At 37.9% G+C, this 144179-nt stretch overlaps 1 protein-coding gene across 1 annotated transcript; it reads right to left on the reverse strand.

Moving 5' to 3' along the window:
- Positions 1-3178: 3178 nt before the first annotated feature.
- COL5A2 (collagen type V alpha 2 chain) lies at positions 3179-115972 on the reverse strand. Its single transcript, XM_075027974.1, has 54 exons — positions 115678-115972; positions 57372-57596; positions 55841-55854; positions 54496-54528; positions 53790-53822; positions 53080-53133; positions 49201-49311; positions 47384-47461; positions 45280-45324; positions 44730-44783; positions 44066-44119; positions 42536-42589; positions 40104-40157; positions 39321-39374; positions 38034-38078; positions 36736-36789; positions 35819-35863; positions 32627-32680; positions 30853-30951; positions 30340-30384; positions 30135-30233; positions 29633-29686; positions 28438-28545; positions 27893-27946; positions 27040-27138; positions 26286-26339; positions 25688-25786; positions 25525-25578; positions 25373-25426; positions 24813-24866; positions 24197-24250; positions 23816-23860; positions 23267-23365; positions 22331-22438; positions 22153-22206; positions 20306-20359; positions 20131-20184; positions 19037-19090; positions 18105-18212; positions 17945-17998; positions 17692-17745; positions 16428-16589; positions 16202-16309; positions 15090-15197; positions 14878-14931; positions 14466-14573; positions 14307-14360; positions 12854-12961; positions 11903-11956; positions 11304-11411; positions 8976-9267; positions 7841-8028; positions 5730-5954; positions 3179-4834 (listed from the first exon to the last, which is right to left on the reverse strand). The coding sequence occupies exons 1-54, from the start codon at positions 115775-115777 to the stop codon at positions 4688-4690; spliced, it is 4488 nt and encodes a 1495-aa protein (XP_074884075.1). The 5' UTR covers positions 115778-115972; the 3' UTR covers positions 3179-4687.
- Positions 115973-144179: the final 28207 nt, after the last annotated feature.

Raw genomic sequence — 144179 nt, forward strand, 5'->3', positions numbered from 1 at the left:
TGAGTATTTATGACTCCTACAAGGAAGCTAACAGATAGGCAAGGAAGGGGTCTGGGAGGGGGAGGCGACGAGATTTGAACTTGTGCTTTCATGCACCCAGAGACAACAGAATAACCACTGAGCTAGAGGGGAGTACCAAAACAAAAGAGAAAGGAAAAGGTCTGTATGGAAGTGGGGGGGAGGACATGCAACTTAAGCTGTTCCACTAGCCTTTTAAAAAAGCAAAAATTCAGTCAAACCATAAATCTTCATAGTCACTCTAAAACTGAGGTGCATAAATCCAAAACTAATTGGAAAAAAACCCCTCTTGTTCAGGGAGGACTTAAACCATCAATTCCTTGTTTGCCTTACATTTGAAGCATCCAGAATGGCTCAATATAAAGAGCTCTCTGGAAGAAGGCTCTGAGGCAGTAGGGAGGCTATGATCGTATTTGATGTATGCATTCAGAGCTGGGATCTTCTAGGAAATACAGAAGGAGCAAGAACACTTTATTTTCTTTTTACAATATTAATGTTACTTAATTATACAGTATATAGCACAATATAAATACTGCCCAGTTAAACCACTGGGCATGTTAGCTGATGTATCCAATAAACTGTAGCACTGTGATCAGTTCTGCCCTCTGTATCTCTTTCTGCTCAAGATAAATTAAGAGAATGTCAAGCAGTAATAAGAGAAAAAACCTTGGAGAAGGTTTTATTAAACTCCTTACAAAATAAAATACATATTTAATATAAAAGTGAAAGATCACTAAAACTAGTCAATAGCAAAATAAGAATATGCTCAGCAATACTTGAATCTTAATTCTTTGTTCATTGTGCTTGCAGATAAACAAACTTTTTCATTTCCGGGAATGTTTATCATAACCTCCAAGGCCCACTGAGCACATCCAAAAGATCTTTCATGCTTTTTCCTCCCTCAGCAAGAAAGTATTTTTTCATATACTTAACTTGAAAGAAATCTAAAAGTAAAAAACACACTGTAAAAAGTGGTCAGTGTTAGGAGACACTGCTTGAGAAAAGAAATCCAAAATGGATTCTACTGTGCAGCTGTATAAAATCTAAGCTGTGAAGGTGAAAAATTAGTATTAAAAACTCACAGCCCTGTAGACCAAAGCTGTTGCTTTTCATACTTGACTGCTTTTTTTTGTTCTTGGTGAGATATTAGAAAGGATAGGTTCCCATTCCACTGATAGGACTCCTTGCACTAGGTAAGCTCTGCTTGGTCCCCAGTCTGTAATCAGCTGTGTAATTACATACAAAGTCTGGTATTTTATATCTAGAGTTCAGCGGCACAGGGATAAAAGCACGACAGCGATGATGCAAGCACCTTCAGAACAAACATTGCAAATCCAGATGAGTTGGTTAAAATCAAATGATAAAAGAATCCACATGTCTTTCTCTAAATGTTCAAGATATACTACTGTAACAGCTCCACCACTGATGTAAACATAGAGTAAGTAAGTGCCAAATTATGAGCAGTGAATAACAGAATTTTACCTTCTAGATGAGATTTTAGTGAATAGTTGCCACACAACTATTGCACTATTGTGTTTGAGAAACCAAGAGAGAAGATGTCAGCTACTGGCAGTCCTGGGGTTCATTTCTTACTGAGGACAGGTCAGTTATGGAAAATAATAGCAATGACCAACTCTTATAACTTTAATTTAAATGCAGTCTCTCATTATATTGTCATAACCACTCTAAATTTTCTTATCTATCATTTCTGACGCCATTTGCAACAGACAGAACTATGCTAAATGTCATAGCTGATATTTACTTAATGCTACTTTATAAATTAATCCACCTCTTGCAAATTAGCAGCTCATTAATTCTAGATTTGTGAAATAAAAGCTGTATTTACATAAGGCTATGCCACATTGTCTGAATAAGAGGTTAAAGCAGTGAAATTTCCCCCACCCCCCCCTTTTTTTTTTTTGTCTGCTTAAAAAGATTTTACAATACTTTGAGGAATGCTTAAACAGGGGAAGATTTGTAACGTGCATGTGTGCTATAAACATAGTTAAGAGAAGAAAAAAGCATGTCTGACCACTTGCATTATGAAGACTCCTCAGTTAACTACTAGGATTTCCTGAGAGCTCACACTTCAAGTGAGACTTTGCTTTGGTGATTCTCCAGCGATGGTTTTTACAGAGTATTACCTTAGACTGCTTTCTAGTTAAAGCTCTTTTTCAGTGCTCAAGGCACCTGGTTGAGGAAATACTGCATGCTTCATATGGAGATAGAGATGCAAAGAGAGACTTGAAAAAAGAAGTATCCTTCATAATGAAATACTCTTCTCCTTCAACAACTTCACAAAACATTTATACTAATCATGGATTATAATACTCTGCTGATGAAAATCAGGTATTAAAAATAACTTTCAAACATGCATCTATACTCAAAATTTTATTTTGTGCATCTGGATAAATGTCCTGTAGAGGTATGATCATAGCCACTGGCTATCTACCTTTGCATGAACATGTTGGAGCAAGCCATTACACCTCAGATTATTCAGTGAAATTAATGTTATCTAAAACTTCTCAAGTGTCCAATATGATAATGCCTGAGTCATATATTAATAGACATTTCATGGCAGTAAAAAAAACCTCACAGAGTTCCTGCTTGGGTAATAAAAGCAAACAGATAACACCAGTGTGAACCTGTTAACTGCCCTATTCCCAGTCTCTACCTACCCTGTACTGACATGCATGTGGACAGCCTGGAAAATTGCAAAGCTCCTACCCCTTCAGGAGGAGAAAAGGAATGTAAATTCTTGCCTGCCTTGCTACCATGCAACTTTATGGTTTGTCCAGAAACTGTTTTCTAAGAGCGATAGCTTACATTGAAACTGGGAATTGGCTAAGTCATGTTTTATTCAGCTTGAATAAAAATTCTCTTTCTCTAGAGTCTCAAACAATACTAGTTATGTTGCTTTAATAGGACTGCTGCTGATTGATTACTTCACACAAATTGATGCCTATCTTGCAAAAACTGGCACAGAGGTCATTATTCGAAATACTTTTATATTCCTATGTGTAAAATACTTCAGGACAATACATTGCAAATGAGTTATTCAAATAGCAACAAAAGTTAAGTACTTCTATTTTTAATTTCTTAGACATGAACTGATATGGGACATGCTGGAAGGAATTCTACAAAAAGGAAACCACTTACATAGCGAGAAGCATGTATTTAATTAAATGCTTTGCAAAGATACATGAATAAAGCTATGTGCATGACTTTCTTTAGGGATGGCCCCAGCTGTTTATTTTTTTTTTTTTAAAAGGAACAAACAAAAAATGTGGAGAGCACAGATGCAATAAAGAAACAAAAAAACTAAGTTTGTACCCACATACTTTACAAAATAAAGCATGTTAGTGGTACAAAACATTCTATATACTGTATGACCGACAAATAAATGCACTGTAACATTGTTCTCTCAAACACCATAAGCCTAACAGCTAAGCTCTGAAAATGACATTGACAGTAGGCATCTATATTTCATCAACCTTCTACAGAGTAATTTAGCACCATCACTTTTTTGTTGGTTTTGCCCTGCCTATCTCCTTTCTCAAAATAACAACAGAAGCATAGCACCTTTTAATATCTAAAATAAAAACAGGAATATTAAATGCATCCCAACTTCCAGAGATGAGGTAGCTCATGCTAAGAAATGATGGAACTTTCTTGCCTTGACAATTCAAGGCCAGTAAGTCAAATTACTGGTGATGCATGTCTGGATGTCAGCTAAAAACAATTAATTTCTAAACTTTCTTTCTCTTTATTAGCAATTGGTCTGGTATACATGTGAATGATTTGCAACATACATAAATTGGCACCATATACAAGACATCTGTATAATTTGATATGTAATGGCTTCTTAGATGGGCAAGTATTGGAAAATCAACAAGTATTGGGTTTAGGATGTATTTTGAAGATTAAGGATAATTTAATGGAATTATACAGTTATATTGTGAGAAGTGAAGTCTGGCCTTAAAATTTAAGATATGGGACACCCCTACTGAAAACTTGTATATACCCCAGTAGTATTTTTACTTCATAAATTACACATGGCTATGGAATACTCTTCTGAGCAGACTATTACATAGGAAAGTGCAGGAAAGACAATGCCAAATTAAGATGATCTTGTCTGAAGAGATTTTCTGCTACAAAAGATAGAGTTTTCTGCGAATGGCTATCATACTGGCAACGACAGGAAGACAAACTGGGGTAGCGGGAGTATGTATGATTGAAATATAGCCAACGGTTCACAAAAGTGCTCTACTTTTCTGTTATTCAGTATGCATCCAAGCAAAAGAAATAATCCTTAGAGCTTTACAAAGTCCCACATTAAAACTATCTATTTAGAATACCTGTAAATTTCAAAATAATTTGAAACAAAAGCAAGGAAAAGAAGATTCATATTACTTTTAAAAGGTGGTCATCAATCCTCTTAAAATTGTACTGTTGCACTAAAAAGTTGGTTTCAATCATTTAAAACGGAAGGTTTGTAAGTAAAATAAATATTCAAAAGGAGGCCGGGCATTTAAAAAGAACTGTATATACAATGCTGATCCAATATCAGCCATTACTTCAAGAGTCTCAGGATTAACTTCAATCAGTCTAAGTTCATGTGTTTAATTGCTGCTGTTGCTGGGTAGTGTGTTAATTTCCCCCCTTCCTCTTACACAAAGCAAACTGGCCCAATTTCAATTCCAAATTCCTGGTCGGTACTGCCAATGTCCACCGGTGCAATATCTATGATAGGTAAGCGTGCCACGTTCTGTGTTCTGTACTCAAAAACAGTCTTGCCCACGTTCCCATTACGTTTCTGGAGGGGGGGGAGGGAAAAAAAAAAAAAAAAAGAAGAGAGAAAAACTTAAGCCAGCGCTCATGTCAGAAACAGCCTGAATTCCAGCTGGTTGAGCCAGTTGTCTGATAGTTCAGAAGGATCTCACTGTATCTTTGCTAAGCAACACACCCCCGCCCATACTGCACCTTGGTTATTTTAAAATTTATATATCTTGCGCTTACAGTGATGAACAGACCTGTCAGATTGACACAGCAGGATTTTCCCCTCAAGCTGGATTGATTCTTATGTTGTGAAATTCTTCTCTATGTGTTAATATGCACCTGGACACATGATCTTGGGCTATACTACTTTAGAGCACAGAGAATATTCTAATTTATTTCAAGTGCAAAAATAAATTTAGAAATCTTTTGCCAGTATCATAGACTTGACTGAGAACGCTATTGAACATGAAAAAATTTACTACTTGCTGCTTTTTATGCCCACTAGGAAATTTTGTGGGGAACACTTTCCTTTCCAACTCAGTTAGTCTTATACCAATGAGTTTCCTCTAGCGTATTGCTGCAATAATCTTACCCATCTGGCAGACAAATGCTTGAGGTTATCTGACCAATTTGTGTGATTCCACAGAGAGGTAAACAAATACTGGGAAATGCAAAATGGCAAGATATGTATCTTAGTATGCTCACTAATAAGTAGTAATTTGTAAATATCCTCTGAATAGTGCGGACATCTATTATGTGAAGCTAGAACTAGTAGAAATACCTACTTGATCAGTTACTTCTATGATTCAGGATAAAATTCTGCAGCATTTTAATTACTTCACTCTATGGATTTTTCTTCTAAATCAAGAAAGAACTGAAAAAGGACAAAAGTCCTTTTTCTCCATAACAAATGACAGAAAACCCAAACTTACAGAACAGCTGTCATGAAGAACAGTGTATCTGAATCGACTGTTTCCCTCTGCTTTGATCTCCAGGTCATTGGCCCCTTTCAGAATTACAGCTTTTTTCAGATTCTTCGTCTGGTCATCCATGTACCCAACACTGTTTTTACAAAGGTAAGTGATATTCTGGGAAGCTTCCTTTGATAGGAGGCGCAGGAATGTCATCTGCGTAACAGCTGTATCCCCATACACAAACTGTAAAGATAAAGAAATAGATCAACATATATTACATGAAAATTCATTAAGGGTTCATGAATTTCAGAAACATCTGCCATTATCGTAACCCTTTCCAGACATGACTAGCAGGAGCCCTATTACATGAAATCTAAGAACGGTTTCTTTTGTAGTTTGCTGCCAGTTGAGGATGAAGAAATGTAGACACCCTGTAAAAGGGATCATTTTGGAGAATTTTAACTGTAAAGCTCTGCAGCTGAACAACTCTAAGGCAGTTGGGCCTCCACAGACCAAGTTTTGGAATGAGTTCTGCCTTATTTCAAAAAGGGATTCTGTAGGAGCTAAACCTTACATATGAAATAGTGCATTAGAGCCACCTCAAAGTAGCTGAGAAACATCAAGCACAGAAAAACCTTTTATGGCGTACCTGCTATATTGCAACTTTAGCAACTTGTTTTCTACAGTTTGTACAGGCTTTGTACAGGCTTTGTATTGTATACATTTGCATATGGGCTTTATCAACTAACTAACTTGCACCAAAGTTTGACAAATGTTTTACGAAGTGCCACTGTTTCTATAAAAAACAGAAACAATTTTTCTACCAATAACAAAAATCGTAAAATTCCTGAGATATTTTTCCCTATCTGTGCAGGTTTCATTTTATTCATCCTTTATGAATCATTGCAACATAAAAATATAAGTCAAGAATGACTAAAAATGTATACATTTCACTGAAACTGGTGAAGAAAAGAGGAAATCTTATGCATTGACACTGTCATTTTTTACAAAATGTGTTATATCTGTTCAACAATCGCAGTGCTTATTATTTAGAATCTGTAAGCAGTGCATATGACTATTACAGAGATCATACTATTCGTTTCAAATCTGACAGTGTTTTCAAAAATGAAATATCCTTTTATAGTATTCCTCAAGATAATTTCTTCCTCCAAAGAGCATCTGACTTACAAAACCCCTATCTGTAGCTCTGCAGGCAGCTAAACATCAACTGTGACATCTTGGGACATGGCAAGTTCTCCTGAATTTAATAATAAGTGAAAGGATCTCAAAAAAGCAATCAATATCACATCCGTTCTCAACTGTTGAAGTTCTGAACTGTTCTCAGGAATCCAGCTGATAGCAGCATTATTTTTTACACACCAAATACTTATTTTAAAGATATTTAATTACTCCCTATGAAGTAACAATTGAAAATATTTTCTGTGCTTTTGGTTCCATGAACTAGGAATAAAAGTGGCAAAAGCTGGTTAATTAATTATATACTTTGCGTAGCATAAACTTCTGTTATTCGGCAGGATCATTAAGCCTACTTTTAGAAGTTACCACAGATGGAATACACAACAGAAAGCTGAGTGGAATTTTTGTCTGTCTAGAGACTGATGCATTCGGCATGAAGCATTCTGACACATACTTTCTTTCTGACAATCATACTTTCTTTAAAAACAAATTTATAAAGTAAGTTTTGTACTTTTTAGCAGTAAAGAGTTTTCTGAAAGAAAGAGTAGAATTCAATACAAACAAACAGCAGTGATTTAAATCATATATTAGGATAAAGTACACTTTTTTTTAAGGACAAGGATAGTGAGTTACTAAAATAGATTGCTAGAGAAGTTGATGTTTTTGGGATCAAGAGAAATAAATCTTTCCCAGCAGTGGTCTACTTATAGCCAATCCTGCCTTAGATGCACGCACTTTGTTTCTCCCAGCTCTTGTCTATATTTACTATATTACTGTATGGTAATAACAACCAATTGAATATAAGCCAGTCAATCAATAATCATAATGTTCTGACTGTAGCAGAATCTGCTCAGAAGAGCAGATGAAGTTCTAAACCAGAAGGAAACAAGTTTCGTAGAAGTCGATTCTTGACATTAAATATACGTAGTTACCTGTGATCCCCTGTTCATATCCAGGCCATACCAAATGGGCTTTAAGTCAGATGACCTGCTGGCCCACCATGTTTTACGGGGTATAGTAGACGGGTTTGCAGAAATACAGGTCTCTCCGGTTTCCATGTTGCAGTATACTTTTATAGCATCTTCAACACATCCTTGGTTAGGATCAATCCAATATTCACCTACAAAGAATATAAAACATGATTCCATTATATTGTAAAGATTCTTGAAATAACAGGGACAATGTAAGCAAAAGTATGTCACAACAGTACAAAACACAAGGCAAAACAGGCATACGCTTCATGTATTGACCTGATGTGTTTTGATGTGTCCTTCAGGTATACACTATAACGTTGCTTCAAGATACCAGCTGATCTGTATTTCAAATATTTCAAAATAAGGGAATTCAGACTTGAAAGCTGTTTAAGGTTAAGGTCGTTGAAATGCATTGCAAAGGTCCTGAGCACTCCAAGTGCATAAAGAGCACACAGTGGCTAGAAGACAATTTTCCTCTACACATGACAAACTGATGCCAGCCCCTCCTAACATTGATGTTGGAAGCAAAGTTTCAGGAAATGGGGCAAAAGCTGGCAAGGCCTGCCACAAACTATCTCTACCTTCCAGTCTGTTCTGATTTATCCACTAATAATCCACATAAATTAGGGAAACTCCTAAAAGGCATGTTAGCACATTACCACCTACGAATTGCCAGCATGAAGCAGCAGCAGAGAATTCTGGATGGAAAGCATTTGCAGGTCATCAGCCTACAGGTAACATTTTGAGCTAATAGCAATTAAGCAAATAGTCACAACTGGCGGACTAAGCTATCTCTATCGTCATGTAAGTGGTACTCCATGGTGAAAACACTTTTAGAAGTAGAATTCCAAGGAAGTCTAAAATATTTCAGATTTTTTAATAAATACTGAATAAATAAATAAGGGATACATCAGAATATATACTTCACTGGCAAGAAGAAATAATTTTTTGTAAGAAGTTTTCAAGCTCCTAGTGTGAATGTCGATTTAGGCCATCAAAATCTGTATTACTCATTTTTTCCAGTGACCAAGTATATATTGGAAACAAGACAGCATCATATGGCACATAGAGGAGATGGTGTATTTATACACACCGCTCTTCTTGGATGGGTGGCACAGCTTCAGGTCATCACAAGTCCGTGCTGGGTGTTTCTTTGAACCATCTGGGCTGCGCATAGTCTCAATCTGGCTGCTCAGTGACTTCAGTGTGGCATGGACTCCTGGGTCTGTTTTATTATGGTCATCTGGGGCTGCTTCATCTTCAGTAAACTCTGGTAGCGGATCTGCCATAGCATCATCATAGTGTCCCATAATGTCACCAATGGCAGCAGTGAGATGGCCTGGAGGGCCAGGAGGGCCAGGAGGGCCAGGATCCCCTGGTGGACCCTAAGGTTAAAAACAAAGGCAATAGAGGCACAGCAGAGTAAATACTGTGCAAAATGACAGCAAAGCCAGCCACTAAAAAAGCAAAACTTCAGGGCCAGCCACCCTAATGCATAGGGAATGTTCAGATACAGATAGACAATTCACATTTCCAGGAACAGGGTTAAGAGATTAGAACTGCATGTGAGGTATTGTCTCTGCTTCATGCCCTCTCTGCCTGTCTTAATACCTTGCTCAAATTTTTCTTACTCCTGATTTCAGACTGGAAAAAGTCACCAAGGAATGGCCTCTTCATTCCATTTTTTTAAGCTATCTGTCCCTCCTTGTTCAAATCCCTCCCTAATAACTTTATTTCTTAAAATTCCCAACAACTGTAAGTGATTTTTAGAGCAATCTAAAATTCCTTCTTCCCCTGCATTGCCTCAGGCACATTTTCAATTAGTAAAGCCTGAATGGAAAATTTGGCACTAGATACATCTTTACATTTATCCTGCACAGTGCTGAGCTTTCTGGCCACAGGTATGAGACAGAATGTATATCATCCTTACTTGGCAAAGCAGGTGTTTTCCTGACTAAGTAAATTTTCCCAAATGTTGGGTTGTAAGGTCCTTCTGTCAACCTGAATTGTGATATTTGGGGAGGTAACTGAGTCTTGACACAAAAAATAGCAGTTAATAAACATATGTCCACCTGCAAGCTTTGCCAGCTCTTCTTTGGCAGCAGGAAGTCTGGAACATGCCTTCATTTGAAGTTTGATGCTCTGGTGCATGAGATTGTGTATCAGAACGTGGCATTTCCTTTGAGAGTAATTACTTCAGAATTCACAACTGGTGTTCCAAACACTTACTACAGAGCACACACCCAAACTAATACGCTCTGTGTCTGACAAATGAAATCTTAACTTTTATTTCTTGCTTTTTAATTCCAATTTACAGTTGCATGCAAGCCACCATGGAAAGCAAAACTAAAAATACTGGTATGATATTGGTATGATATTTCTTGTACTGTCTCATTACACAGATGAAGTATCTGGATATACATTATATTCTTATGCTCTACTGTAGACTTTTGATTCATGTCTTGGTGCCTCGGCAGAAGTGGAGATACCCATAATTGGCAGAAGTTCAAATGAAATAGGGTGCATATTAGCACACGATAAACACAGGAAGCACCATGTCTTACAAGACAGAAAAATAGCAGAAACTGCCTTCTCTGTCTTGCTCATTGTTCTATTCCACCTCTTCCACTTCTTCCCCAAAATAAGCAATACCAGTCTTTTAATATTTCACATGACTGTCCAGATCACCCTTTTCACAAATTTCACAAATCCCTCTAATTTTCTAACTTATCTTCTTTGGGTTAGCGTAACTTACATCTTATGACTTATCGTGAATTGGTAAATGTGGAATATGCCTGGGACTTTTAGCAAAGGTTTAGGACTTTTTCCAAAATGGACAAACTATTTTTCATTAGCTGCGAATCAGCTCATGGTTGATGCCTGTAAACCTCAGACCAGGCTGAAGGTCAGCTGAGGTGAGTGTTAGATTTTGGGCTGGCTGTTTGGACTGGAAAATTTCCTTGACACAAGGCATGATGGAATATGCTGCTGGCAATCAGTCACATGGCTGTTCTAATTCAGTGCCACCTTTGTGGGACTACTGACTTTGAACTGCTGCTAGTTCCAGATACACCAACTGACCTATGCTTAGGCCTGAGATTTTAGGACTCAACTTGCCAAAAAGCCATGTTGAACTGCAGTTCTAGTAGGATCCAGTGAGCTAACTGCAGAAGTAGCCCCAGGCTGGCCTAAGGAGAGCATAGGTAGATGGGACTGGGATTGTCACAGGTCCAGAAGATGAAAATGAGTAAGAAATGAGCCCTTTCAATACACAGTTATCCTGACTACTTGTTGGAGAAACTATATCAAATCTTACCATTTCTCTTGAGCTCATGAATGTTTGAGAAAGTGATGCAATGGATGGTAAAAAAATCTCATTATTTGAAGGTAATCTTTTCCCTCCATATTGCCATCAACTCACCTCAGGTCCAGCTTCTCCTACACTCCCTCTAACACCAGGAGGCCCAATTGGCCCAAGTGGACCGGGACTTCCATCTTTGCCAGAAGGACCAACTGGACCTGGAGGACCCTAGATAATGTAAGAGAAAGAAGGAATGTATTTTAGCATTTAATAACAAAGTTACACAAAACAGCCTTTTATAAGCAGTATCTTGCATACATGTATACAGACTCAGAGATACACTGTCACTTGGGAACATCCAAGGGAGTCCTATTTCTCCTTTACTTTTGAGTGAACGACATACATGGGTGTATGAAAGGCAGAGTAGCAAAGCTGCCACATATATGGCTTTGCATTAGCTACAGGAAGAGTGTCTGTAAAAAAGAGACTGTAGCCCTGTAGTTATTCTGAGCTGACCTTTTTATCTAGCTATAAACTACACTTATGTCATAGCTTTACTGTATTAAACAATGTAATGTCTCTCAGCAAAAGATAGTAGGGTAATTACCACATGATACTGAAAGTCAATAAAAGCCAGTGAAGTAAGTGTGATGCAGAAGTAGAAATCTGATCATGGAAAAAAACAAGCAAGAAAAACCTTAATCCTGAAACATACTCACCCGAGGACCAAATGGGCCTGGAATGCCAGGACTGCCCTGTTCACCAATAGGACCCTAAACAGAAGAAATCATTGTATCTTTGTGACATTTAAAGCATATTCCTTTAGTTTTAAAGAATTAGTGTGTGATATACACAATTCTGTATGAATAGGATTATAATATACATAAACAATGGGTAGTACCTTTCCCTCTTATGATTCATTTTCATTCTATTCTCTTTTGTCACAGAGTAACAACTGTAATCACAATTTAGATTAATAGAATTTACTAGTGCTTGGCTATATATAAAGTTGTTTCTGCAGAAAAGCCTTGCTTTCATGACATTCAGAATCAGATTGGCTTATAAAAGAGTAACTGACGTTGTTATGAAGTGCAAAGATGCTTTGGATGCTGGGGTTTTTTTGTTGACTCTTTTCCTGCATGTTGAAACTTCTAGCTCTTGCATAGGATCAGCAAACAAATGTACAAAAATTAAGTTTTCCATCGCATTTCCATTCAATCGCCACTGAAATCATGAAGTTCTTGCAAATATTAGTGAGAGATACTACCACAATCCTCATGGGATTTTGCATTTGACTCTTTGACTGTAAAGAGTTCAAACACTGGCAAAAAGCATTTCACACTCTAATGTGCCTATCTGAAACTATCAACTTTTGTTATCATCTTGTGCTGACAGGTCATAGACTGTCAGTTTTCAGTCACTGCGGACTGGCACAAATAGAACAAGAGTAGGAGAACACGTATCTTGCAAAGCACAGGTTTACCTCATCATGCAATAGTATTGTAAAATTGCATTAAAAATATTAACAAGTACAGATAGCCAGGCCACTCACAAGCACCTTGTGGGAAAAAAAAATTCATGTTTGCTTTTTTTCATATTTTAAATAACTGTGTTCCTGATACATTATTTAACTATCAAGGAAATAAAATTATAGTAAAAACAGAACTTACAGGAGGACCAGGAAGGCCTTGAAGCCCAGTGAAACCCCTATGTCCTTTCTGGCCCCTATCACCTCGATCTCCATTGTCACCTTTGTCACCACGAGGTCCTTGGGGACCCTGTAAATATCAGTGATGAAATGTAAGATTCTGAACTGGAAAAAACCCCACAACCGCAAAACCCCCTCATTTGCTCTTAGGCACTGCACTCAGACCTCATTCGCTTCTAAAGCTGGAAAGAAGGTGATTCTGGGGCAGCTCCAAGAATCTTGATTTTTTACCAAAGAATAAGTAAATAATTACAGAAATCTGTGTTGTGCTTAATTGTAGTTGTGGTAAATTTAGTCTATTTATCTTTGTAATACAGTAAAAAACCCCCTGTAATAATGATGCAAAATAATTTATGTAACAAAATTTTTAAGATTAGAAAATTTCTTTGCCTTACTGGATATGGCAAATAATTTTTGTAGGATGAGATTGAAATATTGTGGAAGTCTCACAGACTCATAATGGTAAAATGCATTTTCAAGATGTCTCACAGACTCATAATGATAAAAAGTATTTTCAGTATGAAATCCTCCATGTTGCATCTTTACTTCTCACAGCTGCTTTCACCTTCACAACTGAAATTACACTCCCTAACTACAGACAACAACGTTCAGGCTCCCCAGTACAAATAGCTTGGTTTTATTACCATCACAATTTCATTCTTGGTATTTTCGATAGTTTCGTACTTTTTATACCAATTCAAAAATCATTGGAAAAAATGCCTTCTACTTTCAATTCTATATTTCTCAGCCCAAATTGCATGCTAAATTTCTTAACGCCAGATTCCAAATAGTTTATCAATGGCATCATTATCACCAACTACTCAATAAACTTTTCTTGTTTCTCAAATGACATCTGCTTAGGGACAGAACAACATTCTTTTGAATTTCCCAAGTTTGCAATTATTTTTTTGTTCCAAGCTTGGATTGTAAAAGAGTTATATAATGCAAAAAGATGGGTTTTGTTTGTTTTTCAATTTGGACTGAAGTCAGAATCTCATGGATTGAATTAAGGCAGTTGCATGAGAACAGGTGATTTTGTTACATTTCTGCCAATTTTATCTAAAGATGTGCCTTTTCCGCATTCATTTCTTTAACCTTTATTTGAATTATCAGACACAGACTCCAGCCATTTGCTAACTTAGGTCCTACCATCATGCAGACAGCAACACGCTCCAAATAAAGAGGCTTCCAAAGCATTTGTTAATTCTCTGCAAAGTATTTTTACAGTGTAGAAATACTAGTGTATCCAAACAGATTCATACAGCTTTGCAGCTCAGATGACTACTTTCATCCACTTGCAGTCAGAAGACTAAAAGTTGAAGCCCTGTTTAGCATTCTGATTTTGGCCTAGTTTCTCATACACTTTCCTGTAAAAAGGATCTCAGATAAAACCATAGTGACCACGGAGAACTTACAGGCAAACCTCTTTTTCCTGCACGACCTGGGGGACCCATCGGACCTCGAGAACCCTATAAAGATTGCATACAGAAGATATGTGAAGCAATGCACAAAGGCATACACAATATTTTTTTGATAAACAAAGTATTAAAAAAAAATGAAAAAGTCTCACTTACAGTTTCACCTCTTTGACCTGCATCTCCTGGAGGGCCAACAGGACCTGGAGTTCCTGGACCCCCTGGAGAACCTGGCAAGCCTGCAGGGCCAGGTTCACCACGATCACCCTGCAAAACATAATTTGAACATTATTTATCTGAAGAGGACTGGACTCTAGCATTGCTAATCTATTTTCTAGCAATTACAATCTACAAAGATGTTCCTTCTGTAGGAACTCAAGTCTGAGTTTGTGGAGACAGGTGTTCTTAGCCAGGTTTCCTCAACTTTGAGAAGTACTACTTATTCAAAGCTGTGATACACTTTCAGAACAAGTTCTCCATTCAAGTTAAGCAAATGAAGAGAAAATCTACAATAAGTCAATAATAAAATCAAGATTTCCAGAAGTGACTTAAGAAAACAATATATACTTACACGTTCTCCAACAGCTCCATCTCGTCCAGGAGTACCATCATTACCAGCAGGTCCCTAGAGTTATGGAATAAAAACAGAGCTGTCGATTAGCTCTGTAATCTTGCATTTCTGTAGGAAGAACTAGAGAGTTGTTCTCCACCTCCAACTTCAAGTCAAGTAGAATAACCACTAGACTGCCTTTTTTTTGCATGTTACAAGGCTCTAATACTTACTTCTGGACCAGCTTCACCTACAGGTCCAGTGGCACCTGACTGGCCAATAGGTCCTGGGGGACCTTTATCACCAGGTGGCCCCGTGGGACCTTGTTTTCCTGGTGTACCCTAAAAGAGACGAGAAATATCATATCAAAATTTTAATCACAAAACAAAGTACCTGCTGCCTGCAAAACACTACTCATTAATCCAGTCTGACGTACCATCAACATTTATAACTTGAAAAAACTGATAATTAAGGAAAATGTTCTTATAGATTCTTGAGTACATATTAAAATGTATATACTGTGTATTTTTATGCAGTTTAATTGTGTTAGTTGCTTTTGAATAGGTTTTTATTGACTAGAATCTGCACTTGAAGTTCGTCTATCTAGTAGCAACTCTTAAGCACACACTCCCTTGATAAATCAATATGTCTGATGGCATTATCTGCAATAGGTAAGGCCTTTTCAACTCTGGAAAAATGTAATGCAGTTTGAAATAAGTAACATGATTTTTTTTTTTTTCCTCTGTCTCAACACCAACAAAACTTGTTAGCCTGGAATAATTTCTGGCCAACTTTAACTATAAATTGACTTTATGGATCCAGTGGTAATGGTAGATCCTCCATACCATCCCTTTTACTAATAGTCTATTTAATGACTTCATCTCCTGGATCATTAGGCTTTCCAATAAATATCTATAAATCCTACATGAAAGCAAAGACAGCACAAATGGTAATTCTGAAGACTGTAGTTCACAATTTATGAAATAGCTGTTACAGAGTATTTACTCACATTCAGGTGACCTTTGGGCACCTAAATGAAGAATCTGGGGTTGTTTTTTTCAAGGATCTAGTTTTAAGTCAAATAGGAACATTTTAGCCAGAAGTCTTAATGCTATTATCCACTTACTTACTCTTAATTCAGGTTCAGACCTTCCATTATGGCCAAAACAAAATCTCCCACCTCATATTTGCATGAGATTTAGTTATTTACTATTCTTTCTATATTCGCTCCTGCAATCGGAGTTTTCCAACTTTCTCCTTGTGCTATGGGGCACTATGCTCAGAATTCCACTAAGATGATGAGAATGCCCAAGCTGGTGGCGTCACTGGCTTGGTCGTTACTTACTGCAGGACCCGGCAGCCCTGGCATGCCTCTTTCCCCTCGCTGTCCTGGCATACCAACAATACCTCTTTGACCGGTAGTTCCTGCTGGACCGGGGGGGCCATCCGGGCCCTGAAATCCACAAAGGATAGAACAACGTTACTAGCATTTCAGTAGCAATAAATATAAGTAACAATGAGACCAAGCCTAGAGTCAGCCTAGGGAGATTTTAACATCAACCAGGACGTACCGGCTGCCCATCTTCCCCCGCATCACCCTTGTCTCCAGGACCACCAGGAGGCCCAGCTGGCCCTCGATCTCCCACACGGCCATGAGAACCGGGATCACCACGAAGACCCGGGGGACCTTCTTTTCCTGGCTCACCAATAGGACCCGCAGGCCCTGGAGCTCCCTAAGAAAATTAAAACACCTCATTACAATGGACCCTTTTCTGATCAGGACAATTAAATTCTAAGGACTGTGTTTTGATCAACTGTAAATGTGCATACTCTCTAAGGAAGGCCCAAAGTGTGAATGAGCTAAGAGCTATTATCTCATTTATAATCAAAGAGATTAAATAAACATCTCATCAAATTATGTCCAAGCTCCACACCCTACCTCCCCCACCCCCTCAAGTTTGCAATTCCAAACTCCCTCCTTTAAAAGACACTCTTTTTTTTGTTTCTGTCTTCTTTTCTTTTCTTGTTTTTTACCTCACGTGTACAACTGCTGCTAGAAAACTCACCCTTGCCCATTCTTTCCAATATCATCAAGCTAAAGTCCATATTCAAACTTTTCATTCACATGGTACAAATTAGTGTTTTAATGGACCTTTGTTCATTTCACAAATACTTTTAAAAGACTTCACATGTATATTATGTTTTCCATAAACTTCACTTTTTGATAAACTCACGACTGCAAGTTATTTTTCCCATCAAAACATTGAAAGGCATATGAAGAAAGTAACACAGTTCTCTGTGTGGAGTTGAATCCTCACTTGTTGATCCACAACTAATTCTTTTTTTTTTTTTTTTTTTTTTTAGTGTTTCTGAAAATGTTTAGCCGTAAGAGATTTTGTGGTTTTATTTTAATGGATGAGTAACCCCACTGACGAGATAGCCTGGCAGAGGCCTCTTCCTTTTCCAAAAATGTCCTAACTTCAGTCACCACTGAAGAGACAAAAAAATAAAAAGTACAGGAAGATATAGATTGTTATTTTGTTCCTGTAAGCAACTGAGTCATTAGAGCAGCTTGAACAGCTCAAAGCCTACTTAATCCAGTGAAAAGTGTTGCACTAATTTGGACACACCAGCACTGGATCAAGCCCAAGGCTAATGAGTTTTATTTAACGAAGCCGGATGTAAGCATGCAGTCACAGAAGTCAGTGCTGACAACTGTTCTCTTCTATTGCCTCAGGCCATAAACACTGCTTCACCTTTTCTGGTTTATTTAGTCTTCATGTTTTCAATCACCAGTTTATAAAACACACCTATTAGGAATGACAATTGACTTACAGTAGGTCCTGGAGGCCCAACTCTTCCAGCAGATCCTGGGAATCCAGTAGCACCCTAAGAAACGTTTTAATGCCAACTTTATTGAAAGAAATACAGCACTGGTTACCTCAAATGTTCTCAGCTGTATTAGTGAGCAAATGTTATAATTACAGACTGTGAAAAACAAGCTGAGATGAGGAATGATACACACATTACATAAAATTTCAGTAGCAGATTATCTGCAGTCAGGTCACAAAAAATAAAATATACTTACGGGTGGACCCTGAGTTCCTCTACCACCTTTCAGACCAGGAACACCTGGAGGACCCTAAAAGGAACAGAGGAAGAGAAGGGTGGTAGCGAACAACCAGAACATTTAAATAAGCAAGATCAGCCTATGCCACCAGTTCTCTGAAGAGGTTATTTATACTTACCGGTGGACCAGGAGACCCAGCAAGACCCTGTGGTCCTGGAGATCCAGCATCTCCTTTCTGTCCAGGTTCTCCAGGTTCACCTTTCACACCTGGCTGACCATCAGGGCCCTATAAGAAATATTGAGAAGAGACATCAGGTCAGAGAATACCAAATCTTTCCAGCCTAACAAAGTCATTTTGTAGGGAATTTCTAGATGGCAAAAAATATCAGGAGAACAAATCAGCCCAGAAAACACTGTATTTGCTTAACAGTTCAGTTCAAGAGAACTGTAACAGTTCAGCACAGTCTTTAGAAGATCACAGATGAGATTTTCTGAACAGTCTGTGAAGTCAGTATTTCCATTTAAAATATTTTCTTGTCTACTTCACATTTTTCTTTTCTTTAGATTTTCTATTTTTATCAGCAGCTATTACATACCTAAAAGCAAAACAGACTGAACAAATATTGTCTTTTCTCGTCTTGTTTTTCCTACCAAGGGAAGCAGATGCCTGACTCTTTGTGGAAGGTCTGAAACATTACTTAGGTTGTGGGAAAGTTCAGGGTGTTAACTGGAAAACTCACAAACCTTCCATTTGGTCTATCAACTCATTCCAGCCTTTGCTACTCATGGTGCAAATCTTTTCTACCTTCAGTAGATGACACCTTTTTTAATTTACCTCATTTTAATCTCAAAGGAGCAACATAGCATATTCATGAAAATATGAAATCTGGTGAACAATTACATAATCTTATCAACAAAATCACTTTTCAGCTGTCTAGGGTATTTATTGGCCCTTTTCTTTACTTGTTATACTGATGGGAAAAAGAAACAGTTTTCTGCAACAAAAATGTGAGTCACGTTCCAGAACACTGCAGTATTATTCATAATGAAGGAAACTAAGTATGTCAAACCATGACTAAAGGAAACTCATTAGTGTTACAAAACACATACCGGAGGACCAGCAAAACCAACAGCACCAGTTGGGCCATTTTCTCCTCGGGAACCCTGGTCAAAGAAATTAGAATAATCGTATTTAACAACTGCCTTTCTACATACAGTATAATTTACAGCTAAATATACAAGAAAGGCTGTTAACTATTTACTGTCATAAGTGTGATTATACTTTTGCTCCATTAATCAGAATAAAATGATCTTCTAATCATAAAATAAATGATGTTAACTATGAAGTTAAGATCTGCCATGTGTTCAACACTATATTCAAACTTTCAGAATTTAGAGATGGAAGGCATGAGCAAGCACTAAAACTGCAGTAAGAGAAATTCTGCTCACAACTACTTCCAGAGATAGCACAATTAGCTGAAGAGCACACACCTTATGCAACCTACCATTCTAATAAGATAGACTGGGGGAAAAAAGCCAGTAGTTCAAAGATGTATTCTTCTACAAGGTCAGAATGGGCTATGAGCTGCTTCAGCTGAGCTTTCCACACAACATTTGTTTGGAAAAGAAGGAGCTGAAGGCTGCCAAGCCCCAGCAGTCCCTAGAGGGGTGGAAGCTCTTCCAATTTATACTGGAAATAAGATTGTTCTGATTTATGACACAGACATAATCAACTCCAAGCAGTATTAAGGATCTAGAAGGGCTGAGCCTTTAATTCCCTTATCAAAGTCAGCCCTTAAAATCACAAATAAGTGGAAAATGACAAGAGTTAACATAACTGGATGAACTAAGGTATACCTCTGCATTTTGTCCATCTAAATATTTGTATGTGTACAGTAGTATCTGGTATGTGCATGCTTTTAAAAACATTCAGACAATTAAAAATGGTGGTATACTTTCAGGAGTAAGGTAAATGAGGGTAACTCTCTGTAAATTTTGCCCTAAAACAAGTATAGGACAGAGGAACAAAATCCGCTAATAGTTTTGCAAGTGCAGAGCATCGAGACAGAACTACAGATTTTGGCTACACAGGAAGAGGAAGAAAAAGAGGAAAATATATCACAAATGAGACAAATACCTGGAGTTTGGAACAGTATTAGACATTGTTAACTTATGCCAGGCAAAAACCAAACATGTTTACTCACAGGGTTTCCACGGGAACCAGGAGGACCAACTAGACCTCGAGGACCTGGTTCACCCTTAAAATGAAATTAAACATTATTATTTCCCAAGTAACTTATTTGATGAGTAGCAAAAGTGCCAATAAAGGGTGATAATATCAAGAAACTTCAGTAGGGAATGGAATAAAAATCTGTTTACCTTTTCACCAGTGGGACCTGCTGGACCCATTGGGCCTATTGGACCAGGGAGACCCTTTTGAACAATAAGATGAAAGGAAGTTAGAGAAGTGATGCTTCAAAACAGTTAGTGTAAAACTTCTCATATGTTACTATTTCCATATGCTTTTACATTCCTTTAAATTCTTCTCCTTTACCTCTGAAAACTTGTTGGGTTTGTCTTTACTTAAAATTGACTTGCATTTCCTCTCCCAGTGACCAAAATACCACATCTCAGAAGACTGCTTTCCTTCATTTTCTCTTTCTTTGCTAACTTCATCTTCTCCTTTATGCAGTGTTTATGAATAAGGCCAATGATAAAAAGAAAAAAAGCCCTGGCTTTATTTTGCTCTCTCAGGAGGAAATTAAGTCATTTTCCCCCACTTGCACAGAAGCTCTGCTAGTATTTAACTGTTTAAATTAGTTTTAAAGTGTCCATCATTACTTTTGAAGATTCATTTATATCTTGCAAACTCCTCAAAAGTGTCCTTTTTCTCTTCATGGGGCAGTTAGGCAAACAGGTCGCAAATTCTCCATCCAAACCCATCAACTCCGCATAATGATCCCGCAGCACTAATTATATTACCTTCTTGAATATCTAGATATCCAATTACAATTCTGTTTCATTAGAAGCAGAGTACCACAAACTTGCACCCAGTTTATATTGAACAAAATCCCCCCTCCCACAAAAAAAATTGCACTGGAACTTAGTTCAAACTGTAGAGAAATACAAAAAAAGAAGCCATTAACAAAGATACTGCAGCGTCATCAATGCTCTAGTGGTAGGTAGCAGAGATATCTGCAGATAACTGGCTTTAGAACAGGGATGTACATTTAGCTCACCATTCCTTTACCTGTTCATTAGTTACTGTAAGCTATAAATGTGCCTTACAATGATTAAGAACGGTTCTGTATCTTTGGATAATATCTGACTAACTAATAACTGACTAACTATAACTAAATCCAGCTCACAGCTGATAGTTTTAAGTTAGTGCTTCTGTATCCTATGGTTGCTCCAAAAACCTTTTCCTCTTTAGTTATAAATTTAGTCCAGGCAGGATCCTCATCTTTTGAACGTACCTCAGATTTCCAAATGCCTAGCAGCTAGTACTCCAACCAGTTTCCAAAAACAAAGAATCTCAGATATATGCAATTCATGTAAAAAGTAACTCCAATAACTTCTGGGAAGAAAATATTGTCAGTGCATACACAACCAGCCCAGTGCATTTGGGGTTATTGGACAGTTGGTCTATGCAGAAAAGTGTGTGCAACATGTCTTGAACATGTCTTGCCAGACTAGCCATGTCATTTATGCACAGGAGATTCAAAGCTTTCCAGAAGTGTCAGCAACTTACCGCCCATATGGGGCTTAGTACATTCACAGGAATTTTCACCTGTGAAACTCAAGACAGACTGTGGACAACTCAATCCAAACCATAAGGAGGCATCTGCCTTAGTCCAAGAGTCAGAGCTGGAAGGTCTGCTTTTAGGCTATTGAACTCTGCCTGTCCCTTTTTTCATATTTTTACTATAGTCAACTTAGCTGAATCCCAAATCAACACACTACTTCTGTGAATCCTTTCCACTGACATCTTAACTCCCATTATCGATGATACAAAACAGGGGCTTGGAACCCCAACATCCCAAAGCATTGTACACAGCAGTCTTGAAAAACTTCAAAATTTGGAGGGTAGGGGTAATGAGAATGACTATCAGCCCATGATATCACCAAGTTGAGTAGTGATTAACTCTATGAGCTGAGTACCCTTAGCACAATAAACACTCTGGTGTATGAAGAGTGGGTCTAAAGAGAGTGATAGATTTACTTACTCTTGCCCCATCGTTGCCAGCTGTACCTTCAGCACCTTTCTCACCTATGCCGCCCTATGGAAAATACCCAGAAAGTCTCAGTTATCACACTGAATGCTCAGTAGTTCATACCCCAGAATAACTGCAGTATTAAGAGATAGGTGATTCTGCTCAGGAAAACAGAAATAAATAGACTTACTCTGTCACCCTTGGGGCCAGGTGTTCCAGCAATCCCTCTTTCTCCAGGCATACCTTGAAGACCCGGTGGACCTGGATCACCAGGCGTCCCACTAGGGCCTGGGCTTCCCTGAAGCAAATAAAGAGCAAGTTGTTGTCTATTCATCCTAGAAGTATCTTTGTCTCTAGGCTGCAGAACAGGCTGTGACTGTGTTGAAGTCTCTGGGGTACAGTTTTAAGTAATAATTTTCTCTTAAATTTGGACTTTATTAATGTCCAAATACTTTTCTTTTCCCACTGTGTTACTCAAGAAGTTCAGCTGTAATAGTCTTTCCAAATACATTAGTATTTACTCAGTGCATATTGGGGATGAGAACAGGCAAAAAAAGAAGCTCGTCTGTCTACCCTGACACCACATGGATTTATTACACAAAGCAGCTACAGGTAGAAGTTGCCAGGGGCAGAGATGCTTTATTTATGCTTTGCTTCTCACACCTCATGTCTATTACAGGTGCCACATTATTAAAGGCACTCCCCACTTGGGGTGACCTTCCTAGGCCTACTTAAATCAATTGCAGGTGAAAGAAAGGCATGCAGTTTTCACCCTGCCAAATGTCGTCGTGTAAACTGACGTAGCTCTTAAAACATTGCTAGAGGGTTTTCTGCAGTTCAAAAATGGCTTTGCCCAGTTCTACTGAGAAACACAAAACCCATTTTAAATTTCAGACCTATATAAATTAATACAAAATGTGTTCTCAATGTGTAAGTATCTTGCAAGTTATTAATATTGTTATACCAGCATAACTTGTATGTCCTCCTAGAACCCTTATATAAACAAGATACCTTTCATGAAAAGTTATCCTTTTTATAATAAAAAAGGTCTCTCTTTTGTGTTCATGCAAATGAGCAGAATTATACATTACATCACTGCAGCAACACAAATCTCCATCCAGCTTACCTTTGGACCATCAGGGCCATGACCTCCAGCCATACCCTTTTCGCCCTGGAGTCCTGATGCACCTGGTTCTCCCCTTTCCCCTGGATTGCCACGTTCTCCCTACAAAATGGAAAATTGTTACTTATTCAGAAGTCAGGGTACAGTTCTGGTAGACAAAATCCTAATATACCATAAGTGCAGCTCTGCTATTTAAACAAAGAGCCTGTAAACAAATTCTAGGAGAACTGATCAAATAAAAAAACAGCTTTATGCTTTTATTGTTAAAGGTAGGGGAAATAGCATGTTGTTCAGCAAACTAAAAACTATCATTTTACAGCCGTAAACCTAATCATTTAGCAGCTAGTACTCAACACCACTTCACGAGCTATGAAACCATTAAAGGTGGTAGGTTTTACAGAAACCATATTAAAACGTATCCATGTTTACAACCATTTCGTTGGTGGGAAAAAAGTCAAATATTCACTTTAGCTGTTAAAGTCCACATTATATATCAACTTTCAACCTCAGAGAACTGTTATGAATGTTTAAGCTCTGAAAAAAAATACTTACCCTAGGGCCCAATGGACCAACAGCTCCAGGGTCTCCAGGCACACCCTAAGCAGAAAGAACTCACCATTAGAATGAAAGCATTATTCATAGCCTTATAGTTATGGAAAATAGAGATAAACATTTTCATTCGCAAAGTACTGTGAGTGTAGATGGCTAGTTCTGAATATTATCTGTCCATGACAAGAGGAAATAGTCCAACTCAGTCCAGGAAGATGGACTAGGAGATTCTAGTATTTCTTTTATCCAAAAGCAGTTCTCGGACAGCTTGCAGACTACATCAGTGAATATTTTTGAAACAGAGTAGGGAATTAAAATTACAAAGAGAAGAAAAGGTAAAACTACTTTATGAAGTGAATTCCTGTTAAATTACACAGAAATTACCTGATCACCTGGCTTCCCTCCCTCACCTGGAGGACCTGGTGGCCCAGGCAAGCCCTGTAAAAAAGTAAATAAAATGGTCACTAACATGATAGAAAGTTAGGTAAATCCAGATTTAACTAAGACACCAAGAATATGAATGTAGTATTATACTCGGTACAAGACTATGTCCTCAGAGATCCTCAAGCAAAACAGTTACATGAATATTACACAGGTGTTTTTCCCCCTATAAATAAGATGGCAGCCCTTCTTTAATATTTGTAGGTCATAGGCATATAAGCCCTAAAAATAAAGTTCTGTATAAACAGAGATTGACTTGACTTAATACTTCATTATCAAAACAATTCTTTTGCTCCATATTTGGAACATCTTTGGAAAATCTCCAAATGAAAACTGAAAAACAACAAAGGTTTTCTCAAGGGATACAGAGCTGGTATTTAAGCCTTTGCCAGTTCAGTTTAGTGCACAGCTAATGTGAAAGTATGACTAATTATTCTGAACATCGGTGCCTTAGTTCTAAAGTTGTGTTTTATTATACATCACTTGATTGAATTTCTCCAATTTCAGTTGAAAGATATGGCTGTTTATTTTTTTCTTTAAAAAAAATGAATGCACATACCTGAAACCCTGTAGGACCTGGAGGGCCTTGTTCTCCTCTTTCTCCTGCCAGACCCTATACAAAAGAAAGTAGTAAGTATACAGTAGAGGAATATAGGCAGGCTCTACAATTTTTCTTCTCTCTGAATATGTGTATTTTTGGTTACGTATTTGTTTATTATACATTTTTACTTACCCCAGGCCAAGATATACCCTATCTAAAAGATGTAATAAGATGTATCTTATTTCTCTAAGATCCTCCCCGCAAAAATTCTGTGCTGACAGGAAAACACTCAGTTCCATTGAAACCAAGGAAGCTAGGAAAATGAACCATAAGAAAATTTTGCCCCTTGCACTATTTTTTGTAATGGTCAGTAAAAGGAATTAGACTGCTCATATATGTATTTTTTTTTTCTAATACAAAGCTTCCCATTTTTCTAGGAAAATTTTTTCTTTACACGTTCTTAGGATTTTTTGTTTGGAATCAAAAATTGGCATGAAGATAGAGAAAAATAGAAGCAGAAAGAATAACGAATGGGTGGAGCGACTGGCAGGCATGCAGAGTGGTAAAAGTTGACTTACTGGTGGGCCAACAGGACCAGAAGGACCAACTTCACCATCTTTACCAGGGGCTCCCTAAATTAAAATGACATGGGAAGAAGTCTTGTATAGTGAACACATATAACAGAAAAGCATCATTTTCTGTAATCGCTGCAAATAAGAGTCACACTCACTCTCTGTCCTGGGACACCTGCATTGCCTGCTTCTCCAGGTTTTCCAGGATCACCCTAATTTGCAGAAATAAAAATGACTGTTTTTAAATACTGTTTTCATCCATTAAAATAAATGCAAATGTTTAAAGTTAAACAGATCTTGGGTACCAGATGCCATACTCACACTACTACCCTTTGGCCCAGGAAGGCCCATGCTGCCTGGCTGACCTCTGATTCCTATTGAACCTGCTGGACCTGGACGTCCATCTTCTCCAGGAGCACCCTACAGAGCATTTTCCACATTAGATTATAAATATGTTTATTCATATGAACCTATTTGCTCCTGGAAAATGTTTGTATATATATAAAAAATAACATTAACCTGGTTTGGTGCTACAGTTATCAGTCAAAATGTCTTTAAAGCAGACATAGCTTTAGCCATACTGCTGGATTTAACCAAATACTATGCAATTATTATCATTGAGCCATTATATACAAATACATTATTGTTTCCTTAGAGAGGCAGTTAGACAAGATATTTCGTTCAAAATGGTTTAAAAATATTGCAGCAGCTGGTAAACAACAGACACTGCTATGCAAACAAAACTAAAGGAGCATTATCTCCACTAATTTTGGAGTCGGGAATCTAAAATGAACAATTAAAAGAGAAGATAAACCTTCTGAAATCAAGAAAACTCAAGTTAATAAAAGTAATTTCAATGAGTTGGGACCTTCAAATTACTGTGGCATTAACTGAAAGGACTAACATTTATGTCACTTACCAAGGGGCCAAGTTTTCCTTCAGGGCCTTGAACACCTGGATTTCCTGTCAAACCCTAAAAGCGGGAATAATATTGGTGTTAAGGTTGTGCATATAATTCTAGAACAATACAGAAATGTAAATAAAGCCAAAAGATATGCTCAGTTACTACCATAGTACAAACTTCTCTGTATCAAAGGTCTTCATCCTCTTCTTCACTTTACAGCTTCATCCCCCACTGTATTTGATCTTCCCTTTTCCTATTCTCCCTTTTCTTGCTTTTACACCTCTTGAGCTTCTCACAGGCTCATCTTTATTTCTGCCAACATTACCCAGTGTTCTATATCACATCTTATACTTGCTGCTCCCTTTCTCTTCTTTTATGATATTCCAAATTCTCCTCAAATATTTTTCCTGAAAAAAATCTCAAGATGACATGCACCACTCAACTATGGAAGTTATAAATCACCAATTTAATGAAGGTTAGCCTTCAATTAATTTGGCCTTCAATTCATGTTATCTGTGGTAACTATGTGTTTTACAAGCACACTCCTTCAGTTGCATTAGCTAGTCTCAATCAGGGCTATTTCTCCTTTTTCAAAGACAAATGGAACCTGATCTTCCCAACATCAGCAGGAAAAAAGAGAGGTATTTTGGCCTTTACCCTTCAAGTAGCCCCACTGAAACAAGTCCATCCTTAATTCTGCAAAGTTCATTTTTGCCTTTTTCAAAAGAAAAATGCCATGGTTTATAGCATACTGCTATTAGTTCCTTACCCTTGCACCTGGGAGGCCAGGTTCACCAGGACGCCCAGGATCTCCCTGACCTCCTTTAGGACCAGAAGAACCTGCTGGACCACGCTCTCCTTGGGCACCCTAGAAAGATACCAATGGGCTACTAGTTAACAGGTAGAACAGCAACAGTAAGAGAAGGTTGAATAAAACAGGCGTCTTCTGTTAAGGACTTATTTTTGCACACAGAGTTCCAAATCATTAATACTTTTATTATTATTACTTTTTTCCCCAAATTATTACTTAAAAGTTGTCTCTTCCATAAAGCAAATTTATATAAGAATTTTAGAATCCCTGTATTTTTACCAAGTTAGGAATTTACAGAAACACTAGACAAATATGTATGTGAGTCACTTCCCTGGAAGTGTTAGGAAAGCCAAAAAAGTGTTAGGAAGAAGTTTGGAAAGCCAGAGACAGATAAGCCCATCTATTCAAGGGACAGATCTAGAAAAACTACACCACACACAAATAAAAGGCAATTTTTCAAATAGTTACCTACTATAGAGCAACACATGAAGCAATACAGTAGGAGAACAGGTCACCATCTCTTATCTAGTCACATTTCAGCATGAGGGAGCATTAAGTCAAGGACAAGCAAGAAAAGCTGAACACCACAGGAATTGAAAGTGATTTTTCCTAAAAAACTTTAGTCTCAAAACATTCAGAACCCTTTCTGGCATTTGTCAATTCCTTTTGATCCTGCTTCCAGTGATTCTGAGGATCTGCCTATTTGCCCAGAAGCAGATGTTTTTAATGGAACACTTTCTTTCTATATATTTGTATTTATGAAAATTTAACAAATGACCCAATAAAAGATGAACGCTTTAATTTCATTTACCTTTGGTCCAGGCAAGCCATCAGAACCTGGAAAACCACGGTTACCAGGAGCACCCTAGAAAAAAGCCACAGATACAAGATTATTATCTTAATTTTTACGTAATTTATTGCAAATAAAGTACTAGTTTTATAGTTTGGGGGTTCAGTTTATTTCCTTACAACTTTCTTACTTTAATACTTTAAATTTGGGCATTTTACCACTTGGAGTGGTAAAAATATCAATGTTTCATTCATGCGTGCTGAACAGCTCCTTCTATGTGAACAGCCTCATTGAAAGCAAGATGACCATTTGTAAAGGGTTAAGCAAAAAATCTGCAGATTAGCTCATCATATCTCCATCATTTCTCCTACCATACTATCCTGTGCATTGAAACCACAAATGAAAATACCCAGTGTAAAGAATAATGCACAGTATTAATTACTGTTAGGAAAAAAAAGTTTGACTACACCCACTATGAAGCTGTAAGGAAATTCACATTTAGGTCAAGAGGTTTTTCAGCTTAGCAGTGTATCTCTCAAGACATATTATTCCTTTGGATTGCTTACCCTCTCTCCAACAGGACCTGGTGGACCTACTGACCCTGGATCACCTCGAGGACCTCTTTTCCCTTCTTCACCTACAGGGCCAATGGGACCCTGGGGACCTTGTGGGCCCTAGTAAAAGTAGAATGTTTTTAAAAAAAAATCATTGTTAAGCTCACCACTTCTCAGGTATATTGAAACAGACTGTCTTCTAAACATCATAAATATTTTTCCAAATAAAGGAGAAAAAATAGTTAGGTTTTGAATCGGTTAAAAAAATGCAGCTTTTCAGCATCAGCTTTTCTCTTTTACAATGTTAGTAAGCTAATATTTCAGTAAGAAGTGCACTAGGAATTAAGTCTAATTCTGCAGTTCAGCTGTACAGTGCTTCTTATAATCACCTACACACAATAATTTCTATTTATTATTATCAATAAGCTGCAAAGGACTCAAAATTCAGTAAGACTCTAGTAGAAATTCTAAAAGGAGAAGACAGTAAGTGGTAAGGAAACCACTACTTCATCTGTACATTTTTGTCAGTTATTACATGACCATTTAACTAGTGAAAAACTAAAACTAAAGATTAGTTGACAAGTCAAACTGACTCCAACTCTGCAGAATCACTTTTCTTCCAAAATTCACATGGTTACATCATGGAATTAGCCATATTCTCAAATAATCTTTCACAAATATTATCTGTGGGTTAAACAGCTATTCATACCATAAATGTATAAATATGTATATTATTTTAATGTGTAAATAAAACATAGTTAATAGATAAATAACTGCATAAGTATAAAATATTTTAAATTTAAGTTTAAAATAAAAAGGATTTTTTAATTATGATTAGCACACTCAAGCATCAACACACCGGATGCTCTTAAATGTCCAGAATCGTATGGATCCATTTCATATGAGATAAATTAGAATACATTCATTCTGTGTGCTACAGAAGCCTCAGTAGATGCACTAATTGGTTCTTCTGTCCTTTAGTCCTGTAAGGCCCACATTGGGTAGGTGATTTATAACATCAAAGAACCTGCTTCGCCATTCATTGTTAGTACTGTCTAGCCAGGTTCACCGTGGTTTGTCTTTCACAATAATTACTCTTGTGATTATGAGCATCAGAAGCGTCTTGGAAATTGTAAGAATCTATTCAAAATACTCATAACAAGCCTTTGTGATTCCTTTTCATTTAACAAAGCTTATGGAGACTTACAGGTTCACCTTTGGGTCCTGCTTCTCCCTTGAAACCTGGGACACCAGGGTCTCCCTGAAAACAAACACATGAATAACACCCATAAGGTTAAAACTCTGCATAAACCATTTGATCATTTTGTATTATGCTATCAAACAGAAAAACATTTCCTAGTTTAGTAACTAGTCATAGGCAATATAGCAGGATGCTTATAATGGTTTGTCTTTCCATTTAGCATGCTTGTTTATTATAATGTTATCAAGGCAAAAACCTAAACAAGGCAATTTCAGGAGATAACTGTTACTGTTTGTCCAAGTTTATATAGACATTCTTCTTTCTTAGACCTTTAAGAATCCAAAACTGGTATTTTGGACACACGGAAGACTCACAAGATCTGAGTCTCAGCATGCTCCTAATTTATTTAAAGGAATCCCACTGCTAATCACTGTTTTAGTTTCATAGAGTAACTATGCAACGCATTTGCAAGACATTACAATTACCACAGAGACAAAGACATCATTACCGGCTGGCCTCGAATACCAGGTGGGCCAGTACTGCCTTGTGGTCCTGGGGAACCAGGTGGACCTGATAAACCAGGGGGGCCTCCAGTGCCTGGAGATCCCTACAAATAGAAAGAACAGCAAGCACAGTAAGGAAATGTAGTAAAACCAAGGAAATAAAATAAATTCTCTCACACAATTTCTTCAACAGGTGATATGATTACTTACAGTAGGGCCTTTAGCACCTGGGGAACCATCAGTCCCTTCAGTACCCTAAAGATAGTGTACCAACCATTAAAATTAATTTTAATGAGGAGGGTGTCGATAACAAATGCAGAAGATAGTTATTTTATCTACTTTACAAGACCAGACAATAAAGGCTATTAAATAAATACAGCAACATACCATCTACTTGTGCAAATGCTAATATGGGTAACAAAGCATGCAAATTAATGTGATGTTTAATCCTTCAGACTTTATGTTGAAGCTTAAGCTTTAAAGTACTTCCAGGATTGAGACTGTATCGAGCTGTGTAACTTTCAGTTTTCCAAGCTGTTTTAATTAAATAATGAAAAGTTATTTTGAACAAAATAAGCACAAAACAAATGAATGAGCCCTTTCCTTTCCTGGGAAAAGTAATTTGAGCAAAACTCAGTGTCTATCAAGTGGGGTATTAAAATTCCCTATAAACAGGCAACACACGCAAGCTGAGCACTGAGGAACTCAATTTATTGTACTTACAGGAAGACCTTGTGATCCAGCTGGGCCCTGTGGACCTGTTTCACCCCTTTGTCCTTGAGGACCTTCAGGACCACGAGGACCCGTTGGACCTGCTTCACCCTAAGATTTCACATGAGAAAACAACTGGAGATTACTTTGCTCTAAAAAGTAGTGCTACAAACTAACTAAGGAGGAATAATGAGTTTATAAGAGAAGAACAATTCAGGTTTTGAAATAGTTTATTATCCTTAAAAAATATTTTGCTTACCTAATTCTACTTCTACTACTTCTATGTGAATGTAAACTTTAAAAGTACAAACAGAATTTTTCCTCAATGTATACAAGGACAAGGAAACTTTCTACAGAGAAGCAGCATTATATCCAGTGGCCCAAATCAGACCGAATATTTTAGATAGACATCTCTTTCTAAAATCTCAGTATGTACCTCTAATTTGACAAGGGTTTTTTTTTTAGCTTTGTTAACAGCTCAGGCTTAAGATTTAGAAATTATAACACATCTGGTGGGTTTTTGCACAGCACAGATTAACTCAGTGTTGCAGCACTGTATTAAATACAAAATCCCTGTAAGATTGGACTGGAGACTGGATGCTCCAATAAAAAAATTCCTCCTGGCATTTCCTTTGAATTTTATCTTTATATAGAAATTTGCCTTTTGGAACTGATAGCTGTTAATATCACGTCTTCATAACTGAAGTCCACATCTTCATTGTATAGTCTGCTTAGCTTTTCTGAGTTCAAAGCAGCTATTCAATTTTACATCATCTGATGATCAAACTTGAAGGTAGCTCCTCCTTTTCAAAAGCTTTCATTCATTCATCATGTGACAGCTTCTCCAAATATTTATTTAGGTACTAAGTAGTGGTTAGCCATACCAAAGCATTTTATGACATGCACTAAAAGGTCCATCATTTAATTGTATACATTATGTTAATACTCTTATTAAGACCCGTTTCCAAAAAATTGTTTCATGAATGTTGCCAGCTTCACAACAACACAAAACATCTGCTGAACTTGGCTACCTGACTAATTGAGAGTTTCTTTCTGTTTAATTTTTTCCTATCATGTATTAGGAGTGTAAAGGAAAAAAGAGGAGCAACTGGGTGGAAGGCAATAATAAGAAGTATAAGGAACCTGTATGAGTAGTGTTTTCTGTCTTTGCAGACATAGACTCAAGGCTAGGAAAAAAAAATATTGAGCACTTTCTTGAAAAACGAGAGGGAAGTCCCACAAAGATAGCGCTGCAGCCAATGGAAGTTTTCCATTTCAGCCCAATCACACAGACCCACAAAAGGTGGTAATCATCATTTGCTCTATTGTGATGAACTGCAGTACATCTCTGTTGGGGTTCAGGCATTTTCCTTACCAGTCCAGGTCATCTCAAAAGGTGTTCTTGGCCGAAACTGGAAGTTTCAGCATTAGAAGGTACTGCTTCCATACTGCCTTAGAGTAGTCCTCGCAGCTTAACTTGTAATAATGCATCTTGTTATTCTTTGAATATACTGGACAAGATTCCTGAGGCACAGCATGACAGTCATCTTTTAATCACCCCTTAGCTCAAGCAAAAGTGAGAGCAAAGAAAGTATCCTAACTGTGCTGAATTGCAACAGCTTCATTTGGCTTCTGATTTCTAAGCTCTGCCTCAAGGTCTTGACTATGATTTCACAACAACTGTTAGGGACCTGTATACAATGTCAGGCTGAACTCTGTGTAGTCTAGTACATATTTTTTAATTCTGTGTTATTAGACATATGAAAAAGATATTTTGATTTTTTACCTTTACACCAGGAGCACCTGGAAAACCTGGAGAACCAGTTATGCCAAGTGGGCCCTATAAAAGACAGGGACAGATCTGTAATTGTGCAGTTTAGATCACAGAGATTAGTATCTAATCACTGGGTAAATATGGTTCTGGGATTAAATGTATTTTTTAGTCATAAAACCTTTGTTCATAACAAATCCAAAATAACTATAAATACCATTTTTCTATGTGGTACACTTTATAGAATTGTGGTGCAGGATTTTAATAATGTGTTTACTGCCTTCAGCAAAGTTACAGCTCTTGATGCAGCTATTAATGCACAGATTGCAATCTACACAGTTGACAATTATTATAGCAATTGTTTTTCAAATTTAGTTTTTAACAAAATATTATATCTTCTTTTTATATCTTTTCTACTGTGGTACGGTAATGAAAAGATCAGATATTTGTTCAGCCATCACAGTTTGTCCTATGGAATGTAACAAAGGAGAGTTTCAATTCTTTTAAACTTAAAATAGTAATCTAGAAAAAAGAAATACAAGCCACATCTACATTAAAACAAATGGGTTGTGTGACATGATTTTTGAGGTAAGCAACATGAAAAGTGAAAATATAATTAAAAGCTATGTAACTACATGCCCTGCTTCCTATTCCTCTGCCCTGTTGAGATTCACAAATTCACAGCCACATTCTTCTGCAAGCTTTAAAACACAGATTTTGTACCAAATTTTCAAGGCTCTATAGACAAAGACATACAGCAGAGAGTTTACTGCTTGGATCTTTGTTCAGAGATAGGCAGGTATTTCTGGAAAAGGAAGCAGAGGAAAGGCTGGGTTATGTCACACCACAAAACACAATGCTGTGCAGAGGTACATCTTCAGCTCCTAAAACCAGTATAGCTCTTCCCAAATAGCATTATATCTTGAGATAGTCAATGCTGTGTCTAAGAAAGGCTGACAGCTTGAGCAGACCATAGTATTGATGCAGCTACACTAGTTCTCATTCTAGAGCCAAATTCTTGGTACATTGCACTGCACAGTGTAGGCACACCTCATGTGGCTGTGAGGATATGAAGTTTGGGCAGGGATGCAAACGGCTGGGGCTGCATTACATAGCAGACTGTGCAAAGTCACTAGAAAGCAAACTTCAAGTGTATACACTTGAATATACCTGTATGGTGTGATCCAAACCTTGCTTTGCTAAACAGAAAGATTTTCAATTAAGGACTTCAGAGTAAATTTGTGAATTGTTTCCATTCTCATAATGCCTCGTCTGCTGAACAAGACATTCAACAGAAGATCTTTCTACTGTATTATAAATTCTCTGGATGGCGGCACACAGTGGTTATAAATATTCACTACAACAATGTTCCCAGATGATTCCTCTTTATCTTTTCCTGATTTTCTGTCTTTTAGTAAAATATGATGCATACTGTGAAAAAATGCTCTATGTAATAAAGCTCTGGTGACAAACTTAATAAGAACAATCTGTCCCACTGAGCATCAATTACAGACAACATTTCTGCCATGACCTTCCACTGGATTTCTACAGGACTGATGTAACAGCTCACTAAGTATATTTTTGAAAACCTATGTCCCAGTTTATTGAATCACAAATACGTCTGCCAAATCTCTCGTTGCAGAAAGAATTCCAGAATTACGGTGTACCACTGCACTGGCCCAAACAACAATGCATTTCATTAACACTTCCTCCAATGAGAAACATGCGCGTTAAGTACCAGTATCTCCCTTGTGACACTACATGGGATTTTATAAAAAGTGTTAGCCAACCCATTATCGTGTACCATGAAGCCGAGCTCATATTTCATGCCAAAGAAAAATTTCAAGCTTCATGTAGAATTTTATGGCTTAGGACTCACCTTTATTTAAGTTTATAATTTGTTTTCAATACTGAAAAATCTTTTTGTTGTTTGAAAGTTTCTTCTAACAAGTTACCCTTCTTTCACGGTACACTAAATAATTGAGTTTTGCAGCTTTTAGACACACTCATTTTTTGAGCTTCTGTTACAATTAATTATTTCTTAATGAAGTTTTTAATAAAACAGTCTGTGCATTAAGATGACACAGGGAAATGAAATTTTCTCAGGACTTACGTCATTATTAAATAAAGAGGATGCACAGAATGAAATTTTAATTGCAGGCAAGTGTGTTTTGGGGTTTTGAGGAGGTTTTTTGGTGTGGGTTTTTTTGGTTTGGTTTTGGTGGTTTGTTGGTTTTGTTTTTTTTTTAAGTTGAACATCACAAAGTGGTAAAGGTTCAAGGCTGACTACATCAATAAACAGAAACTGTCAACCACATCCTAGAAGTAATGCTTTCAAAAAAAGTAAACAAAAAAGAATACCACATTTTTAAAATGGAAGCTGGCCTTGCACAAATAGTACAAAATCATCATAAGCTTTCATTTGTAGAAGCAACACATAATTAACTGTATGTATGTGAATAATCCCACTGGCTTCCTAATGCTCATGTGAATTCACATCAATGCATTTTGCAAATGCACTGTGATACTGGATTGTAGGATTGAAACCATCACCCTTTGATACACCGACATCCACAGTTTAAACTGCCACAGTCATTTTCAGCCCCATTGCAATTGTGTGACAAATTCTACAGTCCTGCACACCAGGCTTTCTCAGTTTGGCAGACATTCACACATAGGCTTCTGGTTCTCCAGTTCAATGTGTGACTGTCCATAATTAAAAGGCTATCTTTCACACATTTTGTAATGGATCAATTGCAGGTAGCAAGTTCTGCTATCAGCGAGTGGCATTTCTTCTTGCTGAGAATGGGTACTATCTCATTTGCTAACTTTGTATGTGAAGGAAGATATTATGTCTACTATGCCATTATAAACTGTTTTATATTACAGTGCATATTATTTTAAGACACTTATCTCCCACAATATAGATTCCACTTCATAAAAGCAGCAAAGCATCACCTCACCAGGGAAGATGCCACTCCTTTGCAAATTAAAACTTTTAGATGAAGCAAACTACAGAGTATCATTTCTCAGAGGACAGCACTAAAGCTAAAATGAGTAGAACTAGGAATCATTTAGAGATAATTCCAGGTGCACTTAACTGTTACCAGCAACTGCCTACAATTTTTTTGTGCTTCTTTTGGTAGTGTCAAAAGGCAAGTGGGAAATACAAGGTGGAAAAAATAGGTGATTAAGAAAGAAACTTACCATTGGCCCTGGCTTCCCAGGCATACCATGCTGGCCACGTCCACCCTAGATATGGAAACAAACAAGACAGAATATTTATAAGAACTCTAACTAATTTTATTTATTTATTTATTTATTTATTGTTAGCATTTGTGTTAGCAGCCATACATACTAAAGCAATCAAAGAAATGCTAGATTGCAGAGCCTTCCAAACACTGGCATGGAAAACATCTAGAAGAAATTATACTTCCCTTCAAGTTAATGGATTTCTCTATTTTCAGAGAGGCCATATTTTCACAGTGTCATTGTATGAAGCACATAACATAAACAGAGCACATAAAAGTCATGGGGAGATATGTCAGAAAAAACAATACTTGACACTGGACATAAAGCAACAGAAAGAAATTTCTACTCAAATATGATCTCATGTCAAAGCTAATCCCTTTTTTTGCTGAAAAGCAAAACATTTTTTAAGAAGACAGCTTTATTACCTGGAATTAAATTATAAAACTTAATTTAAATTGAAAGTCTAAATTTTCATTTTAAACTTTTTTCCAGACAAAATCAATACATATTATTTCTAGTTCAGTGATTTTTGGTGAAAATAGCCTCTCAAGAAATTTCACAGAACCAAAGAAGACATTTTTGTATTACAGAAAAAAAGTGTTGTGAAGGTATTTGGCCTTATGGGCAGCTCTGGTATAAGAAATTACCATACAGCTAGCATTCTCCTATTAAAACTGGTTTTGACACTTGAAATTTATAGTAAAGGTCTTACCCCACAAAACTCTACTCAGCCCTAACTTTCTTAAGCTACAGCAGAACTCACCACAGAAGTGACTAGCAGTCACACGAATAAACACTTTCAGGCTCAGGGATTTAAATTTAAGTAAAATGAGGGAAGAATTATAAGGAGAGAGAAGGAAGATCCTACTTACAGGGGCACCCTGTGGTCCAATTCGACCTCTTTCTCCTGGCATTCCTCTAGGTCCCTTGAATAGAGAACAAAAAGTGCATTATTTAGGAGCTCATCATGGCAGAATAACAAAAAGGGGAAAACATAGTTCTCTTTATTTTTTCCCCCCCATAGTGGAGAGAACACACACCATCTCCTCTTTTTTTTTCTCTCTCCTCCTTTTTCTTTGCTTTTGACCTTTTTTTTTAAACATACTTGACTTTTCCTTTGCTTCAAATAAGTTTAGCACTGCATCGCTCTTCAGCGATTTTCTGCCCAGTCTTCTTTATTTGCTTTTAACAAGAACACGATTAGCTTCACTGAGACTACAAGCATGATAAGGACAGATGATGCGAACAACAGTTACAGAACCAAGTTATTTTTTTCCCCTCCTGCAGGTGTAGCTTATCTTGTCTTACAGCAGGAAAGAGGTAGCAGCTTACATAAATCCTTCCAGCCTCACAGGCTTGCCTAGTGGAAATTTAATAGACTGTAATTTCTTTTTTCCTGTTCCAACAGTATTTCCAGTTTTAAACACATTAGAATAAATTCTATATATACTCACCAGGATCAATAATGCAATCTCATTTACTATGTCTCATTCACAAACTAGGTTCCACTTCAGGGATATTACATTCTGCATGACACAAGATAGTGCTTCGCAGAGAAATGTCATTATCTGATATCAGAAAGGTGCTTTACTTCCAGAAGCACTGCTGAGAGTCAATTTTTGGCATGTTACATTGCTCACAAGTATTCAGTTGTCCAAAACCACATCTGAATGAAAACTACTCTGAGAAAAATTTTCTCCATTTCATTTCCATGTCATGCATGTTTATCCTCACCGTAACATCCAAAATCCTCTGTCCATGGTTTTCTTAGCTAGTGTATTTCTGACCTAAATTATTCTATTTCTATCTCAGAGCAACCTAAATGAGTTTTTCCTCATATGGATATCACTCCATATGAAGCATCAACATGTAAAAAAAAAAATTTAGTCACCCAACATTTACACTAGCAGGTAAACAATCACAAAACCTACATTCAATTTCTTTTGAGCCTTCTAACTTATTGTTATTATCTATGTCTGTGAATTGTGTAGAAGAACAGCTTACAGTGGACCAAATTTACTGTTAGTGTAACAGAAAACAAAGCCTTAATTAAGAGAAGGTTCAGCTTCATGACATCAAGTACAGATATCAAAACCTTAAAACTCCTATTGGCAATAGCATTTACAATCTTAAAGCCACTTCTGTAATATCCAATGCACATGACACTCACTAGAGGACCCGTTGCACCCATGGCACCTGTTGGTCCGGATTCTCCCTAGAAATGGAAATGACACAATTAGAGGAAATGGGTTACAGGAAAATGGAGTTACATGTTTCATCCCTGTCCTCTGTGCTTATGTTAGACCTAAGAGCCAGATTTGTACAGTCACCTGTGTGCATCACACATGTCAAGGGCACTGTTTCCCATGCTGATGGGAAATGCCGTATTTACATATTCTCAGTGAAGCAGATTTAACTCCTACCTGTTCTAGATAACTGCCCACACCACCTACTGCGCTGTTTCTACCAAGTCTTCTGCTGTTGTTGCCTCCCCAGAAAGTGGTAGGCAATTTCAGGAAAAAGGTCTTTTCTTACACAAACTCTCCTTAACTACTGATTTCACATTTAAATTTAGATTTTGGAAGATTCTCTTCATTTACTATGTTTTTAATCTAAAGGAATAGTTCTGTCCCACCTGTGATTATCACCTACACCAGGTCAAAAATGCTTCAGCATCAGCACTGATCAATGTGGAAAAGCCTGAAAAAAAAGTGTTCCGTGCTCTTTTAAAATAACTTTTAACCCATCTTGAAAGGATTGACTCCAGCTGGCTATCCTGTGTTACCACTCCTTTGAGCTGAAGTTGTAAGGGTGCTACAGTACCAGTGAGGGTCAAAAATTCTAAGAGAATAAAATTATTAGGTGAAAAATAGTCAGTTTGATAAAATATATTCTCTCTCCTCTCCATTGCCTGTTTCTTTTAAGCCAATCTCTAGTATGGTAATCCAAAAGAGGACAGTCAGGTTTTAGTTATGCATTGCTTTATTATTTTATTTTATTTTATAAAAAGATGTTAGAAAACTTGTTTTTCCTCTCTCAACTTGGTCACATAAAGCCAACAAGAACCACAAACTGGCCAAGTGGAAAATTGCAAGAAGTGCATGGGCTCTTTGTTAACACACTTTGTTGTCTTCAGTATTACATAGGTGTCACAGACAGACCACAGTCAATTCACCCTCTGATACCTTACAGGCCTGAAACTGAGCCCCAGCTGAAATTGTGACTAGCACTATTGAACTGTCTTCCTGTATAAAGCTCAGACACGTCATTGTATAGCAGTTTATATGGATCAAACACACAGTAAAAATGGACAATTCCATGTAGCCTCTCCATTCCATACAAGTAGCACTGACAAGAGAGGGTACAAAGCAGTGTTCAAAAAAATCTACTATCTTTCATTATTTTGGCATTATAGAAAACATGCTTAAGCATTTAGTTCTTTGGGCCACAAAAATACCTTTGCTCCAGCTGCTCCAATTTCACCTTTTGGACCATCAAGTCCTTTCAATCCCTGTAAGTTATAAAAACATGGAGAAATTACATTTGTATATGTACACACAGAGAGTATTCCTACTCTTATTGTTAAAATAACTTGATACTAAAGTGTTAAGAACTGATCTGAGGTGGCAAGAGTAAGAAAGAAAAAAAATAAAGAATTAAAAAAACAGATGGAATAAAGTTTTTAAACATTTCCTAAATGGAAACCATTTGTACTAGGTACATTTCCTTGGATTTGGTTTCCTTTTTAAACCAAGAATGTTTAAAAAAAAATCCTAAAACAACAAGGAGGAGGCTCTGAGCCATAGGAAACCCATTTATTCCTCCCCAAAGTAAAATTCTGGCCAGAAAACTTCGTAATTTGTAATCACTCCATGTTGCAAACATATCCACCTCTCAAGTTCCCCACCCTAATGCAAGACTTGCCAACAAAGCAAGAGAACTGTCAGGTTTGTGCCTCCTGAAGCTTGGCAGGGCTCATACAAGCTCCTTCCAGATTCCCAGATCATTTGAAAATAGAGTGAAGAAAGCACTAGAGAATATAATACAGAGGTCAGCTTAAAGGGGAGTAGCACTGATTTTCTGCAAGACCCTCTTTCTCTTGAATTCCAGTGACTCTGCTACATTTGGCAGGTCTATAGTGTAGTCAAATTCACTGTAAATACAAAAAAAGTTTGGTATCTTTATACTGAAACTGCCTGGAAACATCATCTATAAGGAGAGGGAAAACCTTGTCTCTTACCCTGTGACCCTTGAGACCTGGGAGACCAGGAGCACCAGGAAAGCCTCGAGGCCCCTAAGGAAAAAGAAAAAAAAACAAATAAAATCCTGATTTCTGCAGATAAACCTAGCAATAATGCTGCTAACAAGGAAGAGGGTAGCAGCGTTAATACTAATACTCCTAACACTCCTTCACCTTGGTGACATAATATAGCGAGGCATCGCATTTGAGAAGGTCACAGGTGATACAGCCTAACATGCTATGAAGTTAGACAGTCTCAGCATTATGCACGTTTTGACTGATATTGAAAGCTTTATCATTTACATCAGTGTATGATCAAGCCTCAAATTTCAACAGAAGTAATGAAATAAAACCAGTGATAGATCAAGTTTTGAGGCTTAATATGGAGAAACCTTAGTTAAACAGAGATCAAATCTCAGAATTAACATTTAAAATAAAATAGAAACTGAGATCAAACTGCAGACTGTACATGTTCTTTCAGAATATGTCAGTCAAGTAGCAGGATAAACAACCGCTATTAAAACACATTTAGCAGTTACACCAAAGTTGCCTTGCACTTAGTTTCCTTCCAAGTTTCCCAATTTATCTTTCAGGAAAGACTAAGTAATAGAAAGGAGTCAGGTGCCTCGTGTTAGACTATAAGTCACATGAATTTATAATAAAAATCACATTAATACCTTCATACTCTCAGATAACAACAATTCAGCAAACACATAATTTCTTCCTTTATGGTACCTCTGAACCAAAGTTCTCAAAAAGATTATAGTTCATACCTTTTTGCATAGCAAAAAATCACACAGCTCTATTATAGAAAATGAAGCATCGTGAAGCAATACTGATATTCAGAGGAGCAAAAAAGAACATCTGAGATCTCAGCATTAGAGAACTTCACACACAGACAAGCTGTTTCCTTATTAGCATCAAGGAACATAAGAAAGGTTTTTGTCTTCCCATAGTCAATTCTATGAATAAAGTTTGATCATAAAGTTCAGTGGGAAATCACTCCAGAGTTTCCAGACTCCTAAAGAGAAATTTACTTTCTAAAGGTGTGAAATTTCTGAAATTAATAGAATTGATTGCTTGAAATTATTTATAGTCAATGAGCTTATCAGTGAAGAATGATCTCTGTTGTCATACAAGGTCTTGCATGTAAATTTGAAATTGCACAAATTATGCTGGTTTAGACTCAATGTAGCCCATAAAAAGGATTCATTTGGCCTGTGCTTAGTGGTACATGTATATCCGTTTATACAACCAGGGCAATCAAATGATGAAGCACGCACACAGGACAAGTCACATGACAAGGAGGCAAATCATGTACAAGGTGAAACAGCCATCGGGTATCTCTGTAGCAGCCTATGAGCCTTGTCATTGATCAAGACATGGCACAATTCTATGATAAACTATCGGGGTATTCAATAGTGTTCTCTACCTTGCTATGCAATTGCAGCAAACTCTTAATGAGATTTTTTTTGCATGTGTGCAGTTACATTACTTCTTTCCTTCATTAGAAAGTCTTCTAAAAGATTATTCTATTGAGCAAAACAGCTTGACCTGAACAGAACAACACTCCACAGACTACATTTGCCTCAAGCAGCTTACCAAACATTGTCTTTGATTCATAGAACTTAGGAGGTAGGCTTAGGAAACAACACTACCTTGTTAAAAAAATCATTTCTCTTTCCAAGAGATCGTATCTCTGGTTGCTAACAAAATTGCCAGACAAGAACTGGACACTTAAAAAGAAAAGGAGGCAGCTTAAGGGATGATGTGTATCAGGTAGCTTCAGTTTGGGATTTAACTGTCCTCTTTTCAGCCACACTACAGCTCCCTTCCAGGTACAGAAACTTGACTAATGAAGGTAGAACTCTTAATATGGGCCAAAATGATATACCTCTTTTCTTTTATTTCTGCAGTGAACCATGACAAGTATCCTCTGCAGTACAAGTACCTATCATCTGGAAATTCTTTAATCACATTTGCATATTGAAAATATACATAAAAATAAATTACATATGTCTATGATACAATCCCCTCTTTCCCTGCCCTTAGACTGACTGTTATAAAGGTAAACAGTGCCACCCTAACCTGACATCATTTTACAATCTCTGAGCACTTCCTGCACATGATTATGAATGACCTTGTGAAATACTGGGAAAGGGAGTACAACTTGTATGTACTACCATCATTTTATGCGTATTTCACCTATGAAACAGTCAAAACATGCACCTGTGAAATGACCCTTGGGATTAACTTGAGGACCTTTGAATCACCTGTTTGGTTCTCAGCTATCACACTGGTCTGGATCATTACAGTAAGTTAACACAAGTACTTCAGAAATTGAACAGCAGAACTTTGCACTCATTATTAAAAGAGATAGTGATGACATAAGTATGATTATTTTGCTAAAAGGTAAATAATCATGCTCTTACTGGAGATCCTGGAAATCCAGGCTCACCAGATTGTCCTGGTCTACCAGGTTCACCCTAAGGAAAGAAAGAAAAGGAACACAAGAAAATAGCAAATATGAAAATTAACTTCTCTTATCATTCTTCCATTCAAACAAATGAGGGCATTCACATCAATATTCTGTATCTTTACTGTAACAATTTCAGTGATATAAATCAACTTCATGCATGACTAACAATGTGCATTAAACATATTAACTTAAAAAAAGGTTTTTAACCAAGAACTGTGGAAACTGAAGACTGAGTCCAAAACGCATCTCAGCATCACAAGATGGCGCTGCAACGCAGTTTTCCTGTGAATTAATGTGGCAACCTTTTGTCATCCAGACACAAATTACTTTAATTTTCTATAAGAACAGCAATCTAAAACTGCCTGCATTGTAGCTTGTTACTTCTCCTTCTGTTCAAATGGTTTAAAATGTGTATAATTTCATTCTAGGTCGTTGTCTATCTTCTCTGTGATGCAATACGAAAGAAACTATGGTAGAATGAAATAAGCATATTTCGAAGATTATTCAAAGTCCTCCAGAGTCACAATCAAACATTCCTTTATATGCATCAATCAGTTCAAATACATCCAGGACTCTGGGCTACAGGAGTATGACAGGCTACAGAAAAACAGTTTCAGAACAGAGAGAAGGTAAAGTGCTTCACAAATGCAATTAAAGAAACCCATACATACATTGGAAATGGAGGAAGTTCTTAAGAGCAGTATCAAGATTTGGCTTCGCTGCACTGAGAGTTAACTGTTTTCAAAGATTCTTATAACTCTTTGTACAGTTTAATGGGAAAGCAGCCTTTACACAAGCTGTGGTAATTTTTATACTAAAATATCCGGTATCTGCAGTTTTCAACTCATTTCCAAGTTATAAATTACAATTCAGATGGATTTAGTATGCTTTGCAAACAAATAATATATGTCTACCAGTAAATTCTTAGGCCATTGTTGTGCAGTACATATATACTTATGCAATATGTATAACACATACATCTTACATATTTGTGTACCTACATGGATAGAATCATAATATCAGTTATGAATATAATAAATGATTAAAAAGTTAAAAAAATTTTAAATACTAGAATTTTATTGTCCAGATTCAGATGAATTTTATCATTACAGTTCTTCTAACTCATCATGCAATCCCAAAGAGAGGCGATGCCTCCAATTGCCCCCTCCTAACTGTGGTATCTTATTACGTTTGATTTCAAGACATTTCAATTGAAGAACTGGCTGAGGCAAAAAATAATAAAGAGCCAGTGCTTAAACTTTAGGTATGGTGGTGACATGAAAAGAAAAGATAGGAGGGTTTTGAAAAGGGTTGCTAAGATTTATAGTTGTGATGCTGCATTTAATGAGGAGTATGATTACAGAGAAAAATAAATAGAAAAAAGTAGTTACAACAGGTACATCTGCTGGTTAGTCACTGTCTCAAAGATGCCAATATTTGTTTTATTAAACAGAAAACAAGATACAAAGAATAACAAACTTACATCTTCACCAGGTTTGCCTGGAGGTCCTTCTGGTCCACGAGAACCAACTGGACCCTAAGAAATAAATGTATTTGTTGAGAAGTCAATTTGGCCATCACTAAAATATCTATTTGCTCCATTTCAAAGTCTGGGGTTATAAAAACAGATGTAGAAGAAGAATGATTTTATGCCTAAGCACACTTGCTTAATTTTGTAGTGCTCTTTCTAACCATCCTACCCCTAAGAAACCTGCATTATGTTATATAAAAATATAGGCTTGATTCTTTAGGAGAAAAAAAAAAAACATTAAAAATCACAGTTGCTGTTGTTCCAAATCTCTGGCTCTTACTTTTAGTCTTGAATCATTTTATGACCTCCAAAACGTAAATATTCTCATCATACTTTGTGTAAGTTACACTATCAGGTATGGTTTTACCAGTGCTTAACCATCCTCAGGTCTGTGCTGGAAAAGTAATAATGATTGTTTATACTATAATCATTATTATGCATGTTCAAAAAATTCAAATTCACTGATTCAGAACAACGTGCTTTGAACACCACAACTCTTGACTAAAGTTAATTGCTTTGGCTAAGACAACACAAAAAAAAATCTGTTCTGAAGTAAGGAGGTATAACATAGTGTCTGCAGTTTTATTGTGGATATGTTTGTATTTCTTGGTCTTACCATAGGTCCTGGATCCCCAGGTTCACCAGGTGGGCCTGTGGGGCCAGCACCACCCTAAAATTAACAGAAGATGAATACAGTTACAAATTCCAAAAAATAAAAATATAAGGATATAAATGAAAACCCATGATCAGGAAAACCACAGCTCATAGGACAGTCTGGTTTCTAATTCAGAACTAGCTCACATTGCAAAATGAGTGAAAGTTGGATACTAAAATCCCTCAAGCTTTAGAGAAGTCCTGTGCCGTACACAAATCCCACTGGAAACTTAACACCATGACAATACTGAAACCAGAACAGTCACCATTTTCATTGATGTTCCCTCATTAAAAAGTGTGGGTTGGGTTAAAACCTTGTTAAAGGTCTAATAAATACATTGTTCTTTCTGGGTTAATTTCTGTGTATAGAGTACATCTGGAGCAGAGCTCTTGAGAGCAGCACGTTTGGATTCACCTCTAGATGAAGATGCATTCATCCATGCATTCAGTTACTATGTGTTTGCCTTCATCTCTGGCCAATTACCTTAAATCCTCCCAGGTGAAGTACTTACTTGTTTTCCTTGGAGACCTTGAGGACCTCTTGGACCCACTGGACCCTATCAAAAACATAACTTGTTACACACTGGCAAACACCCTTCCCCAAGTAACATTCATCCTACAAAGACATCAAAATGGCCTGATAGTGACCTCCATGATAACATTTCTATGGTCAAACCCTCTGAAAGTCTTTTACTCAGGAGACTGGTGTTATGAAATACATAGAATGGAAATCTTCAAACTCAAAAAGCCACAGCAGTGTAAATTCATTAGCAGCTGAAAATATGGGCTTACTTGCTCTCTGGAACCTCACTGTATCTGGAATCATTCAGAATAACCGGGTTGCCTGCTTAGCTCCACTGAACAAAAAAAAGTAGTAACAGAATAGAGTTGGGGGGAATAGTCTTCCCTTGAAGGGAATCTCATTACTCAGATTAATCTCATAATGGAATCAATGACAAAATAAATTCATGCTGCTGTTCTCAGGCATGAACAGCAACAAGCAGCAATGGAAGGACGTATTTTCATGAATCACATAAACCACCAGAACAGCTTCCAAACGGTTGTGGTTTCCCACAGAAAATTCAGATTTCCCCCTAAAATGTTTCATGGGATTTTTAGGAAAAATCTTGTGCTTAATTGTAACTTATCCCATGAAGTAAACGTAATCTTGTCTGAAAGTAATTCTCTTGCTTATAGCAATACAAAAATATCTATAGCAGACAATAACTTGCATTTTGACAGAAGCTTAAGATTTATGTCTTTTACACAATTCATTAATTTTTACTAATTTTTACAAAGCAAATGTAGAAGAGTGAATAATAGGCCATTTAAAAGTTCTAATCAACATTAAAACCAAAACAAAAACCAATGGTTCAGCTGACTGTCAGCTAGTCAGTTTACAAGGAAAGGAAAAAAGGATAGCACAGAACATGATGAATCAATCCAAAGACAGTAAGTGAATGCCAACTGACTCTAGTAGACTTTGTGTTAGGCCTTAGAGAGACCTACATATTGAAAAATACCTTAAAAGATGTATTAATATCAAAACAAATCATATTTGAGAATGACAAAAGAAGAGGCAGTACAAGAGATGCAATGTCTGGAGACAAATTGAGTGAAAGGATTAAGCAATACAATGGAGGGCAACAAGGTAAGCAGGACAGACTTGTGGAACAAATCATTGTATGTGCCCACAGCAAATTCACTGAAGAGAGACATTCATAAAAAAGATTTTTGAAGAAATCACTTCAAAAGTTAATCCTAAGGCAAAACATCAGATTATCTTTAGAACCTTTCAAGTTGTTTTGAAACTGAGTTTGAAGGTTACTAGTGGGGACTTGGAGGGATGAAGATTCACATAGGCAAACTCATGGACGGTATGACCACTAAAGGGTGGTTTCCTTAAGAATGAGTGTCAAAAATAACAGCAAAGGTGGTAACATTAGCTTCAAGATATCGTAATGTGATAAATAAATGTAGTGAAAAGAGATAATACTCAAAAACAACCCCAAGAGTCCTAGCAGAGACAGCTGAGGGTGGTGAAACAGCTTTCACAGATGGTAAAAAATTTCAGTGTTACCATTAAGCCACCAGTGCGCTAAAAGTAAAGGGCATTATCTAAACAATGAGAGATGCCAATGTTGAAACTGGACCCACTGGAGAAATAGAATGTCTATCTTAAAAGAATGAAGCACAGCTTTCAGTTAACAGCTGGTTTCAGAAATAATTTTTTAAATTACTACCAAAAATAACTATTTTTGATGTCACGATGTGAAAAGAAGCCTTCAAAGTTACATATTTGTTTATTCTGCTTTGCGGTATACCTCATGCTTTTCAGTTACTCTGCAGTGACTCCAGATAAGAGAAAATCAGGAGCTTTTTTTTCCCCTGTACCTTACTGTTAGTAGCTGCTATATTTCAGAAGGATGGAAGGAAGACAACAAGGAGGCTACAGGTGGGGAAAAAAAGGATTTCACTTTAACAAAAGAATATTTTTTCACTTTTTTCCAGGTTCTAGAGGCATAGGAAATTGAAGAGGATTAATTCCCCTTTGGGTTTTTGCATATGCACTCCACTTCCATCCTGTTGTACCTTACAGGGCTAATCTGGTCTTACCACTGCACCGGGCATCAGTCCCATCTGACTACCAAGTCCAGATTTTTCATCCAGTCCTGCCATCTGAGCTGAAAATGGCTGAAAAAAATAAGATGGGTGATTTTAGCTGTCAGTCATTCCAATGGTTCATAAAGCAAAAATCCATGCAACCAAATCTTTGTTGTTTACACTGGCTTTGCAGCACTAAGAAGTAAATTCTTGTTTTAATCATTAAAATACAAGTTGTCTTTCCAATAAATTTGAGGTGGTTTAAGGCTTCATAGACCAATCAAATGCATTACATTGTCTGCTTGCTATTCTGACTCAACCCCCACTTGAATATTAAACAAATGAGAAAATTACCTAAAAAGAAGAAAGCCTCCCGTTAAATTAATTAGATTTCTTTCACCACCTTCAAATTTAAAACACCTTAACTTCACCTGCAATATTCCTTCATGTCTTCTATGCCTTTCTTTTGTTTTCACTTATTGTGTTTCAAGTTCATAAATATCTTAAGGTAAGTGGAAACGTAGCTGATTTTATGATTTCAAATTCAAAATTTAACCATGTTGCCCTTTTCCAGCAAAGTTGAAGGCCACTGCTGTTCATGCCAATTCACAGAGACAAATGAGTTAGAGCAGGGAGAACCTTCAGTGCTCTCCTCCTTCTGCAAGCACATAGTTGAAATCAACAGTTTTATTTTGTTTTGTTCAGAGCCAGATCCTCACTCATGGCAGGCCGGAGCTTACAGTGGCTGAGAAGGAGCAGCAGCACAAATGTGCATTCAGGTCTTCTAAGATTTACAGTTTGTTTCACATCAGTTGTGCAAACACACTTTCCACAAAGCTGGAGATTGCCTAACTTCAGAGACAAGAATACAACCCAAAATGTCTTAGATCTCTGGCCACACCTATTCTTTCACATTTTCTGTGGAAATCTATGAAGGAAGGTGGTCTAACACCCGTCCTGGTGCTTCTGTGATTCTACGGGATTCCTCTGTGCTGAAGATATTTTCTTGGGCTGAATCTGCTGGATTCAGGACTATTTGGAAAGGTGATTAAGTCAAGAAATGCTGCCCAAACTTGAAAGCTGTTGGCCTAACATGAATATTTCAGCTTATTATAAGTAAAACTCTATTGTTTTCAGTAACACTGCAGGAACAATGGAGTGAGAAATGAGAACACATATCTTCCAAACAGCAATGAAAGTGTAACTGAATATACTTGAGAAATTCAAATATGTATTTCATTATCAATCATAATTAGTGTTCTATAGAATGGGGGCGGGGGGAGAAGGCAGGGGGGTAAGTCTTGCAGAACACTTTGTCTGTATCTATAGCTGGTTAGCACTGCTTTTCACAAACAATTCCTTACTTAATCTTCTCAATGTTGGTCTGAACAATTCCAGGAAAAAGTATACTTAATCACATTTTAATTTCTCTCATTAGTTATTCTGTTATTTATGATTCATCTTACTTTTTCTTTTCTAATACGGTATTCCTAATTTGGTACACCAGTTTCCCTGTACTATTGCCCAGACCTCTTGGGTTTAAATCAGATGGAAGTAACAGAACCCTACTGAGGGTTTTAGATTTGGGCACCTTGGCTTTTCTAGATGGTAAAACCCATTGCGAAAGGTGTGTCCTTTCTGACATTCAGCTTGCCCCAATTTTTGGCAGAGCTTGCACTGCCGCTAGCTGCTGTCCCTCATGACTGGGAGACACGAACTGTAGGCACAGCATTCCATGTTCATGGAAGCAAACAGAAGTTACTCTTTGTATCCTGTGGATCTGGCCCAACACTCACTTCACTTTCTACTAATGCAAGTGTAAAACGTACCCTGCTTAGTCCATCTGGTCCTGGGTGGGTAGGATGCCCTGGAGGACCAGGGTCACCAGGCTGGCCAGGGATACCAGGTTCACCATCAATCCCTTGAGGACCACGAGGACCCTAGAAAGAAAATCAGAAGTGCCAAGAGTATGCAAAGGTATTCATTAAAATCATTGTAACTGGCAAACAACTGCCTCGTTCGTGATAAATTTGTATTTCTACAGAAAGATCTTCAAACATCCCTCAAGACCTGTTCCTACCTTCAGATCTGAAGCACTGGCTAAAATTAGTCACAAATCCAACACACAAGTAAACTGCAGTAATTTCTCTCAGAGGCTCTTTTAGAAATTCAGGCTTCCTATCGTTCCATATTAGAGTATACTATTCCTGAAAAAAATTAGGCTTTGCACAAAATCTAGAATATCATGAATTTACTTTTGAAACACATATAACTCAGATTAGTGTACATACATACACATGCTTAGGAAACTCCAGTGTAAGGCTGGGTTTTTTACAGCCTCCTAACATCATTAATGGTTTAGACAGCTCATACTATTGCTGAATTCTCAACACAGTTACACTGCCAAAAATGTAGAGTAACTCCCTTGGTGTTGATGTTATCTCTAGCTAGTATTATAGGATAGCCTAGGAGACCATCCCATTGATCCCATTTTGATCACCCACTTTTGATTCCTAAACTGCTTTCATCTTTTCTTGTGTCACAACTAAAATTAAATATGCAAGCAGCTAATAAAACATTAGTGGAACAAAACCAATAGCAACAGGGCAAATAAAAATATACTTCAATCATAAATACAGACTTGAAAGTGCTTATCACTACTGCTTCCTTCATTAGAATAAAACGCTTGACAATGGCAAGGAAAAATTCTATACTGTATAATGAGCTCTTCTATTTTAAGGATCCTTAAACATAAAACTTTGGAAGCCTGGCTCAGTGAGTCATCTTTACAAACACATTTATAATCAGAGTGCTTGTATTTCCCTGAGATGAGGACTGTGTCTCCTTGCAGTCTGCAACATATTTGAGTGGAATTTATGTCTGAACTAGTATGGATCGCATGTTAAAGCTAAAGCATTCCCTTGGGAAAAGGCTACACTGAGATAACGTTGACAATAAGATTCCTGAAAACTCCCAGAGAATGAGCTAATTCCCTTAATTCTTGATCTGTCTTTATGGTCTGAAATTCCCATAAGCTTAGCAATCAGGAAAAAAACCTTTTCTTATCAGACATGCACATACACACACACCCCTACTCGCAGAATGAATTGTGAATAGATGGTATTTGGAAACAAATGAGTGGATTTGTGCATGTTGGATGGAAGCAGAAGGTTCTAGCAGAAAACTTTAATATTTCTGTTATAAATAAAAGTACACACCGCCAAACCTAAAAGTGCGTACTGTCCAAAGGAGGAAAAGAATGTTATCTTCTTTCCTTTGTTCTCAAAATAAAAATAAAACAAAGCTAAGCATCAGAGAAAAAAAACCACAGTTGCCTATAAAGAATTAAGCAAGCTTCAATATAATGACTGATTTTCAGCATCCAAACCAAGACACATTAACAAAATCTGATATGAAAAAGGTCTTTTTTTCGTTTCTTTTAAGAAAAGGACCTACTTTTTAGCCACCAAAAATCAACCTGCTTCAAGAGCAACACTGCAAACCCCCACACAAAACCCCCAAAAGAATGTTTATATTTGTAGGTGGCATCTAACCAGCGGTATATAACCAATGTTTGTGAGTTTATTAATAAAATCTAGATTATACTTTTATTTATTTTATATTATTTATCTATTTATATGTATATTTAAAAAAAGGCCCTTTCATTTTCTTTCACGAGCTCAAGGTCAGAGGTTTAAAAAAAAGGGGGGGAAAATTCTCACATAGGCCACGAGGTGGCACCGTTTAAACACCCAGTTTACTCATTCTGGCCCATTGCTGCTGCTGTTCAAAAAACTATTACAGGTTTTGCCTGTAATGGAATAAAAGGAAATGTGCATCATGCTACAACACTCTCAAACTACTATCCATTTTAACTGCTACTGCAATTACAATCGAATGTAAATCCATATTGAAACAAAACATATCAATGGTTCTGAGGATGCTCAAGCTTATTTTCTGTCTTCAAAAGAACATTTGTGAACACATAAATTGTATCATGCTCCAAAATTCCCCCTCCCTAGACACATTTTGCAAATGCAAACATGTTATTCCCTAGCTGTTTCTCTCTCATTGTTACACTAACAAAGAATCTGAAGTAAAAAGTATGCTAATATATCTGAATTCATTTCACATCTAAGGGTCCTGCTATTGTAAAAGGCAGAAATCCATAGCAAGGTTGAGCTTCTTCTGCTCACTAGTCAGTAGGAGCCCATTTGAAGGAAAAAAAAATCCAAAGAAACAAACAAAAGGCTTGGAAATGTGCTTAGTGGTTCTGTAATATCACCAGTCAGTAATGTATTTACCCAGACTAATTTTATAAAGGGTGTCTGTACAAGGTTACCTGCTCAATGAAGTATTTTAAACAAACTGCAATGTGCAGAGAGGTTTTCATAATATAAACTGCAGGTGTGAGCTAACATTTTTTTCCCACAAGTATAAATAACAAATCCTGCACTAGCAGTCACTCTGTAACTAAAGCAGTGTTCTTCGGTCTCAGACCTACACTCTAACATACACATCGCTCACCAGAACCTTTGACGTAATGTTTTCAAAGGACCTGACTGCAGTGTAATAACCTGTGTCAATGGAACTCAGAACTATTTACGGCCTTTTGGTATTTTAGGTGCTTCTAGCCACCACTCTGTAGAGACATACAAAGGATGCATGGCACAGAATCAGAAATTATTTAGCATCTCATTGATAATTCTGCATATTAGGAAAGCACTTCAGATGTGTCTATAAACACAGTCGAGATTCCTCTGCACACCACAAGATTTCACAATTACTCCCAGAATTCTTTTACACATCTTGATCCTCTTTCATCAGAGAAACATCTTCTGGTGATCTAGAGAGCAGCAGTGGCTTGGCATCCATGTCAGAGAGGCTACACACTTACTCCACTGCTTTAGAAGAAGTGTCATTACCGTCTATGGACAACAGGCACTCACTGGAGGAACAGCACAAAGGAGTCAGTTTTAGGCCGATGCCTAAACTCAGTATTGGCTTGTTCTCTCCTGAGGGATAGGAAAATATCCACGTAGAAATTACAATGAAACAACTTTTAAAAATCTGCTTTTAGCAGCTTCTGCTCTTTGACCTAGCTTTTTCAAAAGGAACGTGTCATCTTTGGCATTTTCAGCCCTCCCTTTTGGCCTTTCTGTGGTTCTCCACATGCAGACACTGAAATTCCCTTATGAAGTCTTTATTTCCACTGAGCAATCTTGATTATATTATTCACCAGCATACCAACATATGTAGTCACATATTAACTCCTGCTAACGTCCTGAGCTTTGCCTTTTCTAAAATACTCTGAGCCACACAGCTCACACTACTGATGCATAGTAGTAACCAGCAAAAAGTCAGCAAGTTCCTAAACAGGCAAACATGATGTTCCAGTTTTGTTCTATTTTCTTTTTTTTTTTTAAATCCTGGAGAAAGCCATACTCTCAGACACTACTCTGGATAACTGTTGAAAAAGTATGGCTTTTAATGGAAATACTGCTAAACCTGTCAACTATCTCAAAGCATTCAGGTTTCAAATCTACCCAGAGAATTCTGAGATATAACTGTTTTTCTGTTTGTTATCTGATTCTTGAAAAATATGAGGAATGTTCTGGTAACTCTAGAAGACAAGGAGACAGTTTAAAGCTGTCTAACCTTTTAAGGTTACTGCAGTACCTAATTTCTGAGAATATTTAATAACTTACAGGTCTTCCCTTTGGTCCTCGTTCTCCTCGTGGTCCTTGTGAGCCTGGAGGTCCCTAAAAGAAAGATTAGAAATATTAAGTACCTTTTAAACTAGTTAACGATTAATAAAGGTCTGAAAATATGAAATGCAATGTTTATTTGAAAATTAATGTGGTTCCTTTTTTTCATGATCATAAAGAAAACAGCTACAATCACCGAGTAGTCAATATTTCTTCCCAATAGTACATTGCCTGAAGGGAGTAGAACCAGGATGCAGAGATCTACAAAATGGTTTCATCTCTCATGTGCTCCACAGGTTAATTTAGCAAAGGTTTTCTGAATGCTGGAGGCTCTTAATGCAGAGACATACAGGTTTGAGACACCCTTCCTGCTAGTCCAGAACTGCTCTCTGCTTATCCACAGCCAGGGACCATACTGCATCTCCTTCTACTCCTGCTAGAAAAGCATTCTCCAGCATCAACCTCACACAAAGATCCTCAGACACACATGTGCTACAAGCACACATCCATTCACTTAGGGCATGGGCAGACCTGACAGTAGTGAAAAAATCCCATAATCTTGTTGAGTCCTCAAATCCAGCAGCTTTGCATACAATACCCACTACAGGCATGGAATAGTCCTCCTTCACCTCATCATCACAATATAAAACAGAAATGGCAGAAAGTGGAAAATGTTATCATTGAGAAACAGAAGTCCAAAAAGCACTCACAGCTGGTCCTGGGCGGCCTCGTATTCCTGAAACCTAAAGAAGGCAATACAAATTAAAGTTACCACATAACGTTACGGCTGTATTTGTCATGACTACCCTACAGAAAATTAGTTAATGAAAAGCAAACAGCAAGACAGAAAATTAAAGCACCAGGCAATTTGCAAGGCTTTTTGGAGAAGAAGAAGGAAAAGAAAAAAAACAAAAAAGTTCACTGGTTATGTCTTTCCAGTTTGGAGTCCTTTTATAAGCAATATCAGCAAAATTTTGGAAGTATCATTGTTATTCCAAAAAAGATGAAACAAATTAGTGAATTACAATGATTTAGTCTCAAGTTATCGATTCTTTTAATTTGTTTGTCTTCATGCTAGGAAGGGATAATAAAGATAGAAAATGACAATCTATTTCACCAGTTTTCTCAAGTGTCTCTACACTTTCCAGATACTAACTTACCAGTATACCTCCACAAAATTCTAACTATAGAAATAAAGGCTATGACAGATTTAACTCAATAAGATTTTTTTCCCAAAAATGCAATTGACAGGAATTTCTCATGTAACATATGTGAAACAGTGTAACTAATTCCATTCCTTTCATTCCCAGGCTGTACATTGTTGTTGTATTTCCTCAATTACTGCAATTCTGCTTTAAAGCACTAAAATGTACGCTTCTAGGGTGTGCTGATAAATGAAGAAAAAAATGGACTTACAGGTGGCACTATTCCAGGTTCTCCTTTTTGTCCCTGTAGGAAAAAGATACAAAAACATCAGATGGGGAAAAAAATAGTGAAAGTACAATTAACATTTTCGCCAATACCATCCCTGTGGCTGTGACAAATGCTAAGACTTTTCTAAGCGTACAACTGAGACTAAATTAAATTACCTGTGATAGCTAATCCATACTATTTTTAATGACTATGGTCACTGATTAAACAAAGACTATAAATTAACAGACTTTGCCTAACTGCATAATGTACTGGCTGAAAGAAGAGTCAAGCTGAAAAAAAAACAAAACATGATATTTAAGTACTAGAAAATATGTTCTAGTTCTGTTATTGGATGATTTGCTTCATATGAAATGCAGAGCCCAGAGCAGCATTCAGATTCCATTTCTTCAAGGTATCAAATCAAAATTCATATCATTAAATCTATGGACAAAAAGCCCCTGCATGTCCATCTGCGGCATAGGGACAGAACACCAACTGGTATCACATAGCCTCAGAGTGAAGGGGACAGCATTTGCCAATTGACTTTTCTCTGCGCTGAATGTGTTGACAGTGATTATATGTTACATAAAATAACTGGGTTTAGATTTATTGGTGGTAACTGGTTTATTAAGGGAAAAAAGAGGACTTTTTAAAGATAAAAAATTTCCTGCCTTGTTTATCAAGTAATAAGAAGCTGGTTACAGTCCATTTATTTCCATGAACTACCTCTGCATAGAGCTACTGGCTTTTAGCTAGTGTATATACTTAATCACCTAAAAATTATTCCAGTTATTTCTTGTAGCTGACTACTATCTTAGAAGCTCATTTATCAGAATGTATTTTAATTTCTTTTGTAAAAATAGATCTTCTCTTTGTTTAATTGCATACCATGAGCGATGCTGCCCACAGAACCGTGGCTCTGTGCAAGAACGCATCGTCCCAGTACTACCTACTGCACACTGGACAGCTAAGTCTCAGCAAAAAACAAGCTGCAAGTTTTAATAGTTTGGCTTCTAATGACCTAGTGGTCCCTTCCTTCATTTTGTGGCACTGCTAGAGATGAAACAACCAAACTACTCAAACTGGAATTCCTTTGATGTAGACAGCAGGGATTTTCAGCCAGGGGATTCTCTATATTAAGACCAGGATTTTTGCCTGCATCCTAGCATTTTTTCCATATGGACTGCAATCTCCCTAGCCACTGAGGAAGACCAAGAGGAAAGAATTAAGTGTTTCTAACAGAGCTTATATTTATTTTCTGTGAAGTGCTCCAAGGAAATGCAAGTGATTCTTTTAACAGTTGTAATACATTAAAAAAAAAAAAAAAAAAAAAAAAAGGCAATCTTACCTTTCTTCCTCTACCTATTAAAAAGGACAAAAGAAGAAAAGAGGAAATTAATGTTTTACTCTGAGAGACAGAACACGGTAAGATTTGAGTGAAGGTGTTTCAGCTAGAGCCAGCCCTGATCCTGGATGCACAGAAGATGGTGTATCGCCTACAAGGAGCTGGGGAAGTTCCCAGGGACAGACATATGGCCTTGTTCAGGTGTAAGGAATTGGAAGGGTTTGCAATGATGTCCCCTGATTCTCAGCCATCATCGCATACAAAAAGAAAAAGCACTTTAGGAAAGCAGAATAACTTGTGGGGAATTGTCAGAAGCTGGCCTAGTGATTGACAGCGAAGTTAAAGGAAGCTTTATTGCTGACTTCAATACAAGCAATGTTAATGGATCCACAACAAATTACACAGCATTTTTCAAAAGACAGAGCTGACTGAGGGATTTTTGACCTTTTCTCATTTGAAAAACACCTACAATATCACATGCTTGCATTCAGAGCTGTACAGCCACACTCACACCCACAAAAATCCTCCAGAGGAACATTTTAATACCTTGAATAACAGTAAGGAACTCTGGAATGTATCCATACCGCTTTTATATTTGCTGGGTGTACCTTGTTGGCGTTGGCCTAATGCCTCTGAAAACACAGCAGGATGCACCATCTATTTATTAATGCTTGCCACATCTTGCTCCATTGCTCAATTACAGAAGTATCTACTACATGGTCTTTATCACTACTTTGTTCTATATAAGCTAATCGACAGCGATTATATCTCATGAAGAAATTTCTTTAATTATTATATATAGAATGTAATTCAAATAATTCAATACAATACACAGTTATTAATGAGCATTAATTGCAAGTTAAGAGATTTTCTTTTAGGAAAATTGTGGGGGGATTGCTTCATCCAAGTCTCTCCAGGAAGAAGAAATGGACTGGAAAAGACATAATCTTTAAGATATGTAACAGAAAGTATGCAAACAGGGAGTTAATAACGCTTCATGCTAATTTATATTCCTATGTCTCACAAAAGGATCACACGTCCATGTTTCCACTTTGGGGAAATACTTTATACTGTTTACATGTAATGTTTACTTTTATTCATTCATTGGAGGGGCCTCAAATTGAGCATTTTATTAAAGCATGTACTTATTTTATTATATATATTTACTATATAAATATATATTTATCTTAATATGTTTATTATATATATTTATCTTAATATATTCATCTTTCAGTTCCAGATGAACCACAAAAAGAAGCTAGAATTCAACCTCCTTGAAATATCAAGATGGAATTCAGATCAACCTTTTAGTTATAATGCCATTTGGGCTTATATCAGATTCATAGTTAGAAGAAAACTGTTTCCAGAGCCAGCTCAGGTGCAACCCAAGATGGAAGATAACTGGCAGGTATCTACTATTTTCAGGTTTAAACTTTCACCATGGAAATACTATTAGAAATTTCAATATCATGAGGTTCCTAGTTCTTTGGGCTGTCTCTCCTTTCAAAAAAAGGAACCTGGAAAGCAATCTTACCAATGGTGGTGTCAAAATCGCGTGTTGTATGGGGACACACAGGACAGCACTCTCCGGGGGGCACCTGGGGGTTCTCACACTCCAGCACATCTTGACACTGGATTTCATCGCAAAGAATAGCTCCATTGTCACAGACACAAATTTGGCACGGTGAGGGCTTCCAAATATCCCTGTTCAGGTACATCTGGCCATTTTGAGTGCAGGCTATTTCTTCAACATCTTCTCCTGGGATAGGAGAGAGAATATACAACACATTTTCCAACCGTGAAATCAAAGGAGGAGTAGGTCTGGACAAGGGAAGAGCACATCTAGAGATGAGAAGCAGCATCACGTACATAAAGAAAACATTCCATCGGCATAGCTGATGTTGATATTAAGGACTTTTAAATATCAGTCATCTTAAATGTCTGTCTTATTTTACCACCTTATTTCTTGATCAGAAAGAAGTAAAATAGAGTCATCGCAGAGTGCACAAACTTGCCACAGTATCAAATGAACATTGCCTCACAAGTCTCTGGATGTCATTCTGCTCAGTGGGGTACTAACTCTGCATTGAGGAACTCCTGCCACATGCCTGCTCTTTGTAACTCTTGTGCACAGGGTGTTAGAGACGTCCGACTGGGGAGAAGAACCTGCGAGACTTCTGTACGAAGTGGCATACACTACCTGCTCCCTGATGCAGGCAACTTACACAGCCAGACTTATGACAGTTTTGAACAACATGGCAGTGGTTGTTGAAAAGAAAAAAAACTCATTTATTGGGGTCTTGGTGTAAGGTAATACCAACATGGAGAATCAAATTTTCCAAACGGGACAGTCAGTCACTGTCCAGTGGCAATAGCAGTCTCCATTGCAAGGGTACTTGCAGCAGTTTCTCCAGCTGAGTGAAGAGAGGCTCCTCAAACTACTTCTTTTGCTCAGTGTTCATAATCCAGCTGGTCATGGCTCTACGGGATTACCCCAGCACACTCATAAATTATTGCTATAGATATATATTAACTATATACAAAATACCTCTTAAATATTTTAACTATATATGAAAGACTATCCTGTGTGGCCATTTATATAGGAATAGCATTGACTGCCTATATGCATGTATCCTATCTATCTACATATTCACATAATTGTATGGAGGTCATTCTATTTTATTGAAGTTGCATGTCATTTTTACCCTAATCCATTCCATTTACAGAAAGTTTACTTTCTTTCTTGTCTTAATATTATTCTTTCTTTCTTTTCCTTGAATTCCAATTTAGAATTAATTTCTTACTAATCATTTAGAAAGCCATTCCATATAGTTTTTGCTCTCTCCTCTCCAACAGATCTACCACCACCAAGGCAGAACAACTTCTCTGGGTTGAATTTATAACTTAGAAATTTCAAAAATTTCCTCATTTGACTGATGGCAGCATTTAAGGGGGCATAACCATCTCTTCAGGCACTCTTCTATCCATACTTAAGTCTATGCCTTTGTTTTCTTCCTATTCTGTAGGCAAATACTCCAAATATCTGGATTTTTTTTTAACCATGAGATGAGTATATCTCAGTATGTCCCCTAAACATAAAATATGTCTGATAAAGAATTCAAAAATCAAGTAAAGTGGAAACTTTTCTTCGGGTATCCAACATTTTTCAGAACACCCTATCAGCAAAAAAAAAAAAAAAAAAAAAAAAAAATTTCACTTTGGCCCAATGAATATTTTGTCCTTTAAAGGAACACAAGCACCTGCAAAAGCAATGAACTGTCCCCAGACTGTCCCTAGACAATGGGCCACAAACCTGCAAACCAAGAACCCCAGTGCTAAGACGCCCTCTGAGTCACACACACCAAAGCTGTCACACACAATCCAAGGTGATTCTCCCGACCCCTGGGATGCTGTGGAGAAGATTAATCTTACCTGGGTGGAGCTCCATCTGACCACAGAAACCTTCCTATCCAAAAAATTTTTTTGCAACTGGACAATCCAGTTAAAACATTATCTGAAAATTCCCAAACAGCCCTAATTTCTAACTGAAACAAGACTGGGAATAAGGGCAATTTTATGTACCTATGTGTACATATATATATATAGGACACATCCCACTAGTCAAAGATCACAACCATTATTTTTTTTAAAAAATCTGTTATTTGCCTAAAAATTAACAGCTCTAAGCACCAGGACAGCTTCACTCTTCTATGCATTTCTGTCCTAATTTAAACCAGATGTAAACAAAAAATCTTGAAGTAATAAATACAAACAGATTTGGAATTTCAGCTTCATGCCTCAACTCAAGTCCAGTTACTCCATCAATGTCAAAGCTTGGAGAAATGGAGCAGATGTGTCATTAACTGTTGCCTGCCATCGCTAACTTCTGCAGCTTTCTAACAGAAACTGAAATCCAAATTTTTACCAGGTCAGCTCCTCTCTTCAATCAGTTTATCACACCGACTGACAAAATTACTCTAAGGGGTGCTGCAGAAGCTCAGGAGGAAATGTTTTCAGTGTGAAGTAAAGACTTCAAACAAGTGTGCTGTGCAGTCCATTTATGACACTGTGAGAATCATTTTCCAAACTGCAGATCGTATTTTGGAAACCACTCTTCTCGCTTCTCCCTTGTGTGCATGACATAATGCGCTGTCTGACATATTTAGCCTTTTCCACCCATATGTCTGGCATATGGTCTATGTCTTCGTTAATGTATCACCCACAGAACTTGTTGTGCTGTTCAGAAGAGCAGCAGTTTGCATAAATGAAATTTCTAAGTTACTGAGCCCAAAGTCAGCATTCTGTCATAACTTCAAACAAACCACATAGCAACTGCTTTGGCAAATCAGAGCTGAGCCAGATGGTGACTAGCTTCTGCCTGGGTCATGCTCAGTGGCTGAGAAAGAGGCAGAGGAAGACAGGGGAGAAAAGCACATACCAGCTTCTGGAGTGTACTAAGTCGTCTGTTTTCCTATCAGATTGCAGATATGCTGATAATATAAAAACAAACAAACAAACAAACAAGCAAAAAAAACACCAACACAAAAACCCACCCTACAATACTGCCAGAAAACATATTTTTAATTTTAAATAACCTGATTACGTTTGGAGCTTCTAGTTTTCCTTTCTGCTGTGACTGAATTGCACTGAGAGAGTAAGCTGAAAAGAGCAGCTATTTCAAAGCCAACTCATCTCACAAGCACATTTTGACATTTTACTCTCAGACCTGAACTGGAGGCATGTTATCCATCTACACCCAGACCAGGAAAGGCAGCAAAGGAAATTGTTCTACCGTTTCCTCCCTGGTCTGGAAATCTGCAAGTTTTTTGAATTACAGAGACCAAGTCACAAACTCTTTATGTTGCATGTTCTTTCTGCCTCTGCAGTTGTAACACAAGGTGCTGAATGGCTTGAGAAGCAGCTTTGGAAATTCTTAATGTGGCAAACGGTTCTGCTAGCCCATTAACCGATTCCTTTCTCACCAACAAAAAGTATTGGACCTGAGTAGAGAATCTACAGGGTTGCAAATCCATTGAAGTCAGTGAAAATGAGTTTCAAACCAGTCTGCAAATATAAAAGGCAGGTAGAAGAAATACCCTATGATATATTTAAGGACTCATACATTCACGAGTTTGCACAAAGGACCTTCGTGAAAGAGGATTGTCAATGAAAAGCACAGTGAGTACAATGCAATTATTTTTCTGCTACATATTGATCTGTTGGAGTATCAGTTCTACTTTAAAGAACGATTTGATCCGAATTCAGTCAGTTATTGCTAATATACTAAATCATCATACTTGGAGACTACATATTAACAGTTTGGAAGTAAAAATCACATCATGCACTGACATATCCAGGCCCAGTTTTGTGACAACACTGAACTTGTACGAATTACCGGGGGAGAAACCCCATCCCAGCCACTAGATGGCTGTCAAAGCCCATCCGTCATCACGAGCAAGTGTCAAAGAAGTTCATGCACAGTAAAGGCGTGCAAGGCACACCCTGCTTTGGGCATTTTATGCTGAGCTTGTTTTCCTTTACAATTTCTCTCAAGGTTAATTCCACTCCTCAACAAGCCAACAACAGGGCAAGTGTTTTAAAGGATAGCATATGAAACCATGGCAATCTTGCATCACCAGATACACATCATTTTGAAAGCAACACCTGGAAATTCACTGCTGCTTGATTTGATGTTTAAAGATACTCCTCATTATTGTACTCATTGCTTTCATCGACTTCTGGTTCACACCTTGCATGTGAACAAGGAAAGTAAGGCGTGGGCATGGAACCAGGTAGAACAAAAAGAAAGAAAGGAGGAAGGAAAATGACACCATAAAAAGAGAAAAGGGCGGAACACAGCATCTTGAGCAAAATATTTTAAAAGAAAAGCATAAAAAGTGGGAGAAAAGACTACTCCAGATGTACAAACAGGGAGACTTGCTGAAGCTGCCATCCTAAGGTCTCATTTTTCCTTGCAGAAACATCCCTAAAGCCCCAAACTACACTCTCCTGTTCCCCATCTCCGCTTATAGACAACCTAATAAAGAAGCAGTCAAACACCATTACTTCAGCTGAGAAGATAGCAGGTATACAATAAAATGCAATACATTCCTCAGTGCCTTACTTGGGAAAAAAATGGCCCAAGTTAAACTTTCAGATATATAGGTTTTCTGCAGACATTACCAACTTTGGTTCATAGATTAAATGGTAAGGGAAAGAAAAGGATTTGACAGCGAAGCAGCTCCATTTCATTGCGTTTTTACTAGTCCTACCAGTGCAATAATTAAAGGAACCTAAAGACTGATAGACCTACAGCAGTAGAGAACATAGTCCAACAAAGGCAGAAAAGATGATGAACGGTATTGAAAGCAGAGTCTGCCAGTTTTATGCTTTCTTCTGTCAAGACAGACTTCTTGATGCATACTGTAACCAAACCCCAATGCTTTTACATTGCTTAACATAAAAAGACTGGAACAGAAGAAGTTTGTCTATTTAATGAAAAAGGGTTGGAAACAAAACAGCTTGTGCAGGTAGCTTCTCATCCTCTCTTTGTCATTCAGATGCTAGTTTGTGAAAAGCATAAGGAAATATAAGACTACATAGATAAACTGGTTTTTTAAGTTTAATAAAATTTCTAGAATATGAAAAGCTGAGTTTCAAGTTGTGAATTACAAAATTTAATCCTGCTGACTCACAAAGCAGAGGTGCAGAAGTAAATCAAAGTGAAAGATGATACGTGCTAACAACCATTTTGCAGATGTACTGTTGTTCATGTGTACAGACTGCCAAGAGAGGGATTGGCGTTAATAATATTTGATTGTCAGCCTGCTGCAACAATAATGTAGGGCTTGATCCACTTCCCATTAAATCAGTGGAAAAAACCCTCTCATTTACTCCAATAAGAATCAGACCACCTTTTTTTTATCTTTTGATAACTTTTTGGGGGGTGGTAATAAATAAAGTATTATCCAAATTAGTGTGCCATAAAAATTATAATGTAAACACCAATTATTTTGAAAATCAGATACTTTTCAGGAGTGCTGACAAATACAAAACCTATTTTGCATTTGTTGTAAAGAAACAGTTCTTGTTAATATCGATTAATGCACACAGTTTACATAAGAACTTTACACTTACGTACGTGAGGATGAACCTGAAATCCCTTACCAATAAAAGACTGAACTGATTCACAATTCACTTAATATGAAATATTTGATTGTCAAAATGAAATCAAATTTACATTCAGACATTTCCATTCAGGATACATCATGCATCTCAGTGAACTTTAGATAACAGCTACAGTACAACAATGCACTTAAGTCCAAATAACTTGGCATTCTTTTGGAAACACTGACCACTAACAAGGTCTATAACACAGTGTTAATTCACTAAGGGTTACAGAAGATGAATGTCCTCTCAGTGACTTCAAATTTAGTTTAAGTCTCCCTGCATAGCCAAGAGAATAAGCAACGAATGACACACACAGATTCATCAAGAGTATTATGCAGAGGTTTTATTCATTACAGGGCTGTCTAAAGTAACAACTAGCACAGACATTCATTGGTGTAAAATAAGATGACTTTTTCAAAGTCTGTGGCTCTGCATTGTTTTATGCCAGCTGACAGTCCAGATGAACATTTCATTTTGCATTTCCCTTGTGGTTTCCTAAGGAAATTAGGCTTACGTGATCCTACTGGCAGCACTATGACACCTGTGTCCCCAAGCCCATTTGATTCCAGTGGCTGACTTCAGCCAAGTTTGATGGAGACCAGGTCACTATGATAATTGTGCTCCTGCAAATTTTGTGAACACAGACAGTTAGGAAGAGAAGGAAGTTCCAAGTTAGTGCCCACCAAGGCTCCCTTGCAAACAAGTGGGTAATAACAAATCCCTTTCATCATACCTTTGGGAATGCACACAGGCACACGGTTTAAAACACAAACCTGTAGGAAACCAGGTTTCATCAGAACTGTTTCTTAGGAAAAGAGATGAGTTTTTTTAATCTATCCTGCAGAGTTCCTGCTTAAAAAAATCCTAGAGCATAATTTGCAAAGTTGACAATAAATGTTTTTAAAAGCATTCCACAGGTCAAAAGACATTGAATCATCTTAATTCTAAATGAGTTTTCAAAGTGATTGAGGGGGTCAATCCTCTAGACAAGGAGCTGCAACCCTTTGTGTGCCTTGTTTCAGAAGTAGAAAAGTCCCAGGGTGTTCTCCTAAATGGTGTAGATAATTTTAAAATATGTATTTTAGGACTGGAAAATTACAGACTCAACTTTTTTTTCCTGCAGAGTCTACAAATAACGTTAAGTATGAATAAATACTGCTAAGTATCAAGGTGCAAGTCAACTCCCAAGCAGAGAATTAATTGCTATAGCAGTTAACCAAAGCCTTACTAAAGACATACACTTTGCAGCTGGCCAGTCGCTTCTGGCTGGCACTAAGGTGAGGGACTTCACCCTCTTGAGTTTCATCAACCAAGAAAATCCAACCTCAAAACTCTAAACAACAGTCCAGAGGCAGAAAGCAACAGCAAAACACTGTACCCTGACTCAGGAGAAAAGGTAATCTCCCAGGTAAAGGGCTTTCTGAGTCTGATCTGGCAACTGGGTTTTGCCTTTTCCAGAATATTGTGCCAAAATTAATAATTCTGTTTACCACTCCGCACTGTAATTCCAGATTTGGCTGAATAGGGAAAACTGAAGAGGAAAAACTGTGTTTAGGATGTTGTTAGACTCCTCTGAATGAATTTTAAATTAACATCTGAAGTATACAACTGCTTCTCCCCTGTTTCCTTAACTGGATGGAAACAATACTACCCTACATTTGGCTTGGTAGTCCGTATTACCCCAACTCACAGGTTCATGTATTTATGTCTCCATCAGTGCTAACAGGAGTTTTGCTTGCCTTTTTATGGATAAAGTTAATTTCCAACACAAAAAAATCAAGAGCAATGTTTTTATTACAAGATTCAACACATGCTGGATACAAAGGCAGAATATACTGGGATACCTTCCAGTAAAAACAATTTCTGTTGCTGGTCCCACAGCACTATCCAATGTTTATTATACTGTTCAATTCCCTAAGAGCATCTGATGATGCTGTATCTGCATATTAACCTCACTGTTCCTGAGCTACTGAACAAGACTGAACCCTTCTAAACACCCCATCTTATACTACGGACGGGGCAGGGAACTGTGCAGCAGCAACACTTTGCTGAAAGGTTGGTCAGGCTGGTCCTTTTCTGTTGGTTACTCCACAGTGTTGGATCTGCAAACTTTGAAAGCACTTCGTTAAACTAACTCACTAGTTACCCCATGAATAAGGTTAGGTGTAAACGTGTTTTTACTTTGTTTTTCTATTTTTACTTTGGTTTACAAGTAGGGTGGCTGGACACATTGTTTGGTGCCTGCAGGAGAATAGGGTGAAGGAGGAAGTTTGAAGAGCTTGATCTGCCAGTGGTGCTCATACAAATACTCTCAGATGACAGCAATCAAGCCTCAAGCATACAGTGGCAAATAAAATTACTTCCAAATGTGTAAGGCTGTGCAAAGATTGTAATGGGGAGGCATTCAGGACATGCCTGAGAAAACACTGTTGCAGATTTCAGCAGTTGGAGCAAATCAGTCGAAAGCTGAAGTCAGTAGCAGGGTGCCTGGTCTCTGCTGGAGCCCACACAGCCACAAATGCCCTGCTTGGACTTTGTCATGAAAAGTAGTTACAGTGAGATCAGTTCAGCTATAGCCACCTGTACCACCGTTTTCTTCCTCAGGGCAGAAAAAAGCTAAAAGGAGTGCTCACCACGGCCAATTATTATGTTTTATTACTTCAAAAGAGGCTTGAGGCAACAGAGATCATCTGTTCTTCTAAGCAAAGTTTTGGAGAACATTCTTGACTCCGAGATGACTTTTTCAAGCGGAATCACTTTCATTTGCATGAAGACAGTCTGGTCCCACAGAAACAACAGATTCTTTTGGTGGGGAGCTGACAAAGAGAACGTGCAGCAAGAGCATTTCAGTCAGTGGAGGCAGAATAGGGAAGCAAACGTGCCCTGACAGCAGGAATTCTGCCCAACCTGCTGCTACTGCAAATTTAAATGAATCTTATCAGGACATAACGAACTGTGCCTGATGTATTTAAAACAAAGTATAAAATAGCAAGATTACAATGAAAATGTAATATTCTTCTAGTGCCTACTTTGGCTCACTGTTCTGGAATCCATGAATGTTTTGATTTTGGTCTTTCCAAAATCCAGTCTTGGACTGCTGTGCATCAGTAAAAAATAATGCATTTTGGCTGTGAAGAACATTCTCTCAGCTGCTTCCTGTGCCAATACCAGCGAGACATGGTTTCCACTCACAGTACATTTGGATTCCTGTAGTAAATCTATCAGCAATTCACAAGAAGCCATCTTGGTTGTCCAGCCAGCCAGAAACCAATTGCCCAACCAACAAGCCATGCAGGGTAAGGCTGCACTGTGTCAGCCAGGTTCTGAAATAACCATTTCTTGATGGTCCCAGCATGAATCCTTGAAGAATGTCACCATTACTCTTCACTGGGTAAAAAACTGGCTGGATGGACAAGCTCAGAGGGTAGTGGTGAATGGGGTGAAATCCAGTTGGCGGCGGGTCACAAGCAGTATTCCCCAGGGCTCAGTTTTGGGGCCAGTTCTCTTTAGTATCTTTATCACTGATCTGGAGAAGGGGATTGAATGCACCCTCAGCAAGTTTGCACACAACACCAAGTTGGGAGGGATGGTCGATCTGCTTGAGGGTAGGGAGGCTCTACAGAGAGATCTGGACAGGCTGGATCGATGGGCCGAGGCCAATCGTATGAAGTTCAACAAGGCCAAGTGCCGGGTCCTGCACTTCGGTCACAGCAACCCCATGGAGCGCTACAGGCTTGGGGAAGAGTGGCTGGAAAGCTGCCCGGCAGAAAAGGACCTGGGGGTGCTGGTTGACAGCCGGCTGGATATGAGCCAGCAGTGTGCCCAGGTGGCCAAGAAGGCCAATGGCATCCTGGCCTGTATCAGAAATAGTGTGGCCAGCAGGAGCAGGGAGGTGGTTGTTCCCCTGTACTCGGCACTGGTGAGGCCGCACCCTGAGTACCATGTGCAGTTTTGGGCCCCTCGCTACAGGAAAGACATGGAGGTGCTGGAGCATGTTCAGAGGAGGGCAACCAAGTTGGTGAGGGGCCTGGAGCACAAGTTTGATGAGGAGCAGCTGGGGTTGTTCAGTCTGGAGAAGAGGAGTCTGAGGGGAGACCTTATTGCTCTCTACAACTACCTGAAAGGGGGTTGTAGTGAGGTGGGTGCTGGTCTCTTCTGTCAGGTGGCTGGAGATAGGACAAGGAAATGGCCTCAAGTTGCGGCAGGGGAGTTTAGATTGGATATTAGGAAAAATTTCTTTACTGAGAGGGTTGTCAGGCATCGGAACAGGTTGCCCAGGGAAGTGGTTGAGTCACCATGCCTGGAGGTATTCAAAAAGTGCATCGACAAGGCACTTCAGGACATGGTTTAGTGGGCATGGTTGACGGTTGGACTCGATGATCTCAAAGGTCTTTTCCAACCTAAATGATTCTATCATTATCTAGCCACCAGCTGGACTTTGAACTGCCAAGAATTACTCTTTGAACTTGATAGCCCCACTGGGTTTTCATTCACCTTGTTGTCCACCCATTCAGTCCCATACTGAATACGGGACAGAATACTTCCCCAATTTGCCTATGGATGCTATGGAAGATGGCATCAAAAGCCTTGCTAAACTAAAGGGAAACAGCATCCACTACTCTTCTTTTGTGCACTGAGCCAATTATCTCATTGTAGAAGGCCATCGGATTTAAACAATTCAATGGCAAAGGGAAAATTCATTAAATAGGTAGCCCCTAACTGCAGTCTGATCCGATCTTCTCTGCACCCGTCTATCCAAACTCTTAAAAGTTCCACTGTTCTAATTTCACATATACTGTAATACTCAAAGTCTAACTGATGAAATAACCATGCATTGCAAAAGAAATGGTTTGCCTTCCTTGTTTTGTAGGATTTAGTTCCTTTGAAGTCAGACAAAATGTATATAGGTATCTTTTCTTATTGCATCTAAGAGAAACACACTTGCTGCTGCCTAAACATCTCATTCTTTGAAGCTATACACATCAAAGTTCAACAGAAACCTATCATTATACATTGCCTTTTCCTCAAAGCTTTTCTACATTGTGGTTTGCAAAGTGGACTCATGTTATCCCCTAAATGCATCCTTGCTGGCTAATATGACCCTCTTTTTCAACTAAAGATTTGTAATTAGTAAGAAAATTCAATTCCATAATTAAAAATCCTTGCATTCCAACAGGCTCAGCATTTTAAACTGAAGCGAAAAATACCCAGCGTTTGGGTGGAGTAGGAAGGTATTGCTGGAAAGCTATACTCATAATATGGTGTTTGTACAGCAAAGCTATTCATTTGCTGAAACTCTGGGCCTCTGAGAAATTAAAGAACAGTAAGCAAGAAAGTCTGCAAAAATTCCAGGAAGAAAGCCTCTGTTTCTTTTCTGCTACCATTACCTTTACCACACTTCAGACATCTCAGTCAGCAACTTCTGGTTTCAAGATGACATAGAATAGGCTTTGGCAGCCCTCAGGGCATCCTAGCTACTTTCTGCACAGCATCAGGGATGAAAGTTATAAAGGACCATCCTAGTTTTAAGTATAATCTAAAGTCAATCACACACATGTGCATGAGGAACAGACAGTGATTTAGGTGTGTCTCATGCCCAAGAGAAAGTTTAACTTCTACGCAAGTTAAACTTATTACTTACAGATAAAGGAGCAATAAGCAGTCTCCTTTCAGTGCGTAAAAGTAACAACATCGGTAAGAACAAGTGAGTAGAGTTCATCTCATTTCAATAAAGGTTAGGGATGAGACAATCCTTGAGACTGAATATAAAAGCAAGACAATTAGCAGTGGTCAGGGATTTTTCTACAATTTTGTTGTTGTTGTTGTTGGAAAGCGTTGAATTACTAAAATACCAAAGAAGGTGCTTTTATTAGATACATCCACTTGAAAACCTTTCCTTTCATTTTCAGGATGTTTGAAATTACCTATTGCACTCAAGAAAACATTGGGGTTTGCTAGAGAGAACTTTATACCAAAAAACCTTGTAAAAAACATCCAAGTCAAGCTGAGAAAAATGCTTTCATTGACCTGACCCGATTCTATCTTTTTCACCACTACAAAGTCATAAGACCTCTTCAAGGTTGCCTCAATCCATCCAGACTGGCTAGGGAAAACCCAGATATTCATAAGCAGCTTCCTCTCTAGCATAGGCTGGTGGTTGTACACTGCAACTTCCATGACATCTTCAAGTAGACTCTTACATTTGCAGACCAACATACTTCCCTTAATTCCTACTAGAAGAAGAGTAGAGCTAGGTCAGGGGAAGAATTTCCTTACTCCATTTTCAGACCATTGCATAACTTCATTAAATTTAAGAAGGAAGTTTAAACAAAACCCAGTTTCTTATTTTGCCTTTATGCAACAGTGGGAAATGGTAACCTTGTTAATGTTAATAAGGTGTTGTAAGAAAAATCCAGTGTGAAACAAGAATTAGAGGTAACTTTGCCCATCTGGAGACTCTGTTGCTGTATTCCGAATTTGAATAAAGTTAAATATTTTTATTTCAATTTCATTTTTAACTTGGCTTTGGTATTGTCCCACTTCTTGGTCCATACATATTAAAAATGAGCATAAAAAAAGACATTGAATATAAAAAAAAGTCAGCAAAGAAGAAATTCTATCCACCCTGTCATTTAGATGCATAACGTTGATAAATGTTATTTAAAAAGATACATACCATCCATTACTTTGCTCTCCTGCAGGATTATGGTTTCTGGGACAGAGGAAATGAAAGGCTTTCCTGCAGGCTCTCCTGCTCTTATTTGTTGGATATCCTTCCATACTTCAGGGATGAAGCATTATGAACTTTTGTCAGGCAAATAGTCCATACTAAAAAGGTTTTGAATTAATAAAAATTCAAGTAGGGATGCACAGTTTAAAACAAACCAGCCGTCATCACCTCCAGCTACTGTTTGCTTTGAACTCAATCTACTTTCTATTTCCCTTAGTTCCTCCTTTCAAAACTACTTTATCATTTTTTCAGATCTTTTTAATCTTATCCTACTATTGTTTCTTTGATATGAGCCTTTAAAAGCCCAAGAAAGCAGCATCCAAGCTAGAAGAACATTTTTTTTCCAAAGCAAAGCTCTACAAATACTAACATCTTTTTGCAGCAGTTTACTCTCCCAGCAGAGTTAGGAGATGCTATCAGCTGCACGTAAATGCATAACATACAGAAATGCTGTTTATTTTCCCTTCTGCAAAAGAATGGAAATCTGCATGGGGTTGAGAGAAGCATCCATGCTTAATGGATGCAACTTAAGATCTTAGACTCCAGATAACTTTTAGGAAACAATTCAGGGTATGTGGGCACTCTAGTGTGACTATGCACCATTGCTGGTGTAAATACTCAGACTTTTCATAAAATACTTAAAGGTCCTCTTTAGAGCCCTGTGGGTTCTACTTGAACAGGGAATTATCACAGGTTTTGCATTTAAACAATATTCTGTGATTGAAGAAGCAGCTTGGCATACAAACATGATACAAGTCCATTCGCCAGCTCTCTTCGATATTTTTCAAGTGACTCCTTTTGAGAAGCTCAAAGAATGTTTTGCTTGGTTCAGATAAACTCCAGCTTACCACAAGCTCACCTGAGCTTTTCAAGGTCTTACTTTTCCTCAGAGAGCACCTTCCTTTCCTACCTTCTTATGTTCCTACATAATTTCATTTTCTGAACCACAAAACCCTTCCACTTCATCTTCTTCCAAACCCAAAATTCCTCCTCTGAAACTGTTGTCTTTCCCTACAAAAAAACCCCCATATCTTTCCTTTACTTCTCCTTACATATCTTTGAGTGTTACATCAATAAGATACCTTAACATTATAATTTCCCATTCAAGAACTGCTCAATAAAATTTTGTATGCATCAGTAACTCCATAGCAAGAATCCACAATACCTCATCCTAGTACAAAAAAAAAATTAAAAAAAAATCATTACCACTCAACGATTTCAGAACAGACAACCATTTGCCTTTTTTTTTTTTTTTTTTTTTTTACCATCAGTTTAGAAATAGGAATCCAGTTCAGCAAAGTACTAGGTATGTTGGAACATGCTCTTGGTAACAACAGTAAAGTCCAATGCTTGTTATGATCAAGAGGACAGGAGTGAGATCATTATCTTGGTTCTTCAAAGCATCCAAGATGCTTATGTTCAAGTCTGTTAAGAGGTGGCTTTATTGCCCAAGTCACTAATTCCATTTCTGGGTTAAGACTGGAACATCTATATGCAAATTAACGTGTTTTGTTCTACCCGCCTACTGAAATTCAGTTAATCACACAGATAATTACAATTATCAAGAGCATTGCCAGAGGTAGTCACATTTCTTACATTTGAAGAAAAAGGCTGGAAATACAGTGTTGCGTTCTCAGCTGTTTCAAAGAGTCACAGCTCTGAAAAATCAGTAGCTGTCAGTGAACTGTAACTTCTCCAGTTTATGCCAGCTAAAGGTTTTGACTTTCAGTCCCTTGATCAGCATCTGGTTTTTACATAGATAGCTACCATTCTGTTCTAAGAAAGTTCCCAGAGGATTAGAAATAGCTGGCATCTATCAACAAAGTACACCAGACGTTTGTGACAATTTCCAGAACAGTGTCCTATTGTTAAATTTCTTCACACTAGTGAAGAAATCTAATATTACCAGTGTCCTTCCTCACTAACTCCTTCTCCGCCAGTGCTCTGTGCTAATGTAGCTACACCCAACAATCTTTCATGCAAATAAGGTCGAATATGTCACGACTATATTATTTTTAAAATATCATTAATCCTGCCAGATTAGTAGGCTTATACCTAGAACCAAATTCTTTAATGTCTTTTTAATGTGATATAATTTTCTAAAATAAAATAAGGAAATACAGGAAATAAGGAGTGATTACTTTGGACGTTAAAGATGCACACTAGTGCTTTTCTAAGACTGAGAGAGCACCCTCAGAGATGAGTGTCCAATAGTGGACCTACAGTGCATGAGCCACAGGACTGAGCTGCACAATACACAGAGGCAAGATATGTGAGACCAAGCTCTGTATCTCATGCCAGGCAGAACTGTCGTGCATGTGTGCTGCGCCCAGCCCTTCCAAATACTTTATGAACAGCCAGCACTCAAGAGCAGCTTCCTAACTGGCTTCAGATGTAATGTAACCTCTGCCTTAAAGAAAACAGTGCTCTAAAAGTGAACTGCTAACACACCAATGCACATGTCCTTGGTAGAGTGCTTTGCTGCCTGGCTCTCTTCAAAAACTCACATGAGAGTTCAGACTTTCAGTAATGTTGCAAAGTGTACTAGATGCATGTAATAAAACAAATCTATTTTATACTCCTAGACCACCCACAAGACCTTTTTCATACCTTCAGCAGGCCTTCAGTACTGAATTGGCAACACACTATGAAATAATTCTTCTCTGCTTTTATTCACTAGGGCCTTATTGAAAGTTTAAAGCAAAACCCTCCAAGGCTTATGGTCTCCTAACATCTACCTGTTGTCATGAATCTGGCTATTAGACATGCGAAAGACAACAGACAGAACTGCACTAAATGAGCAAAAGAGAAAAACAGGCAAATTTTCACAGACTAAATATGCGGAACCTCACCCTTAGTTTGTATAAATGGGTACAGGTGCACTGAAGTTAATGCATCAGCATGAACACCGGCAGAATCTCCCACCATTTACAATAGCTCTTCAGCAGAGTCATCTGCTGTACCGGTTTTTAAACAAGTGGATGAGTAGCAATTTTAAGAGCTGCAGATGCGTGTCTAAGTGTGGTCACCCTGATGAACGACCAAAACTGATGAACTGGGAGAATATAAAAACAAATATAGCTTTTTGCCTCTGGCAATGAAATATGCATAAATTGATATATTAACTGCATGGTATCAAAAGGGAAAACCATCTTTCATAGAGCTCATTCTTATGTCAGTAACTGCACTCCTGTATGTTACAGACATTGAAGACGACTGCCAAATATTTTCGTAGTGAGAAGTTTGACAAGAAAAGATAATAACCACCTTACTGGAAACAGATGGTTTACACTGCTGTGCTACAGATAAAGTTGCGTCAGCATCACCACAAAAGGCCTCCCTGTTTCCAGTGGTTTTCAAGATCGCAGGCAACATTTCTAAATCAACTAACAAGATACAATCCCAGGAGTAACCTGGAAAAATTGGGGGAAAAGTCATTCTTGAGCTAACAGTGGAAAAGAGAGAAGGGAGATGTTTGTGGGGCCAGACTGACAGAAAAAGTGGTAGTATCCCAGCAGGTCACTGATTCCTACCAGAAACAAGTCACTATGCAAGGTTGTATCTCAATCTGCTTTTGTGGACGTTTATGGCACAACTGCAGTGACCTCACTGATGCAGAATCATAAAGAACGTTATCCGTGTCATATATGTACAAATACTGTGTCATATATGTACAAATATGCATATACAATATGTATTTTTATGAACAGTTGTAAACCAAGGATAAGACCTGTTAGAAACTGAAAATAACACAGATAAAATAGTTATTTGTGATGTATGTAAAAGGCTAAATCCTAAAAAAAATATTAAAATCTTTGTATAATGGATGAGCTGTCACACTTCGTTACTGCTGAAACAAAACCCAAATTAAAAAACAACATTCAGATACATTTCAGAGAATGTTCATTGAGCTTTTTCTTTCCCAAAAGTATTTAACCCTGAATACTGTACTAAATATAGAAGTTAGGGTTCAACGTGTGCTCCTCGCTACATAACAGAATTTGAGCAAAGAGACTTGGAGGGAGAATTCAGTCTAGAACTGATGATTATGATAATTTAATGCATGTACACTAACTGTATCTATTGAAAATGAATGGGTTTTTTAAGACCTATGTTAAAAGTAGATATAACTGCTTCTCTTTCCACTCAGTTCTGGATCCAATCCAGAATTTAACATCATAGATTAGACCCCTCTGATTCAACAATCACAAAAGAAATTTTTAACCGCATTGAATTTGGACTGGGCTCTTCTTTGTACACTTACAATTTTCAAATTCACTTCACATTTACTAGCTCTCTGTTATTCCTGTGCTAGAAATTTGGGGGTATTCAAATTTCCTCATATTTCGACCACAAGTCCTTTCTTGACAAGGAATTTGCTCACTGCTTGACAGGGGACTTTTTGAGGGGATGTTTTTTGTGGTTGGTGGGGTGGGGTTTTTTTTACTGTTGTGGAAGGCACTGAAAACTAATAATAAATTAAACACTGCCAACATGACAGATTAAATTTGTATCAGATTCTGTGAGCTACTGCAGTTACTTTCATATATAAAACATGAGAATGTACAAAGCACAACAAAGGTTACACCCACCTAAGGCTAGGCAATAGCTTTATATATCTAGAAATATTATATTATTAGATATATAAATATTATCTTTATTTATATATATATATATATATATAATTAGATCAGTTAGATGTCTGGGAAATCCCCCAAAGAGGCAACTTTTAGAAATTCGAAGACTGTTGCTTTGGTTTTGAGTGAATAAGTAACTGAGCTGAGTATTGAGCTCTCTGGCATTTTGCAGGGGTGTAGCCTTCTGTACAATTCAGTACTAGTAAGTGCAAACACAAGAAACTGGTATAAATTTGTATTTACTTTGGGGCACAGGGTGGATCTTCCCTGTTGATACACTGTAGGACAAATGGGGAGAAGTTTACCTCCAAGATGAGATGCACCCCACTGTGCACAGCTGATAAATTGCTATATTACACAGAAATTGCTATGATTTGATTTTAAGACAATATTCACCAATTTAGAAATCCAGTAATTTGCTATGGAGTATACTTTGCAGTTATTCTGATTTGATTTTCTTTTACCAGGAACAAATATATGAGGTAAAATGTGCCTTTCTTCAACATCAGCAATAAGTCTGACTTAATGCTAAAAATATATTATGCCAAAACAGGGACAGTTCCTTGGGCACTACAAAGTATACATTCATTTTTTTAAATTATCTAGTAGTATTTTGGTAGACAGTGATTCAATAGACTTGTATCAACAAGGTTTGGGGATGCAAACTATCCTTTCAATGTATTAGAAGAGCAATATAAGTTACATAGTTTCAAGGCTGACACACATAACACTGTTCCACATTTGGCTACACCATTTTAACAAACAGAAAGTTATAAATAAATTGTGTTCAGAAGGAAACTTCACTTTGAAGCATTTCTTCGATATCCACACTTGAAGAATATAAATGGCCTTGTCATTTCAGGGCCCCTTACACTCTTGATATTAAGCAGAGCAGTGTAGTTTACACTCAATAAAGTCTGTAATTCAAATATAACAATTTACAAAAGCACATAGCTCAGAGATTGCTTGTTGTACTTTATAGAATCTTTCCAACAAATCAGGAAGGTGACTGCTGAGTGAGATACAGTTATGGCATGAATAAAGAAGTAATAATAAATAAAGTAAATTCCAAAAAAATAATCTTGTGTAGCTGCTGAGTAACTGGCCAATGAAACTAGTTAAAAATCTTAATATTCTTCAATTTTGAATACAAAACCCAGAAATATTCATTAGTTTTTATTTGTTCATCAGGAAAATACACAATCTCTAAATATAAAAAAAAGATATTATTTCATGGAGATGGTTGCAAATGATCAAACTGAAATTATTACACTGTAAAAATCATTCTTAGACACTAGCATTTATTGATTCTACTGTACAATCTACCACAAGGGTTAAAAGCTTTGATTTGGTATATATCAGCTCTGTACACTATTAGAAACATCCATAGAGACTATCTTCTCCACAATGACTATACAGCATTTTGTAATTACATTTCAAGATCTAATTCAACGATATTTCAGTTAATGGTGTTAACCTAATCTTTTCTTAATTATTATGTTAGTAGGCTCATTTTTAAAGAAACAATATTAAAAATGTAATTAAAACTAAGCATACTGATTAGATTCTCAACATATTAACTTGTCACAAAAATAATTTCAATCCTCTATAATTTCTTAGTTGGTTTGCTTATTAAACTTAAGCACATACTTTTGTGTATTGCATCTACAATTTAATGTAATTTACTTTAGACATGGAACTCTTCTACAAATCTGCCTGAGGACTTGCTTGCCCTGTTAGAAGTTATCTTCATTATATGCAAATAGATGGAAGCAACAAGTTACAAAAAATGATAGAAGGTAGGAGCAGAGGTAGATCACTGGAGATAGACCTCTTGTGCAAGACCTGCACATTTGTACTTCATTGCACTTGGTTTAGCAGCAGTTCCGGGACTCTTACACAGACAAAGAAAGTTATTTGTAACAGCTGATCTGTGTACATGAAAGCAAAAGAAAAAAAAAGAAGAAAAAAACCACACACACACACACACAAAAAAACTAAAAAAAAACACCAGTCTGACCACCATTACAGATACAGCCCTTTTACCAGACCCAGCTAAATATCACTGAAGGACATCCACTAAATTTCACTGAAATTAACTGGAATCCCCTCATCCTCTGTAAGAGACATTGCAACCTGTTAAGTCAAAATGGGGTCAGCACTAGATCCCTGGCCAATATTATGCAATAACCACGCTGTAGTCAGCCTTCAGAAAAAAACCCAAACCCAGACAACACTAGGACAAGATTTCTTGTACATATGAATATTGATATAATATAACAATTTTCAAATTCGAAGTAACAGAAATCACTGTTCAGCTTTAATGCTCTTATTGAGGCACGAAAGAATAATAAAGATTATGTCATAGTAGGAATGGAACAGTAGATAATGGAGATGATACATTTCAATATACATCTTTATAAATACTAAGCAAATGCTGAGGTTCCAAGAGTTCCAACCACATGCAAACAGACAAGACATTAGACCCCACAAGACATACCTGACCTGACCCCATTGACATTATCAAGCAGCACAGACAAGAACCAAATATCCACAGGAAACTCACCTGTGTCTGAGAGACTGCATTTTCCAATTAGACAGAGGAGGAACCAACAAAAACCTAAAAGGTATCTTAACAATTCTTGAGAAAGTAGAAGAATGAGGTACACTAAGTTTTTTAATAATGATATAATCAATAAAACTTAGTTTGGTCAAACACAGAAAACTGGGCTCAAGGGTAAATTGGTGAGAATGAATGAAGTGTGATATACAGAGGGCCAGAGAATAGATGGTCACTTTCACCTCCAAATACAAGAATCCAGTGAATAATCTTTCACAAACTTAACAAGGTGCTACAGAAATTATTATATTTTATATATATACATATTTACATTTGGGCAACATGAATTATTTCTTTATTCCAAGCTAAGTCATTTTATAGGGACCTGTAATGGTGCTATGGAATAAGTAGTTCACTTAGATACTCTGGAAGATTTGGTCTTTAAATACTGGAGAAAAGTTCTGGGGTGAAATCCATGGCTTGCAGATGAACATCATACTGCCTTTCTTCACAGTGGTGAAATTCCCTCTTCAAGACAGACCAACCACTTAGGTTTAAAAGGGGTAAATGCACAAGGAATCCCAATTTTTTGCATTCACTATGTATGCTCTATGTATTTATTACCATATATAGAACCAAGCAAGGTTTATTCCATGTTTGCCTTCTGAAACCTCTGCTTCATGCTGAACTCAATATATATAGCACAGTCTTTGATATTAAGCAGTCATCCAAATAGCATGAGATTCAGCCTTAACACATCTATGTTATAACGCCCCTTTCAACACATGGGAACTTTACAGTCTCCACAAAGGGGGAAATTATTTTAACTCGGTACCAGAGATTCCACCTCAGATAATAACAGAGGGAAGCAAAACTGCACTAAATCACAATAGACTGTGAGAAGACATCCTGCAAGATTTGAAATCCAGGTAAGGTTTGGGGATGTTACAGGATGTTGAAAAAGCCACCAATGATGCTCCTACGTGTTCTCCTAACTTGTGATTTCTATTAATTTCTTAGCACACAGGACAGCACGGGATACCTAACTTGAACCTAATTCACAGTGGGTAGCAAAGCAGTCCTAAACGATAAATTCTCATCTCCTGATGAGTCAACGGAGAGCAGCAGAGGAGGTATTTTAAGGACTGTAGAAGAAGGTTCTGCCTGCCCACACAGATGGAGTTTCTCCATGGACATCTTCAAACACACCCGCACTATGCTCGCAGGGTGAGCTCTTGAGCCTGGGGGCAGTTCAAGCATGGATCCTACAACAAGGCGAGAACAGCGCAGAGCCAGCAGGATGCTGAGCCCCACACTACAGCAAGCCACCAGGAGTTGCTGAAGCCAGCAGTAGCTCTGGGAACTGCCTGGATGCCTGCACCAATGGAGCAGTTTGAAGAAGAGTCAGCTCACTAAGCTTCATGAATTAACTAGTCTTTAATGACTAAATTAAACTGATTACTTTTTTTTTCTTCTTCCCTGCTACAGATGCTTATTGCCACTTTGGTATGTAAGAGCTTCCTTAGATGCAAACAGGTCATTTTCAAGAAAAGTTACATTTATTAGACTATCTGTCACCGTATGCTTTGCAAGATATCTTCATCTCAAAAGCCTGAATTAATGAAACTATGAAACACAGAGGCACACAGATAGCTATTTTCAGAAAATCCAGAAAACAAAACATTACCCTGTGGTTACTAAGACCCATCGGAAACTTCAGATCTCAGAGAGCAGTCCAAAAGAAGATTGACAAGAATGAGACACAGATAACTAATGACTTTTCCAATACAAAACAAAGCCATGTATTGTCCTCTAAATTGCTTTACTGCCGCCCATGCCGAAATAACACAAGTCCATTTCCAAACCAAACCCTAAAGTCTGGCTTAATTATTCTTCAATGATTCTCTCACGCTTCATGAACATCTGTTCTAAAAGCTTTAAAACTGAGTCCTCTAACAAAGTATTTCTGAGAAGTAACTAAGCTTTGTTTAAAATAGCATAACTGTGTCTGTTTAAGGTAAGATTAGCTCAATTTACAGCATGATTAGACTTCTATTCAGTTACTGCAGATGTATTTTTTGGCTCCCAAATCCCCACCGGTTCAAAGGCCACTGTACAGCTATTGTTTCATTTTCCTTCACTGAATGACTAGTAAACCTTGGATCAATACCTCCAATCAGCACTTTCACATGGATTTCTATCCTCCCAGAAAGCCTGCCAATCTCAAGAGACAAAAGAGCTTCTGTGCCACATTTTATATCTATTTTTATATCATAGGAGCTCATTTTCCTAGGCAGCAAGTGGTAGCTCACTGCCAGATCCACCCACTCATACTGCAGCTTCCCATGATGAACACTTCAAAACACCCAGAGGAGGAATTGTGTTTTGACAAATATCAAAGCTCTCTACCTAAGAAAACTATTGATCTAAGCTTTGCACCCAGAATATTAGCACACAATCCATTTTCTGTTTCTATATCACCTGTTCATAGCAACATACATGAAAATATGCCTCTGTGGACCCTTACTACTGCTCAGTCTTGGATCTTCTCTTTAAAGAAAAGAGAATTCCTTGTAACAGCATATTGCCAGGAGCTGATGGCTAAGAAACCAAACTGCTAACACCATTTTTACACCATTTTCCTTGCTCTGCCTATAGGTTTAGATTGCTTCAGTTACCTGCTCACTAAGTGTAATTAATATATCTAGTAAACCTCTCCCCCCATTACCAAAATATTTAGAGTAAAATTTAAGAAGTTGACTATAGCAAGTGACACTTAGCTTTTTTTGGATGAAGGAGCTTGAAATTTCACTTTGAAAAACACTTACCCTGAGACATAAGCAACTTCTATGTCAGAGGACTGCTCCCTCAGAAGTAATGCATGAGTTGGGGTGAGAAATGTAGCAGCATCTATCAGCTTTTTTGCACTGCAACAGGTGGCAAGTGCTTAAAATTTACACATATTCCTCTAATTTCCACTGACTACAGCACATCACTTATTTTTAAATTGTTTATTTCCATTTATTTGCAATCATCATGTCTGTTGGAAAGCATAATGAATACATGCTGAGATATCTAACAACAACAAACCAAATCACCACTTGCCAGGAGAACTTCAAAGCTCTTAGAAGCATAGCAAAAAGCAAAACGGTGCTGCAGAAATTTATCTTCCAGCCTCTTCTATTTACAGTTTACTAGCAGCACTGCCTTTTAAGTGTTATCTCTCATAGGGCGAGTAGAAATACATCCTGCTGCTATTTACTCTCTTTTGGCACTAGCTGCTAATCACAGCCAGGCTACAGATTCTGTCATTTCATCCCTAGGACTCAGGTCAGCCCCCAGGGGACAGTGACAATCCCACTTCAGGGAACTGGAGACTTGACCCTATAGCACTCCTTTCCATTGCTGAATGGCTTTGAAACCTGAAGCAGCTGAATGAGACACACACTTGCACCTAACAACTGCATTGCTCAAGGTCTATTATCTGTTAGGGAGTTTTCTTCCAACTGCTTTTTAAAAGTCATTTTAGTACTTTAGACAGCTGTCTTTAATGGCAAACAGCATAAAGTAACACAAGATTTCTTCTTCTCTTCCTATTTTAAACTAAGCCAAGTATCACCTCACATTTACACAGAAATTCTGAAAATACAGATCTGAGCCTAAAGCAGAATTTTTTAATACCCCGAAATAATAATTTCTGTTGGCAAGACAAATGCTGATAAATCTATACTAGTGACATAGTACATTATTTAACTGTTTACCAAAAGATATAAACATGGACAGGGTATAAAAAGCTGCAAAATCTCTTCTACGAACTTACTCACTTGGAATAGCACTTTACCACCACATTACACCGAACATTGCTGTTCCAATTGTCTTCAGGTGAGGATTCAGTTTCTTTGCGTGTTCAGGAGTCCATGACTTCAAGGAATGTGAGCCACAGTTTGAAATACTAGTTTCCCTTTTTCCTTCCATTAATTAAAATCACCCACAATATTTTAGTTTATGATTTATGGACTACATCATTTTATAATACCCTGCTCTGTGCTGGACAGCATATATAATAAATGGAAAACAGACAATAACACCCTGAGATTTCATTCATTCTGAATTTTTGATGGATTTATATGCATGGAATTTCTGTCTTTCAAATAGCCCAGTCTGGAAGTGTACCAGGTTCAACATGCTATACTTCACAGATATTTAGTATATGTTCTTACCAGTTAAAAAAATGGACAGTATAACAAAATAGCGGGTCAGTGCCAGCTTAGGATGGTAGGTTTAAATTTTAAAAAAAAATTAAAAAATATCAAACTTATTTGAGAGTAGGCATCAAAACATTTGCATTAGAAGTATACAATGTTATTGTTAATCATTCTTCTGTCCTATCTATTTTTTATTTGTCAAAGTGTAGCAATACAAAAAGGCATTAAAGAGAGAAGTAATTCATTTAGCTGTGTGAAACCAGCTGTCATATGTCATAAGGATAAAACATATCTCAGACTGCTGCACAAGGAAGAAAATCTGGGATGCGTTGTGATCAATGTATAGCAGACTGGAAACTTCCCTCCAAGACAGACAAAAATAAGCAGGTTGGGAGGATTCTTGGAAAAGATTTTTTTTTCTTTCCTTGTGTTTGGGTGGTGTTGTTATCATGGCCACCAGTTTCTAACAATACTCAATTCAAACACATTTTTTAATTTAATCATGCAAATCTCTTTCCAATCAGAGTTTATTTTCCATCCGATTTACACTCAACAAATTACTGCTTCTGCATTTTCTTCCTTTCTATTTCATGTTATTACCCTGAGCTAATCAAAATAAAGAAAAAGTCCTGATCTAGGCTATGGTGACTGAAATGGTGCCATTCATCACAAGAGAAAAGCATAATCCAGCAGCAACTCATCATTCAGCTCAGCAATACTTCAGCTGCTTGCTTGGCACTGTTCTTTTTTAATCTCAAATATATCACCAAAGTAGAGTTTGTGGGGAGCAAAGTTTATGGCTAGCAAGCACTACCAAACAGGTGGTGAGAGGACACCATTTCCATAGGCACATGGCGCATCAACGGACACCTAATTTATAAAGCAAATTAAATGTGCATCACAGGAAAATGCACAGAAATGCCAGATATCTGTAGAAAGCCATGCTGGAGTATAAACAGCCCACCAGCTGGTTCTGTGGGAAGGAGCTCCAAAGAGCCCTTAACCAAGTATGCTCCAGTGTTTCCTCAATGTGGTGTCTGCATGCCCACCATGCAGTGTGTTTGGAAAATGAAACGCAGGCACACGTGGAGCATTTTCTTTTCAGTAAAGCAATGCCCCCAGTTTGCTGCCTGTTTAAATTTCAAAGACTTAAGGTTTTCAATTTTTAAAAATGTTTAGGGCTTGATCTTCACACATTGAGTCTTCCAGTGTCACTAATCACTATAGACCATATATAAATGCAAGTTTATTGACACAGAATCATACATGTTACGGGTCACGAAGCTCACTTAAGTCAGTGGGTCACAGGTGGCAAAATTCCCCCAAAAAGGTACTTTGCAAATGGGCTGGATGTTTCTGAAGAGCATTTTTCTATACAAGTAATTCTCTTCACTGGAGATGAAATAGCATAGCTAACGATCACATCAGTTCCCTCCCCTTCTTTCAGCTTATAACAATAAAATGTATGCTATTTCGAGCTAGGAACAAACAATTTACATTAAGCTTGCATTAAAGCACAAATCAATATATTGGTAGCAATGATAATAAAAGGAAATGGCTTCACACGGTTCAAATAGCTGTGTCCTTACGCTGGTTTAGAGATCACTACAAAGTTTTTCCTGTGAAAACATTAGTGAACCAGAACGGTGTCCAAGAAGCCCAGCACGACCAGCCACAGCATTCAGCCCAGGAGCTGAAAATTTCTAAGCTCATTGCGGCAAATCAGTATTAATCACCTATTCGCCTATGAACTTAGTTCATATGTAAAGGATGACATATTTTGTAAAATACTATCAGAAATCATTGTTCCATTGCTTACTGTCCTATCCCTTTCTATCTGCACTAGCTTTACATAGCAGGAAAAGTTATCTCGTATTCCTTGTCTCTGTACCACCAACCAGCATTCCAGGCCCTGACAGCAGCTTTCAGAAATCACCACATTACCAAAAAGGAAAAGGCAGCCAAATTGTTTTAGCTAATATGATCTGGGTGCATAAGCAAGAAAGAGCTTGTAGGAAGATGCCTTTGATCTGATCTATGAGCATGGTTAGGAACAGCAGACAAGCTTACTTCTGAAACAGAAGCCACAGATTCAACGATAGTTTCCTAGAATTTATTTAGACAAATATACATTAGACCATCCCTCTTTCTCACACACACACAAAGTAAAATAAAGGTATACTACAGTATCAAGTACCCTTTTCAGACAGTGTTTCAGAGCAGTTATTTTAAAAGTCTTGAACATTATTTCTTAGCTATCATTTACCTCTGAAGTCAGGTCAGTATCATCTTTTCTTACAGAAGTAGCATAAATGAACAGTTTTGGAATTTTTTAAGAGCTATGGTACAAAAAGGCACTTAGAAAATGTGTTACACCATATTGTATTTAGTTTCAGTCCAGTTGGGCCTTTCCAGGAATATCAAATACACACATATGTTCTAAATGCTTCCTGTTTTCAGTAAATATATATCCTGTGTAATTCGAAACATCAAATAAAGCGTGTACCTAACAAATAAAAGGCAAAAGTTTTAAAACTTCACTTAGAATCAAAGTTTCATTTACATAGAGTTAATAAATGACTATACGCTGAGTAGTCTAACATTCATGGCCTTCACCATGACTTAGGAAATCATCTATTTCTCCTCCTATTCATGCATAGCGTATTTATCATAATTATAACAACAAAATTCCTTCCAAAAAATATTATTAAGCATACTTATTATTCCATTATTAAATAGAATATTAATATGACGTATAATATACCCTATTTCTACCTTACATATGATCCAAACATAACTACATCTTCCAGTACCAAGGAGTAATGTATAGGGGATGCATTACCCTATCTATTCCTGTGATTTCATGATGAGTCTGAAGATGCATGGTATTTGTCTTAAAACTGTAGATTCTGGGTCATATAATTTATGAGGATTTAAGCTGTCATGGAAAGAAAGAGACAATGCTAGCCCCAAACTTGTGGAATAAAGCTTTAAAATAGAAACTCTGCTTGATGTTTGGGTTTTGTTTTTTTTTAAATAAAGGTGGGGGGGAGCCTAAAAACCTAAACAAATGCAGAAGGCAGCTAAAAAACTAAAAGACTAAACTTATGATTATTTTTATTTTTCTTTAACATGACTCATGATATTATAAGGCTTTGGATTGGAAATACTGACATATTTCTGCTCCAGTAATTCCTTTGGAAGTGTGTATTCAGGACTGCACACCCTTTCATTCCAAATCTTAGTACATTCTTCCGTCTCTTGAATTTCAGTCCCATTCATTCCCTAAAATATTCCTGCACCATCCCCTAAAATTCTCTATAGTAATTTCAGAAAGGAAAGAATCACCTCAAGCCCTACCACTCTCTCTCTCTCTCTCTCTCTCTCTCGGCTACCAGGTTTCAAACTAGCCCTACCTTATTCATGTTCCTTACCTGATGTAATTGTGATTGGTTGGAAATTCATAAATATAGATTGAGAGATAATTCTTAATAAAAAAAAAAAAAAATATATATATAAAAAAATACAAATTTGGTTTCTTTGGCGGCAGGACAGTTATCTTTAGTTTTTGTTTTGGTGGGTTTTTTTACAGTGGGAAACCTAGTATCATAAAACACACTGTAAAATGCCAATGGAGGCAAGATCAACCATCACTGTAGTAACAATGACTACCTCACACAGTTACTTTACAGTAAAATCCAGGCTGGTTTTCTACATTGACATGAATAAATTCATATTTATTATCTAGTGGTGAAAACACATCTTCCTGGCACTGAGGACAAAGCTATCTTTTTGTCACTTTGACTCAAAATCAGTTTCCAAATTGAGTTCATCTCATACTATTGGAACAGTTCATAGATTCATTTAGAATACACAAACTCTCATTTTCGTGGCTGATAATAATCCAAAAGCACCCTTGGTGTTTATTACTTAATTGGTGATTATTTAATTATCAATACACATGCTAACCATTAAAGCACTGCAGTTTTAAGCAGCTGAAACTAAATAGACAAAGGACATCTATAAAAATAACCTCACCACCATTACACACACGTTTATTCATTTCCTGTTGTAGAACTTCATTTTATGCCAAAGACTGAATCAGAGAGAATATCAATCTAAAAATCTAGAAATTAAGAAAAGATAAGAGTGCAATTGTTTATAGACAAGCATACATTCACCTTTTATCATAAATCCGATGCAGTTCCACCCAAATCTGAAGTCTAGAAAAAGGCCATCTCAATTTTAAAACTTTCAGACTAATTTATAGAAAAGTTCTGCTAAAGTTGAAATAATCTATTGAGGTGGTCCTGAATTGTATGTTGTCCCTTGCTAGAAGTGTGACCTTAACTCTGTATGTCCTCATTTCCTAACATTCAGGAAGACTCTGCTTTGGCTATTGTCTTGACCTTCTGAAAAAGAGACCTTTCTTACATTCCTACCACTGCAGTCCTACTCATTGACACCTTTTGTGCAAGAAAAAAATGCATGAAGCAAATTGTAACCAATATATTACATACCTTATTACTGCAGTAAAAGACACCCAGTACCCAGAACTTGCGCCCTAACACTGCAGTTAGCTGATTGCATGTGCTAACAAGCCATAAGGAAGACCAAATATGCTGGCTTTCTGCCATCACAGCTGTAGCCGTGTGGAGGCCAAGAACAAAGCATGGGGCAGAAGTTTTAAAACTCTGAATTCCTCTTCCTTACCTTCATATGAGTCTTCCCTGTGTGAGACATTTTTTTACTCTACCTAACTTGAATCTTCCTTGCTTCGTTTTGAGTCCTGCAGGTTTTAAGGCTGTGGTGGCTGGATCACACCTCTCAGCAAGGACTGAGCAACGTACAGTATGAGACTTACACCTGAAAAAGACATGATGTGGCTGGATACCCTGTCTCAGTAGATCCAGACCCGCTCCATAGCTCACAGGGGAGGAAAAGTGAAACTGCTGCAATGTCATTTCATTTGTGAGTCTAGTGAGTAGAGGATGACTCTACTTCAGTGACAGGGTTTCACAGTCTCTGCAGAAATGACAGCTGACACAGCCTTCCTGCAAGCATTTCACACAGAGTACCAAGTAAATCTTTACTGTCCCTCTAAATCTTTAAAACAAAACCAATAAAAAGCAAGTGGAGGCATCACAAGCTATTACAGCTTCCTACTTCAAACATATCTGGTACAGCTAAATCCTCACAGATTTGAGCACTATGCCATTTCCAGCATAGGGGGAAATACTGGCTAATCAACTCCGCACATGTAAACAAGGCCTTGCAGAATAGTTTTTCATAGGGTCTTGTGTATTTTTCCTCTGTAAAGCTGCACACACATCCCCTTTGGCCACGCAGACTTGGTTGTTCAAACAGAACTGAATACATATAAACCATAGAGCTGAGGGAAGGTCTCAGCTGTATGCTCAAATGCAGATTTCACCCAGAGAAGTAGGTGGTCAATGCAATAACTACACACATGTGTTTATAAGCTTGTCTGCTCATCTCCCCTGCCCATAAACAGAAAACATCCTCCCACATTTTGGCTGCATTTACTCTATTGTTTCTGAGAGGTTATGGTCTTCTACATATAAAATATGGGCTTAAGAGCAGTCATCTTTGGCAACAAGTGTCCTACCCAGTCATGGTTTAGATTTGTAACAGCTAACTTTTCATAAAATTGAGATCTTCATGAGCAACACAGCATTAACTGTATTTGTTTCATGACATTAACTGCATCTACTATTATCAGCATCAGATTGTTCCTTCTTTTTGTTTAGTTCTAGTTTTCCATTTCAAAATGGTTTATTAGTAACCAAGCTTTAATTAATTGCATATGTGTTTCCCCAGTTTCCAAGAAAAGCCTAACACCAGCATTATATGTATCAGAAGCATGTAAACATTTTCCAAATCCTATCTTTTCTCCTACATCCTCCTCCCACAAAACATTTACATGCTCACACAAAACAACATAAAAGCATCCCACAGCTAACAAACTCACATTTACTCAACTTCAGGAGTACCAAGCATTCATCTCATCATATTCACTGATCAAAAAAATATCAAAGGGGACATGCCTCTTTTGCATTATCAAGCAGTTTGAACTTAGTTTACCTTCCCACCTTGTAGAAAACAACTCAATTATAAATAAAAGGTAGCTCAGGTATTTTGCTGTAAAATCCTTTCCAGGTCATGAGAACAGAAAAAGCTCGATGATGAGTCCTGGCCTGCCACCGGCCACATGTTTACTGTCAGGTTCTGGCAGATCTGCACTACTCAGAGTTAATTTTCCTCAAACTGAAATCCTGACATGTCAGATATGCTATTTATATAAGGAAAGGTTATTGGTTTTACTTGCTGCTTGATATACATCCTGGTACAGCTGAACTCTGGATTCCTGAGCCCTCATTCCTGCTCCTGCTCTGGCTTCTTGCTCTCCTGCTCTAGACATATACCTTGTAACCGGGACTCCTCTTCATCCTTTGGACTGATACATCCTTGACTTCCTTCAGTGACTGACCTTCACTCTCAGAACCTGTGGTGCCTCACTCGGGCTGCATTTTTCATGACATGTTATACATCGTTCTACTGGTTCACTGTTAACCTCTCAATACAGATTTAGCATATGCAAGTATTAACATGCTTGTTGGTTTTATTTCGTAGTTGCACCATTGTTATTAGCTGTCTAGTTTCCTAATTAACTTTTTGCACTGAAATTAAAATTTCAGGTAAAATACATGCTTCAGTCAAGGAATTCCTTGGCATTTTATAAGATTCAAAATATTGCACTAAATGCATTAGTAACAAATCAGTGTGAATTACCTTTCAAAAAACAATTGCAGGGTTGCACGTGACAAAAAACAGTCTGAATATTACTTTAAGTGCAAGGAAGCCACAAAAACATATATAGACAGTGCAGAAGAAAAACTTGGCACAGGTACACATTCATCAATATACTGGTCTTGATTCAGTTGCTTAAATATAGATCACCTAGTGATATTTCAGATGCCAAAGAGCGCAAGGCCTCTAAGCAAGGTTAGCAGATACAATACAGGACGTACAGAAGGACCCATGATCTTCTGGACTAGCAGTTGAAGGCAAAGCAGGACATATGACAGCTGCTTAAATGGCCCTAGTTATCTGCACTCAGGCAACTGTTACGTCCCAGATCCAGCACAACATGTCAGTATGACCCTGAAGTAAACCATACACTTGAATATTTTGCTGGATGGAATAAGGAGGTTATACTGACTGGGAAAAAGGATTCAGTGCTCCTGTGACTGAATCCATACAGCAATTTATCTCAGTGACCATAGTCCCAGCATATCTAAAGTAGGTAACAGCCCCATTTAATTTTACGTACTCGTGTTATTTCATTGCCCCAGCTTGCCACCTCACATTTGTTTTCTGCATCCACAAGATAATAAGCTGGTGAGAATTAAACTTATTTGCCATTTATTATAAAACTACTGAACAGTTATAAAAGTCAAAATAATTAAAGTGAGGTAAAACCACTATAAATAGATAAACATATACTGTTTGCATAACCACTTTGACTGAGGTAAGAGTAGCAGGAATTCAATTGCGGCTGTATTTATTGACCCTCAATTTATTTACAATATTTAGGGTTCTGTCTTGACTTACAGAAAGTGTCTTTTCTAAGGACTGCAAATGCCTGTCTGCATCCAACAGGCTGTCACGTGGTTTCACTAGCAGGTTCAGTCATGCTGTTGTATTCAGGATCACAGCTGGCACCAGTTCATGCTACTTTTGAATAACCTCCGCACAGGGCTGGGAGTTTTTTAATATTTGTAGAATAACTTGCGTTTGGGTTTGACTCAACTCCAGTTTCAGCTTGCACATGCCTGGCTTTGCAAAAACCTGATGTCTGAATTCAAATCAAATTATTAGGTAATCTTCTAGTTGTAAAATTATTTAGAGCCTTAAGCCACGCTTTGTCTTTTGCTGTATTAGGAACATGAAAATCATTTACCAGGTATTTAGTTTGCATAATTAACATAAACCACTTGCTGCAAATTTTAATGAAGCTGGAAATACTTTGCTTATATGTAGTGCCTTCAGGAGAAAGAGCAGAGTTTGTTAGTTAATTCTGAAGTACTTAAAACCTCTGATGTAGCATCACACACAGGGATACAATTTGCAGATACCATGCCTAAAAATGACTAATACTAATAATACTCAGATACCTCTTTTGTAATTTATTTTTTCCTTTTGGGTTTTTTTTTCCTGTTCATTGAATGAATTAAGAGAAGACAGACTCTGCTAAGTTTGATGTACAATCTTTTCCTAAGGAGCTTAGGATCCTTACCTTTGCATTACATAAATTCTATATTAAACATATGTATATATTCTGAAGTATTTCAAATGTGTAAATAGTTTAGCCATGCTATATTTTTAGTTACAATTAATATTCTGCAAGAAAATTATTTGTGAAATTCATAATTTAAGGAGATTTTTTGCATTTTACCATGAAACAGCAATATTTTAAGATGGCATTTAATTTACATAAAATATTTTAAAGACATAATTAATTTCAAAGGATATTAAGTGCTTTGGAATTTCAGAAAATCCTAGGTTATGTAATTTTACTTTGTTCCTATTTTACAGTTGAGTAATGTGTAATATTTGAAAGTTGTCCCTTGTTTATGGTTGTTCAGCTGGAAAGATCTCTTTTATTGTCGTTTTCTAATGAAATGATGTACAACTACCACTCAACCTGAAGTAAAAAGGGCAAATAAATTACTCCTTTCAAATTCAGGCCTAAAAGTCTCCCAATTTAGAACACTGAAATCTTTACCTCTCTGAAATAGTAGGCCTATTCAGCTTGAGATACTTTGAGGACAGCTACTCACCAAGTACATTCCTTCCTTTTTTTTTTTAGCTGGCCAACTAGAGGTCACTCTTCAGAAATTTGACCTTAGTGTGCACTAAATTGCAAAGATAAAAGCAGTGTTTGTTGTTTGGTTTGGGTTTTTTTTAAAGCTAGATTCTATTTAACACCTCATTTGTATAAATTGATAGCTTTTATAAAATTGGAACACATTTTCAATATCAAACTGAAATCTATTGCTTTGCTTGGTTTACTCATTTCTCAATAGCAATACTGATTTTGGTGTTAACATGGGAGTTGGACTCAACAACCCTTACAGGTCCCTTCCAGTTTGAGATATTCTATGATTGTATGATTATTTCAACATTGCTTGCCTAATCATATATTGTGAGAAGTCCTGCAGTTCTGTTCCATGAAAAGAAATTTGTTCCCAGAAGTTGCCAAGGGTGTTATCGTATTTCATCTGCCTTTCTGGCCATGTCTTAAAAACATTTGAATGAATTGGGCTTATTTTCCTCTGATTTTGAAGTAAGGTGAGTCCATCTGAGATAGCAAGCTGAATAGAGACCACTCCTATATGCCTCAAAAAAGTCCTCCCTACTCCACTGAGGATGCAGAAAGCCAAGCAAGTACACTGCAAATAACATTACCAGAAGATCAAGTTTACTTTTTAGGTTTACATCATCTGGCCATTTTATAATGACCCGTTTTAGTTTCAGTTTCTCTCTCACACAAATCTGAGTTCATGTCACTTTTACTAAAAAAAAAATATATATATAAAATAAATGAAATGGACTAAAAAAGATTAATTATACTACAAAAAATGAACAATAGCAAGTTAAATTTGCTGAGTATATTTTGCTAATAATTTTTAAAAGCATTTTAGAGATTTTTAAGAGAGGTATCTATTACTTACCAATACAGCTACATCCCATGCAACATTAATAACACTAGTACTGAAAGAATGCATCTAACCACCTACCTTTTCATCCACTGGAAAAAAATCCATCAGTTCTTTTCTGAGACACTCCACAAGTATTGGCAGGGGGGCAGGGGAGGGGGGGTATATGTCAGTTTTACTAGAAAGTAACAAACCAGGACACAAACCCCCACTTCACAGGCAAAAGTCTCTGTAATACACTGCATGTCATTTTTTTGTCACACTCAACAAACTCAAGCTGAGACTGCCAGAAGACAATGGCTAAGCAAATGTACTACTTCAGTCTGATTTCTTCTCATGAACTAGCAATGCCATTCTCAAGTCGAAATAAAGAGGTCCAGTCCCCATGGGTTTTGTACCTTGTCTTTTTTTCAAAGCAGTTCTTTTGCAAGGATATTTCATCCTTGGCATGTTTGTTTCAGTTGAAAAAATGGCTTCTTCATGCCTCAAAGCTGCTTAGTTTTAGTCTAGGTGGAAACCACTGTTTTCATACTTACATACATACTCCACGGGTGGTTTTTAAACTTGCAATGCACACTTTTTGAACAGATTTTACTCTTAAACACTACATAGTAAGTTTAGCTTATTTCTTCTACTTATGAACTTTTGTCTGTCATTAGTCTCCTCTAAGAGAAATGCGATTTCTCCACATTAAAGCTTTGTCAGCACAGTCACAAAAAAGGGAATCAACTGCTACACAGCTACCTACACTGCCCTGATCACAGCCAAAGAAGATCACTTACAATGGGAAAGCACAACTTTTTTTTTTTTTTTTTTTTAATTAAACATTTATCTTGACTATCCAGCAATACAAGCCAGAACCTGTGGTCTTTTCCCTTCCACCGCAGTGACAAACATACCTAAATTTAGAAATGTTTCTAAATGAAGAGCTACACTCCTTACTTCAGATTTAGAACTCTTAAATTCTCACGCTTCTAGCACTGGAGTCAAAGAATGTCCTAATTATCTATAACAATAAATAAGCAAATAAATGAAACTTTGTACTTTGAATTAATTTGTAAATATACAGAAAGTGAAACTCAACTTTTTTTTTTTTTATTGAAAGGGACTTGCCACCATTACACCCACAATAGAATACTCATTAATACAGTGCCACAGTCCCATTTCCTAAGGTAACTGGTAAGTCTGATATCTGGTTCACTGGAAAAGAAAAAGCAGCAGCATAATATATGAAAAGGCAATTATGGAAACTGATGTGATGCCAAGCTATTAAGAGTTATCATATAGATGTCTTCTCAGCTTCAATACCAACTAGATGAGATTGCTTTAATCCATAGCTGTAAAAATAAGCACCACAGACCACAAAGATTAACACCATTTCCTGCCTCTCCGTACTGGTTACAAAATATTTTGATTGCACTTTTGTCCAGATCTAATGCAACTAAAGAAAATGCTTGTCAGAATGGAATTTTAGAAAGCTGCTGTCAGTGTCATACTTTGCACTTCCATTTTCCCAAACTAGTCTGGTCTTTTTCAGTTATGCTTATCAAACAAACAACCATATCTCATCTCATTATGATAATCCATTAACTGCAAAAGTAGGTCATGCCATTAATTCAGTTTGTTTATGTACATTTCCTTGGTTATTTTTGTTCTGGAACACAAGGTGTATTATTAACTAATACATAATATTAAACAATAACTTACATCCAACCACGTTAGTTAGCTTTGAACCAATTCTAGAGAACACTAAATAGCACAGAAATTGAAGATCTTAAAAACAAAACAAAAAAACCCTAAGATTTAATGGAAAAGCATGCTGATTTAGAGCAAGGCTGAAAGAAAAGTACACTTCCCCCCCCCCCATTTTCAGTGCTGGCCCACGATCCTGCAAAGCAAAGAACCTGCAAAACAACAAATGTCTCCTCCCAATGTGGGACTTGACTCTTCTCCCAGTCATGTTTCATGGTTTGTGAATTCTTTGGCCCTGTGTCCATTTTCTTCCATCTACATAAATTTGAATCAAGTCAGCAATAGTGGAAATATCCATGGTAGTGCTCTAGCAAGGACACTGATCTTCCTGGCTTTGGGGGACAGCAGTTACAGAGTTTGTGGCAGAGTTGGGGGTTGTTTATCTCATTGCTTTAAGGAATACTTACACATGGAAATCAGTTAAGAAATTTCCCAGTGGTAGAAGCCTGGTGTCTAAGTACTTTTTTTTTTTTTCTAGTAAATAAAGTTTGCTGAAATGAAAAGCTTAATTTTTCAAAACTAAATTCATTTTATACTATTTTCTGCCTCTTGTTTGGAAATACAGTGATTTGACCACAAGAGAAAGAATTTTTAAAGCATAAATTACTCCTAAATATTCCCATAAAAGTTGGGAAAGAAAAGAAATAACATTTCATTATGCCAACATTCACAAATGTCTTGTTTTTCTTTTTAAATGATACATCCTAATATTCATTCATGAACATAATAAACATTTTTTACTTTTGTCCCACATATGCATACACAGATTCCTTTCTATGTGCTTTATAGTTTCCCCCACTCTATTAAGTAGTGCCATGTAGCCATCAGGTAATTTCTATACTTCCAGCAGATGACATGATCTCAAGAAGTTCAAATAAATACAGTTAGCTTATCTGGATGTTAATCTTATCAGCTGCTTCTCTGCCTGACCTAAAATACAGGAAAGAACAACATGGTTATTTGTGGACATAAATAATTTGCTTAATTTTATTCATTTTACTGGACCATAAGCTTGATGATATCCCAATGATTTATTTAAATAATAAAACATTTCAGTCAGGAGACAACAAACCAGCCTCCTATGGCTACTTTTAGGTAGTATCGTTAGTAGCTTTATTAGTACCATCAGAATCTATTTTATAGCAACACTTGGAGCCCCAGCAGAGGCTTAGCCAACTCCTGAGGGATCAGGCAAGAAGATCTGGTCCTCTCCAAAAAATTTACAGTGGTGTTGGTGGAAACAGTAAGCAATCAGCTACAGATTGGGAATTAATACGCTGAAACCTGCCTGTTTCATTGCCCATGGTCTTAATCTCTGACACAATCTTCACAGGGCTCTAAACCCAGCCGTTTTCATGCGTAACATTAAATGGTATCTGAAACACCATCAACTGACCACTCATATAAGGTCAGAACTGGACCCAGCTTCTCACCCAGGAGAGGAGAAAAGGTCTCTCTCACTTTCTTCAATTAGGACATAAAGAACTGTGAAACTGCTCAGTAACAACATCCCAACAACTGAATGGGGCCCTAATCCAAGCCTTAATTCAGTCATTTTGGGCTATGTTGGATAAGGGCCCCAAAACTAGCAAACAACGAATTGTTACATTTTTATTTGTTGTTTTTTCTGGTTTAAAAGTGAGTGCATTATGGGAGTTGCTCCTATCCCCAAATTACAGCCTGGAGGTTAGGGAGTATTTCCAAATTTATGAATGTGCTTTATATGCAAGGTAAGCATTAGTAAGGATAATATTTTCATTGCACGACTGCTGACTATGATTAGCATTAGCTACACACACCGCAATGAACAGATCAGCATCACACCAGAAGCCCTCCCATCATTAATACATACATTATGATTTTACAGATAATAGGGAAAAAAAACATGTGGCACACCTGGTCTCTGGATAATGTTGCAGACCTTTGGCTTGTGTAAATTATTCCACTGAAGTAATGGAACCACTGTAATTTACACCAGATGAAGATCCGTTCCAAGATCTGCCTCTTCCAAACAGAAAAGTCATGACAGCAAGTCAAATGATCTGACTTGACAGTGCATTTTTTCATGCATTACTTACCCAAGTGTGACACTGCAATCAAAGGAAAAATATACTGCAAAATTATTCAGTGTTGAAAAATAACCCCAAAGGATTCACTACAGATGTGACCAGTTTCACTACTGCTCAACTAAGCCTTTCAGAAAAGTGCTGGGTGGGAGCTGGCTTCAAACACAGCCTCTAGAAAATCAGTAACCACAGTTTGGTGTAGGGTTTGGGGTTTTGTTTGGGTTTTTTTTTGGGGGGGGGGGGGGGTTAGTGTAGCATTTTGTGGGTTTTTTTGTTTGGGGGGGGTTTTAAGGCAATAAGATCAGGAGACAACTCCTCTCCCCTGCAAGCATCTTGTTCCAATCTCCCTGATTAACGCGCACAGAAAGTCCCATTTTTATATCTTCATCTACCGTAGCATGTCAGTAGCCAACAATTCTCAGGTTAACCTGGTGCCAAGAATAATGTTACTGTATTTTCTTTTAGCAGTCAGAAGAATGGTTGTCTAGAAAGAACCAGAGAGACAGAACCAGGACTGAAATGGGATATCGCACCATTCTCTCCCCTAAATTAATGACTTACCATCATCCTAATTGCTTTATAATTTTATATTATCACAATTCAAATATGGCCTTTGACAGAAGTTTATTTGCTGGAAAATTTCTGCCAAGGGACAGTGCTGAGAACATAAGTTTTAAACAAATTTTTCTAAGTAAACCAAGCTAATCCTAAACTGCCAGCTTGATCCTGATCTCAGGAAGTTAAACATAGCCTATTCCCTTGTCTGTTGCATAGATGAATGAAAGCAGACCCCTCCATTAATTAAGTTTTTAGTCCTAGCTACACTGGGAGAAGGTTTTGCACTTGAGGTCTGAAACTCGGAGCACACAGGGAAACGTCCGCAGCATGCATCGATGACCTTTTGCAGCCGAGTTCTGGTTTAGAAACAGGACTTTTCAAATGTCCCAGCGTGTCCAGTTCTGGGGGTTTGGTCCAGATCCAAAACTCTGGGCTTGTTTAATAAGAAGATTCCAGGCAGTCCACAGCTGACCCTGGCCAGTTGCACTGGAGCTCCAGCTTGCTGACGTGGAGGAGGAATACTGTGCAGGGACTGAGTAGGTCCAGATGCTTCTTCCCTCTTTAGAAAGGAAATTATAGTCTATAGAAGAGGAGCTTGGCACAGCCAACTTTCTAAGCTAGGAAATTTCATGATCTGTTGGAATATATTAACATGTACATTTTTAACTCCAACAGAGACATAGCTTGTTTCTGGAACAAATGTTTGATAGGGGCCGAGCTGCAGGGCCTAAGGGAATGTGAGGGGCTGGATGATTTCATTTCCCCTCAGCTAAGGCAGCTGGCAAACTTGGGTATGGTTTGCTGCTTTTTTGCTTTTATTGTTATGAATTGTGTGGATAGTTGATGGCAGGTTGCCTAGAGCCTGGAATAGGCCTCCTTCATGAAAGCTGAAGTAAATAAACAGTGGCTTGCCTTTATTTCACTGGCTCTGTGCTGATTTCAGAAATAACAAAGACCCACTTAGCGTGTAAAGGTAGCAACCTAAAAGAATGGAGCAGGCTAGTTACACGCAGCAGCAGCCTGGATGTCACCCTTGGATCAGTAACTGCTCCTGGGTCTCAGCACCGACTCCAGGAATAACATCTTCAGGTGAAAACGGTTTTGATTTCCAAGCAATTTTCCCAAGACCATTCCCAAGCTCTGAACTTACATTGCATACTGCAGACTAGAGGAAAAATAAATAAAACATGTGAACCTCCTCTCCTCAGAGCTGCATTTAAAAAAAAAAAAAAAAAAAAAAAAAGGCATGTTTCAGTCCTCATTTTCTCAGTCAAATTTTTTCTTGTACAAATAAACCTGTTAATATCATGCTCAGATGAAGTGTTTATCATCTCGGTTATACATGAAACCTTCACAGGTGTCTCTCCCTCAAGAAATTTCAATGCCTACTGCATGAAAACCATTTCCACTATGTGTAAAATATCTAAGGTTGCTAGTTCAGTGCCAAGTCAAACAAGAATCAAAGGTAGTTAAGTTTCCACTTCACAATCAGCTTAGTTGTGAGAATAAAATTCTGCTACTTGAAATATTCATTTGAAATTAATCACTTTGTTTACTTTCATGCTAATCTATCAAGGATAACAAGAAAAATGGACACATTTATTCAACTTTTCCAATGTAGAAATGAACTCAGACTTATATTTAGGACTGTAGATCAATCATCGGTTTTCTAGTTGTTTGTTTCACAAATGGGAATCACTACATATTAAAGAAACCAATTCTCCCTTTTTATCTTCAAAGTCATTCACCTACAATGAAAAGAATTTGGGAGCAAATGAGAAATTAAGAATTTGGGAATTCCCACTTTGAACCAGTACTGGAAGGTGACCACCAGAGGCGAAGCTGAGGCCAGGTGGGGTGCGAGGAAGGAGCAGGAACACAATCGTCACTGTTCATCTTGCTCAGAGCAAGGAAAACTGGCATGTGAAATGAAGAAATTCAATGTCTTACTCAAAAGTGAATTCCTTGCCCAAAAAGTGTTTCTCACCCTAAGAAGGGGGGGGGCAGCTCAGCAGCAGGGCTGACCAATCGAACGCAAGTCCAAATCCTGCTTCACTGCCCTAAGTAAATGTCACACTGCCAGAGCGAAGTTCCCTCCGTCATCCTCCACATACTTTGGAGTGAAACCGCACCTTCTGAAGTCTCCTAATGCCCTGCCCTTAACTGAGGGCTGAATAACAGGCTCACAATCAAGCCTGGAGCAGACAGGAGATGTTTATAAATACAGAGCAATGAATTTCTTGATTGACTGAACTAAAAATACCAAAGAATAAATTCATTTTGTGATAAAATTTCCTACAAATGGGAAATGAAAATTATTGTAAAGGTATTAAAGAGCAACATAAAGGCATCCTATTGTTCAATAATATTGTTTCTAGCCAAAATATGGAAACAGCCAACCTCACAGCAGTGCTGACAGAGATGATGTGTTTCTTTCATGGTGTAGATTTGAGGGAAGGCACAGCAGAGGGCATAACTAACCGTACATTTCCCATAAATAGTTATGTAATTTCAACTTAACTGCACTGTAAGCTCTACAAAATTCCTCTATGAAGTATATTTTTTATGTGCACCTCATTGTTATGGTTGGCTGGATTTAGGTAATCATGTACAGTTTGAGGTCAATATGGAAAACAGGCTTCATTCATTACTGGCAAGCTCTGTCCAAAAAGAATACACCCTGACAAGCCCAGTGATCAGGCACCAAGGCAGAAGAGCCAACTGGTAAGGTACAAAGCCTGCGACTGCTTCATTCAGAACATAATTGCTCTTCAGAATATCTCAACAGCAATAAATTAAATCCCAGACCTGCATCTGGTGATAAACAATGAAAGAACAGAATAGCATCCACGTAAATCATCTCTCTCATAACAGAAGCATCTTCTTCCAAATAAGACAGCACATGAATATGTGTAACAGTCTTTTCCAAGACATCCTCCTGCAACTGAGCTATACAATTAAACATTCCTGATGTAAAACAGGTACCTAGAGCTCGCTGTGAAACACCCTTATCCAGAAGGTGGCCACTGTGTGAATGAATCTGTAGGGAGGACCTTCCCTACTGAGTGTTCCCTGTCAGTATCCAAAGGGAACAATCAGAATCAGCGGACAGCTGGAAATAGATGTCTCATCACTCTGTTTCCATACCCTTACCTATGAGCAGTGCAAAATCATTAATGCATGAAGAACTTAGGCATAACGCTTTGGTATGTAAACTGTTTTGGAAGGGGTTGCCATTTTACTATGATGTAGCAATATGACACTTACAAAATAATCCAGAAATAAAATCCATTTCAAAGTTCACATAATACAGGAATATTAAAATATGATTAGTGAGGCACTTTAATAGATCTTGAGAAAAATTTCTCTTTGACTTTCTATTTCCTGTTTTAAATCTCTATCAGTGCTTGAAGAACAAAAACATTATTGCTGCCTTGAAATTTTAGTGCCAAGTCACACAGATCAGAAGAGCTTGTAATACTGACACAGAGGTACATTGCACAGGAGCTAGACTAGGCTTCACACAGGCTCCAAAACTTGCTTTAGAAACTTAATCCCTTTGAATCAGGACTCAAGCACCTAAAATCCTGGTATTATCCTTTTTAATATAAATATCCTTTTTAATATGTTTCTTATGAACATAGTAACACCTTAAAATGAGTGGAAAACTTTCCTATACAACCAACAACTGATTAACTTCAGGTAATTGCTGGACTATTTACTTGTTATAAAAATAAAGAATTCAAACACATGACAACTCAGAGAGAATACTACTTAATAAAAAAAGCAAAGTCAGTTTGAATCAAAGGGAGTTGTAATATGTTTTTCTACTCTCTGTTCTGTTCTTCTTAATATTCTTATGCAGCCTGAGTAATATATATACCAGCTGTTCAAGGCTTCACCAAATCTTTCCTTTTTACTAGATAGGGGATGCTCATGCCCAGACCAAACAGTACACATTGGCATACACACTAGTGACATTTCTTTCTGCAGAAAGTTTCTCCTAGTAAGCACCATCTGAAGCACTGGTGCAACATATGACTTGAACTTTAATCATATATGACACACTAGAAATTTCACAGGCTATGAAAACCTGAATTTTGCAAGCATGTCAGACTCTTCATAATACAACAGTGAGTGTATTAACACAGGCACTGGAAAACTCATTATGCATTTAGTTGGACTGAAAGAAAAACATTGCCCTTCAGGCAATTTGTGAGAGGACAGTTCCATTTCCAAAACCAGAGCTGTCTGGTAGCAGGCTCTTGATGGGAAGGGAAAAAAAAAAATAAAGAAAGAAAGTATCCAAGAAAACTAGCGTAGACTAAAAAATTGGAAAAGGGCATTTTGAGAAAATACTTTGTGTTCTTCATTAGTACATCTATAATGTCAGTGGCTAATGGCTAAATCTCCAAGTTCTCCCAGCCCCAAATCTACTACTGGGCTACAAAAATGTATAGCAGAGCTATAAATGAAGAATGGCACACACCCACATCACACTTAGGAACAGGGGATATGTTTAGTTCATTAAGACTTGAAAGGAACATTTCAGGTGCCTGAAAAGGTTGTGCTGCATTGCACAAAAAAACATTAATATAATTGCTATAATCATATACCGTCTGTAATGACCTACAGGTTACACAGCAGTTGCTTTTTAATACCTGTATTCCTGAAAAAGTTGACGTTGTTATTCGTAAGCAAACGGAAGATATTAGCAAAGTTTTTCAGCATAACAGAGGTTATTTTTAGCCAGAACCGTATGCAATTTCTTTTATTAAACTTGCCTTAACCACAGTTGTGTGACACCATTTGTTGTTGTCTTCTCAGAGCAAGGCTAGCAGTACTAAAAACATTGTTTTCACAGGACACATGAAGAGGCAAAAGAAGCTCCTTCTGCATTAACTCTGAAACCATTTGTTAAATCGGGAAGGGAAAAGGGGAAAAAAAGGGGAAAAAAAGGGGAAAAAAAGGGGAAAAAAAGGGGAAAAAAAGGGGAAAAAAAGGGGAAAAAAAGGGGAAAAAAAGGGGAAAAAAGGGGAAAAAAGGGGAAAAAAAGGGGAAAAAAAGGGGAAAAAAAGGGGAAAAAAGGGGAAAAAAAGGGGAAAAAAAGGGGAAAAAAAGGGGAAAAAAGGGGAAAAAAAGGGGAAAAAAAGGGGAAAAAAGGGGAAAAAAAGGGGAAAAAAGGGGAAAAAAAGGGGAAAAAAAGGGGAAAAAAAGGGGAAAAAAAGGGGAAAAAAAGGGGAAAAAAAGGGGAAAAAAAGGGGAAAAAAAGGGGAAAAAAAGGGGAAAAAAGGGGAAAAAGGGGAAAAAAGGGGGGGGAAAGGGGGGGAAAGGGGGGGAAGGGGGGGAAAGGGGGGAAAGGGGGGAAAGGGGGGGAAAGGGGGAAGAAAGGGGGAAAGGGGGAAGAAAGGGGGAAAGGGGGAAGAAAGGGGGAAAGGGGGAAGAAAGGGGGAAAGGGGGAAGAAAGGGGGAAAAGGGGAAGAAAGGGGGAAAAGGGGAAGAAAGGGGGAAAAGGGGAAAAAAGGGGGAAAAGGGGAAAAAGGGGGAAAAGGGAAAAAAGGGGGAAAAGGGAAAAAAGGGGGAAAAGGGAAAAAAGGGGGAAAAGGGAAAAAAGGGGGAAAAGGGAAAAAAGGGGGAAAAGGGAAAAAAGGGGGAAAAGGGGGAAAAAAGGGGGAAAAGGGGGAAAAAAGGGGGAAAAGGGGGAAAAAAGGGGAAAGGGGGAAAAAAGGGGAAAAGGGGGAAAAAAGGGGAAAAGGGAAAAAAGGGGAAAAGGGAAAAAGGGGGAAAAGGGAAAAAGGGAAAAAAGGGGAAAAGGGAAAAAAGGGGGAAAGGGAAAAAAGGGGGAAAGGGAAAAAAGGGGGAAAGGGAAAAAAGGGGGAAAGGGAAAAAAGGGGGAAAGGGAAAAAAGGGGGAAAAGGGAAAAAAGGGGGAAAAGGAAAAAAGGGGGAAAAGGGAAAAAAGGGGGAAAAGGGAAAAAAGGGGGAAAAGGGAAAAAGGGGGAAAAGGGAAAAAAGGGGGAAAAGGGAAAAAAGGGGGAAAAGGGGAAAAAAGGGGGGAAAGGGGAAAAAAGGGGGGAAAGGGGAAAAAAGGGGGGAAAGGGGAAAAAAGGGGGGAAAGGGGAAAAAAGGGGGGAAAGGGGAAAAAACAGGGGAAAAGGGGAAAAAAAAAAAGGGAAAAGGGAAGCAAACAAAAAACCCCAAAACAACAAACAAAAAAACAAACAAAACAAACAAACAATACAAACAAACCACCCCAAACCCCCAACAAAACCTACGCCATCGTCGCCCCTGGAAAAAAACTCACATTCTACTACTGAGACAAGTACTAAGAGAACCAGGCCTAACCAAGTTCTAGCCTCAAACTTCACAGTTTGTTAGATATCAAAAGGGCTTATAATAATTAGCTATTTGTCTTGCCTGGCTATGACAAAATGTCTGAAAGCTACCTCTGCCGTTTTAATAAACCATTATAAGTCAACACTATCTGCAAATGTAGGAGCATCAGTGTCCTGGTATTTACATTTCATTGTGAACTGCACTGCATTGTATAAACAAATTACTTTGAAAATTCCAAGTCTTGCAAACTTCAGGAAGGAATTTCAGTCTTTCAGCCTCCAAAAGGGAGGAGAAAGACAGACAAACAGAAAGACAGATGGAAAGACAGAAAGAGAAAGTGCACACACACACACAGGTGTAAGATGGAGAGTGAATTCAGCCATCTTAAAGAAATAAAATGCAATTCAGGAAAAAAAAAATAATTCCAATTTCTGGTTTTTGTGACCAGAAATATAAGCTGGTAGTTCTAACAAACAACCACTGGAAACTAGTTTTAGTAAAAGCTTACCTTTTTGCTAAACCAGCCCCAAACCTATGGTTTAAAGTCAGAAGATGAACCACTCCATTAATCCTAACCAGATTCAGTTTTATTTGATTATACTGGGAGATAATAGGGAGCCATTAAAACCATACCTCTTTTTTCTTCTGTGAAGGTGGAAACAAAAGGACAAACTGGAAAATGGACTTTATACATGGGCTCAATAAGTCAGCCTATACTTATACTGTAATTAATTATAGTAACTGCTGCACAGTGTCTCTCAGCTCTCTCCAAGAACAAAGCCCTTAAGCAACTATTTGACAAAGCTATACACTCCTGGATCTTAAGACTTTTCTAGCTAATTTCAGTATCATAATAAACCTAATAAATCTGAACAAAATACTATCCAACAGCGCATGCTTTCATTTCAACTCATCTTTCAGCCCACAGACCAGCTTTATCGCAAAACCAGTTAAGTATTTTCAGCTATATTTTCAGACACATGTTTTTCAGAAGTTTAAATGTTTAACCTATGGGATAAGCAGGCTTAAAAAAAAAAAGGCAGCACAAAGCAAAATGTCTTACTCCTTTTCTCAAGAGAACTCCACTTGCCAAGTAGCCCCAATTAAGTAATTGAGGCTTTGAAAGCAGGGACATTTGATGCAGACATGATGAAAAGCAGCAGGATCTTGCTCTCGTGTGGCATTTTGAAATTGCGTGTCAAGAATTGCTCAGTTGTGATTCCTGTCCCAGCAAAGAAAGGCAAAGAACTATCACACCAGAAAGTTTCTTCTCATGGCATTGAGTCAACACTCACTGACATTTATAGGACTTGGTGTAAGCCACAGCTGTGCCCTGTTAGAAAACAGGACTGTAGGAGCTTCCCCTTTCCAGCCAGTCACATTCCCTCCTAGTACCGTCTGCCCAGCCTAGGGCTCCTGAAGCATTCTTCCAGGCAGAGCTACAGATTAGGATGTTAGACACACCAAATGTTAAGTCACTATCCAGTTTAGGCATGCTTAATTCTACCCCAAAGCTAAGTCTTTACTGAACATTTTGTAACTTCACATAAAATTTAACGGGAGTTTGTGTATCATACTAAGCACATGGATCATCTTTAGAACCCCAAAAGCCTTAACTTGCTTGTTCTTTGGCACCAAGTTCCTGCAATGACCTTTTCTGCATCAGATTTGAGCACAGAGTAAACTCAAACCAAAGCCACTGAGCTTCTCCTGGTTCCCCCTGAAACCAGAAACTGGGCTGTGTTTGTGGGTTGATGTTTACTTGTGATTGGAAGCAACCATCAGTCAAAATCGTGTGAATTTGTGCAGAAAGATAGCAAAGCTCAGCATGGTGGTTGATGACAAAAAGTCTGCATACCGCTAATGCTCCAGTGATAAAAGATTTAAAAAACGCTGCTCGCATGAAAATAATCTCTATGTGGTCTTAATTTTTTCGGCATAATTGGTTAAATATTTTTAAGATAACTACTCTTATTAGTTATCTTTGGCAAGATAACTCACTGCTACATCATCTTTCCTAATTAATTCTTAGTGCAGATGAATAGATCCTGATGTTTGTTGCCCTCTTTCAAATGAAAAACTGAAATAATTAAAGTCTTCATTCACTAAGGTAGTTAGGCAAACATAACTAGGTACCAGTCATCTCATTACAACAAATAAAGCTATTCATGTGCTTCAAGTTAGGTTCTAAAGTACTCTCCTGAATGGGAGATTTAAATCACCAAATATTTACTTTCTGTGTTCATTACATTCAAAAACAAACAAAATAATCTGCCCATCTTGCACAGTGCCTGTAAAATAGACAAATTCCATCCTGCAGAGGTTTCCTAGGAAACCAGGGGAGGCTCAAAGAAACAAAGAATAGTTGGAAAAAGAAAACAAACAAACAAAACAATAAAAAAACACAAAGAACTAAGTGCTCCATATCTTCAATTTTAAAACCATCAGAACCGTATCACTAATAAAAATTAGAGCAGTGCAATTCACACTGGTTGGCCCTGGCATTCTTCACAGGGGCAAACATGCACAGCCTGAAGAGATCAAAATTTAACTCTGCTCTCCCCATCATCCCACCCTGCCCCCCAAAAAACTAAAAATATTCCAAGAAGTGTGAACTTTTGGATACAATGTAGTAAAGCTGCAAAGTTTTGGTCTGTACACTAAAAGGGTGGCCAACCCCGCAGAGAGGTGTGCTTACTGAAACCTTACAGCAAGCAACAGTTTATGTGATTCACTGTCTAGAGATTTCTTTGCTGAGGAGCCAGATTCCACTTCTGAAACTAGTCAACTATTCAACATGAAAATTCATGCAATTCAAGAAATATATTATTAGCACAATGACTCAGTATGTATATTACAGTAATACCCTAAGGCTTCATTTGAGATGAAGGATGCTTTGTGCTCAGCACTGCACAAATTCATAGGAAGATCCTGCACTTTACAGTAACAACATAAAATCAAAGTATGCCCAAGCTACTCAGTCTCACTATTCAGGTTTTGATAAAATTTTCTATCACTACAGGAAACATTTCAACCAGAAAAAAAAAGAAAACAAAAATAGGTAAAGGACGATTTGTCTAACCTCAGTCCTAATTTTTGAAGTAGGCTTCCGGCACTCTGCCAGTCATTAGTATAATTCCAATATTCAGTGCTGTCACAGCAGCCATACTGTAGTGTTGGCTCTTCCTTCCCCACATAGCTCCATTTTCCATGTTCTGCTTTGCTTGTTGCCAGGCTTGATGCCTCTTACATCAGGTTCTTCCCTTCCTTTGTTGCCAGTGCATGTTCCAGTATTTTCTGACTCTTGCCAAAGCAAGCATTTAAACATCTGGAAATCATCCTCCATTACTTTCACCAGTGAGATGCATCTGCCTTGCAATGTAGTTCCCATACAGTGGGAATGTCTGATGTCTTAAGACATCACACTTTTTTATATATATATAAAAAATGTACTACATATATTTAACACACTGTATATTACTCTATTCTAAAATTTAACATGTAATGAGTTACAAACACATGAATATTTTTTTTTTAATTTAAGCATGTATACTAGTAGGTTTATAGCACAAAACATTCCTGATTTGAGGGAGTACTAAATTACAGATATTTGAAATAAATATGGAGCAATACATTACATTCAGAATTGTCATTTTTTCTAATGCATGCAGTTTGAAATTGAAACTTATTATTTTTTCACTAAGATTTCCTGGGGGGGGGAAGCCTGTAATGGACAAAACGAGATTTCAGTTGTAAAACTGGGAGTCCTTTGTATGACCTGCCTGTAATGATGACATCAAAGTGCCATGATTTAACCGTGTCTTCAGAAGTTGTTGCTACATGCATTCCTGTCATGATTTAACCTCAGTCAGCAACTAAGCACCACGCAGCCACTCACTCACTCCCGCCCCCCCCCCCCCTCTGGGGACAAAACCAGGACAATTCCCCTTCACTACTCAGACAATTCAAGCTGTTTTTAAAGGTTCAGTTTTATAAAGTATAGGATTGCTCACAAATCAGATGCTGTGTGTCATAAGATACAAAGTATGCATAATGCAACAATTCTGTCTTGTAAGCCCTTTGTCGAAAACATTGGTTTAGTGCCTCACATGCCTAAATAAACACTGTCAAGGCTGATATATAGCATGTGAAAAGCTCTTCCATGTTCTGCCTGAGTTAAAGAAAATACACCTTCAGCATTAGAGGTTCTTTAACTGCATCATGAAGCTAAGAAGCTGATTACCTTTTCTTTTAGAAACCAATAGATTTTCAATGCATGCATTAAGTTGTGTTGGTTTGAGGGGTTTTTTTGTAGTAAAAGAAGCCACTCCTTCAATGGAAAATTAATACAGAGGAAAAGGGATACTATTTTCTGTCTATGTCTCCGAAAGAGTGGAAAATGCAAACTATTTCCGCTCCTTTTCCACGGCCTGAAGTCATTGATAGGGCAATAATGCCTCAGTCACACAGAGCCAAGGGCTCCTCAAGAGGTATGAGCCCCACCTGGCAAACAAAGTCTCTCTGGAAGTTCCTGCCTCTTCTGCTTCCCTTCGTCATCCTTTCTCAGAGCTTTGGACACATTGAGGTTATTCAGTCTAACAGGTGTGCACACAGCAAAAACCTTGAATAAAAGAGACTCAATCCTCTGAATATCTGTCCTATTCAAGTCCAGGTCCCCTAAATTTCCATTTTACCATCCTTCCCTCCCCCCGCCCCCCCACAAATTACCACTTAGGCCAACATTGGACTTGATCACTGAAGGATGAACAAAAGCCTCTCATTCTTTTCCTTATGCTTTTCTGCCTAATGGATCATGAGAACTATATTTTTCTTTACCAAGTCCTACCACGTGACAAAGAATGGCATCCTTAGTTTTAGCTCCCTCTGATCACAGAGCACAATGCAAACTCTGTTGTTATCATCACTCCAGCCTACGCTTTTCTGAGATAACTCCCCTCTTTGTATGTTTTACCCATTTTTTTGCAGATGGCAAGTATTTCATTCCTCTTTATCATCTGTAAGTTTCATTAACATCCTGTTTCTTTCCTGATCTAGATTACAGAATACCATCTGTGAAACCATGAGATTTGATCCACAGTAAAGATACATTACTCTTAATCACATATCTGTCTTTAATTTTCCCACCACTCACAACAGCAACATTCAAGACAATACTAACTTTAAGATTTCATAAGACAGGGAACCAAATGCTTTACTAGCAGATAAATGCTTTTACATCAACACAGCATAAAGCCATCAAACAATTACCTTTTAAAATCATTGGTGGGGGAACCCTGCAATGTCTTCCCCCTATAACAGCCATGTAAATTATAATTCAACATTACACACAATGAATGATGCTAAAGTTCTCCCTTAGGAGACACAGAGTTGGTGCAGTGCCATCTGCAAGTCCGACCCCTAAAATATTTTGGAAATATCTGTTCATATCTCCAAAGACCTGAAGTCTAATAGATTTTCAAACTTCCTGATGAATAAATCATGAATTTTCCAGGACTGTAATAAATGACCTTTCCTTGTAGAAATAATACCTGACAACTAAAGACACCTTCAGCCAGATCAGTATCAGCAGCCATGCTGTTAGGCAACGTTAAGCCAGGACAACCCCAGAACTACAACGTGTTTTGCTAGCTGGAGCCCTCTGGTTAATCTCCATTTCAGTTGATTTAGTTGGCAGGTTTCCATGGACCTGGTCACAGCTACCACAGAGAATGCTCTCCTTTCTTGACCTTAACTTCTTGTGGAAAGCATCACTACCATTGGGACTGGGACACATGTGAAGATTAAAGTACATTCTCATCTTCTGATGGGAAGAGGAATTTCAGGAAACCTGCAGGAGTCTTAGAGGAAGGGCGAGATGACCCAGCTACTCAATGACATCTTTCCAACCAGGAGGCTCATCATTAATGAAAGTGAGAAATCCAAAGGTAGATGATACTTTACTTTGAAAAAGATACATGTTTATTGATTATGTTACTTGTTAACAATAATTATAATTCATAATCTGGGTCAACTGAATGTTCATAATTCAGGGTAACTTGATTTGCCCAAAATAGCACTGATGGCTTAAAGATGGCTAAATCATCCTTATGCCTAATAAAACTAACTAGTGTCTCCTAGTCTAAAGGAAGTTCCTCTTGCTAATAAGATTTCAATTATTTCTCTCAACAATGACATGGGATGCTGTTATCCAACTACTGAACATGTGAGGTTCAGTATTTGGAAAACTTAAGGCACTGCAGCTGAGGGGAAAAAAATCCCACAGTTTAAGATAGACAGAAAACAAGACAAAAATAATTATCATAGGATAGCAATAACTATGGCATTACAACACATTTTCATTAGATCAAAAGATTTGGCAGAACCTTGTGTAGAAAATATTTGTGAAAATCTTAGTGGAAAACAGGCAATCAAGCAAGCACAGCTTCTGTTTGCTGCTTCTACTTTAGTTTTTTCTTTAAATATTTTTTCTTGATCTACTGGGACATTTAACAGGACAGGACACATGAGGCTTCAGACTAGAAAGTGATTAAATATCAATAAAGGTCTTCTATGATTTCTTGGAAGAGAGAGGACTGCTTTAAACAAAATCCTCGGCATAACCTCTGAGGTTACCTGTAGCAATACAGCTATCCAGGGACAGGTGACGGTTCTTCTCAAATGAGGAACAGTTTCTTCCTGGCTTTTAGCCTGTATTTATGTTACCATTTTAATGTGCAGTACTAACCTTGGAGCAATTGGGCCAGGACAGAGTCATGATGATACCTTTTATCTCCCTTAATCTCTTCCTGCACTACACTGTCATTGTGCCTTTAATCCTTCACTTCAGATGGTCAGCTTGCTGAAGGATGCTGGCAAGCATTTCATGACCGAAGAGTATTTGGAGAAGATATTGTATGGACCTTCTCAGCCAGCCATCTACTGCACAGCAGGGAACAGGGCTCAGTAAAACAGTTTACTCTTCTGTTCCTACTCTAAATGAGTTCATGTCCAAAACTCTGAATTCCTGCCAGCAGTATCAGAGCTGCTGCTTGTGTTTCTATTCAGCCACATTATCCAAAGAACAGGGGCACAGAGATTCAAATTAATTCTTTAGTCCTCCCATGTTACCATTACATACTCCAAAGGCTATAAGTGAGAACTAGTGAAGACACAAAACAGGGAAGTTTTTCAGTATAAAAATAGCTCCATTGTATCATGCTCCCAACTGTGTTATTTACACAGTGCTGCAGAAAAAGACAAATTCTCCAAAACTCCAATCAAGTTTCAGTTGGCAGCAGCATGGCCAAGGAACAACCTTAGACCAGCTCTCCAAAGACCAGACCTATTTTCAGCAGCCAATAAAAATGGAATCCCAAGGGTCTGCATGAATAGAGGTTCCCTGTACAGAGAGCATCCCACCGCTGGCCCTCTGACAATCATCCTTAGTCCTTGTGCTTATATAACACATGACCTTTCCGCAGCAAACATGGGTCGGATAGTGGAATAATGGAATTGTTTCTCACTACAAGAATAAAAGACAGCACAGCAGGCTATGAAAAATGTACATTGCTTACTCAGAAAAGATAATTGTAAGTAACGGTTTGGATATTTTAATTACCACAGCACTGAGGGCTTATCAGCATCCAAAGCTTCCTGCATGCTACTGTTTTCATAACTATAAATCAACCTATAAAACAAGAATTTATATGAACAAGTTGTTGTGTCACTTCCTATAGACAGTATCACTGTTTTACCCATTCTGGTAGTTCAGCAATAGCACTAACTCCAAATTTCTCAGAATTTCAGTCAGGAAAATCATAAATCATAGAATGCAATCAGTGACAAAAAGTGTGGAGAAAAGGTATAATTTGTACACACATAATGTATTGATTAAAGATGTAAACAGAACACAATATCACCTCTGAGGTACTTCTCATCTTCAAAGTGTTACGTGGCTTATAAGCCATTTTTCTCCAGCTTGAAAGCACCTGATTTCTTAAATAACTGAAGAACGCTTACTTTATAGTACTGAAAGAAACATATTTTCCTCATTCCCTTCTCATTATGCTTTGAATTATTGCATCAGACATTCCAGATCAAATTATACCTGACCTTCTGCACATGAAAGTCTCACCAGGGCTTTCAAAGGGCAGTTAAACAAGGTGGGTCTGTTGCAGTCTGAGATTTCAGGCATCAAGTGCAACAATCTTTCCTCGTGCTCTGAAAGTTCAAACTGCAAGAAGCCTTTGTCAAAAACTGAAATTCCAAGTTAATCTGATTAATTTATTCATTTTACACTAGGATACTTGGGTTTGCCCTGTGCATTAGATTAATAGGTTCTTTTGACTATAAAAATAAGTTGAAGTGCAAGCCCAGTCTCTTTTCACCGACCCAACTGAGAATCCATTGGATTGACACTTTGATTTATTCTTTCTAAGAAGAATTTTTGAGAAAAAAATTCATATCACCAGGACCTTACACACAAAAATGTGCAAGGTCACAAAGACAAACATGGGTGAAACAATCAGTGTACATATAAGGATAGATCACATGCCTCCAGTTGGAATTTCGACTATTTTTTATTATTACTTCATAATTTTTTGGCACTGAGTTTGTTGCCTTTCTCTGTATATGGAAAAATAGTTGCACACAGGCCATGAACATCTGCTCGGGTTTTTTAGAGGATCATAGTGTTTCAGGAAGGTCTGCCTTCAGAATTTCTGCTTCCCCACACATGCACACAAGAATCCTTGTGTTTCTTTTCTCACAAAAGACCAAAAACCAAGTAATGTGGTGACTTCACCAGTCCTAATTCTACCCACAGGAAAAGCATATAACTTCCAGTTAACCCAGATAGAAAGAGTAAATACTACTTAAACACCAGATGCTATTCCTAAGCAGTGTTTTGCTAGGTAAATTTATAATCAGTTGAGGGGTTTGGTGGACATTCATTTTTTCTGAAAACTTCTAAAGAATTAACAAATTGAAAAAGGCTTATTTTTATGTTAATATACATTATTGTTAAACAGGACCAATCCTGCAATGTTTTACACGAACAAATCAACCCGACAGAATGTTATCATATTGAAACAAATTGCAAAGATGAAAGGACTTCACCAAGTATGAAGTGTGAGCATGCCAAAACATGAATGACAGCATGAAATGACCATTTGGTTTCTATGGCAATAATCTATATTTGTAAATACTGTGGCAAAAAAAAATGCCTGCACTAACAACCACAGCATGCAATTCTTCAACCACAAAGTATTTTCTAAAAAAACCAAGCTAATGCGGCTAGCTTAACATGACCCTCAATTTTACATTTTTCATAATTTTGAGCAAAAGTTTACTCACTCTGAGCAGGAAGAATCTTCTCGAGGACTCTTCTTGTGGAAATTTCTCTGTAGAGTCTCCTTCCCATACTTTTACAGGCAGGGGAGCCAACCACAAATATTCAGAAGTCATGAGTCAGTCCCCAAAGAACTGTAACTTTTTTTTTTTTTATAAATAATGGATTCTCATTTTCTGCTTGTTTAGAGCTATAATCACTTCTATTTTTGAGTCATTTGCTATGATTAAAGCCACAAACCTAGATACCTAAATGCACGCTTTCTCATTTAGAAAGTAGAGGTACACAGGTAAGTAAATGATCTGGGGATCTGGAACTTTGGGGGGAAAAAAAAAAATCAAGTATCATAAGATCCTCACTAAAATTGCGAGAATTAGCAAGAGAGGGTTTGGGTTGGGGTTGTTTCTTTTCATATCATTCTCCTTAAGAGCTTTGAGGATTCTTTACAAAGATGAAAGACCCATAAACCCCAAATAAACAACTGGCATGAATACTCAATAATTCTCTTACTTCCTCACAGCTACAGCGGACTTTCCTTTGCTATCATATTCCCAACGCTTGCTCAGTGAGGAGACTGTGCAATGTAGTAACCTCTTTTCTCACTGAAGATAACATCTCTAATGTCAGTGAGGGGATAATGGACATCTTTAATAGTCCCCCATTCAACCAGCTGAGCTGTTTCTGTCTCTGTTAAGGCCAGTCCATTCTCCTCTCTCCTTCACACGGTTTCCAGACAAAGGTAAAGACCTCAAGAATTCGAAGAACGCAAAAAGAATCATTGTGCTGGTTTTGGCTGGGATAGAGTTAATTTTCTTCATAGTAGCTAGTCTGGGGCTGTGTTTTGGATTTGTGCTGAAAACAGTGTTGATAACACAGGGATGTTTTAGTTACCGCTGAGCAGTGCTCACACAGAGCCAAGGCCTCTTCTGCTTCTCACCCCACCCCACCAGTGAGGAGGCCAGGGGGGCACAAGAAGTTGGGAGGGGACACGGCTGGGACAGCTGACCCCAACTGACCAGGGGGATATCCCAGACCATATGGCATCATGCTCAGCGTATAAAGCTGAGAGAAGAAGAAGGAAGGGGGGGATGTTTGGAGTGATGGCGTTTGTCTTCCCAAATAACCATTACCTGTGATGGAGCCCTGCTTTCCTGGAGATGGCTGAACACCTGCCTGCCCATGGGAAGTGGTGAATGAATTCCTTGTTTTGCTTTGCTTGCATGTGCGGCTTTTGCTTTACCTGTTAAACTGTCTTTAGCTCAACCCATGAGTTTTCTCACTTTTACCCTTCTGATTCTCTCCCCCATCCCATCCGGGGGCGGGGGGGGGGGGGCGGGCAGTGAGCAAGCGGCTGTGTGGGGCTCAGTTGCCGCCTGGGGTTAAACCCCGACAATCGTTAATTCAAATGGAACAACCATTGTTTGGGTTTGCTAGCTCACACTGTCGAACAAGGCAAGTTAGATACTTTTAAATCAATGCCAGGGCTCACATTGATCTCAGCTGAAGTAGGGCTGACACCACAACAGAGGGTCAGGGAAGGATAAATCACCACAAAATTCACAGGCAAGTGTGCGTTGCAGAAACTGATGAGAACCTAAAGGCAAGTGTAGGATTACAGTGAGAAATATGGGAGATGGTGGCAACAGACCTCACTGCCATGCCCACGTGGAATTTGCACAGACAAATCCCCTTGAAGGAGGTGATTCCCACAATTTCAGTTCTGATTCAAGTTTACTGAGATATTTTCCACTGACAGTGTGTTTCTAGTTTTCTTAAATAACTTTTTTGAAGAAAGCAATCCCATTTACACTCACAAGCGGATAGGAAAGGATCCCAGAAGCATGCACAGCTTCTGCTAGTAGTTTTTTTTTATCCTGAGTCCTAAGGAAAGAGGAAAGATTACACACTGTGTGGAAATCCCTACTCCAAAGGTTCAGGGCTTGCAAGTATTCAGTGCTTAAACAGCACATAATTTCAGCCATCTCTGGGGCACTTTTTGGCCCTACTGCATTTCTGAACTAGTCTGGGCCTCTACACAGAAATTAAAACCAGGATCTTTCAGTCTTTCTAGAATTTTGCAGTGCTGACTTTATTCCTAAATAACTTTTAAGTATGCACATTTAAAACAACTAGTCTCAAAATGAGCAATTTTACCATACTAGGTTTGAAAGCATCTATTTTTCACGTTTTTATGTGCATTTTAAGTGTACATGCTATATAGCACTACTAGCCAAGTGTTCTTGAGCAAAACCGATCAATCTGCAATGGCTCCAAGAGAAAAAATTAATATAGAAACTGGCACTACTTAAAAGCACAGCAATGGCAAGTGCCAAAAAAAAAAAAACTAAAAAAAATTGTTAAGCAGTATGTTTGGTTTGAAGAAATATTACAGTTCTTTCATTTTTTTTAAACCATTTTACCTGTTTTATTATATTCAACTTATCTATTAATATCACACACCCTTATCATGATGAATTCTGTAACATGCTTCTGCAAAAGCTATTTCTTTCTTCCACTGTGATTGAGTTGACAACCAGTATTTAACCTTTCTCATTTTTTCTAGGACTGGCATGAAAAATGACTGGTAAAACACTGTTTTAAGTACTTTCTAAAAGTCTGATAGTTTTATCTAATCTAAGCTTCCTGAAATACCTTCCTTGCTTCCCCAGATACCTCCAATATTTGTTGACTCTAACACCAATCTTCAAGTGGCACATTTGGCCAACCGAATGGGGAGAAGGGAAGCAGCTGTATAGACAAAAATCACCTGCAGTACAATGTGCACCGATGCTAGACGTCTGCACAAGTACTAAACCCAAGACAAACTAAGGGTAAAAAGCTGCCCGTTTTGCAGTATTTCTGGGCTTCAATCAGGAACTACATAAAAACTGAAACCTCTTGTTTATGCAATTAAACTAGACTGTTGTGTAGGATGTACTCCCCCTTCTTCCTCACTGTGCACCATCTCTCACAACACACTCAAATAGTTTGGGGCGGGGGTAATATAATGAACATTGGAAAAGGAGCTTCCTTGTATGTATGGTAGACAAAAGCTATTACATTCTCAAACAGGAAGATGAATAAGTGAAGTAAGTGCAAACAGATGTCACTAATTTATTACAATATATTTTGCTCTCTGACTTACCATGTACCTCTCTCTTTCCTCAGCCATCAGCGTATGGGAAGCACATCACAGAAGGTGTTGCTACGCTACTGGCTCATCCCATAATTTCCATAACAGCAACAAACTAGTAAATGACACGTAATAACCCCACAGAAATCTCATGTAAATTTTGCCCCCCCCCCTTTTTTTTTAAACAGCAAAAAAGCTAACATTTTTACTAAAAGGCTATCAAAAAAGTGAAGTCGATGTTTTCACAAGTGTTTTCTTTGGTATTATATGCAACTGAAAAATGCATAATATATGCCTCCCTTTATGGTAAGCATATGAATTACGCTCCCAAGATTATACAAAGTGCCCCCTCTATGGGACTTCTTCCACAGCCGTGCATAGTCAGGACAGTCTCATTTTGCTTTGTAGAAGAAAAGTTTCAGAATTACTGCGCTGTTTTATTCGTCAGGCTTCGACTCCTCCTCACTTGTGCAACGCAGCGTATTACCAGAGAAGTTTAGTTACAAGAAAAACTAAACTCTTGATAATACGCAACAAAATAATTGCGAACTATCGTAGGGCAAGGCGCTAGTCCCTCTGTTGGGCACTGTTTGGAAAAGAAGCCAGCGTTACCCGCGAGAAGCCTAGGAAGCACGTTCAGGAGTACAACAGCTACCTACTGTCCCAAAAGCAGCGTTCTCACATTTCAGGAAACCAATCTACAGCGCGACATCCATCCGGACTGCTGAAAGAGCACAGTCCCCGCGCCTTCCCCTGACCATCGCGCTCCCTCTCTCAGGCATTGAAATGGTATCAAATAAAAGCGGATAGAAAGCAGCCTGAGGAGTTCAGGTGCGCAGCTTGCCAGCCCTCCCAGGGCTTGCGACGAGCCGCCGCTGCCCGGCTAAGCCGGCCCGGGGCTGGGAGAGCGGGCCGGGGGCGGGCGGCGTGCCGGCGGTGTGTCGCCGCAGCCAGCCCCGGGGATCGGCCGGCCGGCCCCTCCGGCGGGGGTCGGGGGAAGGAGACCGAGAAGGAAAGGAAGGAGGAGGAAAAGAAAAGGGGCGGGGGGGAGGAAAAGGGGAAATCCACATTTCGGCGTTTCTCTAAGACAAAGAATGCGAGAAAGCAGCTGTAGTTCAGCGCAAACGACTCCGCCCTGCGAGGCTCCTGCGCCTCCCTTCTCCCAGCTCGGCCGGCCCGGCTGCCCTCCTCCGGCCCCGCAGCCAGGCTTCAGCCCCCTCCCCGGCACTTTCTTTTGTTGCAAACTTCCAGCCCCGCCGGGCAGCGGGGCTCAGCCCGAGCGCTCCGCGGCAGCGCCGGGCGGGCGGTCTGTCGGGGGTCGGTCCGTCCTTTCCCCCGCCCTGCGCCCGCAGCGAGCGCCGCGAAAGCCCGGCTTGGAGAGCCGCCCGCTGCCTTCGGGGCAGCAGCCCTCGGCGCACACCCCGCTGCCCCCTTCTCCGCGTATAAAAGCCACGGGCTCGTTCCTCTCGTAACCCGGAGGTTTTCCGTTCCACCTATTAGCCGAACCGCACAGCAAGCGCACCGCATACAAAGAAGGGGGGGGGGGGGGGGGGGGTGATTGTCTTTTTTTTTTTTTCTTTAGAGGGAGAGAGAGAAACTCACCGCCGTCATAGTCGTCCTCTTCTTGCGCCTTTACGCTTACAAATCGGCCTAATAAAGCAGCGAGGATGAAAAAAGTTCTCGTTTGTACCCAGATTGCCATCACGCCTAGATATTAGGCATGTATCCTCCCGGGCAGCAAAATGTGCAGAAACGTAAGGTTATTTTAGCACCATGAAGCCAGCTGGGGAGTCTTTCCGCCTTTCAGCATCAGTTCCAGGACAAAGTCTGCGAGCCCTCTATTTTTCAGCACCAGCTCCAGCGCAGTCTGCAAACACTCCTTTCAGGGGATGCAGCTTTAAATAGGAAGAATGCTGCCTCCACTTCTCTTCCTGCCCCTTTTCAGCTCGTTCAGGCTCCTAATCATCCACTCCCTGCCAAGCAACAGTCTGATTGATGGTAAATAACCGAATCAGAGCTGGCTTCACTCTTCCTTGAACTTTTCTCTTTAGGAGTACACTTACAGGATATTTCCCTGCTGCTGTGCAGTGCATGTGCTGCCTCAGGACCATTTATTAAGAAAGCAAAGCAGAGCTCCGTAAGAAGCTGCCAGTAAGAGAAAGCTCTGCTTTTAACATACCCAGCCCACGCTTCCTGGGAATGGAGGGTATAGCCCCATTTGGAGCCGATTCCTTTATTGTGAACTTGATCCCTTCCAGCTTGCCGAGAGGAGGATTTCCTCCTCTCCCTTGATAACTGTACCCTGCCTTGCTGTAGCTGCATTATCAAACACGACTCCAGTCCCTTGAGAGAGGCCACAGAGCTACCAGGGTGGCTTGTTTCAGGAACCTGTAAATAACCACCTTTCCCCCAAAGGGGAATAATCTTTCTCAAATGAATTCTTTTCTGAATAATCTTTCCTCAAATGCGTGCTCTATATTTACTGTCCTACCAGTTGGGAAGACTATCACGTATCTCTGGAAGATGCTCTACACATCTAACACCAGAATGGCCATCCAAACTATCCAATTACCTGCTTTTCTCCGAGGATCTCCACCTCTGTTCCTGGAAACCTACCTAAGCGGCAGCCTAGTATTAAGCCCTTAACAATGCTCCTTAATTAGTATTCTAGCGTGGGCACTAAGTAAATCTCTCTTTTGTGGATCACTTGCAACTGGGAGTAGGATGCTAGATTTTTTTCTTCCCACAGTGTTCACAGTCTGCGTAGCTCCATTACTGATCCCTTCATTTGCTGAGAATGGGGCTGCCTATACCTGCTGCAGGGAAATACAGATTCATCTGTGTTTAGCCATTTCAGCTGGAGAACAATCCCATTTGAAGCAGATGCAGTGAGAATTAAATCTCTTCGCCTGGATTTGTGCAGGTTGGCAACACTAGCCCACTCTGGTTATCACAGCATGATTTAGCGCTTTTCAGTGATGCGGCATCCTAAAGCCTGTGAAGTTTTCTTCTGTCTCTTCAGAAGACCAGCATACCCAGAAGAGGAAAGGTAGCCCAGAAAATGGTGTAGCACTACAATACCTACTGTAGTAGCAAAACCAGGGATTAACAGAAAAATATGCTGAAAGAGAACCAAATCAAAATTCCCTGCTCTCTTGCACCAAGCAGTCTTGACACAGCAGTCTTAAACCCATACAGGGTTTCACTGCAGAAGCATAATATCCCACAGTCCCTATTGCTCAAAAGTGGTAGCTATGAGAATGAACAGAAATAATGAAGCTGTGCAAGCCGCTGCAATTTTATTTTGAAAAGCAATCATAATCATTGGTAAGTATCAGTTGAGAAACTCAGAAATAGAAAAACAAAAGTTCACATTTGTTAACCTGACTAGTCATAGGCTGAAATTCTGTTTTGACAGGTTCATGAGTGCTTGCACTGGTTTGCTAGTCTCAAAAGTCATATATTTTAGATGTCATACTTCAGGAGAACCCCAGGAGATCTCCCTTGGAAAGCTGATGTTACACAATGCTGGCTAGAAACACCAGGTGCTTTAGATCATATATCTAGTTTAGAACCATATCTGACCTTTGCCATTTGCACTGTTCTATATGCACATTAGTTTTAAGAGAGCAGCAAACAAGAAAGCTTACAGCCGTAACCCAGCACACTACCATTGCTAAATCATCACATGAAATTACACAATACAAAATCAGTATATACATTAGAAAAGGAAAATAACACATTTTAAAAACCACACTACACAAGCTTTCCCACAGTTGGAGGTAACCTGTCACTTATAGTATTAAACGCAGAAATATTTAATATTAATAATTTAAGAGGAGAAAGGCTGAGAATATGGACAGTGTTTTGAAAAGTCTTCTGTGCTCGTTGATGAAAAACCATTACGACAGAAATGTAGGTTTTCCTGAACTATATGCTACTAACTGGAGGGGATTTATGTGAAATTTCTTATAATAAAGCTGACAACTGCTCAGAGAACTCACAGCTCCAAGTCCTCCATGCAGTCCTCCTGGGGAAAGCTACAATGAAACCACAAGGAATTCAGACTCCATCACAGAAACGGCCGCACACTGGTAAAACTCGCCTATACAGTTGCTAACTTTGTCTTGAAAATTAGATTAAGTTCTCATACTTATTCCCCAAGTCTTAAGTCTGCAACAGGTTGGTAAATTCCTAGTGTATTCACAGAAAGAATGAAAATAAGCCTTACCATCATTATCTCATAGCCTCCGAGAAAAACACCAGAACAAGAACAATACTGAATTATAGTCACTTTTTTCCCCCCTGATAGCTCACTGGTGGGGGGGGGGATAATAAAAAAAAAATCAGAAGAACCCCTTTTACCATTTCCAGTGGAACTTTTTTCTGAGGAGTTGGAGAGATTTTCAGAGACACCTTCTGCTATTTCAAGTCTAGTCTCTCCTTTGGAGAGATTCCTACAGCAGTATCTAAAAGCTGCCCTTCAAATCTATTTCTGCCTTGGTCTTGCCAACAAGTTATGCCACATAACCAAAACAGATGAACAACAGAGAATAGAAAATGATGTAAATTTGCTTAGTGAATCAATCCCTTTACAAATAGTTCCTTTCACCATGGATGTGCATTTAAAGAGGTTTTCAATTTTATTACAAGCATCATAACTACTCATTAAGTCTATCATTTTTCATTTAAACAGATTAACTGCTAGGCCTTAGCTATTTGATAGCATCACATTGGATACAAGTGAGAGAAATTCTTTAGTTAGTACCACTGTAAACAGAGTCAGACTAAGCAATTAAGAGTGGGCAGATAAGTAATTCCAAGTATGCTCAGTGTCACTTCCCCCTCCTCCTCTCAATAGGGGAGAAACCAATATTGCATAGAATAATACTGTATATTTATGCAGCAACTCCTCTCCAACCATTTTTCACTTTTTCCATCATTTTTAGGGTTCTGTAAGAACAGAGGAATGTGGAATTTAGCAAACTAGCCTAAGGTGATATATTCAGTAGAAACTGAGCCAGATACAGACTTTTGGGGGCTCATTTCTCTTCTGTGCCAAGGAAAACTTATGCAAAATGAAAATTCCTTGGGAGGAGAATCCAGGGCCCCAGCTCTTGGGGCTGATCCCCTTCCAATGCACCTTCAGTCTACTCATTGTTATACATTAAGCTTACAGTATGCAATGAACCGAAATTTAGTAGATAGAGCCACTGCAGGAGTGGTAGGACTGAATATTCTCCTCTTTCTCTAGTCCATCTCAGTAGAGCAACAGATCTGGAAACACAGGACACAAAACCAGACCTTTTCTACTACCAGGAAATTCTTTGAAATTGGGATGGTCTCAGCTACCAATTTGTGGCTGATTTCTGACTCCCAGGAGATGAAAAGGTGATATGACGATTAAAAGATCACTTTCTAATGCTTCATGTTTCACACTAGAGCAACCAGACACTTTCAAGTTTGAAGGATCTTTATATCAAATGGAGGGAAACAACAAAACAAGAGCAAAATCTTCACACAAAAGCAGCGTGTGCTCCTCTATGTTGTGCTCTAAAAAGTCTTCATGAAACAAGAGCTGTCCCCAAAGCTAGGACAAACCTAGAAATGTCAAGATACACTACTCAGGGAGTGGGGAGTATAACTGAATACTCCATAATATCCAGTCAGTTAACATCCATTCCTATGTTTTAGCCAATAAGTAGGGACTGTATGTTATCTGACCTAAAAATCACATGTGAATTTCAAAGTTACTCAAAATTCAAAGAGCATTTTGAGTGACAGATGAAGGTAGGGAATACTATTAGGTAGTTGTGAGGACTCAGAAATATATTTAAATATAATTCACAGGCTTGCACCTCTCAAAATCTCCAAGTCGGGCCAGAAAAAACTATTAGCTTAGGATGCTTCAGAGCATGGATACATATGAGTAATTAAAATTCCAGTATCCATGAGGGTCTCTTTTCAACAGAACTTAAGGACCTTTCACACCATTACATATAGTGTGACAGTGTTTCTGTTTTAAATCGATTTGTACCAAGCTAACAAAAAATGCCTTCAATATAAATGACCAAGCTATCTGCTACAAATAAGATGCTGGACCAGCCTTTTAGCAGCAGCATGAAATCAGCGGAATCATGGAAATTTATAAGAAGCTGTACTTGAATTCAAAACGTATCCATTCAAAAACAAGCAAGATTTTCAAAAGCAGTGCAGTTTCACTAAAGTCAGCTTAATTCAATCTGAGAGTTGCTATCAAATTTTATGTAGGCAGTTAAATCAGTGGTAAGTGCTATTTGAAATTTCCACTTTGTACAAGTTCTTCATTCACACACTTAGCTAAAAAAAAAAAAAAAAGCTGTAAAGTGACAAGAATATAGTCCACATAAAATCTTTTACTCTTGTTTCTTAAAATTAAGCATTAAAATGAACACAACTGAAATAATGAGAGAAAAACAGTTCTTTTCCTTTAAAGTGTGTTCACTTCGCACTTTTAAGACCCTTTTCTGCATAAGGAATCAGTTTTCTTGGGTTTTTTTACAGGTCTTTCATACAGTAAAAGGACAGAAAATTCCATTATTTAAAATAAGAAAATGTAATAAGAAACTACAGAAATTGGCAAGAATATAAACAGAGGAACATGATACTACTTTTAAATCAGATCTTTAAATGGACTAGATTCCAAACTGCATCACCTCAAAATCCTAATCTTTCTGCTGAAAAATCCATCAAAAAAAAAGTATCAGCTAGAAATTTAAACAATGCTACATCAGTAATGTTATTGCCTATTTGCAGGAGAATTTTCCCATCATCTTTTGGGTAGGAAGGTTTAGTAAATGAGTTTAAGTCCTTATTGAGAAGAGGGAGGAAATACAGCTTTCTTGGTTACATTCAAACTCTGTAATGTTGTTTCAGTTAGTTTTAATTTGGGGAAGTAGGATGATACTTTGCTTTTATACGGCTAGTGTGGGGTCTTGGATTACATCAGTCACCATATATCTGCTTTTGCTATGGGCAATTCCAAACCCAATAAGCTCAGTAAAGTTATTAAATACCTCAATTAAATTAAACTCAGCATTAGTCTAAACAAAAAATCAAGAATAATTAGGTAAAGTCTTGCATGAAGTCCTTCTGTAAATTCTACTTATTCTTTACCTAGAACAGGAAAACCAGCATCATTACTTCATTGTTTATTACAAATTCATTGTCAAGCTAGTTTTCATCCATCAAAGAACTTAAACTGATTAAACAAAAGCATAAAAGGGTTACAGCAAGGTAGCCACTTAAATGGCAAGGGCAAATACTAATCTGAAATCCAAATAGGCCCCAACTGATGATAGGCCTCCACTTTTTTTTTTTTTTAATATTAAATTCATTTACCTTGGGACCCCTGAGATAGTTTACTTCGTACTTTTTCATTGACTGAAGGTCCATGCAAAAGTAAAGTCCAATCCAACAGGCAGATTCGCATCTCCATTTTTTCTGACCCAGGGAATCAGTGGAATCAACAAGACTGTAAACAGGGAATTTGGCTGAAAGTTCATTTTCAGCCCTCATCTCATTTAGGACTAGGCTTGTTATAAACTGTGTTGAGGCTCAGGGTTACGTAATCACCACCTCAAAGCTTTATCCGCGGTTTTAAAAGAATACTACAGTGTTTGTTTTATACTCGTTTCACTGGCATTCCTTTATTTAAAAATCTCTGTCTAGGACTATGTAGAACTAATTCATCTTATTGTCACATATATCAGACCACTGAACTGTGCTTTAATATGCTCAGTACAGCTCCGAGCACAAAATGAGCCCTTTGGTAACTTGTCATCTTGTCCTAGTACAACATAGCATGCCTTTAAGAAACAAAATACTGTATCTGTCATTTAGTGTTTAAATTACATTAACTAAGGGAATGATTAAAATCTTATGTATTTATTTTATCCATCACTGGCCAATTGTTTTCTTACCCCTATCATTACACCTTTTTTTTTTTTTTTAAAAAAAAAAAAAAAAAGCATTGATCTTCAGCCTTATAGTTAGTTCTGTGGAATATCCAAAGCTGACAGTCATTTACTGGAGACAGGCCTGGGGAATAGAGCATTTAAGTCTGCAGCAAAATTCTTACCAATCATAACAAGTATAAGACATTCAGGATGCAGTCTTACATACCACATTGCTCCCAAGTTACATCTTATTTCCTAGCAAAATAAAAATGCTGAAAAAAACTGTACGCACCATGTGCCAATTAACAGAGTCGGCCTACAGATTTGAACTGAGAATGACTAAAGCAGCAGCAGCACTCCAGGAGGGACTTTAGAATCACCAGACTATTCACAGTAAATGTACGTTAAAATTAATCTTAGAGGAAAAAATATACATAATGTTCCAAGGAAAGCCAGTCACTGATCAAGCTCTACAGACCAAGCTGCCAAATAAGATAAACCCCAAGATAACCAAATGAATTTGAAATTTGTCTGTTAGCTTAAACATGTGACTTTTTCAGCAGTTGCTCTCAGCCTCAGCCTGCTGGCTGCCAGGGAGCTATGGGGAACCACCCTGGGTGGTCTGCAGAAGGGAGTATCTTGAGCAGATGAGGAACTGTGCAAGCCAAAATTGGAGATGGGTCCAAGGAGAATTTCCCTTCTCAGGACGGAAACATTGAGGGAAAGGGCCACTGAACTAAGAAATTCCACCCCCATCCCCCAAAACCATATTCATTACTACATCCATGTGAAACAAAGTGCCTGTGACTTTACACACACTATAAAGTAGGACTGAAGGGATCTGTTTACACAGGATATCGTTTCCTGTGTAAAAAAACCTTAGCAGATGTTTAGTGAATGTTTGATATAATGTCATACATAAAATTTACATTTGCCAGAAAAATCTCCATTTTTAATCATCCTGGTTTTGTCCTGGATAGTCAAAGAGCATTTGATTTTACTTACCCTCTAAAGTTTGGAAAGGCCTCAGCTCTAATGCAAAAGGAACTTAGCTTACTCAGAGCATCTTACTGGAATTGCTCAACATTTTGTAAGGTAATCTTCTTAAAATACATTATTGAATATCTTTAATTAATATTTTATAACAACAAGAAAGAAGAAACAGGTTTAATCATTTTAGGGCAGCTATCCTCGACACCGTATCAAAGCAGAAGACACCATGGTGAAACGTTGGCCCTGTTAAGGTTAGCAGCAGTAGTTCAGCTACTGAATTCGCATATTCCCTCGGGATGGATGTTTTTACCCCTTTCTAACAATCTTTTCATCACACTGTTTGACTAAGAAAGTTAATACATAAACAGGCATCCCTATTTGGAGCATTGAGTATAACACCCTTCTGACAAGTGCTAGTGACAGCAGCAGTAGTAGTCCCATCCAAACTGTTGTCACTAAAGTAAAAAAAAAAACTATGGTTCAAACCCTCAGTGCAAGCACACATTCATACTATCTTGGTGTCCCTGGTCATCTTTCACTATACCACTCTGCCCATCAAAAGAATGAGATGTGGAATCATGTAATTTTTTTTGAGATGAGGAACAAAAGCAGACCAATAAATAAAAGAAAATATACATACACAAGCCACATCATAGCTACTTCAGCTACTTGTAAGCCTTTCCCTTCCACGTGTATCTGGATTTCTTTTGTATGAAGTGTGGTCTTTCTCTGCACACACAGAATCCAGAGCACTTCCCTTGATGCACCAGACCAGCCTCACAGGGTCAGAGCAACACATGGTGATAGGCAGCTTGCACTTGCCCCACCATGAGAAGTCTAAAACAAAAACTTAGATAAACACCTGCCAGGAATAATGTGGATAGGGTTCATCTTGCTTTGAAGGATGGAAATAGTCTAGATTATCTTTTTAGATTCTTTCCAGCATTATTTTTCTTCCAGCAAGAAAATGTTATTTATAAACTGACTATATTCTCTCTCAAAAGTGAGTCCTCTTCTGGAAAATACAGTCCACTTCTATCAGACAATAAGGTCTGGTGAATGGAAAACCAGGGAATGAATAAAACCCCATTTGAAAGCATTTTAAAAAAAAATCATGAAAAAGGAAAAGTTGTCACATTTTTATTATTTTCCATGTTAACATGGACATTCCATTTCTCTTTCTTGGAAGCAGCAAGCAAAAAACTGTGTCAACATCGACCAAATTATGGATGATTAATAGAAGAAAGGGGAAGAGCAACAACAGCAGAAGGCAGTAATAGAGAAAAAGGAGTAAGAAAGGAATCAGTATTTGTGTAAGTCAAGGACACAAGACTTGAATTTATGCATCACACTCGCACAAAGCTAAAACAAGAGAAATTTTGTCTAAGAGAGCTATAACTCTAATACTGTGGGTGTTGGTATCACTGTTAGAACTATAAGCCCAGGACAACATTAGATAAATGTCAGTACAGTTGCCTGGTTACTTATGCTAGATTCAACTACAGAATGCAAAACAGATTTATTAAAGAGAAAGGTTCATTCTGCCTCCTTCAGTTTTCCATTTCCTTTCCATGCTGTCTTCTTTCCAATATTTTATAGCTTTTAAGAGCTTTATTACACTATGGTTTGAATACATGTGCAGAGCACATTTCTCACTGCCTTTAAAGATTAAGCGCTAATTGAAAACAGTTTACTCAGAAACAATCCATCAAGTTTACATTTAATTTTTGCTGTGAAAAAATGTGTTAACTGAGCCTTTTTAAAAATTTTATTTTAGAACTCTTCATGACATAGGCTTATTTTCAAAGCTATGGTCCATCAGCAAATGGATTTTCATCTGGTTAACAGGCTGAAACATTGCTCAGGGGAATACCTACCCTCTGTATTCACTGGCATGTTTTATTTTGCCTCAACTGATTGCTTTCGCGATGTATTTCAGGAAACCAGCCTCTTATCCTTTTTAAAGAATGATAGCTTAGATGAGCCTCAGATGTTCTATAAAATAGCTACTAATGCTTAAAGATCATTTTACATTTCCTCAGTAGAATAACTTATGTGTCTCTCAAAGATCCCTATACCCTAAAATTCCCATGGTAGGTACAAACTTATAAACGGTCTCCTTGTATCTTCTGTTGGTGATGTCATTTCTGACAGCAGCTAAAATACTTAAACTTGATGGCACTGCAGCACACGAACACAACCTCACTTTGTAGCCCTTGATTCAGTAACAGGTTGGTTTAAAACATAGTCAGGGATAAGCAATAGCCACAGTGGGTGACTGGACTTCTCTCTTTCCCCTCAGTTAACAAGTGTTTGATACTTGGGAAAGATTTAGAGTTCTTGTAAGAAATCAAGGGTTTGTAAAAAGGATTTCTATTCAAGTACTTTAAAAGTACCATACCATGTCACATACACTCTCCTTCGAATCTCCCAGGACATTCATTTACACCCATGTTAGTTCAGCATGCAAATCAAGTCTAAATACTGCTAAGCAGAGCAAAGCCCACACAGACTTAGCTATGTAGAAAAAAGCCCCGGGCAAAACATGCGCAAAACCTGCAGATCTCTTTCACTGTGCCTATTGCCATCACCTAACATGTTTTCCATGTGGAGCCCCTGACCAAACCTCCAGTCACATGGAAAGATACCCAGCAGCACCGTGTCCCAGAGCAAACTGGTGAGCAGACTCCATCCGCCTGAGCTTCCCACAGCCCAGCAAGTGACACAGCCCTGGCACTGCAGGCTGCTCTGCAGGTGTGCGATAGAAATCCATCTTTTTAACACTTTCTGTTCCCACTTAATTCCATGTCCACTACTTTATAGTTCTAATTGTCACATATATTCAAACTTGATTGGACTAAGCTTTATTCATTTAATCCAAGCACAAACACATCCACAAAAACTAAGTATAACTAAGTATAGGGATGAATTAACTGCAACTTGCATTTCTTGTAATCGTGCTTGTTGGTTAGAGATGTCTTATATTGCATTATCATTTTGATTATGGTATTCCTAACAATTTTTCAGGTTACTTTCAAAAGGATTTTTTAGCTTTGTTATTTAACATGACCTCACATGATATTGTCTCTTAAATACATTCCTAATCACATATTTATTAAAAAAAAAAAAGGCCTAAATAGAAAGTACATGATATCCCACAGATTTTAAGATACCAGGAATGAAATGTTTGATTGTTATTGACTATTTTTATGCTTATATTTAAATATCTCATATACTGGGTAGAAAACACAGATGAAAGTGCTGTTTCAACTTCTTCCATATACTTCCAACTTTCAACACTGCAATAATTCTCCTACGAAGAGCAAAGTTTAAATTGCATGAATGATACTTTCAAGTAGGATGAAACAGATGCTTTTGCTTAGAGTTAATAAAAACTTATCTTTTGCAACTGGAATACAAGCTTTAAATATCTATTATTATTATTTCATATACACTTATAAAACTTGCAACAGAAAACGTGGCAATTCATACACATAGTGAAGGTGGAAAAATTTTCTGCATTTTTTTGTCTGCTCCTTGCAAGTATTTTTAGAATTATACCTAAGATAAGTGACTGGCATAAAATCCTAGCCCTATTCTACTGAGAATAAAGGAAAATTTTCAATATAAAATCTTGACCTCATTTATTTGCATTCAAGAAGCCTGTGACAATGTCCCTCTGAAAAGAAAGCAAACACTTACATGTCAGAGGTAAAGTCCTGTCATGAACTAGACATTGATCCCAGCCTTATCTTGTAACGCTCTCGCAGGGATAGTTGTCAAACTGTCACAAGCCCCACTGAAGTCAGTAGGAGTGCATGCAGATGTTGACTCAAGGATGTGGCAAAGTCTTTTAAAGTCACCAGCATTTAGTAAAATATTCCTAAGGCTTGGATGTTCTCCAGGTCTTGCTTAGTTTATTTAATATATGTTCCCTTTTTCTTTTTTTTAGCCTTTTCAAAATTTTAGGTTCAGGCTTGTACACAGACTCTTCTGCATAATCTTGTAAGAGTACTCCAATATAAAGAAAATAGAGAGAAAGAGAGGGCAGGGAAAAAAATTTACTCCTAACCTCTCCTCATTGTCACTGACTTTTAAGAAGGCTATTTATACCCTTGTAAGAGAATTTTTAGGCCTCTGAAAAATCACATTTCGAACTGTGTAATAAAGCTGTTTCCAGTGAGGCTGAGACCTACAGCTAACAGAAGGCACTGCAGTTTCAGTATCAGTACTAGAAAAAACTCAGCCCACTGACCTGCTAAAAGCATGTCCTTGAAAAGGACTTCTACCATGGTCTAAGTTAAACAACCTGTGTATCAACAGTGAAATAAAGAAATACAGATTCTGTGGACAAAAAATAAGGCAGATGGAGCCTTTTACATTCTCCATAACCACAGACTGAGGTTATGAGACCACAATACACTGTTGCTATGATAGTCTTGTAATGGCTACTTGAATGTTTGCTGCTAAACCTAAAACAAAGAATTTTAAAAGCCCACCATCTCACACATAGGCTACAACAGACCATCAGAAGACCAAGCTGAACTTAACTCACACATAGACTAGAGAAAGTACATACTTAGGGTGGCACACAGATGAATATTTTCTTTAGCAGAGAACAAGTCTGTATAAACAGGAACACAGCTGAATCCTGCACTTTTTACAGGTTTTAAATTATCTGACCCACCCACCCCCCAAAAAGACACTACCCCAAGTTATACTACATAGGAAAGAAAAGAACAGACACGTAATTTAGAATGATTCCTTTATTTTCATGAAGTTGATCATTTTCAACAGCATAGTCCCTTCAGTGCTTATTGTAATGTTTTTGAAACTTTAGATATCATGTGTTGTACCCAAAGGACCATTAGCGTCTACAAGAGTGGATGTTGCAGTAAAATCCCTCAATCCATCTAAAGACTGTTTGCAATTGTTTATTTCCAAGCTTTATTTAGTGTCACATTTTCACTGTCAGATTCAAGCCAGCATCAAGGGCCCTTTCTGAACACTGAAGTCAGAAAAGCCAAAGAAAATGCAGCTTTTCTAATGATCGTGAGAAGTGATTCAAAGAAACTGCAGAAACAATTACTTTAAGTGATACTGAAACTTAAGCCTCTGATACTTACCAGCCTTCATGGAAATCGTTCTCCACTCTCTATAAGAGGGATATTCCAAAAATAGTCCTGTCTTTTGTTCACTCACATTTATGCAGGGGCTACTGGAAGGCTTTAATCCTATAGCTTGGCTTGTCTACAAGATTCCGCCCTAAACATACAGGTGCCCAATATTCATCTTGACAAGTAAGTTCTCCATGTTTTGTCCTATTTTTATTTGAAAGTGAATTTATCCATATTATTGAGGACAGACATAAAGTTTAATAATCTTCTGCTTCTTTAGCAAACATTCATGATCTACACCAGGCCTATGAAACTTCGTCCTTCTGCAAATTATCTGTGTTGTTCCTGGAATTCTCAAGATTAACCTATTTCTTCCACCACTGAATGCAAAAGTTATGCCTAAGGCACTTCAGTAATTTGTCATTTAGCAATCTAGCTCAGTTCCCAGTGAATACATTTTCATATCCTTGTAGTACCATTGCAGTATCCCTTTAAAAGCAAGTGTACTTTTAACTGGCAAAGGATTTATGTGGATATTACTTTTTCACATTTAAACTGATGAATACAGAACTTCTGTGAAATGGGTCAGCATTATAATAATGGGTACACTGAGGAACTTAAGGACTAATTACAGAACTTGTTTGTGCAAATCAGGTAAAATCAGCACAATTCTTCATCTGTGCAATCTTCTGTTTCCATTGTGGAAATGAGGAAGGGTTTAAATAGCTAACTAGAGATATATATTTTCATAACAAAACCAGCTGTGTGCCAGGCTTGGAAAATTCAGTCACTAGCATTCAAACAAAAAACCAAACTATTTTGAAATCCCAAGGTCATCAATGCACCTGTGTAAGTCTCATTAAACTTAGTAGACATTAAATATATTTGTTGAGGGCCAAACAGTCTACTACAGCTGCAGCTCTTCTTGAATGACTGCTCATTTTCATGGCTTTTTATGACTGCAGGCCAGATTACATTTTAAAATGGCAAAAACTGTAGTATGTTTCAGCAGACTAATCAACTGTTTCGGCTTTGGGCTCATGTTAACTGGAGGCTCTGCTCTGGGTATGAGATATGGAGCAGCAAATGTCTGTGGCTCACATCACAGCTCCTCCAGTTGTCTACATGCTGGCAGGAGGACAGCGAGAGACTCAGGCTCGTAATTTAACATGTGCCAATTTGAAGGAGCGTGTGTCTGAGCAGCTCATCCTCTTGCTCTCTGAGCGATCCTACTTGCTCAGAAAGCAGAGATCTGGGCATGATCATAGCTGCTTTCCTCTCTGCTCCTGGTGATGAAATCCAGGAAAGCCTCATGCAGCAGCATAAGGAGTTGGACACAACTGATCCCTTGTTTGGCAGATGTTCCTTAGGACTCATTTTTACTTCTTGCTAGGGTTTCAAATGCATCACTTCAAATTGCTATGAAAGCTGCTAGGGCTTTCACAGCAGGTCAGGGCTAGGACAGAATCAAGCAGGGAACCAGGGGAACCATGATTAGTTCCTCTGTGCAGCCCTGGGAATTGGTGACAGGCTGATTTCAGGCACAACAATACATCACTCCCACAAGGCTGAGGAGTGAACTACCAAGGAATCAATAGTCCCTCTCCTGCCAGTCCACCCTGCTCCACTGCCCTGCCCAACTGCACATCATACATTACTTTCAGCCATAATATTTCTCTTCGCATTCCTTTAACACCTGCCCCATCTCACAGTATTTGAACATTTGCCAAAAGTGAGCTGTATCATTATTTTGTAAAGGAAATAGGTGCTGAAGGTGTGGTATTGCTTTTTTATACCATTTATTAACAATATGGTAAAGTTACTTAATATAATTCCAGGTCACATTAAGTCATACCTAAATTTTCTGTCACAGTGAAACATGTTGACAAAGACAATTATTCTGTGAATGAGAGATGTGTTCCATTTTATGAACTGGGCAGCTGACAGGATCTGTGAGGTTATGAGAGTGTATGGACAGCTTACAGCTTAGTAACTTTAATGAACAGCAATTAACATTTGTCTTTTCTCTAGTAAGCAATGTTGTATCATGTAATAATATTTTGAAAGTCATCACTTGAATAGAAAATTCAATTTCAGAACTTTGTGCTAATTTGTTATTTCTGCAAATGTATAAATTGAATCTCAAGACATTTTGTTTAACAACACATGAGATACAAGCAAGGAGACGGTGTGTATCCACAAAGTGCCTGCAGTCTGTATTTGCCATATACATACCTTCTTTTCCACTGTGTACCTCCCTTTCACCCTCCACTCTCCATCCACTCCTTTCCAGCTGTATCAGCATTCTGGCTTACAGCAATGGTGGCAGCTAAAAAGAGAGGCAGAAAAGTGTCCTCATTTCTGGCTAGTCAGGCACTAAAGAGTACTGCAGTTGCTAAAGGAGGCTGTGGCACACAAACACAACTTCCCAACTTCGCCAGGGGGCATTCCTAAACTGTGTTTTTTATTTCTACAACTAATGCTGTACAAATTACTTCAATCTGTACTCCGTGCCAGATGGCAATGCATGGTAAAATACCAGGGAAATAGTGGGACATGAGTTAATGTCCTGGCTAAGGAGGGTACTGGATCTGAGAATAAGGCACGTATAAGTGGACACACATGAGTAAGATTTCACTGTGGAGGCATGCAGGAGAAGGACTAAGGAAAAAAGAGAATGGAGGCGCCTGCCTCCCTTGTGAATGCTCCTGGGCCAGTACACAGCCAAGACTTACTGCTCCCGAGACAGCTCCCCTGTGCAGGCTAAGTGCAAGTACCCAACTTAGGACATTCAAAGGTCTGCAAATTCCCAGAAAGACAATTCTAGTCAGGTTAGGAGAGGTGAGAAACATGAAATAAATCATCACACTTTAGCATCCCACCTTCTTCAAGCAACAGACATGCCTGAGGTTTCCCTTTTCATCAGACAGCCAAGCAGTCTCCCTTCCTTTCCCCTTCAGGCCATCCCTCAGCAGCCTGCTGTCTCCTTTACGTAGTCCTATCTCCATAAGTCCCTAACCAAATGCATTACTCACTTCACAGTGGTGTCCCAAAAGCTGTTTTTATTTCACAGCTTTGTAATTCTCAGATGTTAATCTATTTGCTCCTCCCTCCTCCTCCTCCCCTGTTCCCATAAGAACTTAAAAGTCTATTTTCCCAGCAAGGCTAATAAAATAATAAAGCAAGCAAAGTGATTGTGAGCCAAGTCATTTTGGAACCAAAGAAATTATAACTTTTCAAAAATTAACTTTCTGTATATTTCTTAAGCCATGTAACATTAGAAATATTTTTTCTGTCTCTTAACCAAGTTCCCCAGAAAAAACAGAGGGAGGTTGGAAATTCAGCATTATGCTAAGCAGAATGTCACTTGCCCTGAACAATGAGGTTACTACAGCTGCACGGTCATCTGCTAGGAATCCCTCTTGATGGAGCATAAAAGCTGCTGTTTCATTCGAAAATTCCCTGCTGGATTTGTAAGTTCTAATAAGAGGTTCATGTGACATGCAGGACTGATTTGGGGAGTGCTTAAATTTACTTAATAATAGGAGGACTGAAAGAAAGTAATTCCTATGAAACCTTTTTTTTTTTTTAGAGTATTGAGATTTGATTTAGTTGAATAGAAACATAATATCATCTTAGACTAGTTATAACTGTTCCCAGGTTTTGGCTATAGAAAGCAAAATTACATCAGCACACCAATCCCTGACGAGCAGGATGAGTCACATTTCAGTCTGTTTTCACTTAATTAGATTTTTTTTTTTTTTAACACATTTATGGGGTTTAGAAAAAACAACACAGACAACCATTGCAATTGGAAAATTTGGAAATAAAAGGCGAAATGTGAAGAGGTTCTGACTCATTGGCTAGGTATTCCTGACTTCAAGAAAGCTCTGAGGAAATAATGGTACCTTCTGTAATTGCAGAAATAATGACACAAGCCTTGTGAAAGGATGTCCAATATATTTCTCAGATTTAACACATGGTCTACTACTTGCCCAGAAAAAGGATCCTTATTTTTAATTAACCTGGTAGATATATGTTATGTGAAAAGAAAGAGTGAGAAAGAGTGAAAATTGGAGAAAAAGCAAACAAGAGACAGAAAACTACAGACTGCTTTCCATTTTTGCAATTGGTTTTTATTAATATCCAGTGAAGATATGGTTCCAGAGTAAAGCAACATGGTTTAAAATGCAAGGTATTAATAATGGCTAAAAAAGAGACTTCAAAGCTTTTTCATCCTCAGAGGACATGCAAAAGATAATATAAGAATAATATTTTTCCAAAACCACTGAAGTAATTGCAAACCTGTTGCCTTGGTCATTTTCCTTTAAAAAGTAAAAGTAATCTTATTTCAAAAATTCTTCAACTGCATCCAGACAAACACATCACTCTGAGATGCATCATGTCACCTCAAAGACTTTGACACAGTGGCTGTTGCTGAACTGAGATGTTTCCATGGGTATTTCAAGTGAACAAAGTCAAAAAAAGTGACTTGGCATAAAGATTACATTGCTTAAGTACAAGATTATGTATAACAGCCAAAGTTGAAAGAAAACACGATTTATGTGGACACTCCTTGTGCTTGGTCACACTCTTCTAAATACATATTTAAAAGAGGTCCTATTTCCCTCCAAGTTCAGGAGTGTTGAGCAGGTTTGGGAGGGGGAAAACAATACTGTGTTTAGGGGACAGTACATTTTTACCTACCCGAAATTACTTTTGAAGATATTTACATACCTGGGCCAATTCCGTAACTTGCTTTATAATACTGTGCAATGGTATTTATTCCCCAATAACTTTATTCCCTAATTTTCATGCTTGGTACCTGTGACTCAGGTCTAGGATAAAAGTATTTCAGCTTCTCCCAACACACATACCTAAATCAGTAGAACAGCCTGGAAAATGGGCAAGAATCTCTTGCTTTCTGCCTACAGCTGATAAGCTGATGCATACTAAAAGCTCCAGATTTCCAAGCCCAAAACTTTTTCCTTGATTTCTTTTATCCTTCCTAAAAGCCTCAACCCCATGAAGTGAACCAGTTTTCATATACCAGTTTACCACATACCCACACACTGAAACACTACAGTTAAACAAGCTTATTAGGACACAGGCAAGGGAAAGGGACCAAAAGATAGCAGAATCTCACCTTGGTTTAGAACAAGAAAGGAAGACACCAAAGAGGGAAAATCCTGACCAAAACTGAAATCAATAGCAATGGCTTTGTTATGCCAATGGTTTCACCTAACATTACAGCATATACTCACGAAAAGAGCATACAAACGTTTAGCCTCCTAACTAGGATTTCCAATCTATATGCTTTTTATTTCTACACTGTATTAATATATTCTTACCTCCTCCTCTTCTGCTTACACCCCTACTGAATTTTCTCTCTCCAAAGTGACTTTGGTCACAATTTCCAGAGAAAAGCAAGACTGTGGGGAGAAAGGGCCACACTTCACTACAGCTTGAAACTTTGCTACAAGTAATTTTTTCTTTGGTGTGCATTTCAAGAAGGGAAGGGAAGGGGAGTAGGGGAAAAAAAGGGACACTACTCAGAAATGCCTGTCTTGCATGCCCTTTCTCAGTACTGCTCTCCTGGAAGGAAAGTATTGCATAAGTAGAGAAAGCCACTGAACAAATGTACTCAATTAAACAACACTTCATTCCTTACATTTCTATGGTGCCCAGAAGTAGTCACTTATTTATGGGACAATTTCCACACAAAAGCTTTGTCCCAGCAATTCCATGACCTTGAATCCATCCGTGTCTGAAAATCCCAAGAACAATACTGTGTTATCAAACCATGTGGACTAGTCAGCCACCTACTTTTCAGTAGAGAAACTCAGACACACATTAGCAAAGATAGTTTCTCTCTCCCCTTGATCTGATTCAGTTTTGTTAATGCAGTTCATTATTACAAGAAGCCTAATTGAGCCCATAATCTATACTTGATGCTCAGTGACAGTTTACTTTCAGTCTTCTCTTTGTACCTAAGTTCTTAAGTATCATCCCCATTACCATATAAATTAAGTCAGCTATTACTATAACCTCAATTAGTTCTAGTAAAACTGAGCCACAAAACATGTAAAAACAAAGCTTTCTTTCCAAAAGCCAAAGTTTCTTTGAAATGAAGAGCTTTTTCAAGAAATAAAGAGATTTACAATCCACTTATCAATATCCACAATAAAGTTTGACTTAGATGGAGCCAAGAGATTCTCAGGTTTTTGCCAGTGATGTCCATAACAATCCTCAACCTTTTAAAATTATTTTAGTTATAATGTGGACATAGCCTCTAGCATAACATAACATCCAAAAACCTGAAACTAACTGATTAGTAATTAACTGAAGGGAAAACAAGCAATAACTAAGAACTGCATATAAAAAGTTACAGATATGTTGGAAACCAGTGGAAAATCCACAGTATGGGATATCATGACAGATCACAAAAATCCAGATGGAATACGAGCAATACCTTGACTGAAGCCTGACAATATCAACAGATAAGTTTGCCTGTACAGAAAACTTGGAATACTTAATTTGCATGATAAATGCAGTAGACAGTCCAGAATTGAAGTCAAACCATTACACTCAAAAAAAACCCAAACAGGCAAAGCTTAAAAGAACAGGCCAGTGACAGGCAAAATGAGAGCCAAGACCATTCTTACATTAGGTATGCTATCATTCCTGAATGTGTAAGCTCAAAATATGCAAAACCAACATTTTTTAATGACTAGCATTGTTGGTTACATGTCTTGTAAAAGGAAAAAAGCCCACATACCATGCTCTATATAAAAGTACTCCTGTCCTCAATACCACTTGGGGCTTCTATTTCAATTGCTTTTATAAAGTAGAAGGAATTCACTTTTATTTGAGCTAGTGATGGAAGCGGAGGACTTGGAGTCAGGAAATTCAGCATCCTAACACCATTCCTTGGTAATCAGATGAAGGCCATAGGCACTAAGGGAGACATCCTGAGTCAGATCTAAGTAAAAGAATAAGCAGGAAGGTACAAAATAAGAATAAGGAAGAAAGAAGAGACAAGGAAAAATTATGAAATTCATTTGCATGCCTAAAAACCTCCGTGTGACCATATAATATTCATACTCCCAGAGCAGGAACAATGACCAGACTCTTCATCTCTTAGAGCACATCAGTCCACAGGGGAAAAATGCTATGATTTGCCAGTTGTGGCACAAATTACAGCCTCCAGAAGAAGGCTGAAGCAGAAAGTAAACTGTTCAGTGCCTTCTACGAGCCAGTTTTTTAGCTGTGGAGTGGTAAAGCTATTATCCAAGACTGCGTCCAAGCCCTGGCAGCTCTGTGATACAAAAATGAAGTGAGCTTTACATAACAATATGAGCAGGTAACTGGGAGCTAATAAGGGCACTTATCACAAGTCTTGAATTAAATGAGACTCCTTCAATGAATTTCTTGGGCATCGTGCACTTCATCAAACCATCTGGGAACACCTGACTGTAAAATCCCTATCCAGCCTGAGAGGAACATGCTGCATCCCTGCTTGCAACTAACAGGAGTGGGCAAGTGCAGCTGCCATAAAGGGATGTAAGTAGGTGACACGCAGACTCAGAGCTCCACAGTGTTACTGCTCCTCTCCTGCCCCAAGAGCCCATGTGCCAGATCCATCTAGCAAATGGGGTTAAGAATCAGAGAGCAGCTACGGTGCCGGGATCATATAGGCTGCTGGCAGAAAAGTAGGACAGCAGTCAAGCTTCATACATGAAATTTTACAGTTTTACCTGAAGTATCACTCAGTACAAGTACAGAGAGTAAAAGCTTTCCATAATTGGTGATAAGGTCTCATTTCCAGAAAAGACCAAACAGGCAAATATAAAATTAGCCTTTATTAATGCAAAGTAGAAACATGCAGATCACATTAGAAAATTTGTCTACTTGTTCAAATTTTATTTGAATTCTACAGCCTCTCTTTGATAGTTTTTACTGCTTCTCTCCGATCACAAATAACTTTTAACTTCCAGTAGTGAATTTACTGACCTTGCAGTAACAATTTACGCATCATTTACTGCATTGCCAAGCTTCTGTGGATGCTCCCTGGGGAGCAGGGAACCCACACAGGTTGAGGAACTGTTTAAAACAAGCAACTTCCTTTTTACTTTGGAAGTCTTTCCACATTCAGTTTCCCACTATTTTAATGGTTTTCAGTCACTGCAAGTCTAATTGATACTAAACAAGACTCTTTGAGGCAGCCTTCAGTTTTACCTCATTATATTTGGTATCCTAATGTGGAAGAAGTGCAATTTAATCATATCCTTGCTCTTTAAAAACAATGATGAATGATTCTGCCCTGCCACCATGATATAAGAGGGTGTAACATGGGCTGCTTTTCCATCAGCATGCCCAACTTAAATGCAGGATTTCCCTGTGGACACTTCCTTTTCACGTTTGTCTATTTGCTAGACGTGTCACCTGAACAGAACATACAGAGGAAGCAATTATATTAAAGGCATTTCCAGTCAGAGAAAAGTATCTGTCGTCCATGTAAACAGAAAATGTAGCAATTATGCAATGCTGTTTTCTACACTGTCATTTCACTACATTGTGTCCTGCTGTATAGTTGTTACATGAAACTATTCTGTAAAAACAGACGTAATTTCTTTTTGACAAATATGTAATAGATTTTTAATATATATTACTTACATATTATTTGTATTATTTTACAAACATTTTTCAATAGATCAATCTTCTTGTTCCCCGATACAACTATTAACTGTTCTTAAATAGACTATCACTTCAATCTGCCTTATTTTTAACCTGGAAAGCCAATTTGGCTTTTCTACAGCTCTGAGGGTTCTGATCCTAAAATAAATATGATTTATACCCATCACTGACTGATTATGTCATGAAACTATGCTTCCAAGTAAAACTTTGTCTAAGATATACAGGTTGGAGAAATTTGATCATATGATGCAATTTCTTCCCACCTATGCTTGTAGAAGAGATGCCTTTTCACATTTGCAGCTGCACATAATAAAAGACAGCTGTGTGCCATCTAACAGAAGAATCTAAATGATCAAATATTTTGCTTCCACAGCAGACAGCAGGTTGCTCCTCTGACTATGGAGGAGCAGTTGACAAGCATTCGTGGGACATAAACCATGTCATTTAAGAGAGGGCTTGGTGCCAATGCAAACCTGCCTGCTTTCATCCTCAGGAGTGACAGCTGTATTTTCTCTTCAGGGAAAGAAGAAACTGCCTATTACACATACTGGTAGACGGGTTGCCAAAAATTTGACCATACAGCTAGTGAGATGTGGAACACTAAGGAGAACCAGATAATTAAATGAACCAAGAATGACCCATCTTTCTTGCTCCGTGTGAAGTATTTTAAAACTCTTTAACCTTTAGCTGTACATACTAATGTCTGCATAGTCAGCATTTTACCTCAAAGTTGGGGGAGGGAGAGAGACCGCGGTACATTTTTTTATTACTGTTCTCACGGACTTAGGAATGGCCATACTAGTTTAATTAAAGATGAGTATCTCACAGATCACATTAGGACACTAAGAGGGATGGAGTTCAAAAGGTGAAAACCATTATTTATAGTTCTTGCAACTCTTTCCCAAGAACTAGCTATGAACATTTGATCCAAGTCATTAAATGTAATAATAAATGGGAACCAAAGAAATTAAGATAAAAATCCAAACTTCTGTTAGTTCTGCTATTGGTGCAATTACAGTGCAAGCATCTCTATAAAATCACAGTACAAGGAACAGAACACTATTCAGTATCAGAACACCAGGATTTTATTTTGGGTTGTTCTGTGGGTTCACTACACTTTGGCAAGTCACTAACTTTATGTCTTAATTTCACAGTATTAAAAAAATTATGGCACACTAAAAATAATTGAGTAGATCTTTTGAGGAGTGATCCTTTTTACATTTTTAAAATCATTTATATGGAGTAGGATTCACCAAGAAGAATGAGAATCAAGTGTTGATATCTCTCTGAAATACAGTGTATTGGGGTTCCTTGTTCTCCACTAACTCTGAATTTCTGAGCCACAACTTTCATGCTAACACTGTGCAGACAGAAGAGCTTTCCAATTAATTTTCACCCTTCTTCACAAATTCAGTTGTTTCCAAGCCACAATCTGAATTGATCAATCTCATCTTGTTGATTTTTAAGAAGCATCCAGCTTCAAGTCCTGCTTTCAACTTGGAGATGTCTGTTTGGCCCTAGTGGTGAATATTAAAAGCTCAGGCACAAACTAGTTTAAAAGATCATATTCCAGCACAGGCTGGAGCAATAAGTCAAAGAGAAAATATCTTCCACTGCTGTTAAATTCTAGTCAGACAGAAAGTTTAATTCCTTCTACTCAAAGCAAAATTTAGAATTTCCAGATGTTCTACCAAAAAAATACCCCAAACCCCCAGACTTCTGAACTCCCATTTAAAAAAAAAAAAAAAAAAGAAAAAAAGAGACACTTAATATAAATCCTTGTACATTCTTCTGGAGTTCACAAAGCTAACAATCACTGGTAGCCAGCCTACCAGGGACTCTCAGGCTGGCAAGAAGTCCAGAGTCCTTAAACAGCAGCAGCATAAATTGTTGGTAGTTATATGCTAGAATAGTTTGAAGACATCATGATCCTTACAGAAAAAATAAGGAAATATATATGATAAAATATATTCTTATTGCATCCAAATTGAGGGCACTTAACCATTACTAATGTTTTTAGCAAACATTTATAATCCAGCTGCAAGCATTTGAAACTAACAGAGTAGGTATGCAGGGCTGCCACCAAACAGCAATTAAACAAATGAAAACAGACTGCAAAGGAGCTGGGAGGGTCTGAGGATGAAAAACTCAGAGTTGGCTGCAAAGTATCTTATGATGTTTCCCAAAGCTATTAGTTGTGTTTAAAGACACAAAAAATGCATCTGAGGAAAACACAAGAATGATGAATTTAACCATCGAGCTTTCTACATGAAACAGGCTATTTGGAAGGGTGGGATTTTTTATGGTTTGTTGTTGTTGTTTTTAACTAACTAATCTAATGCCAGCTTGAACTATGTTTCTCTCCTACTGCTAAATATTTTTCCAAGTTACCACTGTCATATGTGTGCTTTGCAAAAGGAAAAACAGGAAGGTTATATACTCAGACACTGGTAAGGCAGTAAAAAAAAAAGTGTTTTAAAAGCCTGAAAGTGTAAAATACCATCCTCACTGTAAAGGCAACTGTGTAAAAACAGATCTGCAAAGCGACAGACCTATTTAGGTGTTACACCTTCCACTCTTAAGAGTCTGTTCCTTTCTCCTCTCTCCAAGCAAATATGAATGGAGGAAATGAAACTGGTTTTCCCCTTTCTTCATTTTCAAATAATTTTACAAATGCACCTTTTAACTCATTTAATAAAATAAAATTCAAAAAGGGTATTTTGAAAATTCAACTGTACATTCATATGCTAATAATAAACATTCCCCATTTAGTTCAGTCTTGACGTAATATCAAATGAGTATTTGAAGCTGAGAGGAAAAAAAAAAGGCAGCTAGAAACTACCTTGTGCCAAATGCAGAATCTGAGGCAAGTCATATGGAAATTCACAGTAATTCACCAACATCTCAATATTCCTTTTTTAAGAAAACAGTAGTTCTGCATAGCAACTGGGGAATGGTAACCAGCACAGCCACTTTATATGCCTAAGTTCCCCATTCAATCAAGATACTTCCTCTGGTACAGAATCAAAAATTGTTGAATAGCTATAAATCACGTAACGATGCTTTTTTATTTGCATTTCAGAAAATGAGACCAAACTAGTTCATCTGGATCATACAGATTTTCTTTCCACCTCAGGAAAGTTTTTTTCTAATTGCAACCCTATTTAAGACAGATGTGACAAAATCAACTTCAGAGTTCAGATTTAAGTGCTCTATTTTTGGGGCACCACAGTTTCCTGGGAAGTCCAATTGCCCTGAGTTCTTAAGATTAAGCTTAAAGACAATCACAAGTGAATGATTAGACACATTCACTTTGGTGTACAAAAAAGCCATTATTGAATTTCATATGTTTTTACAATGACATGGATTAGAAGTTTTCATTCCCCAAAATAGTTGCATCTGTCATCATTTATGTTCCTACCAAAGCAGTCTGGTATTTCAGAGTGGTTATGCTTCTCCACAACTATGTCCAAGTGAAGAAAATGAAGAAGAAACAGATGAGGGATGAAGAACTGTATTTTGAGTATCTGAAAGAGGCCCCAATTATAGAGGCCCCAATTATAGAGGCACAAAGCTTTCTAAAAAAAAAAAAAAAAAAAAAAAGCACCTTTTTTCCAGTTTCCTGGGGAAGCAAAGCTCATTCATTGCTTCTTATTCTTGAAAACATATTTAAAAAGATCAGTGCAACTGGTGCTTTTTGAAACCTGCTTTCCATCTTAGAAATATCAATTTCTAAGATTTATAAATCTGGTTTACAACTTAATATAATCAAAAAAAGAAGAAATTGGAATAGGTACTTTTGCATGCTACTTGACATAAAAAGTACATACAAAATTTTAAACTAGGTGTGACAGTCATATTTTGTAGCCTAATTAATAAAATACCTTTGCTAAGTAAACATGGGCAAAAGGCAAATCTCATACACATCTTTAAAAATCAAATTAAATGGGCATTCAAAGCTATCACAGGCAATTATTGCATTTATGCACCAGTTCTAAGCTTATTTGTAATGCGAGAGTAAATACTTTTAACCAGGAAACAAATTAAATCAATTGGGGGGGTCAGAGAGGGAGGAGAAAAGTGTTTATTCTACATTCCAGTCTCTTTATTTGCCTTTAAGTTCCTTTTCTTAGGCTTCCCTAGAATCCTAACACTTGTTTCGGGCTTTTCTATAATTACTATGAGATTTTTATGGATATTTCATCTTTTGACTTATTTCTCCTCACTTTACTCCTTTCAATATTGTTTATAACTAAATTTCATCAGTGTGACAATAAAAAATAGCCTGCTGGAAGAAGCATGTACTAATTTCACACTGCAACAGTGGGCCTATATTTTCTACTCTACAGCAAGATACTACTAGGTGTTGCTTCCTTCTGCCCTTACCACAGTCCATACTTTGTTAACAGGTATTTCTTTGCATCATTGGTATAAACTATGTGTCCAAAGTTTCAACACTGTTGATAAAATAATTATAGAAATAGATATAAAATTCATTTGAATGATCAAAACCTGAACCCCAAGGGAAATATTACACCATGACTAGAAGGAAGTGTTTGGAACAAACGTCTGGGCACTGCCCCTTTCTCTGAAGGAGCTGGAGAGCATTCTCCCGCAGCAAGAAGGGGAGCAAAGCAGTGTCACGTCCTGCCTCATCAGCTGCCATATGCAGGGTACTCCGCTGAATTTTTCTCCTGCACTTCTGGAGGAGACTTTTCAGAGCGATTAACAGTTTTGCTTAAGTAAGGGAGCATCCCTCCACCTTCAAAGCATCTCTTGTCAAATTCCCTAAAAAGGTACTTCTCACCCCCATCTTTTTTCTTTGGGGGTCTGCTTTTATCAGCATAGATCTGCCATAAACAACTCACTTCCCAGACTACTTCGGCATCAACATCTTCGGTTTTTGATTTTCCGTTTGAACAAGACATTTGTGTTACAATGTTATCTCAGTATTTTCTTGGCTATTAATAACACTGTACTCCATGTAATAAAAAGTTAATTGAAATCTCAAGGCAGTCATGAAACCATTCAGGAGTTCAACTAAAAGTCATCTTACAAAGCAAAAATTTGGTCTGGTTAATGACAGAAAAATTGTTAGCTCTGTCTCATTAAAACCCCCCTCTTTGCAGAGTAATATGCACAGACAAAAAATATATATATTTTAATTTTATTTCTGTCTCAAACTCCTACAGAACCTCACAGCAAGTGTTGCAACTAATTACCAATGCCAATAAAATAAAATTACACTATAATTATCTGTTTTGAGCTCTATTTTGATAACAACCTCCTATAGTCAGGCATTAATGAATTCATACTATCTTGCCTAGCTACCATAAAGAGCTTAGTGCAGAAATTATTGGCACCTTCATGTAGATTAGACAGTGAAAAACTCATGTTTTTCCCAAACACATTGGTACTGCATTTGGAAGACTGTATTTTGCCCTCTATGAACACAGCTTTGCTCTCCAAGATGAAATACCATTAGTGGCGCTGAAATAAGTGGAGTTACCAATCTGCAAAATCAGCATGAGCAAGAAAATGAGGTCTGTTAGGGCCAAATGTTTCACATTAAACATACAATTGCTGGCATAAAATCCAATGTCTCTCATGTTCATTTCCCTTAAGAAAGGGGCAGGATGTGACTCAACAGAATGCATAAGTCATTAACAGCGCTTCGAAGCACTCTGTATTTCTAGTTTGAGTCTAAAAAGCATTTGAGGAGCAAACTAAGAATAGATCTTGATTAAGGTATTAATAGTACCTCCCAAGCAGTAAAATGTTTAAATTTGGTCCACTGCAAATGCTCTCTGTTGTTTAAAACAACATATGCTGTGCCTCTTCAGTACTCATAGACATGTAGCCATTTTATGGTGCTAAGAACAAAACTTCCATTCAGCAAACACTGAATTCTGCACAAACCTGTTTCAAAGCCCAATCCTGCTGCAAGCCCTGCCTTTCAGCAGAGAAATATGCCAAAAAAGTTTGAGCAATGCTATTCTCAAAACCATCGCGTTTCCTAAATATAGATCATTCTAAACTTAGCCGATGATGAACATGTCCAAAACTGCAACTCAAAGTTAATTATGCACTCATATAGCACATGATAGTGAAATTATATGGCAAATATGACACACGTCTATAGTTCCTCAAGAGAGAGCGCTTTCATATGAAGGAACAAGCCTATCTGCTTCAAACAGCAAAGGACCCATCACTCTGTGATAAGTTTCAGAGAACTTAGCCTTAAATGTGGAGACCACCGTGCTTTCTTCTGATGCAGTTCTGCTAAGAGTGATTCATCAACCATGGCACAGAAAGATGGATTTGGGGGGCTGGGAGGGAAGGACACAGACACACACACACCCCGTTTGCTGTCCCACAATCAGGATTGGCTGCAAATGCAGGAAAGGATGCCGAGGGATACCAGACTGGACAAAGAACAGCCTTAGGAATCCACAGAGGCTTTCCCTGCTGCCATCTTATCTGCCCCAGCTCTAAGCAAGGGAAGGGCTCAAACAACAGAACATTCTACACATCAGACTTATTCTGACAAATATTAAATATTCTCAGGATTCCCAGTATTAGAAGAAGTACAAAGATTGTTTTCTGGCAATCCACAGATTTTGAATTTCACATCAGGCACTAGTCATTAAGAGAACAATAGGACAATTCTTATCCTGCGGTTTGCACAGCATCTATCTAGTAAGCTCAGCTGCATGGTGAGGAGCTGCAGTACAATTACAGAGATATAGAATAGTTATTAGCACCATCTAAATTAAATTAGGGGATACCGAAAAAAACTTAGTATCCTTTTCACTATGCAACCTTTTTACTGTGACATTTGAATTTTTTGGTTTATAAATACTGTAATTTTAGTGTTGCTTCAGATAACTGCCTTTCACATGCATTTGACTACCAGTTATATCATTCCAGACAAAGCTAGTTGTTGCTGGCCAGATGATTCATCATCAGCCATCAAGTTTTTTCACTGTAAAAAATAAACACTGTACCCAGTCAAGAGGGTGGGAACACACACATTATAGTGTTAAGAATAGCAGAAGTAATTAAGAACTGCAAATTTTATTAAATCATTTTACAGTAAACATGAGGCCTATATTTTACAATGGTGTCTGCGTAATTCAGCTGATAATACCAGCAGTCGAACTCAGCCTATTTACCTACATTGCAAGAGACACCTGCAACCTGACCAAATTTTTAAGATCACATGAATTTTTCAAGGCACGCTATTAAATGTATTTACTCTATTTTATAAAAGCCACCCAGCTTGTACACACCAGCTTGACTTTCCAGTTCTCATAACTCCGCACAAGATTACTTTATTTAGATTTTCTAACTCAGATAT

Source organism: Buteo buteo, chromosome 5, assembly GCF_964188355.1.
Source record: "Buteo buteo chromosome 5, bButBut1.hap1.1, whole genome shotgun sequence".
Lineage (NCBI taxonomy): Eukaryota > Metazoa > Chordata > Aves > Accipitriformes > Accipitridae > Buteo > Buteo buteo.

Bases quoted from the DNA above. Each gene is read 5' to 3' on its own strand.
- COL5A2 (XM_075027974.1), bottom strand. From the start codon at position 115,777: ATGGCAATCTGGGTACAAACGAGAACTTTTTTCATCCTCGCTGCTTTA. The intron at 29,687-30,134 runs GTAATGATGTCT...GTTTGTTTTCAG, and splicing joins CTGGTATTCGAGGCCAGCCG to GGAGACCCTGGTGTCCCAGG. The intron at 20,185-20,305 runs GTAAACAGATTT...TTTCATTTTAAG, and splicing joins CAGGTCCCACTGGTGAAAAG to GGTGAACCAGGTCCTCGAGG.